At 40.4% G+C, this 144,179-nt stretch overlaps 1 protein-coding gene across 1 annotated transcript; it reads left to right on the top strand.

The window, feature by feature from the left end:
* The first annotated feature begins 26,837 nt into the window (after positions 1–26,837).
* pemt (phosphatidylethanolamine N-methyltransferase) lies at positions 26,838–119,082 on the top strand. Its single transcript, XM_069664582.1, has 7 exons — positions 26,838–27,073; positions 39,393–39,500; positions 48,053–48,168; positions 63,689–63,834; positions 92,197–92,308; positions 108,347–108,421; positions 117,992–119,082. The coding sequence occupies exons 1-7, from the start codon at positions 26,966–26,968 to the stop codon at positions 118,044–118,046; spliced, it is 720 nt and encodes a 239-aa protein (XP_069520683.1). The 5' UTR covers positions 26,838–26,965; the 3' UTR covers positions 118,047–119,082.
* Positions 119,083–144,179: the final 25,097 nt, after the last annotated feature.

Here is a 144,179-nt window from a genome sequence, read left to right as displayed (position 1 = left end):
CTTAAACAGCTTGAAGACATACACATTTAAAAAAAAAAAAAATTCAATCAACAACTATTATACACAGTAGAAATTAAATGTATCACAAGTTAATTTAATTCAACAAATCATAAACATTCTGCAATCAAGATCTATCCAATCTAAGATAAAATTAGCATTTATTTTAGGGAGAGCTGAATATTTGCTGTTGATTTTCCACAAGTTCATTGTTGAAGTCTTTGAATGCCCTACATGGGAAATCTAATTCATTTCTATGCTCTTTGCAGAATAGCAACATGGTTTTGTATGTCGACTGAACTGCAAAAATACAGCCCTGCCTTCAAATAGACTGCCTTTTTAACATGGTGCCTCAATCACGTGAGCCCTCTACACAGACCAATTAAAGGGATTTTTTTTTTCAAGTCATATTTATCCACTTTCTTGTAAATTGTACTCACCTTGATGATCTCATGACTGCTAGTTCCTTTAGAGATTTATACTTCTACTGACCACATCTAAAACTTGATATTTTACCATTTTGGTCATAGAACGGGATGCCAAAAGCCAGATCGATAGGTAACCTAGGTTGCCTTCCGAAAATTAACTCGTATGGACAAAACCCAGTGACATCGCTCTTAGTGCAATTGTAGGCATGCACTAATGGGCGTACAAAATCACGCCAATGCACTTTGTCTTTGTCTTTCAAGGTTCCCAACATGCTTAGAAGTGTCCGATTGAACCTTTCAACAGGGTTTCCCCTGGGATGGTATGGTGTTGTCCTGACTTTCCAAATCCCTGCTACCTCATAGAGCTCTTTAATAGTCTTAGATTCAAAGTCAGGTCCTTGATCACTGTGTAAGCGCTCTGGAAACCCGTAGTGGATGATGAAGTTCTCCCTTAGGCATTTGGCCACAGTACAAGCTTTTTGGTTGGGTGTGGGTACAGCTACTGCATATTTAGTGTAGTGGTCTGTAATCACCAGGACATTGGTTGTGTTGCTTCTGTCAGGTTCTATTAAAAGAAAGTCCATACAGACCAACTCCAATGGACGAGTAACTTGATTATTGACAAGCGGTGTAGCCTTTCGAGGTGGGGCCTTTCTCCGTATGCAGCGGTCGCACGTCTTCACTTTTGCTTCCACTTCGGCCGCCATCTTGGGCCAGTAGAACTGGGACCGCAGGAGGTCGGTAGTTCGCTCTGTCCCTAGATGACCCATGTCATCATGTAGACTCTTCATGACGGATGCCCTGAGCTCTTTGGGCAGAACTAGTTGGAATGTATCATGTCCCCCTTCTTTCCTTTTTCGATAGAGAATTCCTTCTTTCATCTCCAAACGAGGCCATTCTATCAAAAGCAACGAAAGTTCAGGGAGCTCATGCCGCAAGGTTGGTGGGGGTTTCTGTCCGGTCTCTAGTTGTAATATCACCTCCCTGATGCTAGGGTCAGCTCCCTGCTTTTCTTTCAACTCTGCCTTGGACAGGTGCTGGATAGTGGGGGTTCCCTCAGCGTACTCCTCTTGCTTGAAGATAGCAGGAATGGCCTCTGCATGCATTGCAAGGGATTCGACCAGTGTGATGCAAGGGTCACAGGAGTTGTTCTCTGGCTCATGACGAAGCAGATGACATTCACAGACTGCTTGGACTACTTCTGGGCCCACCTGGGTGAGATTCTCACTATCAAGGTAATGACGTGAGGTGAATTGGTGAATCCGTTAACGTTCCTTTTGAGATGCAAGATCATTCATCAGGTCCCCGTGAGGACGTCTCGATAGACCATCAGCATCCAGGTTTTGCTTCCCTGCCCGGTACTGGAGTGTGAATGAGAATGTAGACAAGGCAGACAGTCATTGATAACTGGTAGCATCCAACTTCGCTGAGGTGAGTATATAAGTTTACGGATTGCTATCAGTGATGACAGTGAACTGATTTCCATACAGGTAATCGCTGAATTTTTCTGTCACACTCCACTTAAGGGCCAAAAACTCAAGCATATGTACAGGATAGTGAGCTTCGCTGTGAGACAGCCCTCTGCTGGCGAATGCAATAAGTCACATTTGTCCTTCCTGCTCCTGATAGAGCGCAGCACCCAAACCAGTGGTGCTCGCGTCTGTGTGCAAGATGTAGGGCATTTTGGGGTTAAATCCCAATACCGGGGCAGTGGTAAGTTTGTTGATGACTGCTTCAAAAGCATGCTGGCATGCGGGAGTCCAGCGGTCATTGAAAGGATCTTTTGGGTTGTGATATTCCCCACGCTTTTCTTTTGGTCTCTTGGTCTTTCGCAGAGACGGGTAACCAACTGTCAGATCAGTTAATGGTTTAACAATCTTGGAATAATCTTGGATAAACCGCCGGTAGTATCCTGAGAATCCCAAGAATTACCTCAGCTCTTTCAGGTTCTTTGGGCTTGGCCAGGTCTTTAAAGCGCTGATCTTTTCAGGATCTATTTCAACACCATTCCTGGAAACGATGTGTCCCAAGTACTTTACAGACGTCTGAAAGAACTTGCGCCTGTCCACCGATAGCTTCAAGCCATACTCCCTGAGACGGTTGAGGACTCGCAGCAGCCTTGTCTCATGTTCCTCCAGAGTCTCTGAGAATATGATGATGTCATCTAGAAAGATGATGGCCACCTTCAGGTTCATGTCACCTACACACTTCTCCATGAGCCTTTGAAAGGTACTCGGTGCGTTGGTGATTCCTTGGGGCATGCGTTGGAACTCCCAGAATCCCAACGGGCACACAAAAGCAGTCTTGGGCTTGTCTTTTTCATCCATTTCTATTTGGTAGTATCCCGACTTTAGATCCAATACAGAGAACCATTGCAATCCATGCAGTGCTGTGAAGGTCTCTTCCAAGTTTGGCAAGGCATAGGCACCTCCGGTAATCGATGCATAGCCGTACGTCACCATTTTTCTTCCGGACCACTACAATGGGAGAGGAGAAAGAAGACTCTGATTCCCGGATGATGCCTGCATCCAGCAGCTCTTGGAGGTGCTTACGTACAGCTTGGATGTCTTGGGGATGAATGGGGCGAGCTCTTTGCTTGAAAGGGGTCTCATCGTGAAGGTTGATGTGATGCTTCACTTTGTCAGTCCTTCCGAAGTTCAAGTCGTGCTGTGAGAACACATCTGGCATAGCTCGTATCTTCTGCTCTACCCTCTCTTTCCATTCTTCAGGTATCGGGGAGTCTGCAAAGTTGAATGCCGATACATGACCTTGGGCTGGTTCTGGCTGATCAGTTGAAGGATCTTGGGTCTTGGTCTCTCCTATTCCAGGAAGCACTTGCTGTACGGTGTTGAGTTCAGCCAAGATACTTCTTGGTGGTAACAATATGTCATGCTGTGTCTCATTGGTTAGCACAACAGGTACTCGGTAGGGTGCTGTGGTTGGAATGGTGAGTAGACCACAAGTGACTAGTATGCCCCCAGGAAGAGAGTATGAGGATGGAGGCTCCGGCACTGCCCATTTCTCTGTGTGCTCACTGCGGATGTTGACTACTCCCTCCTTCACAACTCGTTGTCCTGCTGGGATGACTTCTGATTTCCCATGCAGCCTTACTGATCCAAGGTTTCCATCTGTTCTTTGCTTTTGTCTGAGTGCAAGTGTTTTCAGCACAGCTCGGTAGCTGTAGGGAAAAGGCAGGTGGTGAGCAGTGTCCAACTCACTGTATTGGTCGTACATTACATCCAACGTGTTGGTGCCTATTAACACTGGTGACAGGGCCATGGCACGACAATCTGGAACTACAAGGGCTAAGGTAGGTACTTCGATGTCAGAACCCAGGAAACTCTTTGGAAAAGTCATACTGATCTCGATGTAACCTGTGTAAGGGACTGCCTGACCGTTAGCACCTTCAATCTCCAGCCGGTTGTCTAGGGGTTGAATGGTCTGTGAGGCCAATTTCTGTTCATAGAACAACTGGGAGACAGTGGTCACCTGTGAGCCTGTGTCTAATAGACAGCTGCAACCCTCTCCAGCGATGAGAACATTAGCAGTACATCTGGTTCCCACTAACCCTTTTGGTAAGTAGCTCCGACTATTAGAAGAGGCTTGCTTCAGGTTAGCTCTTTGCTTGCTAATGGGACGTTGTTGATGTCAGTACCGTGACACGAGCTGACTTTAGTTTAAAGACTGAGTGTTGTAAGAGGTGCTTTGTGTTTCCCACAAAAGTTGTCTCTCCTCCAACTGCTTCTTCTTGGCTGCAACCAGTGCTTGATTGGAGGCCCCGTTGCAATTGGTTGCAATGTGCCCGTCCTCGCCACACCGGAAGCAATACCAGGGTCTTGGCCTCCCGTGCTGCATTCTGGCTGTAGCAGAGACCGAAGAGTCACTTGCTCTCTGTTGTACATTGGCTTCAGCGGTAGCTGGGGAAAGTGAGGTCTGTGTCTTTAGGGTTGACATCTGACTCTGTAACTCTGCTATTTGTCTCTTTAGGTCCTGGATAAGAGGCTCAAGCTGAGAGGGACTACTCTGGGGTCTGGGTGTGTGTCTGCTCTGTGGTTTAAGGCTTGCCATTTGACTCTGAAGCCCAGCTACTTGTTTTTTCAAGTTCTGTGTCACATAGCATTGTCCACCGTGGGATTATTCTGCTGCATTGACATTTTATTTTCTTCTTCACAGGTACAGGCACACTGAAGATGTGCTGAAGCTCGTTGTCTGGGGGCTCCAAAGTGTTGTCTCATGCGAGCTGCCTTCGCAGCTTGTCTGTCTTCTTCTGTGCGCAGAAGTAACAGAAATTCTGGAAAGGATGGAGGGTTATGCCTTTTCTGCTCCAACTGAAGGCTAGTGAGCATAGCGCCGTCCCAGCAACCCCTGCAAAACTGCCTCAGTAGGTATTCATCCTGTTCAGTGGCGGCCACGCCCCCTCTTTTCACAGCCTGGCTGAGAGTGACCTATAGCCTGTTCAGATAGTGGGAGGGTTTCTCCCCAGCATCCTGTAGCATATTCACGAACTTAGCAAAAAGTTCCTCGCCGTCATCAACAGTGCCGAAAGCGGAATCCAACAGCTGTAAGTAGTCGGTAGGAGAAGTTTGACATCCCAACTGTTTCACTATATCAGCTGCAGGGGATAGGAGGCTTTCAAGTATTTTCCTTGCTCTGTGTAGATCGGATATGGCCGGGTCTTTAAGAATGAGCTCAACGTTTGCTCTCCAAGTGTAATAATCCACTTCACTGCTGGGGTGTGGGCACTTCCCAGAGAAGGAGCGGAGTCTATTGGACGTGTTAGCAGGGGAGGAAACTTCTGCATTCCTTACAATGTGCTCCACTACGACTCTCTGTATTTCAGGTGGGTTGACATCATCGATGCTGAGGTTGGAAGAGCTCTTTACTCCAGTTGAACTGTTTGGGATTGAATCCTCTTCAACTTAGGGATGGGTACCTTTCACATTTGAACCGATACGGTACCGATGCCCGGTACCTGGGCATCGGTATCGGTACTCAACGGTACCAATTTTTGGTACTTTTGTGTGTGTTTATGCGGTAATAAATGTTAATTTGTTTAATAATAAAATCTCAAAATTTTTGTATTTAACATATTTATTTCTCATTATATAAATGTAGACAAATATATCAAAACAACATCCAACTGTTTGTATTGCAACATCGCAGTTGTTTCAAAAATTTCTTCAACATGAAAACCCTTAACTACACCTACGCAGTGTTTTTTCTTAATAATGCACAAATTAAAACCCAGCTCCACGTACTCCTATTCCTTTCCTTTCCCCTCTGGAAAAATTGTATGATGGGGGTCCATGGAGGGCAAATAAGTTTAAAACAAATGAGCAAAAAAGGATGGAGTAAAATAAATAAAAGGTATAATATTTTACAAATTGGAGTATTACAAACTACAAATGAAAGTGAAGAAAACTTCTTTACTGTGAACTACATTTACAACCATGGGGTGTCCACTGTTGTAAAGGGCAACATTCCTTTAACCACAAATGCAGTCACAGCCCTGTGACACTCATCTGCCCTCTGACGGGAAAAGGCGGTCTCCTTGGCTTTTGTAAAGGGAGTCACCGTTGCAGCTCTCACTTTAACTTTAGGGCGGGTTGACAATGGGTCCGACGGACCTGTAAATGAAAACAAGCATTTACATTTACGTTACAAAGTACGAGGAACCGAGCTGATAATGATAACTAATGCAAGTTAAAATGCCAAGCTAACGTCATCTTAAACACTAGGCTTATTTACCTGGAGCAGATGAAGATGATGATGCCTCACTTGCATCGTCATTGTCGCGGTTGCCATCACCAAATGTTAAGGCCATTTCTTCTCCCATGTTGCTGGCTGCAGACGACGAGTCGCAAACGGATACAGGCGTGCTAACGGTGCCGAATGCAGGAGTTGTAGCCGTAGATCTGAGGCAGTCGAAAATTGTGCACTCTTTAGCCTTGAGAAAAATCTTGTGCATAACCAGGTGCTTCCTCAGATTGGAAGTATTCCCGCCGGTGGCCTGCACTTCGCGTCACAAATACTGCAGCGAGCATAATCTGCATCGCATTTTGAAAAGTGGAGCCATACTTTTGAGCGCTTTCTATCAGCCATGCTTGCTTTGTTGAAAGAACCTGCGGCGACTGACGTCATTACGCTCTTGTGCGTGCAATGCTGTGTTCATGTCTGGCATGGAAAATCGCCTACTCTTCCACTCCCTCACAGTCACAAGGATGCGTTTAGGTACCGAAACATGGTACCGTTTGATTTTACGTGAATCGGTACTCGGTAGTACCAACGGAATTCGGTCTGTACCTATAAAAGTACCGAATACGGTACCCATCCCTACTTCAACTCTTGAGGTGGGTGTCAACTTTGCAATAACAGAAGGTGCTTTCTCAATCAAGTTAGCCAGAGGTGCAGCGGCTGTATACACAAGAGTCTGAACTGCTGCATTAGTGTCAATGGCTAGAGGTCTGATCACATTTTGTGTGGAATCCCTTGTAGAAGCTTCATCAGCTATCTCATTTGTTGTTGCAGTACAGGAGGCTGCCTTGAGTTTAGCGAGTTCACTTGCAAGGAGCTCTTGTAGTGTCTTGCCGGTTGTTTGTGCAAGTGCCTGCAACTGTTCAAGGTAGGTCTCAGTATTGTTGCTGCTTACTTCAGGACGATCACATCCGCCAGTGCTCTCAGCTGATAGCCGGCTCCAGCTTCACCTTTGGACTGGAATGTTCCTGGCAACAAGGGTTTGAGTGTCTGCATCGCTGTATCATCTGTGTATTCAATTACTACGTGTTGGTGAAACTTTGTATTTGGAGCATCAATGCTAACAAATTGAATGATAGAGCCATGCTGTTTCAAATGTTCAACTAGTTCTTTGTCGGATTCTACATTAGAGGACCCACTAATGATAAGAGAGTTTTGAACATTAATTTGGGCAGACTTTATGACATCCATGGTAGTTTTAGTATCTTTGTGTCGTCACCAGTACTACTCAGTAAGCCCAAATTTCTCCTGGCTGGCTCGCCAAGTTTTCTGCAACACTTAGCAGCCCTAGCAAAGCGCTAAGCACAGATGTGTGTAATAATCTATTTCTATCAATCCTCTATATACTGTGGATAAGAGGTTATTTCAATATGAACCAAGTGATCAGGAGATTTAGATTTGCTCAGGGGAAAATGGATTCTGAACAGCAGAGGTGAAACAAGACACAGACTCAGGATCATTTAAAGGTAAAACACACTTTAAACATTTAATTTCAACTTGTTTTTTCCTTTTCTTTTTCCAAGTACAAATGTATTCCTTCTTAGAAACAAACAAATAGAAAATGGAAAGCTATTATGAAATAAAATCCCTTTAACGCCTTTCCCTGGTTTTGTACTTAAAAGTATCCTGGTTCCATTAGCTTTTATGTTTTATTTATTGTCTATTTTGTAATTTTAATATTACTTCTTTTTATAGATTTTAGCCATTTATGTTATTAATATATCTTAGGGTTTTGGGTTTAATATTATATTTTGTGTTTGATAGTATTTAATTAATTAGAGTCAGTGGTTTTAATTTAGTTACTGTAGGTATTTTATTTTGAAACCAGGACCTTTATTTTGTAACTCAACTCTTATTTTGGACTATTCAAGACAGTAAAGAAAACTTATCCTCACTAAACGAAATATTCATATTAGGAACTTCTAAATTCTTAAACACTTCTATGTCTTTAAACACTCAAATATTCAACCATCATTCAAAACAATTATATAGATTTCAGTCCAATCTGTTATCAACTGAGTCCTTGTGGTTATCCCAAGCCCATTTGTTGAGTCTTCAGCAAAAAGAAAACAAAACAAATGCAATTGTCCTACCACTGCCGTAGATAGGATAAAACAAAGTCTTTCCTTCCTCTCGGGTTACTCAGATGGGTGGCTCGCCAGACTACAACCAGCCACAGCACTCCAAGGAAGATGGTGCAGGTTGCAGACAAACAGGAATCCAGGAATCCAACTCTTCAACTCGCACAAAAAACCCGGCCTTGACATCAAAGCCAAAAGTCTAATTAGTGTTTTTTTTCTTTTCCTTAAATGATTAAATGACATTAGATGTGAATTACATACAGCATTTGTCATCTAAGAGATTAAAAAAATGAATTAAAATATAACACATTTTTGTATGTATTCTCTTCAATAAACTACATTACATATCACATCCTTTGTCATCTTATTCTCATGCACTCAGTCAAACCACTTTTTAAATCATACTGGACATATAATTATTCACAGCTTACTTAACCGTTTATTTTTTACAGTGTGCATTACCCGCGTTCATCACCACAGGTATACAAACATCTTAACGTGACCAGCACCGCTTTAACATGCTACAACATAAGGCAACAAGGCAATGCTAAGTCCATCGCCAAAACCACAGCGCGCATGCAGGCTGCGGCTCCAGCAACGAGCTCCACACTCCCTCCCACACATCAGTCACAACACATGAAAGCAGCACCGACACATGCGATGCTAACAAGCTAGCATGCCACTCGACGCGGCTAACATTAGCAGCTATTTCTGTTTAGTTTAACAATCATTACTGTAAAGTCTCTAATAAATTTAACTCACCAAGGGTATCAGTTCAAAGGACAGTGCTCTCCAGAACTCGTGGCACAGGAATAATCCATTGAAAACAAGCTTTTTGATGAGAGTAAACTCCACGCAGCCGCTGCCGTTCTGTCTCGTTCTGAAAAGAACTGCGCGCACTGAGTCTCTGCCCAGACACGGAGGGGTAGGGGCGGGTCTATTTTTTGATTGGCTAAGTTAGTCAAATATATTAAGATTGACAGGTGATTTAATCAATCACATCACTTTTATCACATTTACTACGAAATAGCTGTTTTTCACAACATGTTTTGCTTATATTAAATCTGTCTGTTACGATTGATTTCAGTTTCAATATCTTAATATTTTCAGTTATTTTAATCAATTCTTTTCTCCATTTACAAGGTCTGAATGATTAAAGTAGGGAAAGTTTTCATTATAAGGGTACTAGTAACCAGGGGTTACACATGTATGTAATATAACAACTTCTATGATCTTTAAGGCTCGATGTCAACAGCGACTCCTTTGAAGTGTGAACACATTCAGCTCCAAACCTAGTTTCCTTCTGTAACCTCCTCTCTTCCCACAGGATGCCAAGATCTTACACTGTGTGGGTATTCGGCAGGTACACATTTCATCAAGCTTTTGCAGAGGAGAAATGTCAAATACTTTACAGCTATAGAAGAGGGGAGGAATTAAGGTGCAGATAGATGTGTGGAAGCAGAAGGAGATGTTTGTGTACTAATATACATTAGAGTGTGAGAGAGGCCTGACCTTTGCCTCTGCTGCCAGCCAGTCAAAGGAGATCAATGAGCATACTGATCCTTAAAATGGTAACAGCAGCTCTCTGCTCAGTTGTCTCTGTTTTGTTATTTTTTGGGTTATTCTTTAATATACCAAATCACTGTAAAAACCTGTTACAGCCCAGCTCAGAGACTGCGATAATTTAGGGAGAGAACACGATCTGGCGAGTACGAAAAGTAGTTTTATTTACAAAATATTTCAATCAGGAGAGACTTCATTAAAATTGAACAATTATTTATTTACAAGTTTGGAAAGAATGAAATGTGCAAAGTCTATGGTGTTTAGACTTCATCGTGATGTCTTTGTGTACATGAAGGGGTAGAGAGGCCGAGAACGAGGATGAGCTGAGGAGCTGGACTTGATGAGATAGATTGGCGGTGAACAGGGTGGAGGAGGCTCGCAATGATCGAACTGAAACGACAAACTGTCAGCGGAAGAGAGGAGAACAGTTTTAAAATTTGACAGCAGCGGGATGATTGGTCGACATACGTTGATGCTGACTCTGGTTGGTTTGGTACTTAAATTGTAAACGCCCATAATCTGATCACCAGACAGAAAGGACAGAGAGGGAGGGAGAGAGAGAGAGAGAACGAGACATGATGAATGATGGCTTGGATGCATGAATGAGTATGAAGAGTCTTCCTTCTTGAACTTACGCTGAGCTACATAAGGAAACTCAAAATAACATGGTATCTGTAATGTAGAGCGTGTGTAAATGCGCGTCATTGTAGAAATGCGAAACAGGAAAAAAAGAACTCCAAAAGACGACACCTGTTTTCATCCAGCCGGCGCCATCAGAGAGCCAGAGAAAGAGAGAGAAACAGATCTGGGAGGTCTTTATAAAGGCAGAGCGCACAGGGCCCAGGTGCTGGTCATCCAGCTGACGAACCCTCTAACCAGGACACACCTCCCCTGCAACACAATACAAAACAGCACTAGACAGAGACACCCAGAGGCCAGATGGAGGGGTTGTCACAAACCCATGTTGGGAAATTGATTTTCCTCTATAAGAACATTTCTGTATATTTATGACATATTTTAATGGACCAGAACGAAAAGAAGAAAAGTGAATGGTTTGAAATGGAAAGAATATTGGTAAAACTACTTTTCTGAAACAAGGTAGGAATCATCAGAGCATGGGGGATGTGAAGAGAGAGGAATTGAAACAGATTTTGTCACAATGGATAAGAGTTGCACAGTGTGGCTCATAAATCACAATAAATCACAATTTAGAGATTAGAAGAGCATAGCTCAGCTATAGTCAGACTCTGGGACGATATAGCCTCTGGGGACACCGGTGAACGTGCCAGGCCGTATGCGGTAAACGACTTCCTGCCAAGACTTCCTTTTCCGCATGCTGCATTGTTATAGAAAGAGAAACCGTTTTCTTGTGATTTACTTGTTATTATTATTTGCCGAAATTTCAACATCATGATTCAGATTTGTAAGAAGTAAAAATTCAAGCTTTGTCAGGTCTGTCCTCAAGAGGAGAAGAAAACTTTTAAAATGCTTGTTTGTTGAATGGAGGTCGGATTGATCTGATGCATTCGAGGAAGTCAGGAAATCTGAAGGCTGAATGGCTTTCGTGACACAGCCTCAAGGGAATTCATCTCAAGTTAAATTTTAGATCTAGAACGGAACATGCAGATGCCTGTTTATAGAGATTAATAAGAAGCTAAAGCAAATGCTCTCCATCTTTTGATAAAGTAATGTCAAACAATCAGACATAGATTCCTCCATTAACGGTGCGTCACACTACAGTTTGATTAGCTCCATCTGGAGTTCTTCTGGCGCGTGCTCATCATCTCTTGCCTATGTGAGAAAATTGAGCTCGGTCACGATGAGAGCGAAGCTGCAGCTTCGAGAATCTATTACAGTTAATCAAAACGAGGGAACGACTTGTTTAATAGAGGCCACGATTTGCTATCTCAAACCAATAAAATAGCTTTTTCGTTTACTACCTCGTGCACTCGATAATGCATTTTGCCCTGCCCTGCATTTTCCATTTATATACTGTGCTATCTCGAAACGCATCTGCTATCATTTAACTGAAGAGTTTTTGTCAGCATTTATTAAAAACCATCCATCCTTGTGTTCTACAAACAAGGTGGGATGTTGAGACAGTGTAATCTATCCTAGACAAACTAAGTTTTTCTTATGATGGGGTAGTCCAAAAAGCAAGCATACAGTTAGGCAGATAACTGACAGTTTCTACAAAATATATAGAATTTTTGTGTATCTTTAGTATTGTAAGCGACGTGGGTGCATGAAATAAATCAGTCCAACACTCTGGGTTTAACTCAAAACTTTGAGTGCAGTTAAAACACGGCTCACTCAAGCCATTACTCTACCGATCTTCTTCTCTCACACTCTTCAACCCTACTGCTGGCTAAACAGTGCCCACTAGCTGGCAGACCTGATACCAGACTATGCACTTAACATTAATGTAACCCTTACACCATGAACTCAGTGTATGTAATAACAAAATAGAATACAACCACAACCATTCACTTGAATATGAATATGAAACTAACTATTAACTTTCCTCATTTCAGTTTAAACCTGTGAATCACAATTTCACTCTTACAGTATCCTTAGAGGTGACTGAATCGCACTACTAAGCTACTTTTGTAATACTGTTTTGTGGAATACCCCTCTAGATACATGGGTCAAATGTTGAAAGTAATGATGAACTAACATCTATTTCCTGTGGAGAGATGAAAATAAATCAACTTTATTTTCGCTAACAAATCCTGCCTTGAAGTTTGACCAAGGGGCAAGGCTTTTGTATTCTTTCAGGCTTTTTTTTGCGTACTTTCCTGGCTTTAAAATCAGCTACATATAAATGTCCCTAAACCGAAATTCTGGCTTTGTCAATGTCCAGGACCACTGTATCATTGGTCAATTGTAGGGATCTCTTTCGAGTCCAACTGCAGTTTAATTTAAGCAGTACGATTGGGCATGTTCCGGTGGGAAAGTGACGTCAGTGTATTGCCTCTATACCAACGTTACATTGTATGACTGACTTTAGATACCTAAAGCACATTTCACTTTGTGTTTTATATAGCTAGCATCAGCAGAATGACTTTAACTAGCAAGTTCATGATCAAAACACATGGCTATAGCTTTAAAAATATTTTTTTTTTCTCAAAACGTATTTTTACGATGCATGAGTGCAGTAAAGAATACATGGGTGTACATTCTGCTACGTTATGTTTATTAGAAAACATTTACAAACCTGAAAATATTTTTAAACTTACATGCTACAGATTTCCAGATCTGCAGCTTCAAAATAATAGGAACAACCAGAAATACCTGATAACCAGGGAAAATGTCAGCACGGTAAACAGAGCGAACATTTAAAACGAGACGAATCATTCTTCATTTCAAGAACCTCAAACTTGGGCTTAAGATATGGCCTCAGGTGGAGAATCTTCATCCTTCTTCGTCATTACCACCACTAAATGAACTGCCTGAGTGATGTTTGCTCTACGTTCAACCATGGAGACGCGCAAGGTAAAGGTACGGCAACACCACTTAGACAAAACACACGCATAACTACACGAACAGTTTACAGTCTTTTGGATTTTAGAAAAGAAAAGAAAATTCATCAGCTGACTTCAGAGCAAAAATAGCAAGTAACAAGAACATTCATAGAAATGTAGTGGAGTCAAAAGTACGATATTTGTTTTTCAAATGTAGTTTCCCTCCAAAATAATACTCAAGTAAAGTACAGATACTCAATGTACTTAAGTACAGTACTCAAGTAAATTTACCTTGTTACTATCCAACCAAGAGTTGCTTGTATGGACAAACCAACAGAGAATTATCGTCCAACCCAACTCTTTGGAGGTTAGAATCTTTTTATTTTTAGCTTTTAATTTTTTTGTTGAATTCACTTATACAAACCTTGGTTTCGGCATCAGCAGGCAGATTTTTCCAGCGTATAAGCCCTGATACATTTTTTATACCCACAAACGACAAAAAGTTATAGCAGCTAGCTGTTATATATAGGAGTGTTTATTCAAGGAGCAAACTAAAGCTAAATAGACAAATATTTCTTGCGGTGTATCCAGCTGCTTTTTTTAAGGGCAAGAAAGGATATATGGGCCAAGACTTTCCTTTTTGTACGCTGGCCATTGTTAACAGCCTGACAAGCAACTTGATATAGGAGAATCCGATTATTATCTGCACTAAAATTAATATTATTATTTTATTAATATTTTAAATTGGCTCTGGTGGTAGTTGCTGTGATTGCATTACAGCCAGTGGGTTCTGCCTCTTTTGCTCTCCACACGGACGTTTTTCCTGTATACAACCAATGAACAATACTACTCAGTCTACACAAAAATATCAGAAAGGTGCACTTTCACCACTAAAATTCTCATCCATCGCGTACAGATTCTGCATTAATCTTTTTATACAGATTATGTGTTTGCCAACACCTTATAACAAACAATAAGCATTGTAGACCCTTAAAGCTAATTTTGCTCTCCTTAACCTTGTTTCCGGCAACAGCAGTCAACTGTTTAAAAAAAATAAATATAACTGTTAACCGAACCCCACCTTCACAGCCCCAATTGTCTGGCCATCAAAGATTGTGCCATTGTGGGTAACATTAGCAAATTAAAATCCCCTTACGTATTCTTGATCAGGGGTTTGTGGGAAACAAAAGAGAGCTTAAAAGAGAATGTTTGCTCTGATTTATAAGTTAGGGCTTAAAATTTAGCTCATATTGCTTTGCATCTGTTAAATACATAGATAGGTATTTATTTGCCAGCAGGTTAGTCATAGCTTATTTTAAGTAAATAAAATGGCAAGTGTTTTGTTTTGAGCTTGTTTTGCGTAGTTTTCTGCCTTAAACTAGACAAAAAAGCTGTTGGTGTTGCTGTAGGATTGTCTCTATTGGATTGGACTACAAACTGTAAGCCACAGTTTTTGACATTTTGTGTCCGATGTTTTCTGGCTGACTCAACACATGATTGGGTGGTGAAGCATGAGGAGGGTGAGAAACTGGCAAAAGTGAGTTTCATAATACACAGACATGCAATTTTACATATTTGTATTACATTGACATTGGTTTCTCTTGCCATGCAGCCACAATAACACTTAAATTCCCTCTATGTAGCCACTGTGTCTTGATCAGTGTTTGTTGTATTAGGCATTCATGGAGGCACATGTTATTGTTTGGAATAAATGATGGAGGCTTGCCAAGTTAATTTTCCAGTTCATTTTGCTCAGATAAGCTCTGACATGCATGTAAGAGTAAATGAGAAAATAAAGTTGTAGGAGGATAAGCAGAAAGTAAGCAGCTGTGACACACAGAGGGACAACTGGCATGAAAATACAGACACCTATTTCTATACCCTGGAGAATCTATCATCAACTGTGCAAAGTTCTTTTCTTTATTATAAAATACATTTTTTTACATCACTCCTCACAGATTTTACATGCATAAATTTGAGGAGTGATGAGATAATATCTTAACCTCATAGTCAGCACCCACAGGTACATGCTGGGGTGAAGGTTGGGCTGAAACTATGAGCGCAGTACTGGTGCAGGGCAGACCGGAAATCTTGCAGCCTAATTAGGCCCCCAAAATTGGAAGGAATTGTTTGTCAGGTGATTGTGGAAAATGATGCATGTCAAGTGTGAAATCAGTTGTCTGCCTTAGCTAGCTCGCAGGCGTCGCTCAATTTATTGGTATTGATCAGCATGCCTCTTATCTCTCCATAGTCTCGACTAGATTATTCATCCAAATCATATTGCTGTTAGAGTCTTGTTTATAGGGAAATACAAACAAGAGTTTCAAGTTCACATATAGGCGTATCACAAACAAACACCAGGAAACAGATGTATCTGTATCTCTCTGTGCAGGAGTTTGGAGTGCCCTTCATGGAGACGAGTGCTAAATCTGGACTAAATGTGGAGCTGGCCTTCAGTGGAGTGGCTAAGTAAGTAAGAACAAAGTAAGGATCCCTGTCCCCTCTGACTCAAATTTAACAAAAGCAACAAAAAGAGTTTTTTTAGTTTGTGTTCTCTGCAATATAGTGATAACAACTGGAACAATAATATAGTCACATAGATCAATAGCTCTGGTGTTCAGTAAACTTAAACATGAACAGTATGCATAAGCATAATGTTAAAGTGGGGTGGCTGTGGCTCAGTGGTAGAGTCAGTCATCTTTCAATCGGAAGATCAGAGGTTCAATCCCCAGCTCCCTCATTTTACATGTCAAAGTGTCCTTCGGCAAAGACACTGAACCCCAAATTGCTACCGGTGGCGTGGCTAACGGGTATGAATGTGATGACTGATTGACAGTTGGGTACTTTACGTAGCAGCCTCTGCCATCAGTGTATGAATGTGTGTGTGAATAGGTGAATGTGACATGTAGCGTAAAAAGCTGCTTTGCGTGGTCGCAAAGACTAGAAAAGCGCTATATAAGTACAGTCCATCTAAAGCAAGATTACTTATCTTTTCAGAAAAGCAGTCACAATGTCTTGCTCTTACAATTCTTTAAACATTAAAACACAACTCTCCTATGTTTGATATACTGCGGTACTTGGTGACCAGAAGACAATGGTGGCTCATCTAAAAAAAAAAGTCAAACTTTATATAGATATCACTCTGTAACATCTTTGTTAGAATGAAAATTCTACTTCTACTTGCTGTTGAGACACTGTGAGGTGTTACATGACAAAAACTTTACACAAAGCTTAACACGAAGTAATTGCACCACAGTTAAACAGACACAAGGCTGTTTCATGTCTGTGCCTCTGGTGGTACAGTGTTATACTCTGTGTCACAGTAGCGCTGTTTCTTCTAGACAGAGCTGATAACTGATGATCTGCTTGCAACTGCTGTTTTTTCAGCAGATAAAATCCATGGTCATGTTTTAGAAATGACAATTCTGCTTTTGTTTACTTCTGTGACAATGGGCAAATCCATTGTTTGCCCATTCAGATACAAAATCTCTTTCACAAGGGAGTCCTTGCCAAGACACGTTTAATATCACTTTACTAAAGACAGTTTGTGTTCGAGGAATGACAAACATAATGTTTCAACATATATATACTGTATATTCTGCTAATGGCTGTATAATATTAGCCAGAATGAATCAAGTGTGTTACAAGCTTTGATGTGCACACTTTTGTTTAAGAATGACTAAGTCATCATTCAAACACATTGTACCATCTTTCAAGTGTACAGCACTGTTGTATCTTTTGTTTAATCTGATATATATTTGACTGTGATACAGAACTCAGTGAACCAAAAAACGGCTGTAAGATCAGAAGCAGTTACTTAGATTTCCACATAACTTGGCAATGGATATTTTTTCTTGCAATGGGGAATACTTACAGTATACTTTCATAAACAAAAAAGTAGACTAGTAGTACATAACTAGTGAACTAAGAATATATATATGTTTACTCGCTATAAACTTCAAAGTATACTTTCATAAACTAAAAAGTGGACTAGAAGTATGTAACTAGTATCTATAAGTTCACTGATAGTATAGTCCACAGTATAGTTGCAGAGCAAAATAAAACTTAGATGTAAATTTCTTGTGTACTCAAAGTTAACTACACTCATACTTATATATACTTAAAAGTATACTTTAATAAACGTAAAAGTGGGCTAATTTAGTACCAAGAAGTATTGAAATAGTACACTTACAATTATACTACTAGTACATTGATGTTAGAATACTGACAACATAACGTATACTTGGGAAATGTACTTGAACTTTACTTAAGTTTACTTAATAAAATGAATTTGAAGTATACTTCTTTTTTGAAAGGGAAGCTATTCCACCCTGAAGCTGACTTTCCCTAATATAAATTTGTTTATAAGCTAGTATGTAAAACATGCTGGAGTACTACCTCAAAGAAGCCAATATGTGTGAAAAAATGTATTAAGCAGGCTACTCTATTAAAAGAGTAATCACAACTACATATAGTATACATGTATAAGGCAAATATACTTTAAATGATACTTTTCTTAAGTATAACTGGATCAAAAGTACAAGTACAACAGTACAAATATATACTTAGCCTTTCCTGTATACTTGTCAGTATATGCCAAGTTTACTAAAGGATACTTTTGTTAAGTATATCTCTGATAAGTACATAAAAAGTAGACTGAAAGTATTTTTAGTTTAAAAGAAGTATACTAGTAGCACTAAACTTATTTTTTGTAAGGGAAGGGAGACAGAAAAGTAAGATCAATGGTATCCTCAGTATAAAAATTAAACATTGTGTCCATAACATTTCAGCATAAATTATTGATATAATTAATGAATAAAATAGGACTCAGTGTTGGCCTTTGTGGGATACCATTTTGTATATTTAAAAAACAAGAAGATAAACCATCAGTTTGGACACATTGTGTTCTACCACTCAAGTAATTTTCAAACTATTTCACAGATTTTAAAGAGAAAACCCTATGTTAGTCAACCTCTAGAAGAACAGAGTGATCAACAGTGTTGAAGGCCTGGGGTCCGTTTCACTAAGAAGGTTCAACAAACTCTGAGTCTAACCCTGAACTCTGAGTTGATCTACTCTGAGATAGGAAACTCTGAGTTTTCGGTTCCAGAACAGCTGATCAGAGCTAGTTCAATCAACTCTGAGTAGGTTCAGCCAGAGTTAAGTGCGTGCACGCTGACTATAAAAAGCCAGCATTAATGGAGCCCCGATACCACGATTCACCATGGCAACGGTACACAAAAAGAGGTCCTCCTACGTCACACCAGTGGAGCTCGAAATCCTCATGCGGATGTTCAGCGAATACGAGCATGTTTTTAGAAAAATAAATAACACGGCTGCAGCTGCAAAAGAGAGAGAAGCGGCGTGGGAAGAAACTGCTACTCGAGTAAATTTGCAAGTTTGAACTGGTCTATTTTTTTAATACTTAATCACGACCAGAAGCTAAAATTATATTAATTTAGGAGCAATCCAGCGGGAGAAAAACGTACATGGAAGCAGTTTAAAATAAAATACCAGAACATCATTCAAAGGTGCGGCTCAGGCAGAACAGGCTCATGGCTGAACCTCACTTCAATCATATTTTAAATATTAAACAGATTAAATATCATTCAGTGGCTGTTTGAATGTGCATTAGCTTTATCCCTAACATGATGCTGACTTCACATACATTATAATTCATGTTGATTAAACTGAATTGTGTTAGTTTGAAAAAAAAATTCAATAACTTACGACGTCTTATCTGAGCGCTCTCAGCAGTGGTGGTGGAAAATCTAAAAATGATGACACAAAAAGACTTTTTTTTTAAAATTTGTTGCTCAAACACACGCGTGAGATGGGCTGAATGAATGAGGAAGTCGAATGAGGGTTTTATAGTCTAGAGGGAGGAAACAGAGCGAAACTCTGAGTTTCCTGAAGAAAACCTGCTCGCGACCAGGTTAGGTTCACAGACTCAGTTACCATAGTAACCAACTCAGAGTTAAAGTTACCTCTCTTTCTGAAACGGCAAACCCGAGGTTTCCCTCATTTCAGGGTTAACAAACTCTGGGTTTTCACTAAACCCGCTTTCGGAAACGGACCCCTGCTCTCTGCACAGCTGATTGCCCCGCCCCCTCTATCTGTCTGTCTCTCTGTCTGCTTTGTTGACTGACCTCATCAGCAGTCTGTTTACAGTTTTTTCCAATTGCTAACACACTAAAATGACATGCATAGCACAATTATTTAAACTGACACACAGAGAGCAAAACCTCTTCTCAAGTCTCTCTCAAAACTCTAAACACATTTTCTGCTTTACACACATTTTGCAATTCAAAATGGCACTTATTAAATGCACTGAACAAGGTTCTCTGCATAAGACACAACAATCTGACATAAAGTCACATGTTTGCCATTTCAAAACACTGCCATTCAAAATGACACTACATGAGCTAATTGGCCAATATATGAGCCACTTGGCCAAACACCTCAATGGTTAATTGTTACCAATTCAATCAGGAAGTAAGCACTATAAAAAGTCCACAGGTGAGCACCTTTTTTTTTTTTACAACAACAATGGAAGACGTTGCAGAGAGAGGGAGAGGAAGAGGGAGGGTGAGAATGAGAGGGGGAGAAAGAGTGAGAGGTAGGGGTAGAGCTGGTAGAGGAGTTCATGGCCAAAGAAGACAACTACTTTCAAATGAAATCAGAGCAACCTTAGTTGATCATGTCATCAACCATGGGCTGACAATGCGAGAGGCTGGACAGAGAGTGCAGCCCAACTTGAGCCGTTTTACTGTTGCCTGTCATCCAGACATTTAGACTGGAGTACAGGTATGTGACCAAAATTTCTTTCACACTATGTAGTACACCCCATGTCATACCTGTTGTGTCATGTCATACACTAACTTTACATGTTTCCTGTACAATTTACTCTACTGTGGGGGAAATATATTCTATCTTATATATATCTATAATTTTGTTTTTTTGTTCTTCTCAAGGACTGAGAGACGCAACCATGGTGGAGGAAGGGGCCACATGTTCACCGGGGTACAGGAAGCTGCCATTGTAAACTTGGTTTTGGAAAATAATGACATCAGATTATGAGAAATTCAAAGCCACATCTTTCAAGACAACACCATGTTCAACAACATTCAACGAGTCAGTCTGTCCACATTGGCTTGCATTCTCAAGCGAAACCAAATCAGAATGAAACAACTTTATAAGGTGCCTTTTGAGAGAAACTCTAAAAGAAACAAAGAGCTCGGACAAGCATATGTGGATGTAAGTACAATATTGACTGTACTGGAAATGGAGGCTCATGCAATCCCACATGAGTTCATCTTTATGGATGAAGATGGGTTCAACCTAGCAAAGACCAGAAGAAGGGGAAGAAATGTCATTGGCCACAGAGCCATTATAGATGTTCCTGGTCAACGTGGTGGGAACATCACAATGTGCTCTGCCATCTCCAATGCGCATGGTGTCCTCCATCGTCATGCCAACCTTGGACCATGCAAAACAGCCTATATTCTCACATTTCTGGACAGACTCCACAACATTCTCATACCACCAGCGTATGAATGATGCAGACCATCAAAGAAACCGGTACGTTGTAGTATGGGACAACGTGAGCTTTCATCGTGCAGCCCCAGTCCAAAACTGGTTTGCTGACCACCCACCATTTCTTGTGCAATACCTTCCACCATACTCACCATTTCTGAACCCCATAAAAGAGTTATTTTCGGCATGGCGGTGGAAGGTATATACGACCGGCAGCCCTTTGTGCACATGCCGCTTGTGCAGGCTATGGAAGAGGCATGTGATGAAATTGATGTGGGTGCGATTCAGGGATGGATAAGGCACTCAAGGCGCTTCTTCCCCTCGATGTCTGGCAAGGGAAGATATTGCCTGTGATGTGGACGAGGCATTGTGGCCAGACCCAGCTGTGCAGCAAGATGCTGCCTTATTATTTTTCTTGCCTCTTTTTTTTCTCTATATATTTTTTCTTCCCATTTGTTCTGCAATTTTCTTTTTCAGTTAACTGTTTTTTGTGAGCATATTTTTGTTCACTCCAATGTAAATATATCTGCTGTGCATATGTTGCACTGACTTTTTTGGTGAAAAATAAAAAAATAAATGTTTGTACAGCATGTGTGTGTATCTGCAAATATTTCTGTGCATGTGAACAATCTGAAGAATTTTCTACAATTTGAACTATTATACTACTATGACTGTTGTTGCAGTTGTACAACATTTATGTGCTTTTAATTTCAGTTTCCGCTGGGTTCACTGAGTTTTTTTTTTTTACAAAATGCATTTACTATAGGCCTTCAATAAACTTTTTTCTGTAATTACATATCCTGGAAGCTGTGTTCTCATTTTTTTGATGTAGTGTCTAATGAATGCTCTGTAGTGTTTATATTTTGACTTGCTGTGTGTATGATCTGAAAGCATTTTCATTTTGCTAGGAGAGTCAGGGGTTTTGTTAATGTAGTTTGATTTTGTGTTTCAAGTTTTGAGAGTAGTACACAGGGAATTTTAAATTTAACAATATTGTATAAATGTTTAAAACTGCCACACTAAACATGTTTAGTTCAGACTTAGTTCAGTGCATACACATTTTCAAGCAACATAAAATAAAACTGCAATAGCTTAAATTGCAGTAGTAAGTATAAGTGTAGTACAACATATATGAACCCAAGAAACAATCAAAGTACCATTTTTACTCTCTTTATTCACGATTATTTAATTCAAAAGACTACTACAAGAAGTGTTGGAATGTGTTTCACAGATATACTGAGCCTGCTTTTGTAGTTTCTGTTGTCTTGTAGACATCTAAACATTAATAGTGGATCTTTGTTGGCCTAAAGCTTGTGCTAAGGTTTTAACCCCAAGAGGAGGTAAGAGGGATGATAATATGATGTTGGTAGTGGGTTAAGAGATGCTTCTATTGTGTGTTGGTTTCCCTGAAGAGTGCTCTACAGAACAGATGCAGGAAAGATTCAGGATTCACTTACAAATGAGACTTTTTCAAAATTGATCTTTTTTGTCAGATATTTTACCAAGGATGGTTAATAGTGCTGTCTGCTTATGTTACCTGTACTACACATTTTAAGATTACTATCAATACAAACCAATTATCTAAATATAAAAGGTTGAAGTTAATCTTGATACACACATTTTTCAGAATAAATAAAAGGTGATTAATTTAGTGTTAACTTATCTGTATATTGTATCTTAAGTGAAACGATTTGTATCATATCAATCTCCAGTGTTCACAAAGAATCAGCCTACAGTTTATGAGTGATTCTTGCCTGTGATAGATTCTAGTCTATACTGTATAATATTATCTTTAGATGACCGGTGCTGAAGCACAGGTATGGATCTACACTGCCACCATCAGGCAGAGTTTTGTTAATACAACATTGACTGTGGCATTGTACAAATATGCTCCATTCTAGATTCCTGGCTGTCTGACTTCAATCAATGCTTCTATTTTTTTATTTATTATTATTATTATTATTATTTATCCCACATACAAAGTTTAGTTTATATACAAAATCATACAACCAATTTTGACTTGATTTTAACAGATAGTCAGGGGGTATGGTACCTTGCCAATCATTTTGAAGGAGAATCTAAAATAAGCAGCAAACAAAGTTCTTCACAAGTTGCTTTTTTTTCCCATAATTTAATTTTACAAAATGTGAAAATTAATTGTAACTTGTCATGTATAACATTTTGTCCCCTGTTGATTACATTATTTATATAAATATTAATGTTATGAGAAGAAAAATATTAAACATTTTTTTATGATGGTTGGTTTTTACGATAGCTATTCTTGGATTCCAGAGTAAATCCAAGTCAGTAGTCCTTGTATGTTTAATATATTGGTAAGATGAGGACACGCATATTAAAGGATGTATGTATGTTACAGTTTCGTTTAAACCAAAAAGGTGAGGACCCAGAAGCAGACTTAGATATACGGTTTAATTAAATAAAAGGCAAAAATGCACAAACAAAATCTAAACTCCTACAAAAGACAAAAAAGGAAAATCAAAAGAGACAAGTGTGACCCGGACATGGAGTACACTAAACACAAAACTAAACAATGAGAACTCATGACAGGGAGACAAAGTGACATGGTAAAAGAAATAATATCTGAACCCTGAAATACAAGTCAAAAACATAGCTAAACAAGAATAACTCATGACAATGTATAAATCCTGGAGTGGACCAATTGCGGGGGCAGAGCCCCCCTGCTCAGCTAAGCTGGAAACTTTCAACGGAAACTTGAGCAATATCTAATTGAATATACTGTATATTGGTTAGTTGCATTTCCCTACTATACTCAGTTCATGGGTGCATCCCCAATGTCCTTTTTTTTTTATTGTAGTGGCCTTCTCTTTACTTTCCTTTTACATAAGTAATTGTTAAGTAAACCAACACTATTAAGATATTAATTGAGTTACATTATTGATATGTTAACATTGCATTGTACAAGAACACAAGATATAAAAATATATATATTTTGAATACAATGCTTGAAATACTAAAATTTTGCTTTTTTTGTTTTTATCCAATTATTAATCGATTAATCAAAGTAAAAATCTTCAGATCAAAATAGTTGTTAAATGCTGCCCTATTATTATGCAATTTAGTTAAAAATGGGGGATTCCAGAACTTTCAGAATCTAAAGTAGAAATTTGATCTTGAGAATCAAGACTTTTTTGGGGGGTATTAAAAATTAAGGGATTGTTATGAAAAGGAGCCTCTATATTAAAGCTATATGGGAAGTTGAACTGAATTGTAAAATCACAGATGATGAATGTTTAACATGTGCAAAACAGCATGCATCCACCAGTTCACAGATGTTGAAGGGGTTTTGCTGGAAAATTGTACTCGTTTTTTCATCACTCCAAGAGTCAATAGAAATCTCGCCACACAGAAGCCTTGCTGGAGGCTGTGTGGACAATTGATTGATGACCACAAGCACATATTTTGGAGCTGCCCAAAGATCTTGTTATATTGGGATACGCTCTGTGAAGTCTTAAAAAGGATTCTTGGATACGAAATACCCAGGACATGTAAAGTACTGTACCTTGGCAATCTAACAGCTGAAACTGTACAAAGAGAAGGTAAATATTTGGTTAGAGTTTTACTGGCTGATAATAAGAAAATGATCACAAAATAAATGGTATAAGAAGAACTCACATACACAAAGACAGTAGCTAGATGTAGTAAAAGAAAATGTTTGTGATGGAGAAATTAACACACATTTTAAGAATGCAAGAAGCACAATTTGAAGCACAATGCAAGAAGCCAATTTTTCCCATTTTTCCCAAAAATGGGAAAAATGGGCAATGTACAGAGCCCAAAGAAATGACACCAATGTAAGTGGATAAGAAAATGTAGTGGGTAACCACAAAGATACAAGCTTGTGACTGCAAACAAGATGCAAAAAGTGATGTTATTTTATTCATTATTTATATGTTGTTATGTGCTTTGTTATGTCTAAAGAAAAATGCAATAAAAAGGAAGTGTCAAAAAGAGAAAAAACAACAACAACAAATGTCCCCTTGTGGGACAATAAAGATAATCTGATCTGAATCTGATCTGGTAAAGCCTTGGTGGGCAGGAGTGGACAAACAGAGTAGCCTCTCATACAGGACTCTCTAAAAAGTAAATTTTTTTATATTGGACTTCTTGGCATCAACCCTGTCAGAATTCCCCAACCAAAAGCAGAGAAAAAAATCCAAGCGCAGAGAAGAATTGAGAGCCAATGTGTCAGAAGCGTACAGAAGTCACCTGAGTGAGAGTAGACGGGTTGAAACTGGAGCACAGGCAATTTGTGCCAGCAACAACATATCTGAGTGTAAGCATACATTTTGAGCAGAAACAGATCAAATCTAAGCACAAACAGGGGATATTTGAGTAAGTGTTGTAAAATCTTAAAGCAAAATCAATAAGTCATGCTCTTAAAATGAAAGTAACACCCCTTGTATAAAGAGGAGAGGAAACCCCCCATAAAGATCATTAAATGTTTTGACACAACGGTGGACTAAAGAATTTTCAGATGGTTATTTCAGGAGTGCAAGCTAAACAGCAGAAATGCAGCATATGAATGAAAAGGTATACAACACTGAACATGAAAAAAAAAAGTAGCAAAACCAAACAGGCATACTATGCAGTAGTGTACCACAGTGACATGAATGAACATGAATGTTGCAATGCTGGGAACCACTAGACTTCCTGTTCTTCCTGTCTGTTTGACCACACTTAAAATTAATATATTGATCAATTTATCTAGCCAAAGTCAGGGGACTGGATATAAGTGCAATTTATGAAACATGGGCTCAATAGATTATGACAATTAGACAGACCATTCTGCATTTGACTTACACCATGAAATAATTCTAACATATTTTGGACAGTAAAACTAAAGACATGGCAAAGACATACACTGTGTATGCCTTTGTCATGATACACAACCAATACATTTTTAAATTATAGACACAGATGCATTGTAATTTAGCTTCATTTTATAAAATGTTTACAACTGGTAACAAATAGTTTTTTATTTTCATTTGAGAATTGAACTAAAGCAACCAAGAAAAACTCTAAAGAAAGTGTAGATTGTTTTAAATGTTCTTACTAGCAATACTGCATAACACGGCATGATATTCATAATATTAGCTGTTAAGTGCTACACATGTTCATGAATTTGTGTCCATGAAAGCTCATCTGTTTAAGTAAGTAATAAGTTTCTGACTAACGTCAACCTTCTTTTTCGTCTCTGATGGTTTAGTTGGACAGGGGGGTTATGGGAAAGCAAACACAGAGCTTTCTGCTTGTTTTTTTCCCCCAATGTTTTTGTTTGACTCTAAAATTTCTTTAGAGCATCTAACTGTAAACAGGAGAGCAAGCTGGAGGAAATTATGCTACCAACCTGTTTTAAAAGACAGTGCTGAACACCATGTGACATTGTGTGTGTTTGTGTATTAAATGTATGTTTGTATTTCAGGGTTTGTTTGTTTTTCTGCATCTTGAGGACCTACTGGCTGCATAAGAAACAAATAACTTTGTTTGAATTTCAGTGCTAGACCTTTTTCAGGCCAACTGTTTGTAACAATGAGAGGTCACCTTAAATAAGGAGTTTGCCACATGCATTAGGATGGCAGAAATGGCATCAATAAACAGCATGACTGTCTCCATATCTTACAACAAATGAAACAATGTATAAGCAATTCCTACATGTATTCTGAATATTCACATTTAATTGGAAGCTTATTCTGAAAATAATAGGCGAGTTAGCCTATATAGAGGATACAGCCAAAATAACAAATTAAATTTTATTTAGCCTAACCAACAGATTAATCGATTTACAACAGAGAAAGAAACTACTGCAAAAAATAAATCCTACAAGTTGTCATCTGAAGTAGCAGGTCCAAAAGTAAAAAGATTTCAGTTGATTTCTGACTTTATTTATGAGATACAATTGCTTCAATCTCTAAACGTCAACCGTGAACTACATTTCCCAACATGCATTGAGGAAGGTTAAAGGTTATTTGGGCTTGTGTAGTTGCAGCAACCCCTCCCGCCTTTCAGTGAAAAAATACCATGTTGCTCTAAATATTGTGCAATATTCATTGTCTCCCACACATACGAGTGCTGGCAGATTGCCAGTGTTCACTCAGTGTGGATGACCGTCAGCGACAACGCCGCTGTACGAAGGAAGAATCCTGCTGGAATTAAGCATTCTGTGCCATTGGACTGCTGCGGAGGTCTCAACAACGTCGACTATTCAGAGGTAGAACTAAAAATGTGAAATGACGAACTGTTCTGCATGTCAAACTTTTTTACGAATCAGTATAAGAACTCCGACTTGTAGCGAAGCAACCGGTTTGACATATGTAATAAGTCCGTTTCTTCGCTGACTTTCATACAGCCGGAAAATAGCCTGTATAGACACTCTTTCAAAGTAAAAGCATGTATTTCCTGCAAACCCTGTTAACTAAAGCAAAACAACTCAATACAAAAATAATTAAAGTAACACTTTTAACGTTTTATAAAATTAAGTTATATATTGTATTATGCAACAAAAAATATATTTTAAACTTTCTGTTTGATTATACAAAACAATAAATCATAGGGCTGTAGGGTACTACTTATAAAGCAAAGCTTTGTAAATTATGTGGTCCCATGCAGGCAAAAAAAGTTCACTAAATTAGGAAAAGTGACAACTTGTTCATTTCATGGGAGGAGCAATGTGGGGGATTTAGTGTCATCTGGCAGCGAGAGTGCAGATTGCAATTGCCCCTATTTCAAACTTGTAGGAGAACCTACAGTGGCCATGAAAGTCGTGGGGGAAAAACACTCTAAAGGTCCTCTCTTGAGCCATTGTTTGGTTTGTCTATTCTGAGTTACTGTCGAAACACAGTGGTGCAACATGGCATGACCCTTTGATCTTTGGACTAACTGCTACCTCTGTGCAGGGAAAGTGCTCCTATTGAAATAAAATGTAGCATTTCTTATTTTGAGGTAATTTAACAGTTATGACGACATGCAGGTTTCGAATTTAAACTAAGCTGGTTGTAAATAGTACCATCCTTTTGACTATTTTTTTTACTTTGCCGCAAAATTAAATCCATTATATGCAAACTTTTTTAACTGTACTATGATAAACCCTTGCAGTTACAAAGCCTTGCAGTGTCCCTGTTTGTAGTAAAATTAAGATAAAATTAGATGAGATAATTCTGCGGCTGTGGCTCAGTGGTAGAGTCGGTCGTCTTTCAATCGGAAGGTCGGAGGTTCGATCCGCGCTTTTCTAGTCTTTGCGACCACTCAAAGCTGCTTTTACACTACATGTCACATTCACCCATTCACACACTGATGGCAGAGGCTGCTACGTAAAGTGCCCAACTGTCAATCAGATATCACATTCATACCCGTTGGCTATGCCACCGGGAGCAATTTGGGGTTCAGTGTCTTGCCCAAGGACACTTCGACATGTAGCCTGAGGGAGCTGGGGATCGAACCTCCAACCTTGCGATTGAAAGACGACCAACTCTACCACTGAGCCACAGATATGACTAGACTAGATATGTAATATGACTAGAATGTAATATGCTTAATAATAATTTTAATTATAATAATGATAATCTAATGATTAGGGCTGCAATAACTAATCGATTAAAATTGATGATTATAATAGTTGGCAACAAATTTCATCATCGATTGGTTGGGTCGATTGGTGATTTGTTGCACGTCATGCACTGTGAAAACGTCACTGGGGGCAGCCAGCCAATGCTTGTGTCGCTCACGTGATGAATTACAGGAAGTTAGGACTTTTTTTAATCTTTTTTTTATTGAGCAATTGAACATACAGACTCTCAAGGAGGCTAATAATAACAACAATACAGATGAAAATTTAGTACATAAAGTGCAAAAAACATAGCAGTTTGTATTCATGAAACAAAAGCAAAAACAAAACATAAGCATATCAACGCCACATAGTAGCAGTTTGAATAAGGTATGAAAGATACATTTTAACAGGCATTAAAATTTAACAAAAAACGAAGCAGCGAAACAATACAATAAAAACAAGTTCTAATTTAGAAAAGGAGAAGACGGGAAAAGTCCAGGCTTAATTTCTTGGCATAGTTGCTTTTTATCTTTTTAAGCGATGAAAAAAAGAATTAAATTAATTTATAAAACCAGGGAAGGAAGGTTTAGAGTTCCTCCATTTTGCACAGTGGATATGATATTTACCCAATAGTATGATAATGTTGATAGTGTCTGAAACAGACAAGGTTAGATGATCCATATAAAAAATAATATGATATAATTCAAATGGCGGCACATCATTCATTTTTAGAGAAATCCAATGTTTTATGTGACACCAAAAACGTTGTGTAATAGGACATACAAAAAACAGATGTTCCAGAGTTTCATTTTCATCACTGCAAAAAGAACACTGATCCACCTCAAAACCAAATCTCTTTTTGAGAAGTTCTGCTACAGGATACATTTTATTAATGACTTTAAAGTGTGTTTCTTTGACTTTAGGTGAAATAGGCCATTTGATACATTTCGAGTGTGCTTTGTCTAATGTACTCGAAGTGACAGAATCATAACCCTGACAATAACCCTTCTGTCATAACCATGAAACATTTTGGCTTTCAAAAAACTACTAATAAATGTATTATTACATTTTTCATCAGTCAGATAACAATGTCCTATCAATAGATTTGGAAGTACTGATAAGGAAATATTGTACATCATAAAATGTTTAATCAATTGAATCAGAGGCAGCAGAATCAGTTTACACAATTTGCTATATTCTCTTTGAGAACAGTTCAGATCATATTTTTCTGTAAAGGCCGTGTAACTTAAAATGGCACCGTTATCATCCATTAAGTCTGTTATATATATAATGTCTTTCTTAAACCAATCGCTCTTGAAGATTGATTTTCGATTTAGTGTTATTACTCTATTGTTCCATAAGGTTGAATTATGGGGAGAAAGTTGTGGGTAAATATCATTTTCCAAAAATGCAACATCTGTTTGTGAAAATTAGATAGCTTTATCGGGATCCTGTTCACCTCAAAATCACATTTCAGAATAAAGTCCAAACCTCCTATTTTATCAAACAAGGACCTCGGGATGTGAAACCACATAGAGTTTGGCTGTGACAGACAAGATTGTATCCAGTTAATTCTAAAGGTGCCAACCAAAGATTCAAATTCTGGAGCTTTGATACCACCTTTATCATACTCCTTCACAAGCTGCGACCTTTTAATGTAGTGGGTTTTATTCCTCCACAAAAATTGAAAAATAACTGTGTTGGCTTTATTTATGTTTTTAGAGGAAATATATAGGGAGTGACAGGGATAGATCAGTTTGGAAATACCTTCAGCTTTAGATAGAATAGTTCTGCCAAAAATAGTAAGGTCTCTGGTTAACCAGTGACTGAGTGATTTCTTCATGTCCATAATACGGTTAGAAATATTGGGGTCTTCTCTTCTAATTAAGTTTTTAGATATCGTCAGTCCTAGATATTTAACTTCCGATTCAACTCTAATTGAGGCAATAGAGGAGTCGGAGCTAGTATGAATAGGGAGTAGTTCACATTTTTTTAATATTAAGAGATAAACCAGACGCTTTAGAGAAGATTGAAATAATACTGAGAGTTTTATCTACCATTGATTTATCTTTTAAGAAGATAGATGTATCATCTGCAAATTTACTTATTTTAAACTCTTTGTTAAAAATTGTTATTCCTTGTATGTCATTTGAATTATTGATTAGTAATGTTAACAGTTGTGTTGCCAATAAAAAGGTTTGGGGAAATGGGGCATCCCTGTCGAATACCATGTAGCACTTTAAAACTAGGAGTCATTCCTGGGTTCAGGGAGACCATGCTACTGATGTCAGTGTACAGCATTTCAAAGATGTCACAGAATTTACTCCCGAAACCCAAGAATTGTAGCGTTTTCAACAAAAAGGGATGTTGAATCGTGTCAAAAGCCTTGAAGAAGTCTAAAAACAACACAACACACAACACAACTTTCTTTTGTGATATACTCTCTATAATCTACCAGGTAAAGAATTAGTCTAGTATGGTTATGTATGTTTCTACCTTTCATAAAGGCTGACTGACACTCATCCACTAATTGCGATAACCCCATATCCAATCTAATAGAGTATATATGAGCAAGCAACTTGTAATCATTACATAATAAGGTAATTGGCCTCCAATTATCCAACGATAGTTTATCCTTATCGGGCTTTGGAATTAAGGTGATAACACCCCTTTTCATGGTAGGGGACAGATGACCAGATGAAATACATTCCAAAAGAGCATTATAAAGCAGTACTCTAAGATCATTCCAAAAAAGCATATAAAATTCCACTGTTAGCCCATCCAGTCCTGGTGACTTTCCTTTTGACACCCAATTGCTATATAGCTCCACAATTCTAAGCTCATCCTCCATATGTTGCCCACAATTTTCATCTATTATTTTGTTACATTCCCTAATTTTTTCAAAAAACATTTGACAATCATTCATTGAAAATTTAGATTCATACAATTTATTATAGAAATGTCTTATTTCTTCATTTATTTGGTCTTGGTTGTCAATGTTCATATTATTAATAAGTAGCTTATTAATTTTCTTTTTTGTTTGTCTTTGTTTTTCTGGACTAAAAAAATATGAAGTATTTTTTTCACCTTCCTCGAGCCAGCGAGCTCTTGAACGTATGAATGCTCCTGCTTTTTCCAGATATAGACAGTCTAATTGGTTTTGTAGATTATTTAATTCAACTTGTTCTTCTAAAGATAAATCAGTTCATCTATTCATATCATTAATAATGTCTTGTTGTTTTTGTTTTTTAGCTTTAGAGATGCAATTACTTTTTCTAATGGCAACTTCTTTAATCTTAAATTTAAACCACTCCCATTTACTCAAGGGTTTCCAGAATTTAGTGTCCTCTTCCACTGAATGATTCTCTTGCAAAAAAATAATATTGCTCTTCTGCTCCTTACAAAAAAGAAATGTTGCCTTATGTTTTACATTGTTCTTTAATCCCCTATTATTTAAAGAAAAAAAAGATAGCATTCACTAGATAACAAGTATTCGCGAAGAAAATGATGCGCAGGAATGAGTAGCTTATATGTCCCTATCAGAGCTCAACATTTACATTAACTGTAACAACCCTTGAGGTATCTGAACATTTATAGAACTGTCAAATTAAGTCACGGTACCTGTTACAGACCATTGTAATTTGTAGCAATATAGAGCTGATCAATTAGGATCCACACGACGGTTGTCGATCAGAGCGAATCCTTCCTTCAGAAACGCTCTCTTCCCCTTGTTCCTGGCCTCTTGAGCCAGTGGCCACAGCTTGGAACGAGCCTCCCGATCTTCTGTGGAGAAGTCTTCTCTGAAGCGAATATGCATTTCACCATTTCACTACACACTCGTACTTCCTTCAATTTTTTTCCATACTTCATCCCGTATGGTTCTCATCCCGAACTGGATGATGATTGCCCTCGGCGTGTTGTTAGAGGCGGCCGCGGTGTTGTGTTTACCCAGGCGGTGGACTGTATCCACGCTGTCTCGCAGCCAGTGCACAGAGAGAGGCACAACTCTTGTGAGTATCCCGATGATGATTTATCTCCTGTTTTCTCCATCCTTTTCTGGTACACCGGTCAGTCTCAGGTTCCACCTCCTTTTGTAACGAGCCTGTTCCTCTGTTGCGGTTTTAAGCGTGCCGTTTTCTTTTTGGAGCTCTTCAATCTTTTTCTTGAGCAGAATAATTTCTTGTTTGTTTTCTCTTGTGGCCGTAGTATTAGCTTTGATGCGCTTGTCAAGTCTTTTTAACAGTTCAGTCTGTTCATTCACTTTCTCAGTCAGAGCCTGAACTGCATGGAGAATGGTGGCGCCGATATTTTTCAATATTTTCACTGCTGTCTTTCCCCTTCATTTTCTTGGGGTTTGGGCTTTTAATTGGTGTATGAGTCAGGTTAATCTTACTTCCTTTGGAAAAACTCTCGTCCACCTAAATGTCTTCGATGTCGCTGTCTTCACAAGCCTCGCGGAGGGCAGTTCAGTTGTAGTCATGGTCTGTCATGTTAGCATCAATGTTGTCCTTCAAGAAATGTCCAAAAACTTTGTTGTCGGTAGAAATAGTTCGTAGGGTTAAACCCTAATGGAGGTTGTGGGTTGTTGCGTATAAGTTCGTTATTCTGGGGCAAAAATGATACTTTTTTTACAGAGCCTGCAAAAAGCTGCTTCTCACTCTGCCATCTTGGATCCTCTCACCAGGAAGTTAGGACTGTCAGTCTTTGAGATAAACATTATCTGTTTGTTGTGCAGTGCTGATGATGTGTCCGCCTCCTGTAAATTCCACGGACTCTACCGGACACTAATCATTCAATTGAAAACAAACGTAATGGAATGAAATACGTTTTGTGATGGGCCCATAGACGGTCCGCTGCTAATGCCCAGCTTCATTAAACCGTCGCAAAATGGAGAGAAAACTGACGGAGAGTATTTCTGTCCGTCACGTTGTGTTTAAATGACCTTGTAATCATGTGTTTGTCCGTCAGAACGGACACAAATCTATTTCTAATTAGCTGAAATTCAGTAGGACAGACACTGGAGTATAACATAACATTATGGAGTTTTGGAATATTTCATGCCCTTAGTAAGAAACAGACTGAAGTTAATGTTTTATTTATTCACAACAGAAGCAATATCTGATTAAATATATATTATTTAATATATTTTGGCATCACTTTCGTACAATGGGAGCAGATGGAGACGCGTCGTCCATCTATATATACAGTCATTGGTTGAGACTAAATGAAAACTTGCATACTAGGTGGCACGGCTGTCTCTCTACTCTGCTTTATGTCTGTCTGCAACAGACACTTCTCTAACTTTTGCATGAGATGTGAAAGGGACTTTCCAAGAAGTCTTAATTTGCCATTCTGTGAATGAGAATCGCTGCTGTGACGCTGTATAAGAGCTCAAGGTCTGATGGAGGACTAAGCAGACAGACACACATAGCTGGCAGGATTAAGTGTGCCTTCAGCCTATAAAAACAAAACCCTGTGCCTTCCTGGAGGGATAGGCATGTTAGTTTGTTGTGGAGAGCATAACGGCTGTGAAAGAATCAGAAAAATATCTTATTTCTCTGTTTCGCTGCTTTATTTACATTAATGGCACTCGCTCTCTTCGAGTCCCGTCTATGTCGCCCAACCACAGCTGCTCTCTCTCATGGCAGCTTTGGGTTAAATATCTGCTGTATATCTTTTTTTAAAGCGTCGGTAACATTCGATACTATCAAACGTAAAAATGACAAAGATTGTATCGTTTTAAAACACGTAGTATCGAAAGGTATTGAAGTATCGAAAATTTTGACAACACTACGACAGATTACTTTGCATAATGTTTTGACGCTTGATCCGGATTTTCTGCCAAGTCAATATTACACTGCTTGTACTACAAAAATACTTATTAAAACTAGAGCCCGACCGATACTGGAGTTTTAGGGCCAATGTCGATTCCGATATCCGAAATCGATATATCGGGCGATATATTCACATATGTCCAAAATGTATCTGAAATTAAAAGAATAAAATTCCAAAATCTGTAAAGTTATTGTCACATTTGCATGACACACAAAATTCAAATAAAATAGTGTTTCTGTAGCAACTTTAATAGCACCAAAATAAATGATCAAATTAAATAGAAGTGAGTATAACATAAAAACACACAACAACACACTTCTTTTTAATTTCCCACCTTCACACAGTGCTGCTACTGATAAAAGTCACTAAACAGAGACCAGCTCATTTGACATACTGATGCTGTTAATGATAGTAATAAAAGGCTTAATGAGCAGGATTTTTCCATATTAAATATTCCCTCTTAACCAACATCATAATCCAGGAGAAGTGTAAGCTGGTGTCTGTATCTGCAGAGGATCTGCCCTTCGTCTGTGTTTCTATTCTTATTATTCTGCTCTGTTCGGGACATTTTGGACAATGGACTGTCTATCGCGGGGCAGAGGTCTATCGCGGGGCAGAGGTCGGGACTTTATCAAAACGTAGCATCACATTGACTTGCTATCTCTCTGCTCTGCTCTCTGTCTGTCTGTAACACCGTAAAATTGTAACATTAACATCTTTATGAGACGTGAAAGGGACTTCACAACACGCCTCCATTTGCTGTTCTGTGAATGAGAACAGTCTGCGCGTGTCTTGCTGCTGTAAGGAGCTGCAGGTGTGACTGAGGGCGAAGTAGACAGACGCACACAGTCAGCAGCGGCGCAATGATGGCTTATTAAAACAAAATCCTGTGTCTTACTGCGGGGTTGTATGGAGGTGTAGACGTGTAAGCTTGTTGTTTAGAGCATAACTGCTGTGAAACTAGCAGACAATAAAGCTTAAAGCTCCTGTGCCTTCGTTACTATCGAACTTAAAACTGAGAGCCAGACTGTACACACAGGATCTGCGCAGTTTAGAAGCGCAGAACAGCGGTGCTCTGAAAGCAAGCTTTCTTTTGCCTGATTACTGTGATTTTAACATGAGTTTGTTGTTCACAATGTTTCGTTCTGTATGGGAAAGATAATGCTTCCCTTCGTTGCTCTGCTCAGCTGTGTCGCGCACTCTGGCAGCGATAGGGACTCCTCATTTCCCATCATGCCTGCCGTCTAGTGCTGACTGAGTAGTTTGTTAAGTATGCTATTTATGTTCCAAAATGCAAAAAATTATTTTGCTAGTGTTTTTAATGTGTCTGTTTGGAACACACACGCGTCTCCATCTACTCTAATTTGACAAAATTGAAGCCAAAATACCCAGTGACAGGCTTTTGGTTGCAAATGGATATGAGAACTTCAAAGACTGTAGTGATTGTTTTGGTTACGTTTCCTCTCGACGTTCCTCCTCTGCTCTGCTAATCTGGAGCATATCAGTTGCAGGAGCTGTACTTGTCAACAGAGCTGTCAATAATTTTTTTCATAGCATCGAATAACTAATTAAAACGAAGCTTGTCAGAAAAATACTTGGACCTAAATCAGCATGATAACAACAAGTTATAATGACAGAAACCATGATTGAGACTTGAGTTATTTGACATGTATTTTGATGTTATAGTTTGACTCATGTCCCATCTGATAACATGGAGGAGGCAGGCCTTATGACCTATATCATCATCATCATCAAATATTATTTGTATAGCGCCAAATCATAACCAGAGTTATCTCGAGACACTTTACAAAAAGAGCAGGTCTAGACCGACTCTTTGTTATGTTATTTAAAGAGAGGCCCAACATGAATCACCATGAGTAGCACTTAGCAATATTCGGCACATTGGCAAGGAAAAACTTCCTTTTACTTCAGCCAGTCAGCAGGGGGCGCTCGAAATGTTTTGACTTCACTTTTGGGGAGCTGTCATGTCGTCCATCTTTTTTTATACGGTCTATTGCTATTTTCGAAATGCCATACTATACAAGCAGTACGTACTGATTTGGCCACAATGTACTATGTAGTATGTAGTATGTAGTATGCAGTATGCAAACAAAAGCAAAATGTGCAGTATACCAAAAATGCCCGGATATCGTACTGATTCGAAGAAAATCTCCAGTATGCATCGGACCAGTCTACTTCGCCTACTGTATCCCACAATGCAAAGCACTAGAACAGGTGTACTTAATTAAACTTGAAAGAGGTCCAGTTAGAGTTTTTTTTTCTCAAGCAAAAGTCCGGAACATCATAATGTAACAATAATAATAATGAATATTCAATACTGGTAAAGAAATATAGTGTGTGTTTGTACTGTATGTTGGGGGGTCTGGGGGGTCTCCCCCATGAAATTTTGAGTGTCAAAACCTTTATTTCCTGTATTTTTGGTTTATTTTATGCCCCAGTTTTTGATGGAAGTGTCTTTATTTGTAAATGAAAACAAATAATATAATATCTGGTACTACTGGTAGTAAATGGTAAATGGTAAATGGACTGTAGTAGTATAATGTTGTCCATGCAGAAATCAAATGAAAGAGAGAGACAGCTTTACCTCTTCACTTAAGCTGCTGTCTCTCTGCCTCCTGAAATACATTATCAAACATTTGACCATAAAAGGGGGATTCACTATATATTTTATTTCATGTTTGCCAAATTTTATTTTATGTTTTGCCGAAATGCAGTTGCTTTAATCTTTTCCTCATGGTGAGTCATAGTGAGTTTGAAAACGGGCAATGACTATGAAATAAATAACATTTAAATGCACTGTACACTGACGGACTGCTGGAGAGAGCGAGAACGAGGGGGAGAGAGAGAGGGCACATGCCGGTACATATAAGAGCAGAACTGCGGAAATAAGAGGAAAACTAGTCATGATGACGAAGCCTGATGTAGCTCTGTGTAACTCTCAGGTTTATCAATCAAGTGTTTGAACTAAACTGCAGCCTGGAGTCTCTGTTAACAGAGACAAAAGGCGTGACAGTGTCAGACAATGTCCGCGTTTAATAATCGACACAGTCATGGAACATATACAAGTCTGTCCAGTCTTAAAAGCTCGGTTTTCTCTACTGCTCTCATTTTAGAGCACGCCATGTCTACTTTTCCCTAACTCACTTATTTTCTCCAACTGTGTCTCTGTAACTCTCTCGTCGGCTGGCTCTTCAGTCTGTATCTGTATTCTCACACACCCACTGGGTCAGTCGCGATCTGAGTGACAGATTTGATTGGCTGAGTAGCGTCACGTGTGATGATTTACAGTTGGGTCCGCCGTTTGGGGACCGCTGCACTAAAACATTACAGCGGCAGTTGAAATGATGGACAGCAGCAGCATTCCAGCAGAAGGGGCCGTTATAGCTAAAGAAGTGGCCACTCTTGTCATATTTGCATCAACAGAGGTGCTCTTAATACTTTTTTTTTTTTCTACTTTTTTTTTCTATTTCCTCATGACTTAAGTAGGTGGATCACTATTTTTGTGCAATAGTGAAATGACATGATATACACCCACTTTTATCGGAGTCTTAACAACAAAATTCAGGTCAACAAAGAAAGTTCATACTATTATCTCTGACTTGGGTTTTTGGTTTTGAAAAGTTATTGCAGAACTAAAGCAGACATGTCACAGACATATCAGGAATAGGCGTTCTACTGCTGTTACAGCTGTTGTGTGATAGTTTCTGAGCTGTATCAATAATTGTGCAGCCACTTATGCAATTAAGCTTGCCGTTTTAGTTAAAAAAGCACCAAACCTATTCAGCATTTCCCTCATATAACATTGTCAAATCACAACAAATTCTTGTTTTTCATATTCAGAAAATCAAAGCGGTAGAACATGTGTTCTCCACATGTTCTTTTTCGGCATTCCTGCCATGTCCCTCTGTGCAGTGTCAAATCATTTTATCTAATGGAGTTTGTGTGTACTGAAGCTGTTGGCAAGGCATACAATATTTTCATCAACATAGTAAAAGACGAACCAAATCCAAATTTGTTCAATATCATAAATAAACCCCAGGAGGGTGGCTGTGGCTCAGTGGTAGAGTAGGTTGTCTCTCAATCGGAAGGTTGGGGTTTCAATCCCTGGCTGCTGCAGTCACACGTCTAAGTGTCCTTGGGCAAGACACTGAATCCCAAATTGCTCCCGGTGGCTGTATGAATGTTCATAGATGCTGATAGGAGATTGGCACTTAGGCCATCAGTGTGAGAATGTGCGTGTGAATCGGTAACTCTGACATGTAGTGTAAAAACAGCTTTGAGTGGTCGAAAGACTAGAAAAGTGCTATATACAGTCAATTTACAATTCCACTTGGCCAAAGGCTTTCTCTGCATCAATAGAGAGCACAACCTCTGGCTGCCCGGTTGAGTTGTAGGCCTATTGTATATTCAACAACTGCTGCATATTATAGAATGATTGCCTCCCTGGTATGAGGCCTGTTTGATCTGGATCAATAATTTTAGTTATCATTGTTTCAAATGACGCACAACACCTTTGGGAGGATTTTGTAATCGCAACACAAGACTGATAGAGTGGTAGGACCCACAAACCAGGGGGTATTTGTCTTTCTTCAGTTGAACTGATATCGTTGCGAGTTTGCTTCACTTTTAAAAAGCTCTCTGTCACACTCATCACTTTTCCCCCATTACTTAGAATAAAAATGTTTTGTCAAAGCCTGTGACTGTGATTTGATACAGCAGTTCAAGTAGTAGTAGGAGTAGAGTCAAGAGTAGATATATTACGCAGTGATTGATCAGTGCAGACAATCTGACCAAAACATGTTCAAATATATAAAAAGTTCTTTTTGACCAAAACATAGCGTGTGTGTGTGTGTGTGTGTGTTTCTTTTTTTAAGTTTTGAACCTGAAAACAAAAACCCTCAATGATCAACAGCTGTATCTGCTGAAGCTCTTTATCCTTCTATATCTAATTAAAATCTGACTGAGCGTTACATTGGAAATATAGATAACTGGCAATATTACAACACCTTTTTTGTAGGTAAAAATGGTATTCCGGGCTTGATTCATATAACTATCTTTCCTTTGGGGAAATTGTGTTTTATATATTTTTTTCACCCAACACTATTTTTGTCATATTTTTTTCTTTCAGATGGACTTCACCTTTATGGAAGATCTGCTAAAACACATCCTCCTTCATGACTCCAGCTTTTGTATCGCTGTGATTGCCATCATTTTCAACCCTTTCTTCTGGAATGTGGTAGGAAGTACTGTAGATCATACAATAGAAAATGTACCTACATCATATTTTTTGTGTAGTATCTTGTATACTTACAATAAATACAACAATACTAGTATACTATACCTATATATTTGAAATCATGTGTAGCCAGTAACTTTGCATTGTTAAGCTGAGGTCTGGAACAACCAAAACATAGGACTGGAGTTGCTTAAAGTATATATTTTCTAGGAGCCATATTTCTGAATAGATTTAGATGAAACTGCAGATTGATTGTTTGAAAGTGCACAGGAGTAGTCTGTCTCTACCATTTTCAAGCAAACTTACTTTTGGTTGCATTTGGTTAGGGTTCTGTGAGCTTGTTGAGACAGCATTCTGACACAATATTTTCAGCTAAGTATTTTTTTTTTTTTGATGATGATAGCAAAACACTGCTAATTTTTATGCCATTCAGTAATTAGCAAATAATTAGAGGGAACTCATAACACGCCATCAGTGGATATTGTTTGCATTTATCAACTCAAGAAATCTTATGAATCCCTGGCAGTGGTGCTTATGGCTTGGCTAGGTGCATACACACTTGATTAATTGGGGGCAAGCTGGTGGTGGATCCTTTTAATGATTTCTACTGGTTGGTTGTGGCACCTGGTGAAGAGAATTAACATCAACCCTCCGATATAAGGTTTATATAACTAATGACTAATAATAACTAATAACATATCACCCTTTTATCATTCCATTTATCTGATCTACATTTGATCTAGAATGTATCCAATATCCTGTAATTGGCATGAATACGTAATTGACGGAATACCTTATAAGTAGGGGAATGAGTTACATTGGAGCGGTGGCTATTCAGGTGCAAAAGGAAATCTGTGGATAATGCTGATTCAACCTCAAAAAGTGAATGATAAAAAAAAATGGAATGTGTTAAAGGACTCATAGAAAGTATTCCAGGAAGGAGTCTGTGCCTTGCTCTGAGGTGCAAGCAAACAAGGCCCTGAAACCCAGCAAGCAGTGATACTACCCAGAAAATAAGTATGGACAATAGTCATCCAAGCCTCAAGAATTTTTTGAAAAGAAGCTGAGAGTCACAAAGCAGATAGCAAAAATGGGGAACCCACACACCATTGGGGAAATCTGGATTTTACTCTGCAAAAGAGGTGGTTGCTTAATGAGCAAGCAGTAAAAAACTTACGATAGCTAGGTTACGATATCAACACCTATACTGTCAAGAATTACACTGTTTTTAGTTTTTTCCATGTGCTTTGTTTTGTTTGTTAATTTGTTTGTTTTGTTTTGTTTTTTCTCACTCTCACTATCCTGTTGTCACATTATTACACCAAAAAATTTAAATTAAAAAAAAAAAAGGTATGGCTAGGAATGTGTTCATTCTGTTTACAGTCACAGAGATCTGCACGATTAACACAGATCACACAGATCTGTGCTATGAAACATCTGTCTCCTCCCTGAGCTGCAATAGTATAACCTATGATGAATAGCACGAAATCTTATGAATCCCTGGCAGTGGTGCTTATGGCTTGGCTAGGTGCAAACACACTTGATTAACTTGAGCAAACTCCCATGCCCCCCTAAGCAGTAGAACTGGTCGGCAAGGCCAGGTCGGAATCTGATTGTTCCTCCTGAACCTGAGGTTGACAATTGGCCAGAGCCTCCTTTCCAGCACCCTGGAATAAACTTTACCTGGGAGGCTGAGTAGTGTTATACCCCGATAGTTGGGACACATCCTCCGGTCCCCCTTTTTGAAAATGGGAACCACCACCCCGGTCTGCCATTCCCATGGGCCAAGACCCAAAATTTAACATATCAGTACCATCTGGGTGGGCAAATTCTAGTTATGATTTTTTAATTCCTATACATCCCTAGATTATGTTTTGATATGATAGACCTTGCTGACTGGCAGCTTATTAGTGATTATCACCTCTTAAAGTAATGGAGTGCTGTCATTCAAAATCAGGAAAGTGCCTTCACAATCTCAAAATCATCTTTCTTTCTCTATATCCTCTCCCTGGACTGCTGGCCATCTATAGATTCTAACGAAATCCTTAGTCCTTTTTGAAATAACAATATCTAATACACAGATATTTAAGCTACCTTTGGCATATTTACAGGTCTGAATCAGTGCAATGTATTTTTGTATTTTCACAAATCATAATTTTTTTTCCTAATACCTTATTTAATTTGTGTAGAGCCAAAATATTTTGCTTTAAAGTAAAAAAATGTGTTTATTACAATTTTTATTGCTTATTGAATTACTTTAATAGTTAACGCATGTATTGTTTGTTGCAGGCCATCCAAAATTGTTTAGGTTGAGATATATACTGCCCGTCAGCTGCCCTATTCTCAGCAGTCCCTGGCTAGGCTAGGTCTGAATTTGCCTAAAACACGAATAAAACACAAGATACCTGTGCCCTGATGATAAGGATAAGCGCTCAGTGAAGAAACCCCTCCCCTTGTGCCCTCATCCCAATATTTATAATTAATCTACCACATGGCCCTTAGTCGTCACCACAACCCAAGCAGCATTGCCAACTTCAACAGACCCAGGCTCCATTCATACAAGCTCCAGGAGAAAAATATAGAGAGAAGAGTTTGTAGAGAAAGGTGTGTTAGAAAGAAGACGGGGAAAGCAAAGCCAGGGTGAGGTGCCCTGTCTGGGGCGAGCACTCACCCCCGCCGGATCGGACTGTAAGCTCTACCTACTCCCTCACTTTCATGAGGGAAGAGAGTAGAGAAGAGAGTTGCCTTCTGCCTTCAATTCCTGCTGCTAAACTTTTCAAAACCTGGTTATGTCTAATGACTAATCTTACAACCTAACAGAATATGCCTCAAGGTGGGACGACTATCCAACATTTTAGGTTCAGGGGTGATGGCAGCACATTGTACGTAGCCCCTATCAGAAACATGGTATGACTATCCTCCTTACTCCACAGGTCCCCCCAGCTAAGCTTCCTATTCTCTACACTCTCTCAGTTCATCCACTGTCCCTGCTTAGCCTGAGCCACAGCCTTATTATCTTACAACTTGGTGTCCATGTACCTGCTCCACTACCAGCTTCCTTCTTTCTCTGGGACTTGCTTTGTTCCACATTGGTTTACTAGAGCTAAGCCCCAAGCCCCCCTGGCCTCGCTGCAGGTTGCCTACAATCTCTGTATGCATTAGAGCTGCCTGCTTCCTGGTCTGCTTGTCTTGGGTTCCATTTCCTCCCTCTTGTTGGATTTGGGACAAATTAACTCATTACCATGTCTTTGCTCCCTGAAAACAACAATTCTGTTCTGACCTTTGCAACTTAAACCCCTCTGTAATACTAGATATTGGTAGCTGGAGTATGCCTTTCCCGTACAACCCACACTACTGAGACAACGAGGAACTCCAAGCCATTTCCTAATATACAAATTTACCAACCTCTCTAGTTTTTCCACCTTGGGTATCGGTATTTCATAAACTGCCAGTGGCCACATCAGCCTAGGGAATAGTCCGAACTGCAAACACCATAACTTTAGCGTGCCTGGTAGGCCTGACTTCTCTATCCTTCCTATCACCTCTGCAACATCTTTCAAATGACTTCAGTGGCTGGTAAAACTTCAACAGAATCACATAAAAAAAAGATTAATGTGAATGTGATTTGTTTTGAATTCTAATTTACCATTACATCTCATAACTATATAACAACTACATACTACCAATTGGTACCCACAGAACACTATGTAGCTACTTACCATCACAGTTCACTGCAGAGTTAAATAGTTCTACGCTCCCTGAAGAGATGTTATGGCCGCAGAACCTATATAGCTTCTTTTTTTTTTGTTATCACATATTTGCTTATGATGAGCTCAGTGTTGACTTTTAGTATGTAGGATGTTAGTATATCCATGCAGATGTAAATGATTAAGCTTAATGTCCCACTTTATTCACCCTATAGTACTTATTTAAACAGCATTTTTTCATTTCAAAACAACAAAATGCGTATGATCATTCAAATACATTGCTTAAAATACTGTGAACAACCTTTATTCATGTTTCAGTTGCCTTAGGTTCAAGATTACATCACTGTTTATATGATATTGGCTGTTTCTGTGCTTTTTGCAAATCATGCAAAGGCATATATAGGGGAAAATAATAAAATGTTCCAAAGATATGAAAAGCTCCTATAGAAAGGCTATCATATTTTAATTTACTTATATTGACCCTATAGACAATTTGGGATGTCTATAGGGTTTTGCCCACTCAAATGGTACCGATATCTGGTCTGGCCCATGGACTAACTCTCCCAGACCTCCACGCGACATTGAAGAGGCGTGTCAGCCACGACAGCCCAACAATGTCCAGAGCCTTTAGCATCTCAGAGCGAATCTCATCTACACCTGGCGCCTTTCCACTAACAAGCTTCTTGACTATCTCAGCGACCTCCACCACTGATATAGGTAAGGCTTCCTCTGGACCTTCAGACTCTGCCTCCTCATCAGAGGACGTTTTTGCTGGGTTCAGGAGTTCCTCAAAGTGTTCCTTCCACCACCCGACGATATCCCCAGTCCGGGTCAGCAGTTCTCCACCCCTGCTGAAAACAGCTTGAGCCAATCCCTGCTTCCCCATCTAACGGTTTGCCAGAACTTCTTTGAGGCCAACCAAAAGTCATTCTCCATAGCCTCCCCAAACTCCTCCACACCCGGGTTTTTGCTTCAGCAAAAATTGGTATTTATATTGGTATTATATTTTCTTGGCTTCTGATATATAAATAAAATTTCATACATCTGGGTTGAATGAGCTGAAAAATTCTAGGGTGCACGACTGAGCTGTTTCACCATGGTCACTCAAAAAACCACTAACAAACTTATAAAGTTCCCATTTGGGTCATATCTACTAAATTTTGTGGCTGTACAAGTATTTTAAGTCCCTGAAAAACAACGTCCTGTTACAAGGTGAACAATGTGTCGCCATGGAAACCGTGTGAGACATAGACTTAAATGGTTGAGAACAGAGCATGGCGAAGGTCTTAGTATGTTGCAGGCCTAATTTTAGGGGAATAAGGCCAACTTTGTAGGTATTGTAACTGATAATATAGCAGCAGTAACTTTCTGTTGTTAGTAGGTGGCGCTGTCACTATTACAAAAAACCCTCAGAATATTCTAAAAAACATTAATCAAGGTCTTAAGGCTTTACTGACCAAAATTTGAGGTGATATCCTTTATTGCCCTGGGCGAGGGGCTTGTAGTGAAACATTTCCTGTTTCCAGTAAGGGATGCTATGCCTTAAGCAAATATTTAAATGTAGTTGTGTATGGGACTCGTACCATACATACTTTACAGAAAATTTTAGATTGTATATGAGTGTTCAAATAAATTTCTCATTTTTTCTTTCATTTTTATTTTCCATGTCTCCTCACTACATTGATCAAATTTGAAGAGGATTGGATGTCCGTAGGATGAGTTGGTTAAAGTATGGACCATGTAAATAGCCAAAAATGCGCCTTAATCTCAAAATCTATTCAAAATGGCTGACATCTTGTTGGATTTTCACCATGACGTTAGCTTTTTTGGAGGTCCTGACATGATACAATTTTCATGCTTGTAGGTAAGCCTACCCCAGGGGCAGAATTTTTGAATATTTCAAGGGGGCACTTTTGACTTTTTGCCACACCAATGCAACAGAGCACTATCATACAAAAAATAGCCCTCACTTCTGATGCACTTGCAAAGTTTGGTGAGTTTTGGGGCATATTAAAGCCCCCATAATAATAATTATAATAATTAAAGCTGCAAGTGGTGATGAACTGGCCCTCACAACTTTGTGCAGGCTGGGATGTGTCGCGTCCGTGGGGTACGTTGCAGCAGCAGGGTGTGCATGAGTGTAATGATGTGCTAATGCCACAGGCTGCACATCAGTAGGTCGTGCATAACCTCAATACATGTGTAGATCTGTTCAGGCCGAGACTGTCATCATACCTGTTCAATCTGGAGCAGATTAAACTATGTATATCTTTCCACTAGGTGGCACTATGACTCTGGAAAAATAGCTGGCTCTGTCCCTTTTTGTAGAGGGCATCTGTATTCAGGGACCAATCCAGTTTGTTGTCCAGGTGCACCCCTAGATATTTGTAGGATTGCACCACCTTGTTGCCCTTCCTTCGGATGTTGACTGGGTGAAGTGTTAGACCTGTGAAAGTCCACAACCTTCTCATTGGTCTTGGAAGTGTTTTCCACAGAACCGGGACCCTCCCTGTCTGCAGGCTCAGTTTGAACATCCTGTGTAGAGGCTCAGCCAGTTGGGCTGCACAGTCCTTCAGCGGTTTCAGACACACACCATCCAGGCCAGGTGCCTTTCTTGGACCTTTCTTTTGAGCTCCATTCTCACCTCATCTGCTGTTACCCCTTTTCCACCAAGGCAGTTTTTTGTGTTTTGACTTAAAATGAACCAGCTCTCGGCCAAGAAAACTAGTTCCAGAGTGGCCCCAACTCTTTGCTGGTCTAGAACCGCGAACCGCTTACGTCAGGGGCGAGTGGCGAGGTTGCCTTGACCAAAAAGACAAACCAAGCGAGAGTGTCCGTTTTTCTACATTCAGCTGCACAAAACAAGGAAGGTTATGGGTCCAAAGGCGAAGCAGTGGTTGGCTGAGGAGACAAGCTGCCTCCTTGCAGTTTGGTGCTCGGTGACAGACTGCTGTGCTGACTCACGGGGGGTTTAAAGTCGGTGATGGTGTGAGTGGATGGTGGATGACTCATTACATTTTCAGAGCTCTACTGATAATGTTAAGTTGTGTTTTTGTTTGCCTTGTTACCAGACATGCATTACTAGGTTGTGTTTGACATGCTACTCATTTTCAAATAGATGTTACATCAGACCCTGTAGTTATATTTGGGTAATGTCAGCTCACCAACAGCTAGCTAGCTAGCTAGCTTTAGCATGCTACTGATGTGCTACATTTTGCCACTGGCCCATAAAGTAATGTCACTTAACATTTGACTTCTAGGCAAGCACTGCGTTGGGTAACCGATCAGGTAATGTCCAACATTACAGCCGGAGATGGTCTTATTGTTTTGCCCCCACAAATCCCCGTTGCTGAGGGCATCCAGATAAGAGTGTTTAAGAACTCTGTCGTTGTGTACACTCCCTGGAAAATGTAGTAAAAAGATTACTGATTTATGTAATAGACACCAGTTTACATTCAGTCTTATTAAGAATAAAAATGGGTGGATTATTACCTTTTTTCTCATAAGAAGTCACCATCCGTTGGAAAGCATGACGAGTAGCACAAATGTGTTGGACAAGTTGTCTTTGGGATCTAATGTGATTTCGAAAAGAGGAGCAACAACGCCAAACATGCCATGTAGTCAGCCATTGTTGTTATTGTGAGGGAAAGTTGCTGCTGGGAAAAGCGGTCACGTATAGAGTGATGTCATTACGTGGCTCTGAGTGCCGCTGAGTTGGTGGAAGAGTGGATAGGTTAGGGTGTACCGGTAGGTGCAGGGTAGACACTGGCTGAAGTCATTGGCCCTGTCCACATTGCCCACTAATGCCTGGCTGCTCCTCTGCTTATAGCCTATGGAAGTCCTCATACCCCTCCACACCTCCCTGATTTTGTTGTGCTGTCGCTTACTCACCACTTTCCTTTTGTAGACGTCCTTGGCCTGCTTCAAAATCCTCTTTAGCTCATGTTGCACTTGCTTGTGCTTCTCCCTGTCTCCCTGAAGGCCTTCTTTTTCTGGTTGAGGAGTTTCTTAATGTCACTGGTAATCCAGGGTTTATTATCGGGAAAGCAGCATACAGTCCTTGCCCCAGCTGCCATCCATCTTTGTATAGTTCCTATACAATTAAAATGAAAAATATATGCTACTCATTCCTACAGGGTTATAGGGGCCTGAAGCCAAATCCCAGCTGACATTGGGAAAAGTGGAACACGAAAGGACAGGTTGCCAGTCAATCACAAGGCTTGCACATAGAGACAGACAACCATTCACATGCACAACCACAGGAAAATAACAGTTTTTACCTTTTGGACTAAGCTGGAGTACCAGAAGAAAACCTACTTAAGCAAGCAGAGAACATGCAAACTACACACGAAAAAAGCACCAACCAGCAGGCAAGTCCTGATAGCTGTGGGGCAACAGTGCTAACTACTACAACCTGGGGCAACTCAATTTGGCTTGGGCTGACACAGACCACACTTTTTTTCAGGCCAGTCTATTACTTAAAAAGGTGACAATGTTTCATGTTTTCAGGTTGTTGCTCTCACGGGGGAAGAAACAACAAGAAATAACTGAAAACAGATTTGTCTTTGAGATGGAAATAAAAAAATTTGCATAACGGATAAATGTTGAAATTTACCAGCCACTCAATACTAAATCATTATTTTTTTTGCCTAGTATCTACCAGCAACTACCATACTTCTTGTTTATGCAGTTTTTTCCCCCAGCTATTTTTTCCAGACAGTTCCAGTTTGTTAAGAAGTCTTCCCTCCCGTTCCATGCCCCATTTTGAATAACTACTCAGTGGGATATTTAATGGAAAACACCATGATCTCAAGTTCACTGCTTCTTTTCTCTGTTACTTGTCAGGTGGGGAGATGGGAGCATCATACACATAGACTCTCCCGGCTCTTTGGTAGCCCCTACCTGGCCTGTTACTGTCTGGGTTTTGTCATCATTCTGCTCAACATGTATCGCAGCCACAGGTGAAGTACATACTTAACTTATTCAACTCATTTTCTAGCAATTTTGATCCTCATCATTAACCTCCTAACTCGGTTGTGATCAATTAAATTTTTAGCTGCATGAGTAAGTCTTGATCAGCATCAAAAGATCCAAACATTATCCAAAACACTTGTATTATTCTAAATAAATAGGAGGGAACTGGTGGTGCATGCAGAATATATGCAAAGCAGTTTTTACAACTTCCATTTGTGGTGTAAATTGTGTGAATATTGCAGCCTGTCTATGTTAAATTTGGACACTTACCACTGTGTGTTCTAGAGGTCGACCGATAGTGGATTTTTAAAGGTCGATATAATAACGATAGTTTGTAGCAGGAAAAAGCCAATAGCACATTAATTGGCCGTTAACTCCCTACCCCACGAAAACAAAAAATGAAACTGATGTAAATGAACAATCTTTATTTTTATTACACGTCCTTACACATAACTGTTGAACTTAAAGTCTGTGTCAACTAAATAACAAAATAAAAACATAAATCTGGAGCAGAACATGAATCTCAAAGAGTAATGAATACCTATAAAAATAAACTAAGTAGTAAAGAAAATATAATCTGGAAATGAACATCAAACTCAAATTGTTGTGCCCACATTGTGTCTTTCCTGGGGCTATCTCAGCAAAATAGTTCCATACAGGGACTGTTTCCTCCAGCTGCCATCTAATGTAAGAATCAAGAAACATGTCAATCAATTCAATCTAGCTTTTACCTAAAAAATCAAATAGAAAAAAAATAAAAATAAATATATATGTATATATATATATATATATATACACTGCTCAAAAAAATAAAGGGAACACTTAAACAACACATCCTAGATCTTGATGAATGAAATATTCCAGTTGAAAATCTTTATTCATTACACAGTGGAATGTGTGAAGAATGATCAAAGGAAATCAAAATTATTAACCCATGGAGGTCTGGATTCAGAATCATACTCAAAATAAAAGTGGAAATCTGATCACAGGCTGATCCAACTTCTGTGGAAATTCCTCAAGACAATTCAAAATGAGGCTCAGTAGTGTGTGTGGCCTCCCTACAACGTCTGGGCATGCTCCTGATGAGACGACGGATGTTCTCCTGAGGGATCTCCTCCCAGACCTGGATCAGGGCATCAGTCAGCTCCTGGACAGTCTGTGGTGTGACGTGGCGTCGGTGGATGGAACGAGACATGATGTCCCAGAGGTGCTCGATTGGATTCAGGTCTGGGGAACGGGCAGGCCAGTCCATAGCATCAATGCCCTCGTCAACTGCTGACACACTCCAGCCACATGAGGCCGAGCATTGTCATGCATCAGAAGGAACCCAGGGCCCACTGCACCAGCATATGGTCTGACAATGGGTCTGAGGATCTCATCCCGGTATCTAATGGCAGTCAGGGTACCATTGGCTAGCACATGGAGGTCTGTGCGGTCCTCCAAGGAAATGGGTCCCCAGACCATCACTGACCCACCACCAAACCGGTCATGCTGGAGGATGTTGCAGGCAGCAGAACGTTTTCCACGGCGTTCCCAGACTCTGTCACGTCTGTCACATGTTCTCAGTGTGAACCTGCTCTCATCCGTAGAGAGCACAGGGCGCCAATGGCGAATCTGCCAATCCTGGTGTTCTCTGGCAAATGCCAATCTGGCTGCACAGTGTTGGGCTGTCAGCACAGGTCCCATTAGAGGACGTCGGGCCCTCATACCATCCTCATGGAGTCTGTTTCTGACAGTTTGAGCAGAAACATGCACATTAGTGGCCTGCTGGAGGTTATTTTGTAGGGCTCTGGCAGTGCTCCTCCTGTTCTTCCTTGCACAAAGGAGCAGATAGCGGTCCTGCTGCTGGATTGTTGTCTTCCTACGGCCCCCTCCACGTCTCCTGATGTACTGGCCTTTCTCTTGGTATATCCTCTATGCTTTTGACACTGTGCTGGGAGACACAGCAAACCTTCTTGCCACAGCGCGCATTGATGTGCCATCCTGGATGAGCTGCACTAGCTGAGCAACTTCTGTGGGTTGCAGACACCGCCTCATGCTACCTGCTAGCATGAGTGGTAGGTGAGGGCACTGGCAAAATGCAAAAGTGACCAAAAATCAGCCAGAAAGGATGAGGACAGGGAAATGATCTGTTCCCACCACCTGCAGAACCATTCCTTTATAGGGGTTGTCTTGCTAATTGCCTCTCATTTCCACCTGTTGTATGTTCCATTTGCAGGTGAAATTGATTCACAATCAGTGTTGCTTCCTAACTTGACAGGTTGATATCCCAGAAGTGTGATTGAATTGGAATTACATTGTAATGATTACGTGTTCCCTTTATTTTTTTGAGCAGTGTATATATATATACATACATATATATATATATATTTATATATATATATATATAAAAATGTATATATATATATATATAACTTTATTATTTACTTTAATATATTTAATATTAATTTAAATCTACATGAATGATTTAAGTTGCACTTTATTCATAATTTTTATATTGAAATGTTACTGCAGATGTTTTCTTCAAGTTGTTGGTTTAATAAAACCTTTCTGATAAAGTAGTAAGTAGTAAGTTTTACTAAAGTTTTAAATGAATGGTTATAATCAACACGGAAGCTGTCTGGCATATATTTGGGAGAAAAAAACAAAAACACCATATAATTCAGTAGACACAACTCAAGTAGCGTCAAAGAAGTTACTTTGTTACTCAGTTACTAAGTAAGAATCTTATTTAAAAAGTGAATGTATCACCCCTGCGTCAGTCTCTCGCTCTTTTCATTAAACTTTACCAACACATTGTTATTCAATTTGTGTTGACGCCGTGACGTGCTTTACTCCTACAGCAGCCTTATGCAAATGCCGTTTTTGAATAAACCTGTTTTTTGCCACTTGGACTTTGATAATGAGTAAGGAGAGTATCCTGAAGTGTGATCAGCTGGATTACATCGTTGGAAATATGTTGAATTTGTATACATGTCGATGGCGTATATCAGGCCAGATGCTGCCATCCAGTTACATTTTTAAATACCACTCTTACAAACTATTAGTGTTTGTGCACATTACCGGAGAGAGGAGGATCATAAAAAGTGTGATTTCATGTCATGAATGGGCAGTTGAAGTTACGTGATTGGATTATTTAGAAGAGAGACTGCCAAATTGGTGAGTAATTTAAGTCATGGTTAAACGATTCATTTTCCTCCCTGTCCGCCTGTCTTGTATCACGGAGAGTGGTTATTGTTGCGTTAGTGATTTGGGGGTCCAACTCGCAGACCAGTGAATGCGTTGTAAATCATCACACGTGACGCTACTCAGCCAATCAAATCTGTCACTCAGATCGCGACTGACCCAGTGGGTGTGTGAGAATAAAGATACAGACTGAAGAGCCAGCCAACAAGAGAATTACAGAGACACAGTGGGAGAAAATAAGTGAGTTAGGGAAAAGTAGACATGGCGTGCTCTAAAATGAGAGCAGTAGAGAAAACTGAGCTTTTAAGACTGGACAGACTCGTATATGTTCCGTGACTGTGGTGATTATTAAACGCGGACATTGTCTGACACTGTCACTCCGTTTGTCTCTGTTAACAGAGACTCCAGGCTGCAGTTTAGTTCAAACACTTGATTGATAAACCTGAGAGTTACACAGAGCTACATCAGGCTTCATCATCATGACTAGTTTTCCTCTTATTTCCGCAGTTCTGCTCTTATATGTACCGGCATGTGCCCTCTCTCTCTCCCCCTCGTTCTCGCTCTCTCCAGCAGTCCGTCAGTGTACAGTGCATTTAAATGTTATTTATTTCATAGTCATTGCCCGTTCAAACTCACTATGACTCACCATGAGAAAAAGTCTAATGCAACGGCATTTCGGCAAAACATATAATAAAATCTGGCAAACTTTGGCAATAAAATATAAAGTGAATCCCCCTATTATGGTCATTTTTTTATAATTCTGTCGGGAGGCAGAGAGACAGCAGCTTAAGTGAAGAGGTAAAGCTGTCTCTCTCTTTCATTTGATTTCTGCAAGGACAACATTATACTACCAGTAGTACCAGATATTATATTATTTGTTTTCATTTACAAATAAAGACACTTCCATCACAAACTGGGGCATAAAATAAACCAAAAATACAGGAAATAAAGGTTTTGACACTCAAAATTTCCTGGGGGAGACCCCCCAACATACATACTATATTTCCTTACCAATATTGAAGTATTCATTATTATTATTGTTAAATTATGAGAGCTCTGTGTACAAGTTATTAGCGTTGTTGTCAAAACTATTTATCCTAATTAGGGATAGACCAATTATCGGCCGGGCCGATCAGAGAGGAGAAAAAGTTCATTTCTTTGCAAATTTTATTTAACTTTGTTTTATTTACTTTATAAAACTTCAGGAAGTTATTTATTTATTTATTTACATTTTCAGTTAACTTTATAAGAGAAGCTGCTGACCCTGGGAACTCCCTGCGCTTTTTATTTGTTTGTTTAATAAACATATGCTTAAAGGCATTTAAACAAAGTTAAGTGTTGGAGTTTGTATTATTCAAAATTTTGATGCCAATATTTTCACTTTTACTGCAAATGAATATTGGCTCCAAATATCGGTTATCGGCCTCCTTGACTACTAATAATCGGTATCGGCCCTGAAAAAACCATATCGGTCCATCTCTAATCCTAATTGTATTTTCTTTATTTGATTTGACAAACATTTAAAATGTATAAATGTATGGTACTGAATCATAACGCAGGTCAGACATTATGATGTTCCAGACCTTCGCCAAATAAGCCAAATTATAGCGAGCCTGCTAGCTAAACAGAGACAGCAGCATGAGATCGGCAGAAAAGCAGTGAAAGTTAACGACAGTCTAATTCATTAATAATGCAATACTATAAACAACAACCTTATCATGATCATAATTTGTGAATAAAGCTGTGTTATAAAGTGTACTTTCATTAAGTATCCCAGGCACCTGTATGTCACGTATGGAGACTCCATTAAAAAGGCGAATGCACGCGATGTACATCCCTACCTGAGGCTGCACAGCCATCGGCCACTATCGGAGCCCAGATCCACCGATGAGGACAGTTTTAAGTCCTATCGGGGCCGATTAATCGGCCAAAACGATCAATCAGTCGACCTCTACCTGTAAGAGAATATTACTATCTAACACTTTTACATTAATGTAAATAAAATAGCCAACAATGCAAAGCAAGATCAATTTCAAATGCATTTATTGAACAACCTTAACAGGCCCTTCAATTAATGTAGTTGTATTCTGTTGTCAAACATCACAGCAGACTCTATGGACTTCTGTTCTGTGTTGCTTAACACAGAACAAAACAGAACATTTTTTCCACGCTCGTACCTGTTGTCCTGCGTGATTGTGGCTTGTACCCCGGCTCAACAAACGCCATCAGCTCTCCTTCTACAAAACTTATTGGGAGCATATCTCCAGTCACCATTTTCGTTATTAGCAAGCTAATCTTCTCCGGTATCATCACAATGACGTGTGCAAATTATGTGATGCAAGCCTGTTGCATGTCTCCGCTGGCTTCTCTTTGTGCTTTAAGTGCATGTGGTTAAGCATTGAACTAGTATTTCTATGATATACAAGTTTAACACTACATATCTTATACAGCACGTTATCTTCGTCTTTTTTGTCAAAGTACTTCCAGATCACTTTTCCTGGTCACGGCTGACATGGTGAATGTAACTAAGTTAAGCTACTTCAGCTGAATACAACGCTTGCGCATGTGTGCAAGTAGTGTAACGTTACTCGAATAATGACGTTAACGAGTACTTGAGAGCTCGAATATTTGACCCTATCCCTACTCCATGACATGCAAGAAAACAACTAATGTAGGCAACATGAGCAAGTCTGCTGTAAAAAGCCATGCCAAAGAGTTTTGCTGTTCTTTTGTTGTTGTGTGTCACTGGATATCCTTTCATCTACATCTACATACAGCTATAGGCTACTAGGAGTGCATGTAACAACCCATGACATATCAGAGATGTCTAACTGTATGACCTAAAAAAAATGATATTTTTTCAGGATTTGGCAACCATTTATAATAATAAATGGAAACATTAACTCCATCAACTGTGGACATGCTGTAACCTAAGGCTCCACTACAGACTGTTTACTGTGTTATACTATGGAGAAGATGTCAAAATAGTAGATACATACAAGTATCTAGGAACAGTGTTTGACTCTCAACTGAAGTTTGGTGAAAACCCAGTCAGTTGTTAAACATGGACAACAAAGACACAACATTTGATTCAGAGGCAGAACTTTTAGTCTCTCTGTGAAAATTTTTTGTAGCTTGTATTATTCTCTATTGAAAGTCTTTTAACACTTTTACTTGCTGGTTTAGTGGGTTGTTTGTGAAGGACAAGAACAGTCTTAACTACAGTCTGCTCCAGGATTGCTGGTGTCCAGCTAAGTGACTTGAGCTCCCTCTGAAAGAAACGTGTGGTCAAGAAAGCCAAAAGCATCATAAGTCAATCTAACCATATTCTCTCTCTTGAATTCTCTTTAATGCCCTTAGGGCGGTGCTATCTTGTCCAACCTAAGACAGCAAACAGATATTCCAACTCTTGTATTCCTTCTGCTATTAGTCTGCTAAATGCTGTGTAGCGTAAATCGGTCGATTAATTATTTAATAATTAATTAAACTCGTCATAGAATGCCTGCACTCTATATTGATGAGAAGTTAACTTTAAAGTTAATTAAAAGACTTAACCTATCATAGGTATTTAACGGGGCACCACCCAATTTTGAGAAAACAGGGAAAACATATAATTAGTTACCTAATTGTTTAATTCAGTCTCATAATCTGAAGGTTGCTACAGTTTAGAATTGAGTTCGTTTCGCGGTGTACAGAGGCTTAGTACTTCACACACACAAAGACACTTGAATCAGTACTTTATAAATGAAGAATTTATTGACTAATACTACTAAACATACATGAGATAACTAAATATGGTGATGAACGTGAAATGATTATAACAGGATGAATATGATGAAAGATGGATTGAAACCTGTTCAAAGGAGTGAAGTGTAGCAGCTGAGATATTAGGACGTATATTGCCCAAAACCTTATCCTAACCTTCCTAACAAATCTGTGACTAAAGCATCAACCCCAATATACAGTAAAACCAAAGTTTAGACCTACTCGGAGGGTGAGGAGGGTCAACCGCGTTGCTGATGAGGCGTGTGGAGAGCGTCAGGTTGGAGTGGTTCGGAGCTTCTGATGCCAGGGCTTGTACCCGGGTTCCCTCGGAGCGGCGCCGCACGGCCGGTTCGTTCTCGCTGGATGATGACGTGCTGGTCAGTCCCACGTTGCGGCCTGAGCCGGATAGAGGCTGAATGCGTCTTCTGGGTTCGGGACTGAGATTCTGTCCGAGTACCGGGGCTTGAGCACCAGGAGAGCTAGAGTCTGTATTTTGAGCAGTCAGATCTAATGCTGGAGCAATATGGACACGCGAGGTCTTCAGCATGGCAGAGTGCACGCAGGTTCTGGGCCTACTCGCGGGCAAAACTTAAAAAAGGGGAAAGGGAAGAAGTTACGGAGGAAGGGGGAGGCGGAGGCGCTCGTCAGCAGCCGGGACGCAGGGTGTAGCACAAGGAGGGAAGAAACAAGAGAACGAGAGAAGTTGTCACCTCTCATTTAAAGGGTCTCCCCTCCCCGGGGGGGCGTCCGGGCAGTGGCGCGAGTTTGACCAATCCTCATATCCGAGACTTTCTCTACTTATTAAACTTATTTTTACCCCAAAGTAGTTATCCTTATCCATCTAACCTCCCAACATGTAATACCTCTGGATTCTCAGCTGCACATAGACTCCAAACACCACAGGATGAAAATACACAGAATGAGGTTACATGGCAGATTCCTGAGGATAAAAGTAAGTTAGTGATGAATGTCCAGATCAACACATAGCAACCTTCCACAGTCTTTATGCATTTCCGTGTGAATGTGACACCTGGATCTCTCTCTCTCTCTCTATATATATATATATATATATATATATACTTGTAGGGCATATATGTATTCACAGACACACAACTTTGCTAAATTCATTAATAGATATCCTGACTGAATCAACATCCCTTTGTCTCAGTCTCACCCCCCCTTCCCCTGCCTGTCTGCAGGTCCGGCAGAGAGAGGGGTGTTAGGGGGGGGGGGGAACAAATGGATGCTCCAAAACTCTTTCTTCTCCCCAGGGCTCTGGAGTGTGAGTTGTTTCTGTTGATCCACCGTCCCTGGATCAAAACATGTGGTTCCTTATTTCCCCACAGCTAATCAACTAAGACAAACATTAACCGACTGTAATCCCATGGTTTATCAGGTGACGTCCTTTATCTGGTGTCTGTGGAATGTTGGTCCTGCGGACGAAGAGTTATAAAGTTTCCCCTGTGGACACAATCTTTAACTTATTGGTCCCCGGAACAGAGCTAATGGCTTAGCTCTCTTCCTGCTGGGGTCACAGGACCAGGTCAGGCCTGGATCAGGCCTATCCTGATACCACGCTACAGCTGACAGCAGTAATTGATTTTTGGAATGTTTGATGCTGTAAAAATGATGATTGACAGCTCTGTTGACAAATACTGCTCCTTCAGCCCATCAGTTCCAGATTAGCAGAGTGTAGGACGATCGGCGAGAGGAAATGTAACAAAAACAATCACTTCAGTCATTGAAGTTTCCATACCTGTGAACATTTGCCTCAGACCAACACAGCTGTTCTGCTGTTAAATCGGCCAACACGATCTTTGCTGTTTTTCGGAAAGTTAAGTGTGTGTTTTGGTTAGCGGAAGTGGCTACGGCTGGTCCGCCCGGCTCCAAATGACGCCAACATCGCAAGTAGAGCCTGACCGATATTGGATTTTTGGGGCCGATGCCGATTGCGATATTAGGGAGTAAAATAATTCCGATATCGATATATCGGCCGATATATTCACATATGTTCAAAATGTACCTGAAATTAAAATATTAAAATTCCAAATCGGAAAAGTTATTGTCACATTTGCATGACATAAAAAATTCAAATAAAATAGTGTTTCTGTAGCAACTTAAATTGCACTAAAATAAAATATCAAATGAAATAGAAGTGAGTATTACGCAAAAACACGTAGGAAGTAGGAACAAAAAGGATTTTCTTGTTTTTCCCACCTTCACACAGTGCTGCTGAAGATAAAAGTCACTAAACACAGACCAGCACATTTGACATATACTGTTAATGATAGTAATAAAAGGCTTCAGGATTTTCCATATTAAATATTCCCTATTAATCAACATTATAATCCAGGAGAAGTGTGAGCTGGTGTCTGTATCTGCAGAGGATCTGCCCTTCGTCTGTGTTTCTATTCTTATTATTCTGCTCTGTTTGGGGCATTTTGGACGATCTATGGACAGTCTGTCGCGGGGCAGAGGTCTGGAGCTCAGCCAACAGTCCGCAGGTCGGGACTCAATCAAAACGTAGCATCACAGTGACATGGCTGTCTCTCTGCTCTGCTCTCTGTCTGTCTGTAACACTGTAACATCGTAACTTTAACATCTTTATGAGACGTGAAAGGGACTTCACAAAACGTCTTCATTTGCTGTTCTGTGAATGAGAACAGTCTGCGTGCGTGTCTCACTGCTGTCAGGAGCTGCAGGTGTGACGGAGGGCGGAGTAGACAGACGCACACACCTGGCAGCAGCGCGACGATTGCTTATTAAAACAAAACCCTGTATCTTCCTGCGGGGTTGTACGGAGGTGTAGACGTGTAAGCTTGTTGTTTAGAGCATAACTGCTGTGAATCTAGCAGACAATAAAGCTTAAAGCTCCTGTGCCTTCGTTACTATCGAACTGCAAACTGAGAGAACAGACTGTACACATGGGATCTCGTCTGCGCAGTGCAGATTAGAGATAGACCGATATGGTTTTTTCAGGGCTGATACCGATACCGATTATTAGTAGTCAAGGAGGCCAATAACCGATATTTGGAGCCGATATTCATTTGCAGTAAAAGTGAAAATATTGGCGTCAAAATTTTTGAATAATACAAACTCCAACACTTAACTTTGTTTAAATGCCTTTAAGCATATGTTTATTAAACAAACAAACAAAAAGCGCAGGGAGTTCCCAGGGTCAGCAGCATCTCTTATAAAGTTAACTGAAAATTTAAATAAATACATGAATAACTTCCTGAAGTTTTATAAAGAAAATAAAACAAAGTTAAATAAAATTTGCAAAGAAATGAACTTTTTCTCCTCTCCGCCGTGTGTGTGAGCACTCTGCATGCACAGCTTTCACTGCTGATTGGCTGTTACCTGTGCCATGGCTCTGCAAGTTACCAATCATTGCTGTGGGTGGGACAATGCTGAAGACAGAGTAGCGACTGCAGACAGAGAGGCGCGGCTGCATCAGAGCCAAAATAACCCAGTTTTAAATTGATCTCTTATCGGCCGTCTGATTTTAAAAAAAGGACGATGCCGACATGCGTCAAAATGCGGAATATCGGCGCCGATAATCAGCCCGGCGGATAATCGGTCTATCCCTAGTTTAGATGCGCAGAGGGTAGACATAGTGGTGCTCTGAAAGCAAGCATTCTTTGGCTGATTACTGTGATTTGTTCTGTATGGGAAAGATAATGCTTCCCTTCGCTGTGTGTGCTACTCTGCTCAGTTTTGACGCGCTGGTGCTGACTGAGTAGTTTAAGTTGTTAAGTTTGCTATTTATGTTCCAAAAAGCAAAAAAATATTTTTTTAGTGTTTTTAATGTGTCTGTTTAGAACACATGTTCTGCATATGTTGGTAATTGTCTTTTTTGTGCTGGTTTATAGCTGTAACCATGAGTGAGGTGGCTGTTTCATTTCTTGACTTCAGCTGTATTTTGTTGAAAAGACTGAGAGCTTGGCTTTCATGCTGTCAAAACAAAAATGATGAATCTGCTTGTTAGGAGGTGTAATGGCTTTTAACCCACAGCACTGCAAAAAATTAATTAATAAATATCGGAGCATATTAGAGGACAAATACGCCGATACCGATATATCTGCGAATATCGGCCGATAAAATCGGTCGACCGATAAATCGGTCAGGCTCTAATCGCAAGATGACAGCGCCTATCACAGGGGCTATTTTGGCATCGCTTTCGTACAATAAGAGCAGACGGAGACGGGTTATCCATCTATATATACAGTCTAAGTTGTCACTAACATTTTGTTGTTTATTTCTGAATGCTGCTGAGATTGTGTTTCTTTTGTTTTTATATTTTAAGTGACTTGGTAGGCTGTGAAACTAAATTGCCCTCTGGGTGGATAAATAAAGTTGTCTCAAACTCAAAAATGAACATGAACTTGCTTTGACTTTGCCTTTTGGATTAAGTTTAGAATTACTATGCCCTGGATGAATGAGAACCTTCACAGACATGAACTTGTTTTCTTTGCATTATTTGAGGTCTGAAAACATTTTTGCATCTTTTTTTTATTTTATAGTTGTCATTTTCAGCAAGTAAAAGTTCTAAATGAATAGCAGCTAGCTACCTGTCAACAGCTAACTGGAGAATATAGGGAAGAGATCCACAATAAATAAGGTTATAGGAGAGAAACTTTGGTTAGGGGAGAGTGAGAAACGTTGAGCCAGTGGATAAGTTGACCAAGCAATTGTAGCGTTAATTGGTGGATTAATTATTTAATAATTAATTAGTCGTAGAATGCCTGCACTCTATTTTGACTTTTGGAAATTAAAGTTTAACTTTAATCAAAGATTTAACCTATTGTGGGTATTTATCGGGGCACCACCCTATTTTGATAAAACAGGGAAAACGTATAATTAGTTACCTAATTATTATAATTCAATCTCATAATCTGAAGGTTGCTACAAGTCTAAAATTGAGTTTGTTTCGCGGTGTACAGAGGCTTAATACTTCACACATACAAAACATGTAATCAGTTCTTTATAAATGAAGAATTTATTAACTAAACTACTAAATATACATGAGATAAATTAATATGGTGATGAGCGTGAAAATGATTAATAACAGGATGAATATGATGGAAAAATGGACTGAAATTGAAACTTGTTAAGGGAGCACGGTGCAGCACCTGAGATATTGGGAGGTATCTGTGCTTAAGTTCTACTCTAACCCCTAATACTCTAAATACTACCACATCAACTCCGATATACAGTCAAGCAAAGTTAGGGTCAACCGCGCTGTAGATGAGGCGTGTGGAGGCCGTCGGACCGGCATGGCCTGGAGCTTCAGGTGCCCTGGGCTTAGACCCAGGTAATCCCTCGGAGCGGCGCCGCACGGCCGGTTCGGTCTGTCTAGACGACGATGTGCAGGTCACTCCGTGTTGTGACTGGATGGAGGCTTAATGCATCTTCTGGGCTCTGGGTTTGAGGCTTGTCAGAGCGCAAGGATTGGAGCAAAAAAGAGAGCTGTTGTCTTCAGCTCTTGGAACACAGGGCTAGAACAGCTTGAAGTTTACTTGGAGCAATGTCTACTCGCAAGGTCTGGGCTGCAAGGCGCACGCAGGCTCTGGGCCTTCTCGCGGGGGAAAACTTAAAGGATAAAGAAAGGATTAAACGACCGGAGGCAGGGTATGGCGCTGCAACTCGTCAGCTGCCGGGTCGAAGAGGATGCAGGGAAACAAAGGGTGGAAAAGAGGAAGAAGCAGGAGGGCAAGAGAGTAAGAGCGTAAGAGCGAAATCTTGGGGTGTCGTATTTAAAGGGTCTCTTCTCCCGAGGGCAGTGTCCAAGCAAAACGGCGCGAAGTTGACCACTCCTTAGTCTAAAACTTTCTTATCAAATAAACTATTTCTAGTGTGTGTAGACTCCAAACATCCCTGGGTTATGATACACAGAATGAGATTAAATAAACAGTTCATGAAAATAATAGTTAATTCAGCAATAAACATATCATGGTGTGTGGATATATGTGTGGATATTTGTGTACATATATATATGTGTGTGTTTACAGACAAAGAGCCACAGTGATGAATCAACATTTTCTCTGTCCCGAGTTCTGCTCTGTTTCACCCCTCCCTTCTCCTCTCTGTGTGATGGAGAGGGGGGAGTGCTGGGCAGCAGAGACCTTCACACACTCCTGCGTGTCTTTTCAGGAGTTGGGGTGCAAGTTCTCTCTTGCTGTGTCACAGTCCTTTAATGAAGCATTTGGTTAATAATCATACACATATTATTCTACATGCAAATATCTAAAACAAAGCCACAATCAACTCACTTCATTGGAGTGTGTCCCAAAATGTACATCCTGTCTCTGTGGAATGTGGAAACAAATGGGGGAGAGGGTTGTAAACCCCCCCTTTGATTCCATTAGTGTCCTCTTGATTAATAGCAGAGCTAGTGGTCTAGCTCTCTTCCTGGTGGGGTCTAATGACCAGGTCAGGCCTGGATCAGGCCTATCCTGATGCCACGCTACACAATTTTGAGATAACTGTGCGTATACCTGAACCATACTTGGAGGAAGCACACATTATTTCCACCCAGCTGTGATGGAGATAGACGTGTGGGAGAAGTTCTTAGTATTATTTACAAAAAAAAACATTGTTTTGGACTGACTTTAGCTACCTAAAGCACATTTCACTCTGGGTTTTAGCTAGCTAGCATTAGCAACATTACTTTAGCTGGCAAGCTCATAATCATAGTATAATCATAATAAATATTAATAATAATAATAATAAACTTTATTTGTATAGCACCTTTCAAAACAGAGTTACAACGTGCTTTACATAAAAATTCATCTCATTAATTACAGGCTTTGTAATTAAAAAATTGATGGAATCTATCAATGATTTCTGTGAGAAGCACATCCCATGTAGACTTACTCAGTCTGGGTTACCCACTTTCTAGATGGTTATCTCTTACTTGCACACTTTAATTGTACTCTGTACTTCACCTTATTAAGTTTTAATTTACAATCTACTTTAATCTGATCACTTTGCTTTGCTTCAGTCTCCCCAACACACCTGCACCTCTGCTCTCTGCACAGCTTCTAGCCCCTCTTTCTGTCTGTCTCTCTGTCTGCTGTGTTGACTGTTTTCAGCAGCAGTTTGTTAAATTATGTCACAGAAGTTAAATATTTTCTCTCGCAATTCAGTTCTCACAGCATGTGAGCCGCATGCGCACGAGGGACGTCATTAATGACTAAGCGATCAAAATGATCGATCGTTACCATATGACATCTGCACCTTTTATAAGGTTTAGAAACAGCAACCATCAATGAATTTTTATGAGTAGGGACATGCAGAGTTTGATACAGCTGATATAGGCACGTGGATTGTTTACATTGCGTAATAGAACTACGTATGATTGTGTGTGGACAGAGAGCGTCCAATGTCAGTGATGCGGAGCCGACCCTCTTTTGCAGTTAGAACACTGTGTGAGGAGAAAAACTTGTCCCGCTGTTGTTTATTTGGTTGCCACGACTTCACGTGTGATTGATGTCCTGTGACTCCTGTCACTGTTTCAGTGCTCTTCCTCAATGAGGAGAGAGGGCAAAAGACCGTTCATTTGTCATTTAATAGCAACTTCAGGGCGTTATATAAATCTGAAGCAGCACCGGCAAATATTCTGGAGCGGCAGCCCGCTGCTACAAAATGTATGTAGTGGAAACACTGCAGTATTACAGACTGGGTGTCTGGTGCGACTTTCGTGGAAAAAAATCACAAGCGGCACCAAACTAGTGACGCGTTTTCCATCACCCAGCAGTGGTTGGCTTACCAGGGAGGTTAATCAGAGCTAAGAGGCTGCTTTTCTGGTCTCTGCAAGTGTTGCAAGTAAACAGTAATCTACTATGGCTGAATAAACAAAGAAAAGATCGATGACTACAGATACAACTTCAAAAATAAGTCCAAAATCCAAAAAAAAAATTAAATTTCAACGCTCAGATGAAGGCAAACAGTCTAAAAAAGAAAGGAAAATCAAGAGTTACAACTGTAACGTGAAACACACAGCAGAAATGTAATATTACTGTACTCTCAGCCCCCCCCTAAAGCATATTGTACTTGGTGTGTTAGGGGGAAGGTCTGGCCAAAGAGAAAGTTTGTTTTGGTCTAAAATGCTGTGGCTCAATTGCACCATCTATCTTACTTGTTTTTCTAAAAGTCGCATATTCTTCCTTTAAGTTCAGAGAGGCTTCTCTATTTCAGTCGTGGTAGATTAATTTGAACTTTATCTGTTGCAAAACAACATGATCCTTTTGACCCATTTTGAAATGTATACGTAAAAGCAGTTTATAAGACAAATAAAAGTAAATTAACAACTTCCTCTGTTGGAATTCAATTTCTCAAACTTAAATTGACTTTGTCCTCTCATTCTTTTTAATTTTCTCCCCTCTCCTCTGTTAAAAGAAGACTCTGCCCTTGTTGTTACCATTTGATTTCAGAGTAATCACTTCCAATGTAAGGTCTTCTACAAACGTAGGTCCTTGCAGTTTGCACTACTAATCACAAGAGCATGTGTAGTGGTTATATGTTGGTTTTGATTATTTTCTTTTTTTTTTGCAGTGTGGCTGTGGCAATGAAGGCCCAGGCCAGGTGGGACATGATGGAGAGAACTGAAATGTTCTATGCTGGTGTAGCTCTCTTGGTTCTGGGCACTGTGCTGGTGGTCAGCAGCTTCCTGGCTCTTGGATTCACTGGAACTTTCCTTGGTAAGTATTAGACACAGTGTGTAGGATATAGTACTGATCTTGGACTTAAAATAAGTATACTTTCCACGATGGACAAAAATATGTATCAGTAGAAACTGAATTCGAATTATTTATATTTGAATTTGAATTGCTCAGCTTGAATGTAAAGCTTAAATAATTGCATCGGAAAATTGAATCTGAAATAGCATAATTTGAAATGGAATTAATTTGTTTGAAATTGAACTCCAGTAAAACTGAGTGGAATATTTTTTAATTGAATTCAGTTTCTCTAAAACTTCAAATTCCACATTCAGTTTTCACAATTCAAATTCAGTTCTTGAAATTCAATTTCAGTTTACTGAGACACACATCTGGTTGATAAGGAATCAAGTGAAGATTCACAGAACTCATTTTTTGGCCAATCAGCACCTATTTTATTTTTTTCATTTACCATTTCCTTCACTACATGGAGCTTCTTGAATCTACCAGAACGAATGATCATTAATTATATTGTTAGTAATAGTTATATTATTACTTATGGTGACTACCGAGACCTTTCATTGGAACTGCTGGTATCTCCCGCTACTGAGCACTACTGTACTCAACCATCAGGAAAGCTAGCGCGAAAAAAATACATGAAGAAAACAACTCACCAGTTTTCCCCTGTCTCTGTCGACCAGTCTCATCTATAAAAGTACTTCCTTGTGTGTACTGTCCTCTGGTTTATTAAATCCTCTAGTCTCCATCATGAAGAGCAAGCAAGAGTCTAACTGGATTACTCAGAGTTGGTTTTGCATAATCCTCTTCAGAAAGATGATCAGTGCAGACGTGGAGCTGCCTTACTGTTGCTGTGACATTCAGCGCAGCTTGCCACTGCTATCTAAGGCCATTATCACTCAGTAGAACTCGGTGTAATCTATAAGGTAACCAGGACACTCTTTGTTTAAACAGTCTGGGGAAAAAAACTAGCACCTACTGTGATATCTTCAGAAAAGTGAAGTTTGATCTAAGTCTGTGCTAGCTGCAGCACTTTCTGACCCAACAGCTGAAATACTGCGTAATACACTTTACAGCATGCTTAAGAAAACAATATCCTGTAGTTTCCACCTTGAACGACACATCGTTGTTTCCATAATGTTATATTTTGTTTGTTGTCTCTTCTACAAATTGCTGACCTAAACAGCTAGATTGCTGCATGCCTGGGGCTGTCTGACGTCACTGTGAAGCAGTGACAAAAAAAATAAAATTCAGTGTGCACTTACAGTAAACTGACATGTTTGTTGGTGTTTTTTTTCATGGTGGAATGATTTAATTTATAAATTATGAATACTACATTTTTTATTTTTTTTCTTCACAATTTTGTTTATTTCAAATTTTGACATACAATAGAGTGTAGTAAGTTGTACAGGAATATAAATGTAATGTAAGGTATAGCCTTAACAAAGGCAACAACTATAACATATAGCTTGGCTGCCTTTCAAATGAAAAGGAAATAATACAAAGTAAAATAAATTAAAAAGAAGAGACAGTATATACAGTATCCCAGTCAACAGAAATAAGTAAAAAATATAATTCGTTATGAGACATCAAGTAGATGCAGCCCCTTAACATAGTCAAAAAAGAGATCCCATGTTTTGTAAAATATTTTTGTTGATCCTCTTGTAACACATCTTATTTTTTCCATCTTAATAAAATACTAAATATCCCTGATCCACGTACAGTGAGAAGGAGGAGTGGGTGATTTCCAGTGCAGCAAAATCAGGCGTCTTGCCAGAAGAGTTACAAAGGCCACCAGATCTGCTTTATATCGTGATAATTGCAGGTTAGTAGGAGGAACACCAAAGCAAGCTGTTATAGCGGTCGGTCTGATATGGACTTCAATACTTTTAAAGATTGTATTGAAAATTTCTGACCAAAAATTGTTAAGAGAAGGGAAGGACCATAACATTTGAATACATGAAGCTGGGGACTGATGACACCTGTCACAGGTGGGATCAATATTTCCGTAAAATCTGGCTTGTCTAACTTTTGTAAGGTGTGTACGATGAATGATCTTACATTGGATTAGCTCATGTCTGGCGCAGATTGAAGAGGAGTGGACCTCACTTAGAATCACCTCCCATAGGTCATCTGTAATCACTTCATCCAGGTCCTTTTCCCATTTCTTCCTAGTGTTTTGTAGAGAGGGGGAATGCATTGAGGAGATCAAACTACACAAAAAAGATATAGTACCTTTTATGCAAGGTGCGGGTTTCAGGAGTGAATCTATAGGGGTGGTTTCTGGAAGATTAGGATTAGTATGGATAAAACCACGGATTTGTAGGTATCTAAAGAAGTGCGATTTAGAAAGTGAGTATTTTTCAGATAGTTGTTCAAATGATGCCAATATGTTCTCTATATATAAGTCTTTAAATGATTTGATACCCAAAGTAGACCAGGAGAGGAAACCATTATCCATCAGAGAGGGAGGGAACACCGGATTGGCTACAATGGGGGCCAGTAGAGAAGGGGACTGTTAGCCGAAGTGTCGTCAAAACTGGTTCCAGATCCTGAGGGTTGATTTAACAATTATATTTTTGGAGTAGGGAGAAAGAGGGAAGTTTAAAGGGGCATGTATAATAGCCTATAGTGAGGCTGGATTAGAGAAAGAATTTTCCAAAACAAACCATGTTGGAGGTGAGGGAGCGTCATCAAACCTGACCCAGTGTTGAATCCTGAAGTTAGCTGCCCAGTAGTCAAATTTAAAGTTTGGTAGAGCTAAGCCACCCAAAGATTTTGGTTTCTGTAACAAGGTTCTACCAAGTCTGGGGGGTTTTCCATTCCAAATGAACTCTGACACCAAACAATTTCATTCAATTTTACGGAAAAAAAGACTGTGTAAGAAAAATGAGTAGACATTGGAAGAGATATGAGAGTTTTGGTAGAGTGTTCATCTTAACTGAGTTAACTCGTGCAGATAATGACAAGGGTAATAATGACCAGTGTTCAAAGTCTTTGCGCAGTTTGTTCAGTAGTGGCAAGAAATTACATTTGAACAAATTCTCAAATTTATCAATAAAGTAGACTCCTAGATACGTGAAGCCAAGCAGAGAAATTTTAAAGGGCAAGGTATGTAATGGATAGTTACGAACTTCTGAGTTTAAAGGAAACAGTTCGCTTTTGTCCAGATTAGGTTTATACCCTACTCATTTCATTTCAAGATGGCCACAGCTGCATGAGCGTCTGTCTCAGGCCACAGACTGCTTTTCTATTTTGAGCTGCTATAACTGCTCTAATTGCCCCAACCGCAAGGTTTGAGATAATTACATCAATTACATCAATACAATTTATCTTCAATTTTATTTTCCCGTGGAAGACCTCTTTTTTTGAGTGATTTTTCTCGGGTAGTAAATTGTTTGTCCAGCGTCATGGCCGAAGTCAACTTACAAACTATTTGCCAAGCCATTCAACAAGTCAAAGTTGATCTGACGGCTCATTTTGACTCAAAAATCGAGACCGTTCAAGCTGGCCTGAGTCTTATTCAGGGATCTCTGTCAACAATGAGTGAACAAATATCGGAGATCCAACAGCGGGTGTCCGCTAATGAAGACAACATTGACGACCTGGTAAAACCTGTACAAGCTCTGGAAAAGGATAATGCCTACCTGAAGGATAAAGTTGAGGATGCCGAGAACAGAAGTCGGTCCTCCAACCTTCGCTTCATTAATATTCCGGAACAAAAGGAAGGAAGAGACATGATCGCCTTTGTGAACCAGCTGATTCCTCAGCTGTTCGGTAAAGAAAACTTTCCCACGTTGCCGGTCATTGAAAGAGCCCACCGCTCCCCCACCTTTAGCTCCAACACCAGATCTGTTCCTCCTCGACCGATCCTGGTGAAGTTCTTAAAATTCCAGGACAAAGTAAGGATCTTAAGACTGGCCAGGGAGAAACGTGAGATCACCTATATGGGGACCCGAGTCTACATATATCCTGACTTCAGTGCCGGTTTGGTGAAGAAACATCGACAGTTTGACGATGTCAAAAGGGATCTCCGTGCCGCGGATATTAAGTATTCCCTGTTGTATCCGGCAAAGCTGAGAGTGATAGTGGAGGGAAAGGCAAAAGTCTTCACATCTTCTGAGGAAGCGAAGTCCTTCTGTAGACATCTTTCCTCCCCGTCCACATCCTCTTCTTCCCCTGGATAAAGTCGTGAGTGGCCCAGCCGGTAAAGTTGTCAGCTCCCCGGTTCTGTCCAGCTTAATCATGATTATTGGACTGGCTCTTTACTTTTTGTTAGTAATCAACTTTAGTTAACTTTTTACTTTGTCTAAATGAGCGTACGGTGGAATGAAGGAGGTTGCGAGCCATGATTATTATTTGCCGTAAAATGTGACGTTGATGACGTCAGTCCCTGTCAAAACTGTCGCAACGACTGCAGAAATGACTGTCGCTCGGTCAATAGACGTTTCATTTTCAGTAACTGAACACAAGCAGAGACACTTGCTTGATGTATATAAAACAAAGATATAAAGAACTGCATAAATTCCGTTAACGTACCTCTGCATAAAAAATTGCATGATCTTTGGTTTATCAAGTCAGCTAGATATGAGATTAGGTGTATGCCTATACTTGTAGGGCTGTATGTATGCGTGTGTGCATACATGTAGGTATGCGTATGTGGGTAAATTGTAGGTAGGGATGTAAGCATGTATATGAGCATGTTTAGGTATGTAAGCAGCTTAAGAGATAGCCTACTTAGTAATATAACTTGGTTCTATTGGCCCTTCTGTCTGTTTGATTTAGTATTTGTTTTTCTACCATAAGTAGGGCCCTCCTATCTTTCTATTAGTAGGACTTAAGTATGCAGCAGTCTGAACCTGTGGCTGTGAGCTTAACTCCAGTTAACATGCCACTCACCTCTATGTGGCTGTGTGTGTGTTTGCATATGTATTTATGTTTTATGTGCTTTGTTGTATGTTTTATGTGCTGCTCTCACCCACTAACCAAGATCCCTGATTGCTCCACTTATTACCAACTCCTTGAAATGGTTTCTCATGGCTTGTGTTGATGAGGTACACTCACCATCATCTGGAGATGATGTTGACAAGGAAACTACTATTAATGACGACAGTGTCAGTTTAGAACTGGAAACTTTCGTTTATACAGATTATAAATCCCATAGCATGATGAATGAAATTGATCCAGATAATAATTTTTTTACAAACACTAAATATGACTGTAATTATTATACAGAAACAAAATTTAATAGTACGATTAATACTGAAAATAAAATATCATTGATCCATTTCAACAGCCGAAGCCTATATGCAAATTATAACTCAATTAAAGACTATCTTGATCAATTTAATTCACCATTCAATATAATAGCAATGTCTGAGACGTGGTTGAACCCTGATAAAGGCACGGATTTTAATATGCGTGGGTATGAAATGTATTACATGAACAGACAAAACAAAAAAGGAGGTGGTGTTGCACTATATATTGACAAAAATTTTGACTGTCAGGTATTGGAAAAAATGACAATGGCTGTGGAAGATATATTTGAATGTGTAACAGTCGAAATTTACATGGAAAAGAGGAAAAATATTATTATAAGTTGTATTTATAGGGCACCGGGATCAAACATAGAATTATTTAATGATTGGATGGAGAAATTGTTTTCTACAAACATCCATAAGGACCTGTACATATGTGGGGATTATAATATAGACCTTCTTAATGCTAAAAATCACAAAGCAACTGAAGAATTTATTGATACAATGTTCAGCATGAGTCTGTACCCTAAAATAACCAAACCAAGCAGGATAACCTCTCATAGTGCTACATTGATAGATAATATATTCACCAATATTTTGAATAACAATACAGTCAGTGGGCTACTGCTTCATGATTCTAGTGATCATTTACCTGTTTTTGTCGTGTATGATGTCACTTACAGAAAGGTATTGGATACAAATAACAACAAATATATAAGAGTAAGAACGGAAGAATCAATGAATGCTCTCAAAGTTGACCTATCTGCTCAAAATTGGGATTCAATATATCAAGAAAATGACAGTGACACAGCATATGATTGTTTTCTGGAAATATTTAAGAGATTGTATGATAAAAACTTTCCAATCAAAAGACATAATAAGAAACAAAAATATGCAAAAAATCCATGGTTAACAAAAGGGATAATAAATGCTTGCAAAAAGAAAAATCTATTATATAGACAATTCATTAAACATAGAACTAAGGAGACTGAATCAAAATATAAAAAGTACAAAAACAAACTAATAAACATCATGAGGAATTGTAAAAAGGAATATTATACTACATTACTTGAAAGTAACAAAAGCAACATCAAGGGAATTTGGAAAGTGATTAACAATATTAGCAATAATGGGTTAAATGGTGTAAGCTTCCCAGAGTACTTTATTGATAACAATAAGACTATTAGTAACATGGAGGATGTGGTGGATGGATTCAATAGATTCTTTGTTGACGTTGGACCCAAACTGGCAAAAAACATTACAGAGAGGGAATCTTCGGAAAATGGGTTAGTGGGAGGATCAATAGACAGAAATCCTCGTACGATGTTTTTGAAACCAGTTGATGAAAACGAAATCCTAGCTATTGTAAGGAATTGTTCTAATAAAACATCAACAGACGCATATGAAATGGATATGATATTAATAAAGAAGGTAATTGACGGAATAATGAAACCATTTACCCACATTTGTAACTTGTCCTTTCAAGCGGGAACATTTCCAAACAAAATGAAAACTACTAAGGTAATTCCGATATTCAAATCAGGGGACAGACATCAATTTACAAATTATAGGCCAGTTTCGTTACTCCCACAATTCTCGAAGATATTGGAGAAGATCTTTGCTGCCAGATTAGAAAGCTTCATTGAAAAACATAATTTGCTGACAGAGTGTCAATATGGTTTTAGAAAACACAAATCAACTTCCCTTGCATTAATTGACTTAATTGAGGAAATCACAAATAGTATTGATAAAAAAGAGTTTGTTATAGGAATCTTTATTGACCTAAAAAAAGCATTTGACACCATAGACCATGAAATTTTGTTTAAGAAAATGGAGAAATATGGCATTAGGGGAATTGCACTGAATTGGCTGAGAAGTTACAGGCAGCAGTTTGTCCAAATTGGGAATTATATCTCCACTGGTCGGGAAATCAAGTGTGGTGTCCCCCAAGGGTCAATATTAGGTCCGATTCTATTTATTTTATATATTAACGATATTTGTAAAGTGTCAAAATTCATGAAATTTGTCATTTTTGCAGATGATACTAATATTATTTGCTCTGGAGAGGATTTACAGCAGCTTTTGGAAGAAATCACACATGAAATGATTAAACTCAAAAACTGGTTTGACATAAACAAATTGTCACTTAATTTGGACAAAACAAAAATTATGTTATTTGGAAGACGTAAAAATAATATCAAAGTTCAAATCATAATAGATAATGTAATTATTAGTAGAGTGGAAGAAACAACTTTTCTAGGTGTGATAATTGACGAAAAAATCTGCTGGAAACCCCATATAAGTTATGTATGCTCAAAATTGGCAAAGAGTGTGGGTGTGATGTGGAGATGTAGACAGTGGCTTAATTATCAGTCCTTACTTATTTTGTATTATTCATTTGTAATATCATACCTGAGCTATTGTGTCGAAGTGTGGGGTAATACCTATAAAACCAACCTGCTCCCTCTGTGCATACTACAGAAAAGAGCCATGAGACTCGTTCATAATACGAGATACAATGATCATACGAATCCACTGTTTTTGAAAACATCTGCATTTAAGTTTCAGGATCTGGTAAAATTCAAAACAGCACAAATAATTTACAAGGCAAAAAATAACCTTTTACCATACAACATCCAAAACTTGTTTTATGAGAGGGAGGGTTGTAAAAAATATAATTTAAGAGGCATTTTTAATTTACAGCAACAAAGTCCAAGAACAACACTGAAAAGTATGTGTATTTCAGTTTGCGGGGTTAAGTTATGGAATGGTCTAGATGTTGAGGTTAAATCCAGTAAAAATCTATATCAATTTAAACGCAAATTCAGAAAAGGAGTATTAGAAAGGTATAACAAGGAAGAGGGGAAATGAGAAGCTTGGGAAAGAGGGTTGTAGAGAGCAAGTTAAGTGTGGGTTCGTTTTTGTTGTATTGGTTATTTATTTGTGATGACTGGGGTTGGATATAGATAAGCTCTGCTTCTTCCATCCCCATTTCAAACCATGGTGGTTGTATTGTTTGGTGTTATTTTTATTTGTTTGTTTTTGTTTGTTTGTTGTTGTAATGTCTTTGTTATGTTGTTGGTTGGTATTTGTTTCGTCTGATTGGTTTGAAATAAACTATTTGAATTGAATTGAAAAATACCCTGATATATTACCAAATGACCTGAAAATTTCAAGGGCAGCTGGTACCGAAACAGAGAGATTAGATACATATAAAAGCAGATCATCTGCATTAAGGGAGGTCCTTTGCTCCACGTCAAAGACACCAGTTATACAAGGGTTTGATCTAAGGGAAATGGCCAGCGGTTCAATTGCGATTGCAAATAGTAATGGGCTCAAATTGCAGCCTTGACGAGTGGAGCGGAAAAGAGGAAAATATTCGCAGTGGGTGTTTTTTTCTTTCTGGCCGAGGCTGTAGGAGAGGTATAGAGAAGTTTCACCCAGCTGATAAAAGATTTGCCAAAACCGAACCTCTGGAAGGTATGGAAAAGATAGCCCCACTCCACCCGGTCAAAGGCTTTCTCTGCATCTAGTGAAATTATAGCCTCTGATACTGAAGAAGTAGAAGGATTATACATGACATTAAGGAGAAGCCTAATGTTGGAAAAGGCATGCCTATTTTGTATAAAAAACAGTCTGTTCTGGAGAAATTATAGAGGGCAAGGCAGATTCTAGACGCATGGCTAATAATTTGGAGAGGAGTTTCAAATCGACCTGCAGTAAACTTATGGGACGATAGCTCCCACATAGAAGAGGGTCTTTATTCTTTATTAAGATTAAAGAAATTGAAGCCTGAGTAAGTGTGTGTGGCAATTTCAGGGAGTGGAAGGATTCATTAAATATATCAATGACAATTGGTGCTAGTTTACCAAAAAATGTCCTATAAGGGGTCATATATGTAGCAGACGTGTTTTCCTCAGATCCCACTCAATGTTATACATTACTATATTTTTAAGCCTCGTCTGCACGTTTAGTAAGGTGGAACCCGGCAATTTACCGGTAGCTCACTATTTTGTACCCAAAGGATCCTGAAAATGTCGACAAAAGTCTCCAAAAAGAAATATGATACCCCGGCTCCGGTTACCATGGAAGAAAACTTGGCAGCCCTCACGAAGCTACTCGAGGAGCACAAAACTGCCCTCTCTGCAGAGTTTAAATTAGGGATGCACCGATCCGATATTAAGATCGGATATCGGCTCAGATATTGACTAAATAGATGGATCGGACATCGGATAAATGAGGCCAATCCATGATGCCGATCTATTCACTTCAAATCTATGTTTGTAACGCTGGTTACGTCACGTGACGGCAGCATGCACAGCATGCCGATAAGCAAACATAGAGCAACATGGAGCGAGCCAAGTCTGCGATTTGGAAGTATTTCGGGCTTGTTACGCCAACAAGTCTGACTGCTACGTGCAATATCTGCAACGTGAATATTGCGAGGGGTGGTGATAAAGTTGCTAAATACAATACCACAAACTTAAATAAGCACCTCCAAAAGCACCATGCTAAAGAGCATGCAGAGCTCCTTCAAACGAAGCAGGAGAGTACAACGAAGAAGTTAACTTTGGTGGGTGCACTGCAAAGACGGGACGAACTTCCAGCCGACAGCATGAAAGCAACAAACATAACAGAGAAGGTCATGGAGTTTATTGTTTTGGATTCGCAGCCCCTCTCTGTTGTTGATAACGAAGGATTCTGCCGCCTAGTTGAGCATCTTGAGCCAAGGTACAGTTAACCATCTCGAAAATATTTTTCCGAGACCGCTCTGCCTGAACTGTACAAGACAGTGTGCAAACACATATCTGAAGAATTAAATGATGTAACATCAATGAGCTTCACCACAGATATCTGGAGCTCCGACGTGTGCCCCATGACACTTTTAAGTTTAACTGTCCACTGGTTAGACGCGAGTTGTTCACCTCACAGCGCAATGCTCCAGGCAAAAAACTTCCACGGATCACACACCGGAGACGCGATTTCGGCTGCTATAAAGGAAATGCTTGATCAGTGGCATATTCCGTTGACAAAAGTGCATGTCATTTTGAGGGACAATGCCAGCAACATGAAAAAAGCCATGGACAACATGGGAGTGCGCAGTTTAGGCTGCTTTGCTCATACGCTGCAGCTCGTAGTCAACGAGGGACTATTGTCACAACGGAGCGTGAGTGATGCCGTTGCAAGCTGCCGACACATTGTGGGACATTTTAAACATTCCCCACTTGCATATTCAAGGCTCCATGATATCCAGATCCAAATGCAAATGCAACCTAAACGCCTGCAACAAGACGTCAGGACGAGGTGGAACAGCACATATTTTATGATAGAGAGTCTTCTGGAGCAGAGGCGAGCCCTTGGTGCCTATGTTGCTGATCATTGCCTGCCCACGACACTGCCAGTCAACCAGTGGACTTTGCTGGAAAAAACTATGATTTTTTAGCGCCATTTGAAGAGCTCACTAGGAAAGTCAGCTCATCCACCGCCTCCGCCGCAGATGTCATTCCAGCCGTCACCGTCCTCAGGCGCATCCTGGCTAAGGAAAATGAGGCTGATTCTGGTATTAAAACAATGAAAACGACGCTGCTACAAGCCGTCAGCAAACGCTTCAGCACTGTGGAAGATGAACCCCTGTACGCACTTGCCACCTTGCTGGATCCGAGATATAAAGACAGGTGAGATAGTAAACCTGTTAACATTACATTATAGAATCTTTATCTCTCTCCATAGTAACACTCAGTTGTGTGCAAATTTGAATGTGATAAGATGCCATTATGTACTGTACATTTAAAGTGAGTATAAGTAGAACATATAAAATATAAACCATGTTATTATATTGTTTTTTAAACAGCAATTGTGTGTGCATTGTATTGTGTATATATAGCCCATAATTTCACCTATGTTTTATTTTTGTTTCAGATACTTTACAGGTGCAGACTCTACAAAGCATGTGAAAGACATACTGACTCAGGAACTTCAGGAAGCTGACTTGAGGAGCAGCACAGCTATCATGCATCAAGCATCAGAAGCTTCAGAGCCAGCAGAAAAGGCCCCTCGGTTGGAAGCAGCAGCAGCACCACCACCAAGTACGAGCAGCTTTATGGAGGAATTTGATCAGATTCTGGAGGAGTATGAGGATCCCGGTGAAGCAAGCAGCTCAAGCACTGCTGTCCAAGTGCATACTTTTTTTACTGAGAGAACAATTGCTACCTCAGACAATCCATACCAGTACTGGGGAGTCAACAGACATCGGTTTCCTGACCTTGCTGCCACTGCCATAAAGTACCTCTGTGCCCCTTGCACTAATGTAGAAAGTGAGAGACTCTTCAGCACAGCCTCCAACATTGTGGATGAGAAGAGAAACAGACTGACACCAGAGAGAGCAGAAATGCTTGTTTTCATGAGAAAGAACCTGCCGTTGCTGCTCAAGTGAGTATTTTGAGCAGGTCACTGAGTAGTGTGAGCACAAAATGTTTACAAAGTTTTATTTAAGTTAGTTATAATTCTGATAAGCTACTTGTGTGTTCTCAGCTGCTGTATTTTATATTGGATTTTGTATATCTGTCTGCACTAAATGTTTACATGGAAGTGTTACTTCTGTTTATTTTGTATTTTTGATCAAATTCATTTAGCCAATTGTTTGTTCAGAGCTGCTATATTTTATATTATTTTGAATATCTGTCTGTACTAAATGTTTACATGAAAGTGTTACTTCTGTTTATTTTGTATTTTTGACCAAATTCATTAAGCTACTTGTTTGTTGGGTTTCAGCTGCTATATTTTATATCAGATTTTGAATATCTGTTTGCACTAAATGTTTACACAGAAGTGTGATTTATTTTTGCTGCTAATGCACAATTTGTTATTTGTTAATAAATAACATTAAGTACATTTATATCTGTGTTAATTTGTTACCTTTTTTTAACAAGGTTAGAATGCAATGTTTATGTCAAGCCTGATGCCTTCACTCACATGTGGGGATATAGTTCATTCATTCAACAGTAGTATCGGATTGGTATCGGGTATCGGCCGATACGCTGAGCCCAGGTATCGGTATCGGATCGGAACTGAAAAAGCTGGATCGGTGCATCCCTAGTTTAAATCAGCGATAACACCGCTGGAGGCTAAACTGGACTTTGTCCAAACAACGGTCACAGACCACGGTCACCGTATTACCTCACTTGAGGCAAACGCCGATGAACTCAGTGATAAACTGGAGGCACTGGAAGCTAAATGCGCGGCTATGGAAGATAGCTCTAACAAGCTAAAGGCTAAAACCATCGACCTCGAGTCACGTAGCCGCCGCAATAACATAAGGATAGTTGGCCTCCCTGAGTCGATTGAAGGTACGCAGCCAACAGTTTTCTTTTCTGGACTACTGAAGGAGATTCTCGGCGAAGAGATTCTCCCCAAGGCTCCGGAGCTTGACCGTGCCTACAGAGCCCTTGAAGCCAAGCCAGCCCCAGGATCCAGGCCTAGAGCGGTAATCGCACGCATTCATCATTACCAAACGAAGACGGCAATCATCCAGGAAGCCCGAAAGAGGAGGGGTAAGCTGTCTTACCGGGGGAAACCTGTCGCAATCTTTGAGGACTACTGCCCTGATATAATCGAGCAACGCATGGCGTACCGGGAGGTGATGTCGAGGCTGTACCAACAAGGCTGTAAACCATCGCTCCTGTACCCAGCTAGGCTACGGATCTCGACCACAGATGGATAGAAAAGGTTCTTCACTTCGGTGTAGGACGCCACAACTTTCCTGAAAACGCACAGTGGAGATGCAGTGTAATCCTCAACCGGGGATCAGTGGTAACTTTCGTGACAGAATCGTTGTCCGGGTTTACACATGGCTACCTCTGTTTGTTGCCTTAGCATAACCAACTAGTGTTCGTAGCCACAGTGCTCTCTGCGTTCGTATTCTCACTTCAGTTACAGCATAATGACTGTAGAGTACTGCCTTGTTTTTGTTTTTCATACGAGTTCCACATGCATGCTAAAACTGTTGTTTGTCTGTGTATCCATTTGCCAATTGACCTATATAGTAGATGCAGCTGTGCTAATAGCTTCGCCCAGCTAACACGGGCCTACTTGGTTTGTTTACATGAGGGACTCTGTTACGCTGTTGCATAGCAACAACGCCATGCGCCACGGGCAAACTACCGTACACAGAACTGAGCCTGGACTCCTTTTTACCTTATTACACACTGTGCGTTGCACATTGGTTGGTTGTACACAAGTATATTTATTTTCCTTGGGAAATCTTATTTTTTCAAAACCTCTATCCAAGGTGTAGTGATCATTTGCACTTTAGGATCACTTATTTTGAGGCACTTATGCAAATATGGGACTGAGGCTGAGTAGATAGGAAGTACATGTATGGTATAGGGAAAGTTAGGAAGAGCTTGCAACTAGCTGTTGCAGTTGCTATCTGTGATGTTGTTTTTTGGGAAGTTGTTTTTGTGTTCTTTTGTTTTTTGAAATGTTTTGGGGGATGGGAATTAAGAGGCAGACAGTTATGCTTGAACTCAGGCACTTTTTGGGATCTTTCTTTCTCTGGGAAGTTGCGGCAGTGCTAACATACAGAGTTCATACTACATAAAGACCGCTGGTTCACATTCCTTGGATTATACGATGAATGAGTAGTAATCTTAATATTGTAAGTTTGAATGTCAAGGTCCTAAACCATCCGGTAAAAAGAAGGAAGGTATTTAACCATCTCAAACAGTTTAAAACAGACATCGTCTTTTTACAGGAGACACGTGCGTGCCTCTGAACACTCTAGGCTTATGGCGGGCTGGGCGGGGCAGCATTTCCATTCTACCTTTCAGGCCAAGGCAAGGGGGGTTTCTATACTGGTGGCCAAGCATGTACATTTCGAACCTGACAATATCGCAGATGATAAGAATGGGAGATTTATAATTGTCTCAGGGAAACTATTTAATACAAAAGTCATCCTCGCCAATGTCTACGCTCCGAATGCTGATGATGTTAACTTTTTTGATGGTTTTTTCTCTCTTCTTAATGGACTAGACACACATTATCTAATACTTGGGGGGGACCCAACCCTGGATCGCTCTTCCAGCAGACCAGGGGTAGTGAGTAGATCTGCCTCATGTGTTCAGTCTTTTATCGCTGAGTTTGGGATTTCGGATATATGGCGGTTCCTCAACCATAGAGCGAGACAGTATTCCTTTTTTTCCAATGTCCATCACACTTACTCCAGAATAGACTATATTTTTGTTGACAGCAGACTAATCCCTCAGGTCCATTCCTGCACATACCACGGTATCGTCATATCTGATCATGCCCCTGTTGTGATGTCAATGTTTTTTCCCAATGCTCCGCGGCCTACAAGGCACTGGCGTCTTAATTCAACCCTACTTTCAGACCCCCAGTTTGTTAAATATACAGAAGAACAGATTAGCTTTTTCTTTGAAACTAACTGCACCCCGGATGTCTCTGCTCTTGTGGTCTGGGACACATTTAAGGTCTACTGGAGAGGGCAAATCATAGCGTTCACTGCAAATAAGAAAAGACAGTCTCAGAAGGAACAACTAGAACTGATATCTAAAATTCAAGAAACTGATCGACAATATGCACTTAACCAAACCCCAAAATTATATAACCAACGATCGGAACTAAAAACTAAATTTGACCTTCTCACCACCTACCAAACGGAAAATCTCCTGTTAAAAAGTAAAAGCACCTACTATGAACATAGTGAAAAAACTGTAAATTACTAGCTAATCAACTAAAGGGACTAAGGGCTAAACAACTTATAACAAAAGAACACACAGACAGTGGAGATACTACTTTAGATCCCACTAAGATAAATGATACCTTTAAATGTTTTTACTCCCAACTATATACCTCACAATTAAATGGTGACGATGCAGCTATTAGGGCCTTTCTTGACCCTCTGCCCACCCCAACCATTCCTTCAGAGATGGCGGGGAAAATGGAGGCTCCTCTGTCCCAGGCGGAGATCGCCCTGGCTATATCATCTATGCAATCCGGGAAATCCCCTGGCCCTGACGGCTTCCCAGCTGAATTTTTTAAGAAATTTTCAGCGCTCCTCTCTCCACGCCTTGGTACTGTATTTTCCGAGTCTTTCAGGCGAGGCTCACTCCCTCAGTCGATGAATGAGGCTCGTATAACTCTTACAGCTAAAAAGGGTAAGGACCCCACACACTGTGCCTCATACAGGCCAATCTCCCTGCTGAAAACAGATGTGAAGGTCCTCGCTAAGGTATTAGCACACAGGTTGGAGGAGGTTGCCCCCTTGATAATAGCGCAAGATCAGACTGGCTTCATAAAGAACCGACACTCCTTCTTCAATGTCCGACGCTTATTTAACATTCTATACTCAAGCCCTAGTAATGTCCCCGAATGTGTTGTGTCACTAGATGCTGAGAAGGCGTTTGATCACGTTGAGTGGAAATATTTATTTAAAGTTCTAGAAAATTTTGGTTTAGGTCCCCTTTTTATAGCTTCAATTAAATTATTGTATACTTCTCCCACTGCTAAAGTTCAAACAAACAGCATAATCTTTCAGCCCTTCGCACTAGGTCGCGGAACCCGTCAGGGTTGCCCACTAAGCCCGATTCTTTTTGATTTAGCGATTGAACCACTCTCAATGGCTCTTCGGAAAAGCCGGGGTGTCTCTGGTATTTGGAGAGGGGGCACGGAGCATAGGGTATCTTTATATGCAGACGATCTCCTACTTTATATGATGCTTGAGCAATTTGGATCTATATCTGGATACAAGATCAATACGCACAAGAGTGAACTCTTTCCAGTTAACAGAGAGGCGTCTGACTTAAACTACAGCGGCATTCCATTTAAAGTTGAAAAGAGACAATTTACATATTTGGGAGTGGTTGCTACCCGGCAATTTTAGAACCTTCTGAAAGAAAATATTGTCACCCTGTTAAACCAGGTCAGAACATCATTATCACAGTGGTCCCCCCTCACTTTATCGCTCGCTGGGCGAGTAAACTCCATAAAAATGAATATACTCCCCAAATTTACATATCTGTTTCAGTGTGTCCCAGTACTTGTTCCAAAATCGTTTTCTGTTTCACTGGATTCCGTTATCTCCTCATATATATGGCAGGGCAAGAGGCCTCGAATTAGCAAAGCCCTGCTCTAGAGACACAAAAGGGATGGAGGTATGGGGCTTCCTGATTTCCGTCACTACTACTGGGCTGCCAATATTCGTTGTATTGCCTTTTGGATTCGCTATTATCTCCGTTCTGACGGTCCAGACATCTCTGGAGTTAAATTCATGCCAAGACATCTCCCTCCCTGCACTCCTCGGTGCGCCGCTCAACTGCCCCTTACCAAAATAATTGGATAATCCAGTAGTACGTCATACCCTCCGGATATGGACCCAATTTAGGAGATCCTTTGGATATAAACTTTTTTCTCTTTTAAGTCTGATTGCCTCTAACCACCTTTTCACTCCTTCGCTTTCTGATTCAACTTTTCAGACTTGGCATGAAAGGGGCATCAAATCGTTCATGGGCATGTTTGAAGACGGCTGCTTTATTTCCTTTAATCAACTGACTGAGAAATACAATCTACCCAAAACGCACTTATTTCGATATTTACAGGTCAGACAGTATGTTCGCTCAAACGTGTCTTGTTTCCCCTCAGTACCCATAGCTAACCCAATCGACACCTTTCTTTCCTTTGACCCACTGTCTAGAGGTGCGCTGTCCAAGTTACACAACATTATTTCGATGCTGATATGTTCACCACTGGACAGGATTAAGGTGGCCTGGGAACAGGATTTGGGACATATCTCTGATGACCAATGGGACTCCATTCTCTCAAAAATACACAAATCCTCAATCTGTGCTAGACACTGTTTACTTCAATTTAAGGTGGTCCACAGGGCTCACATGTCCAAGGCTAAATTGTCCAGAATCTACCCCGATATAACTCCAACCTGTGATAAATGCAATCAAAGTGATGCTACCCTGATTCATATGTACTGGCTATGCCCTTAATTGCAGAAATTCTGGCCGGATATTTTTCATACTTTATCTATAGTATTGAAGAAAAATCTAAGCCTTAGCCCTACCCTTGCCCTGTTTGGTGTTGCTGGTGGAGATAACCCCCAACTGACTTCTACAGAACACCGCATGGTTGCTTTTGCCTTGCTCTTGGCCAGACGTGCAATCCTGCTGAAATGGAAGGGTGCTGCCCTGCCCACGCTTGGCCAGTGGTGTCAGGATGTAATGTCCTGTCTCAAACTCGAGATGCTACGTTTCTCTATCAGTAGCTCGAAGAGGAAATTTTACGAGACATGGGAACCTTTTTTAACCTACTTTCATAACACTCAAACTAAATCATGAGATGAGCATTGATCTGGCCCTTGACATAAAAAGAAGAGTCTGACTCGGTGTGGTGCGCTGTGAACTCACTCTTGGATATCACGCCTTATTTTTCAGGACAGCTGGGGATGTGAGGGTGGGAAGGGCTCTTGCACTACACCAGGTGTTATTGTTAATACCAAAGACTTGTTTGTCTTACTCGCTATGCACATGAGGAATATTATTTTCTATGTTTTATTATAACTATTATTGTGTTTTGTATTTTGTATTTGTATGTATGTGAAAACTCAATAAAAAAATATTTGAAATAAAATGTCCTATAAAATTCAACCGGATAGCCGTCTGGGCCTGGACATTTACCTGATTTCAGAGCATGTGCAGCTTTTTCAAGCTCCTCTATGATGGTCTCATCCAGTCTTGCGGCCAAATTGTGGTCAATCTTAGGAATGTCAAGTGGAGCAAAAAAACTGTCAAAAGCTGCAGGGTCATTAGATTGTTCAGCAGTATAAAGAGAGATATAGAACTGTTTAAACTGTTCATTATTTTGTTTAGGGTCTGTGGTTATACCTGATGGAGTTTGAATTTTTGGAATTTGGTGTGAAGCCAACTCCTGCTGGTGGGCTAAAAGCTTACTTGCTTTGTCCCCATACTCGTAATATGCACATCTGGATTTGAATAATAGTTCTTCTGTACAGGTGGTAGATAGAACATCAAATTCTGCTTGTAGTAAGAGCCGTTCCTTATATAAATCTGGTGTTGGAGCAACAGAATAGATCTCATCAATTTGTATGATCTGCTTTGATATGTCTGACGAACTCCTCCTTCTGATTTTAGATTCAAGAGCGCAATACGAAATAATTTCACCGCGTAAATATACCTTCATTGTCTCCCATAGTAATGAGGCTGAAATCCCTGGAGTTTTATTAATTTCCAAAAAGAAATCGATCTGCTGAGAAATAAAAGTAACAAAATCTTTGTTAGATAGTAAAGAAGTATTCAGATGCCAGGATGGTCGGGTATTATCACATCCCCTGAGTTGTAGCTCCATTAGGACTGGAGCATGATCTGATATGACAATAGCATCATATGGACAGGACAATACTGATGGGATAAGCCGGTTGTCAAGGAGTAATCTATACGAGTGAAGGTATGGTGAACGTGAGAAAAAAGATAGAATACCTTCCCAGATGGATTTTGGATGCCCCACGGGTCTGACAGCGAAAACTCTTCCATAACAGAATTAATGATCTTAGCTGAGCTTGAAGGGGCTGCATCTTTGATAGACGAGCGGTCTAATGATGGGTTAAGCAAACAATTAAAGTCTCCCCCTAAAATAAGGTGACTTGTGGACAAGTCAGGTATAGAGGAAAACACTGATCTGAAAAAATGTCCATTGTCCCAGTTGGGGCCATAAATATTAAGCAGAATCACTGGGGAGCAATAATGTCTCCCAGTCACTTGTACATACCTACCGTTTGGATCTGCAATGAAATCAGAACAAATAAAATTAACTGATTTATGAATTAAAATTGCCACTCCTCTAGATCTGCTCTGGAATGAAGAGTGGTACACTTGACCAACCCACCTTCTCCGTAACCTGACATGGTCGGATGGTTTAAGATGGGTTTCCTGGAGCAAAGTCATGTGAACCCCTAAATGTTGGAGGTGTCCAAGTACTTTACTACGTTTAATTGGCTGGTTTAAGCTTTTGCAGTTCCAACTGGAAAATGTAGTCACTCCTCCGAATTGCCGTGAAACTTTAGGTTGATTCATAAAGCAGGTGAAAAAAGTGTAGTATATAAAGGATTAAATAAATAAAGAATATATAATACAATTGGCCATGACAGATTGGTGCTGGGTGAGAGAAAAATAAATGTTTGCATCATAAAGGGTACTTTAAGAAGGGGTTTAAAGTGCAGCAACCAAGCTATGAACAAAACAATACAAGCAGCATCACTTGAAAGGAGCTGTGAACAAACCCACCCCTGCTAATGAGTCTCCCGGACGCGCGCATACTAATGAACATTAAAGGTCCCATATTATGCAAAATTCAATTTGGAATGGTTTTCTAACAATAATATGCGCCCCTGCCTGTCTACAAACCCCCCCGAAATGAGAATTGGGCTAAGTCTATCCTCTCCCTCCCTTGCTTGCTCCACTTTTCAGAAAATGTGTGCTGTAACAGCCCAATTGCAGCTTTTCCCTACATGACGTCATGAAGGCCAATAACATCTCCTCCAGGTTGGTGACCCCGCCCCAGATATATGTTTGGTCTGAAACTTCCTCGCAGGCGCTATTTTTTCCCTCTCGCAAAAGCTGCTCCAGTAAAATAAACATGGTGATGGTACGGGCAAAGCATGGCAGTTGCTCTGTTGTAGGCTGCACAAACGAGCATAGGGGTCTTTTTTTACCTCCTTCGTCTGAGGTTATGTTGCTTTACTGTATAGGCCTACCGAGCGTGATAGCCTGTTGAATGTGGTTTTAGCATAGCAGCTAACATAAGTTACTGTTGGTAACATAGTTTCCTTATACTACGTTTAAACCCTTTACCACTCTACAACCTGCCGGCGGGCCGTCATCGCAATTGCTACATTTGCCCTGCAGCTACGTTGATAACTTTATGTTGCCACTCATGTGTCACATTGTTGGAAAGCTACGATCAAGCTCAAGATTCGATTGATATTAACCATTAAAAGATCCAATCACCACAGTGGGTACAATCAACAGCAACAGAACATAAACAAACATTTACAAAATTGACGTAACTCACCGATGAAGGCTCGCTGTATTCCACTGATGCATATTATTTTCATAAATTCATTCCTGGTACATTGCTAACGGTCCAGATGATATAATCCAGTAAAGTATTTAGTCCAAAAGCATTATTCCATCAATAAGTATCCATGGATCGCCGTTCGTCGTTACTAATCGGCCATCAGAAATGCTGCATTTCCCCGTGTATTTACTGTAATAACTTCATATTCCCTTTGAACTGCTGCTCCGTTCCAGTATCAATGTGGAGGCCAGCTTCGTAGCTTTCTATAGAGGTCTCATTTGAACCAATAGGAGCTTCCATTACTGATTCTCAACCTACAATAGCCAACCAGAGTCGGTGTTGAAGGAAGGTGCCTGTCCCTCTTTGACTGAAGGCAGACCCGGCCTATAGCAACCGAATTAGCGCATGGTACCGGAGCGCAAGCTACAACCACTTCCAGAGAGGGGCGTGAACGGGGCGTGGACAGGCACAGCTCATTATCATTTAAAGCTACAGACACAGAAACAGCTTATTCTCAGTAGAGCTCAGTAGAGGGAGTTACAGGCTGGCTGAAGTCCAGGAACAAACTGGGTTTTAGGCAACAGACTTCAAATTGACTGTTCTGGGACCTCTGCGACCTGCGTGAACTTGCTGAAAAGGAGTATAATATGGGTCCTTTAACACACACCTAAATTATTCTTGTAGATGAGACAAAGTCACACTACTACTACTGGAGTTAAGTGACAGGATAATGACTGTCTTATGCTGTTAAACAGTCCCCTATCTGAAAAGAAATACTGTAAATTGTGTAAATTGGACACTGGTAGTAAACTTGCCCTTTCCCCTATACAGGGGTTGTCGGGAGGGCCACTTTTTTTAGCTTATTGTCTATGAAGGCGGAGGCGGTGGCCGGGTCTTCAAACATGTGCGTGGTATTGTTCAGTAGAGTGATTTTCAGGACCGCTGGAAACAACAACCCAAACTTGACACTGGGACAGGCGCGCAGTTCACGCTTCACTCATCCAAACGCCGCTCTCCTCTTAGAGACAGCGGTGGTATAATCCGGAAAAATGAAGAGCCTCTTACCCTGAGGGGTGTCTCGAGAAGTTTCACCGGCCCGACTTAAGATCTAATTCCGAACGTTAAAGAAGTGGACCCTGATGATAAATGGTTGCGGCGCCTCCCCCTCCCTCGGCTTGACACGCAAGGCACGGTGAGCCCTATCAAGCAGGGGCTTCTCATCCAGGTTTAGCAGGTCCTTTGGCAGTTGGCTGATGAATTCTGTTGGGCGCAGACCCTCAGAACCCTCAGGGATTCCCAATAGATGATTTAGATTTGTTTTTCCGCGACCTCCCCTCCAAATCTTCACACTTGTCTGTCAGTAACGTCTCACATGCTTTTTGCAGAAAGTGGGCTTTAATGACCTACTTCAGAGGACTTATGGACACAAGGAAAAACAGTTCCCTGGTAAGATATAGTACAGAAGACCAGGAACCCACAAGCCCATTACCTTCCACTTCTTCAATGAATGTGCCATCAAACCCAGCATATGCTACTTCCATACCTCAAAGCTCAGCCATACCAGTTTCATGGCCAGTCCCCAAGGACTTTAGCAGCACTGGAGCTAACTGAATGCAAACACAACTCGTCAGCAGGTGTGCCTTAAGATTGAGCAGGCATGGCACTACTTGTGAGAGTGAGTGGATGTCATTCTGAAGCTGGTTTGTGTGAATGGCAAGAGGTTCAAACAACTTGAAAATGTTCTTCAGCTTAGCCCAATCACTTGTGAGAAGTGTGTCCATACCTAACTCTTCAAGCAGTTGGTTAAGTTCAGCTCTGGGTCTTTAAAGCATATCTAAAGTGCTGTTCCAGCATGTGTTATAATGTTACAATGTTACAATTTCATTTAGCAGACGCTTTTGTCCAAAGCTTCATACATTTGAGTTAAGACAACACAAGCAAGACAGGAGGGAATGACCTCAGTGCCAACAAACAGCTTCAAGTGCAACCGGACACAGGTGTTGACAGGCAGTGCACAGGGCGTGTTACAATCCCTAATCTGCCACACCTTTTAATCATTTTTTCATTTGCCATTGACGAGTTCCTCATGGCGTGTACCAGCCTTCTTGCTTTCGATATGACTGATTGCACTTGGGTGCTTCATGGCATCCTTCAGTGTCACCTGGTGTGGGCCAGGCACAGCATTCTCTGGAACTTGTTCTCTCAATCTTCTGGCAGGTGAGGTTCTTAGCAAAGAAAAAAAGGAGAAAATACACAATAAGATAATTTAAGCAGCAAATGTAAAACAAACAATAGTCGGTTCAGTTTTAATCCCACTTAGTCAGTGTGTTTAATGTAATAAAAACAGATTCATAAATTAGGAATTGTCGCTGTACTCACCACAGGTTCTTCAGCAGGTTCTACATACATACTGTGCAGTGTGTATGGAGTACATAGTTAAAATAAACAAAAGAAATGACAAGGTTTTTTTTTCCTCTAAATTTGATTTTTATTGAACTATATGGGGAAATATCAATTGAAAGCTAACAATGCTGTTTGTATTATTGTGACATTGTATATCCACAATACAAAAGGAAATGATTAGGAAGAAAAAAATGTGTCATTAAAACAAAACTCAACAAGGCCTCCGCTCTCCTCCACCTCCACGTCTGAGTCCTCAGACTCTGAATCCATCCACAATTCATCGTGTCTGTCTCCAGCGCCTCTTGGCTGAGCCTGAGAAATATCTCCATCTTCTGCTCCCCTTCTATCCTTAAGAAGCCTCACAGCCTTGACGATGTTGGTGCCACTTTGATCTAATGTCTGATCAATGTAGTGGGCAATGGCCTCACCGGTGTGTGGCTGCACCATTCGGTGCAGGTTAAGCAGAGCATGGTGAACCTGGCCTCCGGGTGGATGTAAAAACACGCTGACACACCCATGAAAGATGTTCCAACCATCTACTCATATGCTCAGCTTCCTCGCCTCTCGTAGTATCTCTTTCAATTTCTGCTTTGCCGTGTCCATCTTAGACCCAATAAGGCTTTCGACTCTTGCAGCTCCAGGTGTTTTGAATTTTTGTACAAGCAAAGTGCTGAACTTTTTGAAGGCAATCGACTCACACAGTTGTTTAGACATCCCACCCTCTATAAAAATATTCACCAATGCTTCCTCCCGCTTGTGGTGTTCCAGTGAATTTACTAACCAGCAACTATCAGGTCACTGTTGAAAGCACTGCATACGTGTTTTCTTTGGGGATATGGATGTTGCGGGCTGTATCATGCTGCGTGGCCTGGAGTTAGCCTGTTAACCTGTTTCAGGAGGGGGGGTGCTGGGCGTTCTTCCTTACCATGTCAAGGTAAGTCAGGTAAGCATTCCACTTATGTTATCCTTTTCCACCACAAGACAGTCATATTCAAAGTAATGCCTACCTGCCTGCCTGTTTCTTTCTTTCACCGCCGGCATGATGCCAGACATTGATTGATTGAAAACACAGGCCCATAACATGTGCTCCCGTCTGCTGGTAAAACAGCCACAGTATTGAAAAAAACTGGAAGATAGATTAAATGTCCACCTTAAATAATCGGCATATGTATGAAATTAATTGACGAAGACGAAAACTAAAGACATTTTCCTCTATAATTTTATTTTAGTTTTGCAAAAACATGATACAGTTTCAATTAGTTAGCGTTTTTTGTAAAGCCTTTTTTTTATTTTGATTTCAGTTTTTCATGTTTTTGCCAATCTAGTTTTTTGTTATTTCATTAGTTTTCGTTAACAATTATAACCTTGTTTCCATCAAGGTAAGCACTTGGTGAATTTTTTAATCAGTCCAGTCCAGCAGAAAAGGTGCCAACAAAACTGCCAAAGAGGAAGAAAAGTGAAAGAAGTGGAAAGTTTTCCACAGACAGCATCTGTGTTTTTTTTGCAACAGGTAAGGCAGTGCTTTATTATTATTATTTATAAGATTTATTATTATAAATTGTGTATAAAAATATAATATGTCTCATGTGTATCATATTGTGCTTTTTTAATAAACATTGGAATGTTGTTTATTTTGCCTCTAAGTACATCCAGTGTTTTCCAAGTTTTCCTAAATGTTACGTCCGACCAGTGTAATGTTTTCAGCTTTGCAGAAATGGCAAAAAACAATCAAAATCAGCAATTACTAAAAATATTTTATGTTACTGCCAGGATGCGGTCAATTTGTCAGTTCTGTAACTAGAGCACAAGCACAAGAAATGGTAGGGAACAGTCATTGCGTGGATCAGAGTGCAGGACAGGACCAGGAGTCAAGGCGTGGGAACATGGTATCCAAGTCATTAGGAGTCTATACAAAGCTTATGTTTGCATGATTTTATATGGCAGTTCTTAATGACCCTCCTAAATCTTTTCCAAAACACAGAATGTTGGGAGGCTATTTTGGTATATGGTTGAGAACACTATCACTATTTATATATGTATAAGATTTATACAAAGTTTCATAATGCATTTTTTTTTTTTAACAGATTAAAGGCAAGGCACTTGGATGTGTGTTGCAAGGTGACCATTGATTGACCAGGAGGCCTCGGACTACAAGGAGTGCATGAAGAGATTTTATAAAATGAAAAACTTTAATTTAATGTTCAACAACTCCCTATAAAAGGGCCACATATTGCTGATTGTTGAATGTGTAAATGAAAGCTCCAAAAAGTTTTTTTTGTAATTTTTTAAAATATTTATGTGAAACTACAATGCAAGAGGGCCACTGTGAACAGTAGCTTATGTTTTATTTTATTTAATTTTAAACAACTTTGCTTTTAACAGTGCAAATTAAGACATTATCTTTTATGTTGTATTGAATTTAATTTTGAACAAGGCACTTTTTTTTTTTTTATAAAACAGGCTTTAAGGTGAGAATTGTCCTTTCTACAATTATTAAAATTCCAAAAAAAATTGCTTGCACAAAATGATTGTTCTGAGGCAAATTAAAGCTGTTTTTTGGATTCAGAACAACAACATTTTTTCAGATAATCTCATCTTTTTCCTGCCTCACTTGTGGTTTTAAATTGAGCACAGATAATGACAATTGTTGTATAACTTGCCATTAATGGCCTCTCTTTGACAGAAAACAGGGCAGGCAGCACGATATGTAATTCAATGGCTCGGTTCTACTTCCTGGAGGCCTTTGCCGGTGGGGGGAAAAGGAAGGCATATGGGAAATGTTTGAACCTTTGTAGGTTTTCTTTCTTTTTTACTTAAGACTTCTGAACTACCGTTTGGCTGGGCACAAAAAACTCACATTACTTTAAGATTAAATTACATGCAAACGGCATCAGAGTTCCAATTTGTTCTTAAGCATAGTTAAGGATGTGTTCAATCCAATGACTATATAGATTGACAACTTGTCTCCATCTGCTCTCATGGTACGGAATTGATGCCAAAATAGCCCCTGTGACGGCCGCTGCCATCTTGCGATTGTGACGTCATTATTTGCATTTTAATTACTGATGATCTGATTGCGAAATAATTTTTTAATGAGCCCAAATACTGTTATGTTTTTCATGAACTAGAAAGATTATTTATTAGCCTCAAAGAATCAATCACAATATTATCAATATCATTATCATGAATATTAATATTTACGGCTTGAGTACCACAAGGAGGGAGGACCTTATGATACTCAGGACATTATTATTTCTTCTTTTTTTGTCTTCTTCCAATGTGATTCGTAACTTAGGCAACTTTAATGTCCTATGTATTATAGTAATGATGCAAAAACCAAGATCAACCCAACACAATACGTTAAGATCAGTGGATCTGTACAAAAAACAACAATAAAACATTGGCAGGGAAAGAGGGATGTCACAACTATGTGGAAAACTTATAATTAGTTACCTAATTATTGTAATTCAATCTCATAATCTGAAGGTTGCTACAGTCTAGAATTGAGTTCGTTTCGCGGTGTACAGAGGCTTAGAACTTCACACATACAAAACACATAATGCAGATCTTTATAAATGAAGAATTTATTAACTAAACTACTAAATATACATGAGAAAAATGAATATGGTAAGGCATGAAAACGATTAATACAAGGATGAATATGATGAAAAGATGGACTGAAAATGAAACCTGTAAAGGGAGCATGGTGCAGCAGCTGAGATATTGGGAGGTATCTTTGCCAAAGTTCTACTCTAATCAATAAAAAATTAAATAAAACATCAACTCCGATATACAGTAAAGCAAAGTTAGACCTATTCTAAAGGAGGAGAGAGGGTCAACCGCACTGTCGGGACGTGTGGAGGCCGTCTGACCGGTGTGGCCTGGAGCTTCAGGTGCCCTGGGCTTTAACCCGGGGAACATCCCTCGGAGCGGCGCCGCACAGCCGATTCGGTCTCTCTAGATGACGATGTGCAGGTCACTCCGTGTTGTGACTGGTACTGGATGGAGGCTGGGTGCGTCTTCTGGGCTCTGGGTTTGAGGCTTGTCAGAGTGCATGGATTGGAGCAAAAAGAGAGCTGTTGTCTTCAGTTCTTGGAACACAGGGCTAGAACAGCTTGAAGTTTACTTGGAGCAATGTTTACTCGCGAGGTCTTCAGCGCGGCAAGGCGCACGCAGGCTCTGGGCCTTATTGCGGGGCAAAACTTAAAAGATAAGGAAAGGGTTAAACATTTCCGGAGGCAGGGGTGGGCGCTCGTCAGCTGCCAGGACGAAGGGTGGAAAAAGAAGAAAACGGGTAAGAGCGTCAGAGCGAGATCTTGGGGTGTCGTATTTAAAGGGCCCCTTTTTCGAGGCAATGTCCAAGCAAAACGCTCTCAACCAAAGGCTATCAGCTGTGTGTAGACTCCAAACATCGCTGGGTTATGATACACAGAATGAGATTAAATAAACAGTTCATGAAAGTAATAGTTAATTCAGCAATAAACATATCATGGGGAACATACATTTATATGTGAATGTATATGTGTGGATATGTGTGTGCATATGCATATATATAAATATATATATATATATATATATATATGTATGTGTTTGTGTGTGTGTGTGTTTACAGACTATTAAACCAAATAAAAGAGACACATTGATGAATCAACATTTTGTCTATCCTGGGTTAGCTCTGTTTCACCCCTCCCTTCTCCTCTCTGTGTGAGGGAGAGGGGGAAGAGCTGGGCAACAGAGACCTTCACACACTCCTGCGTGTCTTTTCGGGAGTTTGGGGTGCAAGTTCTCTCTTGCTGTGTCACAGTCCTTTAATGAAGCATTTGGTTAATTCTGTGTTAATTGTTCTGCACCAAAATCACCAAAACAAATTCCTTGTATGTGTAAACCTACTTGGCAATAAACACCGATTCTGATTCTGATTCTGTTTAATAATCATATACATATTGTTCTAAATGCAAATATATAAAACAAAGCCACATTCAACTCAGTTCATTGGAGTGTGTCCCAAAATTGACATCCTGTCTCTGTGGAATGTTGAACAAATAAGGGGAGAGGGTTGTAAACCCCCCTTTGATTCCATTAGTGTCCACTTTGATCCAGAGCAGAGCTAGTGGCCTAGCTCTCTTCCTGGTGGGGTCAAATGATGGATCAGGCCCATCCTGATACCACGCTACACAGAATTAATTTCAGTTTGTTTCATAACCAGCGAAAAACTCCTCACAGCAGCTTTAAGCAAACCACTTGAACCAAAATCTGTCTTATTTGAGGTTAAAACAAGACATCAAGGTTGATAGGTGTTCACATCATTTCTATAGCATGAAAGACAGCACCAAGTTTGACACTGAATTCCCATCCCACCTGAAATGGTGGATTAAGTGGTGCCTTGAGCAAAATGTTGAATTATTACACCTCTAGAGTCCCATGCCACTTGCCAAGTGCATGCTGGGATAGGCTCTAGACACCTGCATCACTGTATAGGAAAAAATATCAGATTTTAGTGATGTAAGTTATTTGGTAATACAAAGATGTAAAAATTGCAGCCAAAATTCTCTCATCCCAGCTTCTTAAAGCATTAATCCACTGTGTCTGTGTCATATTTGTTTTCCAGGTGATTACTTTGGCATCCTAATGGATAAGAAGGTGACAGGCTTTCCCTTCAACATCACAGAGAACCCAATGTACTGGGGTAGCACTGCCAACTACCTAGGCCTGGCACTCATGTAAGCTTGTGTATGTGTGCGTGTACGTGTGTGTGCGTGTGTGTGTGTTGTTGTGTATGATCAAAAAAGTGTATTTTGATGTAATGTCTCAACAGCAGTCAGTCGCTAAGTCTTTGTCTTTGCACATAAATTAAAGTAAGGGCATGCAGAAGTAGCCCCCGTGACAGATATAAGCCACGCCCCCACTATGACATAAACCCTGCCCCCAAAAACAGACCACGCAACGTGACATAAAAAAGTCATGCCCCTTTGACAGGTATAGTCACGCCCAAAAAGACAGGCCACGCCCTGTTACATAATGAGCCACTCCCCCAAAATATACCACGCCTCCATGATTGACATAAGCCCAGCCCCCCCCCCTACGAAATAAGCCACACCGCTAAAACAGGCCATGCCCCATGCCATAATAAGCCATAAGCTTATAGGCCTGTTACATGCATAAGCCACGCCCCTGTGACATAGATAGGCCACGCCCCGTAGTATCCATAGGCCACGCCCCTAAAAACAGACCACGCCCAAAAACGGGGGCGTGACTGAGGTTCCCCAGGACCCCAATACATTGGTATTTTTGAAAAGCACTAATTAAAACAGAAAACAATGCTATTAAGTCATGAGGAACAAATTGATTGACAAAGTCATTAACATTCTGAATGATAGAATAAAAACACCTGTGAGATATAAATAAAAGTATACCTCTGGGGTCTGCGAGTACCCCAGTTGATTAAGGTTAATTACAAAATAAGTTCAAAATTGGATGTCTCATTCCCAGAAACGTCTGATATTTGGTATTATATGATTGTAGAATGGTTGGATATATAATATGTGTATAAAGTTGTGTGAACTGTCACAGTTTGATATGCCAGAATTTAGTAAAAAAGCCTGTACAGTCTAGGGTCCCATTATAAAGGTTGAAAAAACTATAAAAATTCAACTGCGATTTTGCAAGGTACAAAAGGTATGAAAAAGGTGAATAGGTGCAATAAAGTACTAAAAGTGGTGACCCGTTTAAAGCTTAAAGTATGAAAGAGAAGTTAGAGTTCAAAGTGGGCATGGTTTGAACAGTCCTCCCTGTGGGTCTGTTTTGATCCCCAAAAGCAATCGAAGGTTTCCATGATCCCCATGCTCTGCCAATGTTGACTCTAGTTTTCCCCTTGATGTCAGTCATATTCCTGTTTGGTCAGATGGCCTTCAACTAGATAAAACTTATTTATGTTTATATTCTTGTGTGTACTTTGTGTTAGTGTTGTTGTGGGTGCCGGTCGTTTGTTGGCATTATCCTTCTCCATTTCACAGCTTGCGTTGTCTCGTGTTGTAGTGGCGGAGAATGAGCTTTCGGCAGAGGTACTCGCAAATGCGCAGATACGTCACATTCTCTTGTTTCGCGGAAAAACCGTCCCAAGTGCTTTACATAACAATCAGCCCACAGGCTGTTAGGGGCAATGGAGGAAGTTGGGGAATGTCTCAATTTATCAGTTCCTCTATTATCCCTTCACACGTTGGCAATGAAAAATTATATTTGATTGAGGAATACACGGAAAATCTTACATATAGCCCCTTTAAATATTTCAAAGTAATCACAAAAATGTACGTGTTAATTTTGACAGCACTAATATATATATAAAACAAGCTCCGCCCTGTGACAGGTATAAGCCATGCCCCTAAAAACAAAACAGAGCCCAACCCTGCCCTGTGACAGCTATAAGCCCCGCCTCTTTCACAACACAGTTAAGCCCACGCCCCCAAAAATACAAGCCCTGACACTGTGACATATATAAGCCCCGTCCCTACAACAAGCCCTGTGACGTGAAGTCTAGGCTTCCTCTCATCTGGCAGCTAAATGTCAAGGTCCTACTGACCAAAGCTTTTGGGTCTGTGGTCTTGGCTTGTAACTCTTTAAACTGACCTAATATAATTATATAATGACCTAATGTTCCTGGTATTTAAAGGCCGCGTTATGGACATACATTGGCAATTCACAACACGAGGCTCTGCTTGTCACTTACATGGGGACGCACGGCAGCACTTCTCCTCATAAGGAAAAAGAAGTGTATTTGCAGAAACAGTAAATTAACATTGTTTATGGGACAGAGGACTGTGAAACAGCAAACTTAGCTTTTGTTTCCCTTGTCTCCTCAAATCATGATACTGCGGAGATTCCTGCTTGAGCCACGCACAGGCCAAAAACTAAACGTAAACATTCTAAAACTGGGCCGTTCACAGCAAAGCAACGTATCGCAATGCACACATACACAGCTGACCGTCTCCATAGCAATGACACACTGACATACCCCACTACTTCTGCATTAATACTATAAAGTTAGTTAATAGTATAACGTTAGTATAAGGCCTAGGTTACATGTATTTACTAACTGCATTTCTGTTATTTCTGTTATCGTTATAAAAAGAAATGGATGACAGTGACATGCTCGCAATGTTAGCTGTAAAATTAATTAATAAACGTTGAAGACTTTGGAAAGAGAGGAGCCGCCTTTGGCCACTGCAGTGCCATAGACCTGGTGCCTATGCCAATTTATGCTGTTTCCTGATTGGCTGAAGTGAAATAGCTACATCACTCTGTTCTAAAACTGCATTTGGAGAATTGACAAGTCAAATCTTTTGCCACTCCATGCAATGGCTTCAGGCGCTCTGCAACTAACCAGTTCACACCACTGCAATTTTCTCTGCAACATTCTAAACATTGACATCTAACATTGATCTGGGCTTAAGAGGTTTATTACAATCCTCAAACACTACCTGTGGTACCAACAATTGTGCCCACAGATATTACTCTAATGTCCAGTGTCCATTATATACGCAATGGAGAATGCAACCATGTGATCCAGCAGCAAAAATAAGTAAATAAACATTAACAGCCTACCATTCTTTGATTGTTGGGACACAGAACTTTAATTTCCATAAGGTCCTGTCCGATCCTGACGGTGTATCTGGAGACTTAAATAATTAATGAAGTTACGCTGCTGTGCCTCGTGTATAAATGTACACAGTATCTCTCTTCTCTTCATGTTATGCCGAAAACACACCCGCATTTAAATTATAGACATTAATATCAATGTGTCTCCATAAAGATGTTAGTGATGTTGCTACTTTTAATGCGTCAGAAGCGCAGGACTACATTAACATTTAAAAGGACGCAGTAAACTCACTATCCATGCGTCCCAGGGACGCACTTAATCTTTTGCATACAGAATGATACATTATGAATTAGATTTGTAGTGAAACTCGTGCTTAAGTCACAGTAATCAGTGAGGGAAACTTGGCTGAGTACTGCTGTTTCAACCCTATGTATACTAAAACATACTTCCCAATGGCGGCCACCGTTTTCTTATGCTCAGACGTTGTCTGCGCACATATCCCGTTACCACTCACTAAGTACAAGTAATCATTGACAAATGCTATAGACTTGATGCAGATATGTTTGTAGTGCATTGTGAGTAGCCTTAATGTAAATAATTGTATTATTATTATTTTACCAGACTTTCCACTGTATTAGTTACATTTCATTTTTGTGTTAAAAGTTTAACAGTGATTGAATGTTATAATCACATTTGTTTAAGTAGATGTTCAGACTTTTGATGTTTATTTGTAGACTGTGGCAGGGTGATTAGAATGTTTTGTTCAAGTCAATACTCCTATTAATTTATTTTGGTGCTACAGAAAGCTTATTAGAATTTTGTATGCCACGCAAAAGTAGTTTTAGAAATTAATTAACTTTTCAGATTTGCAATTTTATTCTTTTTTTAGCTTTCTCATTTTAAGATATATTTTGAAACTACACGAATATATCTGTTAATTATAACCGTACCATACCATACCAACATCAGATATGTGTTTAACACTGCAATTTCTCAAGAACCAAACATTTTATTGGGGACCCTTTTAATTTCCCAGGGACCCACTGAAATCACAACCCAGTCATTCCGGGGACTCACTACATTGAACTGAATTATACCTATTATACCATTGAATTACACCCATCAACATTACTGCACTGTGGTTAGATGAGTTCATTAATGCTGCAGTAGGTAAGATGGAGAAGAGAGTGGACTATGCTTCAAAATTTGAAAGATTACAAAATTACCTCCAGGTCCCTCCCCAGCGCTCAGTCCTGCCCAAGGTCTGCGGTTTTCCCGCTGAATTGGGCTGCTCTTTAAGTGTTGCCACGGGTGGAAATTTTTGTCCGCTGGTTGGGTAGACCTGTTTTGCATGCAAATTACATGACTAATAGGCTATCTATAAATAGAAATCCTTATTTTTTATCAATTATTTTAGATTAAATAATTTATTTATACCCAAATCCTACCAAACTGACTCCAGATCATTCAGCACTACACACAATGGACATGCATAACAAACCCACAGACTCTACTTTGCCTGACACAGTTAGCGAACTTAAACTGCACACAGTCCGCATCCGTTTGGTGCACTGTGTGCAGTCAGCTAGCCAACTATTGTCAGCAGTGACACCTGAAGCGGAATCCGTGAACACGCCGGACAATTCAAGCTAGCAACGCCGGCCGGGAGAAACATGACGCCCGGTAAGTGGGAAAAATACAGGAAGAAATACACAAGGGACTGGTAAAGACAAAACGGAATCAAAGAATGGATAGGACGTGTGGCTGGAGATAATACAAAAGCTTTTTGTCGGTACTATAAAACCGAGATCGCAGGGGGTGAGAAGAGTTGTCCGTGATGGATGCCAGTTTTGATAGCATCCTCTTCTCACCCACCTCTATGACCGTCTGAGTTTAATTAATCTGTGTATTTTATAATGCATTTGGCAATGATAGCAATGCTTTTTGACTTTAAAAGCAGTGTATATGGTTTGACAGGGGTACACTTTGAGTTCTAGTACTGGGCTGGTTTTATTGGCCATTGGGTTGGTTTTGGGCTGGTTTTGATTGGCCATTGGGCTGGTTTTGTCACACAGACCTGGCAACCCTGGTCCTGCCTCAAAAGCACTCCCTGCAGAGGAGGCTATCATGCGCATGCAGGCTAGTAACCACAGCAACTGAAGGAACCAGATATACAATATGTAAAAACATGAAATGACAACAACCGCAGCTGTTGTATTACACCACCATCACTATCAAAGCAGATACACATCAAACCAGCGGCAAAACCAGTAGCACTTAGTTTGCTAACAGAGACTGTGGAAAAAACAGCGCCAACTAAGCAGTATCTCACTGATGTTGTGAATATTTAGCCGTGAGAGCACAGGCACACAGAACTATCAGGAGAAAGTCTGAAATGGTAACACTGCCTGGGCACTTCACAAAGATATTTTCAGCCACACAGCCATGAAACAACGCTGAACAGTAGCCACATTGAGAACAAGCTAACATTAGCGGGACTGCAACACCAGCGTAACACAGCGTCACAGTAACCGCAGAAATCTCAGCAATGTGAAACAAACACAGCAGAACTTAAGCTGGGGTGATTACCTGTCGAGCAGAGCTGTCTAACTCAGCATCGCTTTTTAATCCTTTCAGCTCCCTAAGCTCTTTCCACCTCGGAAATGCCGAGTGTTTACTCTCATTTAATTTCTGACTCGGCCCAACTCTTGGCAATGGAGGGAGGGGCAGTTTTTTCATTCCTGGTGATTGTTTTTAAGCCTTTGTGGTCACAAACGCTACCGACGCTGCACACACTGAAGAAATTGAGCTTGACCGTGTGAGCATGCGCGGAGTAGTGGTGCTGTGCAACGTGTGATTGACAGCAGCCCGAGAGACTGCTCGGCTCTGATTGGTTGTTGTGTTTTTGGAGCGTTGGATTCTTACAAATGCCGTTAGGAGCAGTAGAAGGAGCAAGAGGAACATTTTTTTACAGATTCTCTCTCTCATGTACTACTGCATGTTTAAAGTGATAGTTTGAGCAAATTTGACAAAAAGTTAGTTTTAATAGTGTTACCTACTACAGCTTTTAAGAGAGGCGATCACATCAGAACTTTTATTAAAACGCTGCATCTGTCTGCTTCACATCAAAAAAGTATATCTCTATTATGTAGCCTTCCAAAGATATGAAAGATGGAGTAAAATATTCTGTGTTTATACATCATTGTAAACCTCATGGATCAGTATTTTGAATATTAAAGAATTAAGTTTGGTGACGGAAATTATATAATGTGCGTGGGAAAATCGAATGATCTGTGGAAAAAAAATTGGCAATTGGCCAAAATTGCAAGGTCGAAAAAAAGTTGCAGCAAATAATTGAATTTGCAAAATATCGTAACTTCCTGGAGAGACTGTATAGTGTTTATATACAATGATGTGATATGTGTCTACAGTGATTTCAAATAACAGTAGTCCATCACTTCGATCATGCAAGTCTGTGTGTGTGCTTATGTGTGAAAATGTGCAACATGATATCTTTGTTTTGTTTCTTTATCAAAGAAATGTGTGTCACTATGCCACTTTGTGATCAGGTAAATGTAGGTCAGTGTGTTAAGTATAGGGTCTTGTCCCCCACAAGGATGAACTATAGGGTAAACCATTTTGTAAACTCAATATAAAAAGTTTTAAAATGATCTTTTTCAATGTATTTATTTTCCTTAAACATGTTTCCTTCCTGTAAAACTGTTCCTACATTGTTTTTACATTTAATTTTATTACTTATACTATATCACTGTAAACACTAGTTGTTAAATTTAAAAAAGTTTGTGTCTGGGCTGCCTTAAAATTTTAAGTTGACTTAACTTGAGAAGATAAGCTAAGATAAATTTGTGTTTGAACTAAACTGCAGCCTGGAGTCTCTGTTAACAGAGACAAACAGAGTGACAGTGTCAGACAATGTCCGCGTTTAATAATCGCCACAGTCATGAAACATATACGACTCTCTCCAGTCTTAAAATCTTGGTTTTCTCTGCTGCTCTCATTTTAGAGCATGCCATGTCTACTTTTCACTAACTCACTTATTTTCTCCCACTGTGTCTCTGTAACTCTCTTGTCGGCTGGCTTTTCAGTCTGTATCTGTATTCTCACACACCTACTGGGTCAGTCGCGATCTGAGTGACAGATTTGATTGGCTGAGTAGCGTCACGTGTGATGATTTATTTACTTATTTTATTTATTTGTTTGTTTATTTCGAACATGTTTAATGTTTTACATGTTTTCATTTCTGCACTACAGCTGTTCCACAGGTTAACCCCGTTTGTTGTAACACAATGAAGTTAAGCATTGGTTCTAACCATTGTTTTTTGAAAATATATGTTCCTCTTAGATTGTGTTTCGGTTCTCTCAGTTGAAAAAACCTCTGGATCCAGTTTGGTACCTGTTGATTTTTTACCTTGTACATGATTTTAATCGTTTTGAAATCAACCAGGTCCTTAAATTTCAGTGTATTTAGTTTGATGAAGAGTAGGTTTGTTGGTTCTCTATAATTTGATTTTTTAATGATTCTTATGGCTCTTTTTTGAAGGATGAAAATTGGGTCCGTGTTTGTTTTGTATGTGTTCCCCCACACTTCCACACAGTAGCTAATGTATGGTAGTATGAAAGAGCAGTACAAAGTATAAAGTGATCTTTGATTTAAAAGACCTTTCACTCTATATAATATTGCCATTGACTTTGATACTTTTGCTTTGATATAATTTATGTGTGGTTTCCAGCATAGTTTACTGTCTATTATTATTCCAAGAAATTTGATTTCAGACACTCTTTCAATTTGTACCTCATTAATCATCAGTTTCTTGCTTGAATTAATTGATCGATTAAAAGGAAGTTTTTCCTTGCCAATGTGCCAAATATTGCTAAGTGCTACTCATGGTGATTCATCAATCAATCAATCAATCAATCAATCAATCATCAATCAAACACAACTTTACTTTGCTGTGAGGATGACCTGGAAAAACTTCTGGAGACAGCAGAAAAGGAACTGAAGAAACTGAAGAGTTGGTTTGACTTGAATTTGACATTAAATTTGAGCAAGACTAAATTTATAATATTCGGACATCGATCAATCAAATCAAATCAAATTTTATTTGTATAGCGCCAAATCATAACCAGAGTTATCTCGAGACACTTTACAAAAAGAGCAGGTCTAGACCGACTCTTTGTTCTGTTATTTAAAGAGAGGCCCAACATGAATCACGAACCATGAATTTTAGTGACTTATTAGGGCAGCCTGATAGTAACGAGTTACAATAATCCAACCTAGAAGTAACGAATGCATGGACTAGTTTTTCTGCATCGTTTAGAGACAAGATGTGTCTGATTTTTGCTATGTTGCGAAGATGAAAGAAGGCTGTCCTTGATATTTGTTTTATGTGGGAGATGAAGGACATATCCTGATCAAATAGAACTCCCAGATTCCTAACAGTAGTGCTGGATGCCAGGCTGATGCCATCTAGGGCAGCTATATCATTAGAGAAAGAATCTCTAAGGTGTTTTGGGCCGAGCACAATAACTTCAGTTTTGTCTGAATTAAGTAGCAGAAAGTTTCTAGTCATCCAGATCTTTATGTCCTTAAGGCATGCTTCTAGTTTAGATAGCTGATTGGTTTCGTCTGGCTTCATAGATAAGTATAATTGAGTATCATCTGCATAACAATGAAAATCAATGGAGTATTTCCTCATGATATTACCAAGAGGAAGCATATATAAGGTAAAAAGAATCGGTCCGAGCACAGAACCTTGTGGAACTCCATGACTAACTTTGGTGTGCATAGAGGACACATCATGAACATTAACAAACTGAGATCGATCTGATAGATAAGATTTAAACCAACTTAATGCAGATCCTGTAATGCCAATTAAATGTTCTAGTCTCTGTAACAGGATGTGATGGTCTATCGTGTTGAAAGCGGCACTAAGATCTAACAGGACGAGTACAGAGAGAAGTCCTCTGTCTGAAGCAGTAAGTAGATCATTTGAAACGCGCACAAGTGCTGTCTCAGTGCTATGGTGGACTCTAAATCCTGACTGAAAGTCCTCAAATAAACTGTTGTTATGAAGAAAGTCACATAATTGATTAGCGACTGCTTTTTCAAGGATCTTTGAAATAAAAGGAAGGTTAGATATAGGTCTATAGTTAGCTAAGGTGCCTGAATCTAGGGTAGGCTTTTTAAGAAGTGGCTTAATTACAGCTAGTTTAAAAGACTGGGGTACATAGCCAGTCGATAAAGACATATTGATCATATCTAGTAAAGAAGTGCTAATTGAGGGAAAGACTTCCTTAAGCAGCTTGGTTGGAATCGGGTCTAAAAGACAGGTTGATGGTTTAGACGAAGATATCAGAGAATTTAGCTCAGGAAGGTCAATTGGAGAAAAACAGTCAAGGTAAACATCAGGTTTTTGAGCAGTTTCCAAAGATACATCTGCACCAGTTAACGGCAGGAGGTTACAAATTTTGTCGCTAATCTTTAGGATTTTGTCATTAAAGAAGCTCATGAAATGATCACTGCTGAGGCCTATAGGAATACTTGGCTCAATGGAGCTGTGACTCTCTGTCAGCCTGGCTACAGTGCTGAAAAGGTACCTGGGATTGTTTTTATTTTCTTCTATGAGGGAGGAGTAGTAGACACCTCGAGCATGCCGTAGGGCCTTCCTGTATTTATTAAGACTATTTTGCCAGAGTAAACGAGACTCTTCTGTTTTGGTGGATCGCCACATTCTTTCAAATTTACGCGACATTTGCTTCAAGTTACGAGTTTCTGAGTCATACCATGGAGCTAGCCTCTGTCGTTTGATAATCTTCTTTTTTAAGGGGGCAATCGAGTCTAGAGTACTTCTCAGCAGACCTGCAGTATTATCAACAAACTGATCAAGCTGAGAGGGACTAACATTAGCACAAGAGCTTTCTGTAGTAAACAGATGTGGTAAAGAATTAAAAGCAGCTGGAATTGTTTCCTTAAATTTAGCTAGAGTCCTATCAGACAAACATCTTGTGAGTACATTTTTGTTAACTGGAGAGTAGTCGGTTAATAGGACATCGAATGTTACTAAATCTGATCTGATAAAAGAGGATTTTGTGGAAAGACAATTACGTTTTCGGTTTCAAGGCCATAAACTAGAACAAGGTGGAGGGTGTGGTTAAAGCGGTGAGTAGGCTGGTTTACACTTTGACTGAAACCAATAGAGTCCAAAAGGGACATAAATGCCATGCTAAGACTATCATTATCAACATCTACATGAATATTGAAGTCCCCTACAATAATTATTTTATCTGAACTCAGGACTAAATCTGATAAAAACTCTGAGAATTCAGTTAGAAAATCAGAGTATGCGCCAGGAGGGCGGTATACTATCACAAATAAAACAGGCTGTAAAGTTTTCCAAGCTGGGTGTGAAAAACTCAGAACAAGGCTTTCAAAAGAGCAGAAACTAAGTGCCTGAAAATAGCTGCCACTCCACCACCTCGACCAGTGTCTCGAGGAATATGAGTATTAAGATGACTGGGAGGAGTGGATTCATTTAAGCTGACATATTCTTCCTGACACAGCCAAGTCTCAGTTAAAGAGAGTAAATCAATATGATAATCTGATATCAGATCGTTCACTAATAGAGCTTTAGATGACAGGGATCTGATATTTAACAGACCACATTTAATTCTCATATTTTTTGGCATAACTTCGGTTGTTGTTTTAATTTTTATTAAATTTTTTTGATTTACTCCTTTTTTATTTAAGTTTGAATTAACTGTAATAAAAGGCCTGGGTTGGGGGGCAGACACAGTCTCTATAACTTTTACATTGTGGCTGGGAAACTGCTCACAGGGAAGCTCAGAGGATTGTGTAGGACTACAGCTCTGCCTCCTGGTCTCAACTCTGGTTTGTCAGGTTTTACGACTAACAAACTTAGCCATATTACGAGACACAAGAGCTGCACCATCCATAGTGGGATGAATGCAGTCTCTTCCGATCAGACCAGGCTTTCCCCAGAATGTCTGCCAGTTATCTATGAAGCCCACATCGTTTGCTGGGCACCACCTCGACAGCCAGCGGTTGAATGATGACATGCGGCTATACATGTCATCACTAGTCAGATTGGGCAGGGGTCCAGAGAAAACTAGGGAGTCCGACATCGTCTCTGCAAATGCACACACCGACTCAACATCAATTTTAGTGACTTCCGATTGGCGTAATCGGGAGTCATTAACGCCGACATGAATTACAATCTTATGAAATTTACGATTATCCTTTGTAAGCAGTTTTAAATTTGACTGGATGTCGCCCGCTCTGGCCCCAGGAATACATTTCACTATGGCCACTGGCCTCGCTAACTTCACGTTTCTGACTATGGAGCTGCCAATAACCAGAGTTGGTTTCTCAGCGGGTGTGTCGCTGAGTGGGGAAAACTTGTTCGAAACGTGAAGTGGTTGGTGGTGAACCGTGTGCTTCGTCTTGCGGCTGTGCTTCCCTCTGACAGTAACCCAGCCACTGCATCCCGCCCTGCTCGGGAGTTGCCGGGGGAGAAGCTACGCTAGGTCGGCCCGCACCGGCTACTGGCCCTGGGGGCTTGCTGCTGACTACAGCAGCTAGCGATGCTTGGTTTTCCAAGGTGCGGAGCCGCGTCTCCAATTCCGTGATCCTCGCCTCCATAGCTCCAAAACTACTACATTTCATACAAGTACCCTTATCCGTAAAGGAGGTCGAGGTAGAGCTAAACATCTGATACACTGAACAGTGCAGATCAGGAGAGCAGGAGGGAGAAGGAGAAGCCATTTCAATTGATTAAGCTAGCTGCTAAGCTAACGGCTAAGCGAGTATAAAGTTAAGGGTTTAGCAGATATGACGCTAATGCAACAACGAGAGTGCTTGATGAAAACTAGTGTCTTTTTAAGTACACAGCAGCTGAATAACCGCAGTGATGATAATTACAGCAGATTAATCGATTTAGCTCGAGCTCTAGCAACAGCTACAAACAGCACAGGACAACACAGTAGCAGCGAGAAAACAGGAAATGACGCAATACGCTCACCTGACGCAATACGCTCCTGTTGGGCCTCTCTTTAAATAGCATAACAAAGAGTCGGTCTAGACCTGCTCTTTCTGTAAAGTGTCTTGAGATAACTCTGGTTATGATTTGGCGCTATACAAATAAAATTTGATTTGATTTGATTGATCGATGTCCGAATATTATAAATTTAGTCTTGCTCAAATTTAATGTCAAATTCAAGTCAAACCAACTCTTCAGTTTCTTCAGTTCCTTTTCTGCTGTATCCAGAAGTTTTTCCAGGTCATCCTCACAGCAAAGTAAAGTTGTGTCGTCTGCAAATAAAATAGTCCTTAGGATACTTGAGACTTCACATACATTATTGATGTACAATATGAACAACAATGGCCCCAACACTGAACCTTGAGGAACCCCACACTTAACCGTCATCAGTTGTGATTTAACCTGATTTATTTGAACATATTGATTCCTATTGTGTAGGTAACTGATTAGCCATTTGAGTGCTACTCCTCTTATTCCATATTTTTGAAGTTTTATAAGTCCTGGTCAACTGTATCAAATGCTTTTTTTAGATCCAGGAAGACTCCTAGAGCATAGTAGTTGTTGTCTGTTCGACAAATTCCATAAGTGCAATCGAAGTAGTCCTATTTTGTCTAAATCCATATTTCTGATCATACAGTATATTGAGTTTAATGATAAAGCTGTCTAATCTTAAATAAAATATTTTTTCCAGTATCTAAGAGAATTGTGATAGCAAAGAAACCGGTCTGTAGTTAGAGAAAATGTGTCTATCTCCCGCCTTATATATGGGTATGACCTTAGCGGTTTTCATTTTACTTGAAAAAAACCTGTTTTCAGGGATTGATTGCATACATATGTAAAGGGTTTCACCACACAGTCAGTTATACTTTTAACCAATGACATGTCAATATTGTCCAGTCCATAGAATTTTTACTCTGAAATTGTTTGACAATGTCACTGATTTCTTTTTCATCTGTTCCTTTAAAATATATTGTCTCTGTTACATGTTTATATTTACTTTCTACTTCATTCCTAATACTGATGCTAGCGACCTCTCTTGCCAGACTAGGACCAACACCAACAAAAAAATCATTAAATTCATTTGCAACTAAATTCATATCATTGATAGTCTTGTTAGTTTTGGATTGAAAATAGTCTGGGTATCCTGTTTTCCCTGTTCTTTTCCTGACCATTTCATTTAGCACTTTCCATGCGTTTTTTATGTTACTCTTGTTTTCTTCCAGTTAAATTACTGTAGTAATCCCTTTTACTTCTTATATTTTTTATCAATTTATTCTTATATATCTTTATATAGCTTCATTTGTTCTCTTCTTTAAAAAGTCTTTATATAACACATTTTTCTTCTTGCATGTATTTAATATTCCCTTGGTAAGCCATGGCTTTTCAACAGCTTTCTGATTAACTTTCTTTATTAGAGTACAGTGTTTTTCATAAAGAGCGGTAACTATTGACAGAAACTTGTCATATGCTTCATCCACGTCTTCCACATAGACTTCGTTCCAGTCTTGGCCCATCAGATCTATTCTAAGTGAATTAATTGCCTCCTCAGTTTTATGTTTACTATTTTATAAGTAGCAGGCTCTTCTTTTGTCCCTGTGGAGCTCTGTATTGTTGCAAACACTGGCAGGTGATCACTTGTGTCATTTATAATTAGCCCACTATTTACCCTCCTATCAATTACATTTGTAAAGATGTTATCAATTAGTGTGGCACTGTGTGTTGTAATCCTCGTTGAGCGTGTGATTGAGGGGTATAAGCTTATACTGTACATTGAATTAAGGAATTCAGTAGTGTTTTTTGTTCCAGTGGGTTTAACAGATCAATATTAAAGTCTCCACAAACGAATAGCATTTTCTTGTTATTTGTATTCTCATACATATCTAGCTGCTGATCTCTAAAGGTGTCAATACATGACCCTGGAGTTCTATACACACAACACATCATTATATTTCTGGATTTATTTATTTCTATTTCCACTGTGACACATTCCACAATATTATCCACTACTAGTGACATGCTTTCAATGCTTTTACTTCTGCATTTTTTGTCGATGTATAGTGCAACTCCTCCACCCTTTTTTTGCTTCCTATTTATAAAATACATATCATATCCGTCTATATCGACAGTGGCAGTTTGTTCCAGATTAAGCCAGGTCCCCGAGATAGCTATAGCAGTGAATTGCTTTTTTAATAGTCTTAAACAATGTTTTATACTTAAAAAGGTTTGAATTCAGGCTCTTACTATTAAAGTGTATAATTGATTGTTCCCCAATCCCATTGTTTCCATCTTCAGTAAAGTATTCACAAAGATTCTGTGTGTTGATGTAGAAGTTATTGTCAGGGTCAACATCGTTTTCAATATCATGTCCTTTATGCTCCGTAAATTCCAAAGTTTTTAGTCCAAGTGTTTCAAAGTCTGGAATCAGTTCTTGTTGACCAAAGTGTCCAGTTGGAGCTGAAGTATAGTTATTGTGGTTTGTCATGGGCTATGTAGGCCAGTGTTATGGTTGGCAGCCTACCTTTTTGATCTCCCATGGGTTGACTTCACTGATACCTGTCCAGCTCTGTGGTGTCTTTGATGGCCAGCACTTTGGCCTCCTCTGGCGGCCCATTCAGTTTAATGAAGACTTTACAGTTATATGTCCATGTTGATTGTATCCTGCCTTGTTTCTTCATAATGCGTGCCTGTCTGGCAATGTCGGCGTTTTTCCTTGTCAAGTTATCATTAAGATACACATTAGTTCCTCTCTACTTCTTCCTCTGCTTAAGCAGTGCAGTTTTCTGTTTTCTGCTCACAAAGCGAATTATTATGGCAGGTTTCACACTTTTGTTTTTTTTGGGGAAGAGTATGACATGCCTCGATATCTTGGCTGTCAACTCTTATCCCCTTTCTGTGAAGGAAGTTGACCACCTGCTGTTCAATGGAATCCAGATCAGGCTCCGAGGGCTCTCCATCCACTCGGACTGCCCTGGCGTATGAGCGGGGCATAGTTTCCAACCCACTGACAATTACATCATTCATACTTGAGTATTGTTCCAGGTCCGCCACCCGACCCTCCAGCATGAATATTTTTTTTATCCTTTTCAACATTTTGTTTTTTCAGTTCTTTTATTTCTCCCACCAAGTCCATGATGAGCTTTTGCTGTTCTGATATTTTGGAAATCTCTTGAGACATGGAGTTTAGAGACTTCTTTATGTCTTCCACCTCTTCCTCTGTAATAGTGGTTGTCTTCTTTGGTCCCATCTTATTTAACTTTCCCCTTATAACCATGTGAACGAAGAGTTGTTCCCATAGACTTTTACTTTGAAGAGGACCGGATGTGTTTATTTTGAAAAGTGGAAGTCACGGTGTTTACCTTATTAACCAGTCTACTCCCAGTAGCTAACCGCTAGCAAGCTTACAGGCAACAGATGGATGTCAACCGGGTTCGATTTAACTTTTGCTGTTGGATTTTTAAACGGTTCAGTAGTGTTTAACCGTTTATCTGACGTTGTGGTCCCGGTGCTCAGCCACTGGCCGATCGTCCTCTCCCGGTACAGACTCCCCGTTTAAGACCACTTATCCTCCAGTAAGTAAGTATACAGTCTCCTCACAGCTCCAAGAATTTTCTGTTCTGGAGCAGCGCAGAACGCTGGATATTGGGTTGGGTCTGAGTTAAGTCCAAATCCCACGGTCAACGGGATCAGTGTAGCCGAAGACATCCAGGAGCCTCCACATGATTAGGGTTAGTCGTTTACAATGCATTCATTGGTATGCGATTTTCTTGGACCCCCAAATCGCAACAGCAAAAACAAAAAAGCTGTGCAGGTTAAAATAAATGCGCTTGTCCAAACTGTAAATAGGTCCGGGTCCGGAGACGACGGCAGTTGGGTACGGATCTGGACCGTGGTCCGCCGTTTGGGGACTGCTGATTTAAACTAACTGCTAGTTTAAACTGCCAATGAATTATAAGTTACTATGACTAATTGTTTTTACAGTGTAATAATAGTGGAGTAATAGTATGCATTACTCTTACTCCACTGAAAAGTGTTGTACAAAAAATATAACATAACTGTCTGACTCTTTTAATCTACATTTCTTTTTTCAGATGTGCCAGTCCTGTTGGTCTTGTCCTGTCTGCCATGGTAGCTGTGGCCTACAGTGTTGCAATACGATTTGAGGGGTAAGTTTTTCTTAGGTTCAGGCACTGTTGACATTTGTCAAGAAAATGCATTTGGTAAATCATTATTTTCAAATATGTACCAAGGTCATGTGTTGGCCACATGAGTCTGGACAGAAGTCCAAATTGAAAGCACCATTTAACTTACCCGGGAGAGCAGTGCTGTTAATTTGTGGTTGCTGACTGTATCCTGCCTGAGTTGTTCGACCTGCTCTGTGTCTTTGAGGTCTGCATTGTACTGTGATAAAATGTGGGTCATTATTAGTACTTAGCAGAAATTGTTGCTGAAATTTGTGTCAGGGCCTTTGAATAATCACAAGGCAAAGTTTAGGAATACAAAACACCAAAACAACAATCTTTATTAAGTCACAGCATAGATGTTTCATCCCTCTAAAAGGTGTGTGTTTGTGTGTGTGTGTGTGTGTGTGTGTGTGTGTGTGTGTGTGTGTGTGTGTGTGTGTGTGTAATACCACTACAAGTAAAGTTGAACTTTACGTTTTGCTGGTTTAATTTATTCTGATTACTTTATATGACCTAAAAAACCAAAACAGACCATCAGCAACAAGATTGGTTATTTCTATATAGTTATTTTTAATGCCTGAAACCTCTGGTCGGGGGCAGGTGTCAAAAATTTAAAGTGAGTGATACATATGAGTGTTTTTTTTGTTAAAAAGTACCACTTAAGCATGTACAGGACAAAATGTATCAAAGAGATAAGAGGTATGGCTTTGTCCACAGGGCGCCAACATCAACACAAAACGAAAGTTCCTCACAGGCGCTATAAGGCACAGCACACAATACACGTGCAAACACCCTCTAAACAGGAGGCACTGCAATTTCATGCAGGTACCACAACCACTGCAAGAGAAACCATATAGATGTCCTGCCTACAGCTTAAATTCACGTACCCCTCTTCCTAATACTCCCTCCCCACACTATTTAAAATCACATGGGAGCATATGGCTAACTAAGTTTAGTCTAAGTTTAGTCAAATCCACCAGGCAGTCGAAAGAGCACTTCGGGACTGGTGGCAGCTCTTCACCCTTCTATTGGCCTGGCCCTGACTTTCTAAAGAAGGCAGCAAACCTCCCCTCCTGGCACACAGGCAAATAATCCCCTGTCCTGACTGTCCCCATCGTCAGCAGTCCTAAAAAACTGTGAACGACACCCTCCCTCCAAAACGAGTGTCGAGCCCCAGCAGTGTGGTGCTCCTCCCTCGTCTGTCCACTGCACAGTCTTTTACCTTTTTTGAGTGTCTCTCTCTTACTCCCAATCAGTCATACCTGTACCCAATTACTTGTTCCTGACATTCATTACATTGTGTCCCACAGTTGATATCTCAGTACCAAGGTCCAAGGCTCTTGATGGGCTTCTCCGGAAAAATTGGTTTTGGCTCATTGTTGAAATCCTATGACAATGTAAAAACTGCAGAATTAGCTGGGTTTGATTTCTGCCCATTTACCGTTTCCTTGGAGTTTATCCAACAGGCATTTGGTGCATGCTTTTGTTGTTGTTCCTGTGGTCATTTCATCCATGTATGCTGTGACAGAAGAAAAACGCAGCCCATTCTTCTAACGATTTTTTTCTATTGGGAATCCTGTTCTTGGCCATGCCCAAGGTATAATTCAATTCACCCATGCCACTTTCACCAGCTTCCAGAGGTACTTCATGACGCCAGTGGTGTTCTTGTAGAGACTGTATTTATGCCATTCAGCCCTGGGGCTGATGTTGTTCTCCTTTTTTACTGTTTTCCACCTTGTTCCACAGAGGAGGCTTTGACTTAATTTGATGGTCAAGTGCATTTATTGGTGACTTGTCATCCAGAATGGTGACTGGCAAACGGCTGTGGTTGTCAGACCAGGTCTTCCTGAGGTGCTTTCTCGGTTCCCTAAGATATATTTCAGTATGCCCCGCTCTAATGTAGCATAAATACGTTATTATTAAAATTAATATTTCATAATTTGCACTTGTTAAGAAAGGGGCACCATCTACGCTATGGAGGAAATTAAACAAATAAACATTTGGTCATAATCATTATAATTTCCTGGGCTGAAGGTTCTGGAATACATCAAACTTGCTGCAGAGTTGTCTCACAGAGGCAATTTTTCCAAATGGGGTCCAGCAGTCTGCTTTGGCTGCAATCTGGCTTTCCAGTTCTTTAAAGGAACACAGACTGCACCAGATGGTCTGTCAAAAGCCGAAGTTGGATTCATAAAAATCTTCACTAAACTTATCTGATTATCTCAAAATGAATGCAGTTTGACTTAACCTTTGATCTGTAAAAATGAGATTTCTTCAGGTGCAGAAGATAGGAAAAACTGGCTTGCTTGGCAGGTGGGTTTAACTTAAACTTAACATCAGGAAAAGTTCTAAATTCTTAACAACTTGAATAAGAATAAAGAAAGTTGTGAGCAGTGAAACATGCTTCTAAAGAAAAAAAGCCTAAATCAAAGACACAAAAGAAGAAATGAAGAACTCACTAAAACTTAAGAGTTACAAAAACTTAAAGAAAAAGAAAAAGGCATGAAGATCTGAAAAGACTGCAAGAAAAGAAAAAATGAGTGCAGATAGAGAGAAAGAGTGAGAAAAAGGAGGATAGCAGTTTTTATCTGTGATCCAAAGTCACTATCCACTATCAAGCCACTGTCAGCAGTTACATATATTATAAACAATCAAACAAACAAACTTACTAGAAGTTGTAAATGGACTGTACTTATATAGCGCTTTTGTAGTCTTCCGACCACTCAAAGCACTTTTATACTGCATGTCACATTCCCCCTTTCACACACTGATGGCAAAGGCTTAAGTGCCAATCCCATTCATACTCGATGTCTATTCCGGGTTCAGTGTCTTGCCCAAGGACACTTTGACATGTGACTGTAGCATTCAGGGATCGAACCACCAACCTTCTGATTGAGAGACGACTGACTCTACCACTAAGCCACAGCTTAGCTCCATGGACTCCTAAGTTATTGTCCTTGGGGAGTTTAAGGCCAGAGAGGGGAATGTATTGGATCACTGTTACACCACAGTGAGCAGCGCTTATCACACAGTCCCCTGTGCTGCACTGGGACACTACATCATGATCGACCTTCGTACAGGCAGGAATTAAAACTCTGCAAACCTGTAGTGAGGACATCAAGCAGTGGACCAGTGAAGCTGTGGAAGACTTACAGACATGTTTAGATTGTACGGACTGGGATGCTTTCAGGATTGCTACCAACAGTCTGGATGAGTTTGCAGAGGCTGTGATGTCATACATCAGCTTCTGTGAGGACTGCTGTGCACGCACCATGGTGAGTTACAACAATGACAAACCCTGGGTCAAAGCCAAACTCAGACGGCTGAGGCAGTTAAAGGAGGAGGCATTTAGGAGTGGGGACAGAGACAGCTTCAAACAGACTAAATACACCTTCAGCCAGGCTGTGAGAGAAACTAAGTGTCTGTAATCTGAGAAACTACAATAACAGTTCTCATCCCTCCATTCTCAGGGATGCTGGCTCAGTCTGGATGGGTCTCAGCTACAAGCCTAGAGCTACAAGCCTCACTCTGATAATGACTTGCATCTTGCCAATGACCTTGCTTTGAGAGACTGAGTCCTGACACCATCCCCCTGACTCCAGTCAACAGCCACAGCTTATCACCTTCACCTCCTCCACCACTGCAGGGGCCCAGGCCTCTCAAAGACCAACTTTGTAGTGACCATGATATCTTTTGTTTGTGCCATTGATGAAGGTCACTCTGGGGCTGACTGATTATATTAAACACTTGCATAACTTGCTTGAGAAAAAGAAGAATGTCCGGATATGATTTAAATCAAAAGATCCTTGTTTAATTAAACAACTTTAAAGTGGGTTACATAAAGAAAACAACAATATAAACTAAATAATAATGTGAGTGGGGGTCATGCAAGCTGCTCAGCTTAAGGTTTAAAGACTCTAGGCTTTCAGTCAGCCACACTAGGCTGCAGCACCGTTCTTTTTAAGCCCAAGCTGCTGGGTTACACATACTCAAAAATCCTTAATAAACACACACCACACACAATATAAAACTGGTAATATAACTACAAATACAAACTAAGGAATTGGCTCCTACATAACCGGCCCCTAATTTTATTTTGAGGCAACAATTACAATGTATATTTCAAAAGGAGCCTATGTCACTATATCACTTTTATTGAACTTTTGTTCAGTTAATTTAATTCATATCAACAATCAATATGAGGTGTGCGGGGTGATACTCATCTTTATATTGAAGATGTCCTTATGTCATCACTACTGAGCATCATTACTCTGTATTCTCGAGCAGCAGACAGATCTTGGTTATTGGCTGAGTTTTAACCTTTACTGTTCACACCAATCCTTTAGAGTCTGCCATAGCTTGCAACACTCTTCCCAGGATCCAAGAACCGTGTGGAATAGGCAGAGTGAAGGGTACCAGAAACCCTAATGGGTCATAGATGGAGCTGACCAGACAAGATCCCTCTCCGTGTGTGTGACTGTGGCTTGATGGTGACATTGAATGTCAAGTTGTCATCTTCCACACATTGCACTCCAAGAGCTCTCTCAGTTGGCAGTCGACCTCTGTCCAGGCATGTGCAGATAGAGTTTATGCTTCATAGTAACTGTGCGCAGAAATACGGACAGATCACAATGTATTGAGCAAGGTACAGAGCATGAGAAACAAACACAGAGATCTGCTCCTCTCCTCACATCTGTTGCCTTCCGACACAGCATGAACTCTAATAACTCTGATAAACTACACGTGGATCACCTACGGCTCATCTCATTCGCAGCATTTGGACATGTACTTTATGCTTAAAAAAGGTTGTTCGCAGAAATACGGGACAGATCGCAACCCTATTGAGTCAGGGGCAGAGCATGAGAAACACACACAGATCTGCATTGCATGATTTTAACTGCTGGATCACATTATTATACACAAACTGTCAGAAACCGTCTCAGGGAAGCTCATCTTCATGCTCGTCGTCCTCATCTGAGTCCTGACCTGACTTCAGTTCGTCGTCGTAACCGACTTAAGTCGGCAAATGCCCACATTCCATCTGCAGGTGGATTACTGACGTCCTGTCTGACAGACGGCAGCACATGAAACTGGGGAAACACATCTCTGACTCCAGGACCATCAGCACTGGTTCCCTTCAAGGCTGCGTTCTTTCCCCTTTGCTCTTCTCCCTGTATACCCATGGCTGCACCTCAAGTCATCAGTCCGTCAAGCTCCTGAAGTTTGTGGCCTCAGTGACTCCACTGTTTCCACTGTGGAGTCTTTTTGCTTTCTGGGGACCATCATCACCCAGGACCTCAAAAGGGACAGCAGAGGATGTGGCAGCTGAAGAAATTCAACCTGACAAAGAAAATTATGCTGCACAGTCATCATTGAGTCCATCCTCACCTGCTCCATCACCGTCTTGTACACTGGCAATCTGCAATCTCTCCAGGACCTGTATACCTCGAGGACCCTGAGGCGTGCATGTAAGATTGTGGCCAACCCCTCTCACCCCAGACACAGTCTCTTTGAGACCATCCCCTCCAGCAAGAGGCTGCAGTCAATCAGGACCAAAACTACCCATCACAAAAACAGTTTGGTCACCTCTGCTGCCAGCCTCATCAATAATTCCCCAGCCCCGCCTGGAAATTAATGTTAAGTCTCTAAATCAGATTTATGCATTACATTGATGCAGACTGGACTACATACTGTCTGCTTACATTGACCTGTATTTATTTTCATATTGTTAAATATTTGCACGAACATTATCTTGCACATACCTGCACATCTGTACAGCTCTTTAATACCATATTTTGTAATTAAAGAGCTATTGTTTTTTTAAAATCTTATTCTTATTGTCTGTTTTTATCTAATTCTATTTAAAGTAATAATCGACAAGATTTTATTTCAATAATTGTTAAGTCACTATGTATCGCCAAATTATGTAACACAATGGTGATTGAGCCTATGGCCCACTGATGAAAGCCTTTGCATTTGCAGAATTTGAGATTGGGTGTCTGGTGCGACTTTCGCGGAAAAAAGTCACAAGCAGCACCGACTTAGTAACATGTTTTCCATCACCCAGCAGTGGTTGGTCTGCCAGAGAGGGTAGGCTAAGCGGCTGCTTTTCATCACTTAGCCCTGACTGTTTTTCTCAAATACATCTTCGACATTATGCATGTGAGATTCAACTCATTAACACAGTGTACTGTTGACAAATAGTAAATATTATTATAAATTACGCTTAACAACTAGTTTGGTCAAATTCATCCAGGTGTACCTTTGGCATTAAATCATTATCATTATAGTGTAGCGACAATGGACGGATCAGGAAATGCCTGTTGACTAATGATGAATCTGCATGAGTACAGGTCAGACCCTAAACCCCTTTTCTATATGGGGGTCCAAAGTGAACATCTTAAAAGGTTCCTCTTACAAATACACATACTAAATGTGACACAATGGCACCGTCTACTTTGGTTCCACAGGACTTTGGTTCCACAGTGTCCTAGAGAGAGATCGTCTGACCTGATAAGACAATGTACAGCAGGATGTATGAATGGACTATAACCTGGGTCAACACACTGGGCAACAGCAAAGAACTGAACACCCCCTCTTTCTCTCTCCCTAATAAAGGAAACCAGACCAACGTCTTGTAAAACCTAATGAGATAAAAGAAGACTTGAAGACTGGTTTTCTGAACGAAGTATGAATTAAGTACTGATCGAATCATTCATGATTCATCATTATTCATCATTATTGATTCTATCAGCACCTCTCTAAGAAGCTATATGACAAAGATCTATAAAGAATGATTATAATGCCACATTTTCCATGTAGTCACATTGCTATAAAATGCAGTGAACAACTTTTATTCCACTAAGTAATGTTGAAAACTAACTTTAACGTTGAAGAAGTTATTTCCTGTGACCAGAAACGGCCTCCAATCACTGGATCACTGAAAAAACGGCTATCCTTTTTTGCCTCTTCTACTTGCCCTTTTGGCCCTTCTTTTTTTCCTCTTCACTTTTTTTCTTGTCCTTCATCTCTTTGAACCTCTTTCTTTTTATTTTAATATTCTGTAACTCTTTATTAAGTTTAATTGAGTTCCTCATTCCTGCTTTTGCATCTTTGATTTATGCTTATTTTCTTAGCAGCATTTTTCACTGCTCACACAACTTTCTTTTTTTCTTATTCAAGTTAAGAATTTTAAACCTGACATTTACGTTAAACACAACTGCCAAGCAAGCCAGTTTTTCCTATCTTCTGCAACTGAAGAAATCTTGTTTTTACAGATCCAAAGTTTTTTTCGTTAAGCCAAACGGCGTTACTATTAAGTTAATTAGACAAGATTGGTGAAGATTTTTGTTAATTCAACTTCAGCTTTTGACAGAATAGAGTCTGGAGCAGTCTGCTCTCCTTTCTTTAAAGAACTGAAAAGCTGTTAAACTCCAGGGACTTTCTAGAGAGAGCTGGTATCGCTAGATGTAGCCAAGGCGGGCTGCTGGACCCCCCTTGGAAAAAGTTCCTCTGAGACAACTCTGCAACAAGGCCGAAAGTATCTGATGCTGGTGTGGTCAAAGTTGATGTAGGAAAGTCCTTAAATTCTCGCAACCTCCAAATTTATAGGGCTTTAATCACCATTTCTCTGTTAGTCTCTCATTCATTTAATATTATCTTTTTAGTCCCTAGTTTATTCATGCATTCATTCAGCGAGTTTCTCAGCTTGGGATTCTACTTTAGAGCATTAAAGCTTTGGATTATAAGAACTTACTTTAAAACATTTGACTATAAAACCTTAACTTTAAAACATTTGACTATAAAACCTTAACTTCAAAACATTTGACTGTAAAACTTTAACTTTAAGGCATTGGACTATAAAAACGTTAACTATTACGACATTTGCCTATAAAAACTTTAACTTTAAGACATTTGGTTTTAACGTTTCGACTAAAACATTCAATTGTAAAACTTTTGATTATATAAATTCAACTTTAAAGCATTTGATTATAAAGTTTCAAAATGTTTCCAACAGTAGGGGGTGCCCCTTTCTTAACGTGTGCAAATAATTAAATATTAATTTAAATAATGACTGATTTACAAAACAATAGCATTATTTTTTTTTGTATTTTGTAAAAGGAAGTAACTGGTTTATATCACTTCCGGCTAACTTAGAAGCAAGCTCTTAAATTCAAGAATCTAACATGTATTACATTCAGTGCACCAACCTTGACACCAATGGGATAAAGGATAACCAATGCATCTCTATTACCGTGCAGCCTTTAGGGAATTCAAGATGCTCAAATAAAAATACATTCTAATCATATAGCCTAGTCGCCAAGAATTTTAATTTACAGTTCTTGTTATATACAGACATGCTGACTACAAATCGTTTGGTATTCTAACTAATAAATATATAAATTCTACGATACACATCAAAATGTTAAACAGGAATCTTACCTTCAACCCGCACCCATTAATCCAACCCTGGCCTGCAGCCAAGAACACATGCACACTTTGCAGCACAGGCCCAATATCTTTGGGTAGATATTCTTATATTATTTTGGGTTGCAGTTGTTACTGTTGAAAATTATGTAATGCAAGTAAACTTTACTCATTTCGATGACTTACATTCTTTTAGTATAATTTACACAATTTGCTTGGAGTTAATTTACTACCCTCAGAACTCCTTTTTTAAAGAGTCGAGCAAAACTATAATCCCACTTTATTGTTATTTTCTATTATTATTTTATTTTTTGTAAGATTATTATTTTTGGCCTTATGTGTTTATTGATAGAGAGGACAGTGGGTAGTCTTGGAAACATGGGAAGAGAGAATTGGGGATGACATGCAGCAGGGGGCCAAGGGTGGAAGTTGAGCCTGGGGCTGCCGCATCGAGGACCATGGGCCGATTTATCTGCTGAGCTTAACCAGGGACCTATGCCACCTAACGTCCAGAATTTAAATACATTGATTTTTTTTAGATATTTCTATCAAATCACAAGGTATATTTAATATTGCTTAGCTTCAACCAGATTGTCTGGCAAAGTTTTGTGCAGATTTTTCGATTCTTCCTCTGTTGCCTCATGTCTTATTGCCTGTATCTACTTTTGTAATCCTAAAAGGCTCGGTTTTTAGTTTCGACAGCTTATTAAAACAAAGTTAATTCTTCTTTTTATTTTTTGGGAGGTGTGAGCAAAAGATTGCCAATATGGACACAAATGACTCACTGCTTACTAAAGTTTCCAACTTTATTGTTGATTGAAACTGCTAGTTGCAGCGTGTTCATTTTTGGATTATTCTTCCACTTGCTATACTGTGATGAAAGTGTTTAAACTAAGGGCAATAGGGCACTACCAAACATTGGCATCGGCATCTCTGAGCAAACATGAAGATAAATTAAACATGACAATTAATTGTAAAACATGCCCTGCTTTGCATTCAACATTCACAATATTAAATCTATATGTTATGTTTTCAAAACACACACATGATTCTGGCACAGAGTGGTATGGTGTTCCAGTCCCTGATTTATTTTCTCAATATATGTTTGTTCTTCTTAATTTACAGACCATTCACTGAACAGATCTATCAGGAGAGGAGTCATCACTGCAAGCATGAATAATGTCCTCCCTAACAGGCACTTCCTACTTATGGCTGGGTCGAAGATTTGCACCCTGTCACCAAAAGAGACAGAGTGACTGAAAGACAGACGGACCTATCATCTCCACCTTGGTCATTATTCCACCTCCAATCTGGATTCAAAGGCTACAATCACACTGCATCTGCTCATTTTTGATTTTGTGTTATTTTGTGATGGAAGTTAGAGCCATCTTGTCATTACTTTTAAGGGTGTAGCCATGGCAAACTTTATGAGCTAGACACTTATTCACTCTCCTGTTGAGAATTATCAGAAGGATTTCTACTACTTAATTTCATAGAGTGTAATCTATCTTGTAATCTAACTCTATGCAAGAAAGAGTATTTCAAAAGGTTTGAAATTATTACTTGCTGTACTACAATAGATTTCTACTGAATATATTGTATATTAAAAAAAACACCACCAAAAACCAGAGTCACAATTACAATCTGCCTCTGAAAATAGGATCATATGAACCATAACTGGGATGTTTTACACTTAGCCTACTTTTCAGATTCATCTCCAATATTGCAATGGACAGAAATTTTGTGGCAGGTGAGAGTTGAAGATGCAGAGCTAAATTGAAACTTGCCTTCTACAGAGCGTATACATTTTCCAGAGAAAGTTAGATCCACCAATGCTGATGGCCACCTTGACCTCACTGTATGACAAGAAATAGAAATCCAAGAATTACATATAATAATACATGTTTCACAGTAACTTGACACTACTTTTTGCAAAAATCTTGTTTCTCAGATATAGGATGTTGGTCTTGCCACAGGAGGAACGGCACGTATACTTTTCAACATTAACAATGACTTTGTTCTGTTCGGATAAACCATTGAGTCATGGCAGTGATACACCATATACAATATCAGCACTCTTCTACTGATACACCAGAGTGGAATGATCAATATTGATGTCCAACATTACACCTGTGTTCAACAAGTCAAACTGTCTTGTGTTCATTTACTTCTACAAATTCCAAAATATATCTATAATGGCATAATACTAATAAAAACCTTACATGATAAATTAAAATGAAATGACTTAATTAAAATACTTCGCTGGGTTTGACGGTTAACCAGTTTTTTTGTTTGTTTTGCTTTTTTGTAAAATGACAATCTTTTTGTGAGAGACATTTTCAGTGTCCTTTAACGGCAAACAAAAATAAAAGCCTAGATCAGAAAAAAAACAATCTAAAGAAACAACAGCCTTCAACATTCCCATTATCTAACCAGTTTTCCACGTAAAACATCATGCAGTGTTATACAAAAGTTTAAAGGTTCTAAATGTGAATCATTTTAAATATCAGAAGAGCTTTACTGTTAAAATAATTGCATCTTAGTGTGCAAAACATTCCTAATTTAACAAAGCACACTGCCCTCTGAAGTACTTTATGTTTTTTTTATCATTATTATTACCAGTAGGTTGACTTTTGCCTTTATTGGATAGGATAGACAGGAAATGTGAGAAGCAGAGACTGGGGGATGACGTCCTCAAAAATGACCAGCAGACCAGGAGTTGAGTCTGTGATCAGTGCATTGAGGACTGTAGCCTCTGGCCCAGAAGCTGTGAGTGACTCACAGCTCCAAACAGGGCAGGTTACTCCTCCCAAAACACATGATGGCCTTTACCTCATTTTCATATTTTGCACAAGGAACATCTTAAAAATCGTTTTCCCTGCTAAGATGTGTTCCCTTACATTGACGATAGAGTAAAAAGAGCTAGAATCATGTTTTGATCAGAGTACCCCTTTTCATTCCTAATTATACAATATAACACTAATACCGCCAAAAGGGGAAAAAAACTGTGATATAAATTTTAGATCATATCCCCCACCCCATTGTTGAGTTATGTTTCATGTTTAAGGACTTTGGATCTGTTTCATTTATTGAGGTAGAGGAGTGTCATTGGTTACCTTTTATCATAATTTTCTGCAGGGTTAAACTGCTCGGGTCAACTTGAGATGTTTCGATTGAATTTGAGATAGTTTTTCATGAATCTGCTTCGCTCTCAAATTGTACTAGACTGATGCATCTCCTCGGATCATAGGTCCCCCCATCACAGTTTGACAAAGTGGGGGCCCCCAAACAGCATCTTGCATAGGTCCCCCACAAAGCTAGAAAAGGGCATGCCTCTGGGGCACCTGCTCTACCAAATAAGCTAAACCAGTACCCCATTCTTACTCTATGTTAATGTGAGGAGATTTATGTAATAACAAACTAGATTTCTGATATATCTATATTTTAATATTATCTGAATTCAGCAACAGCATGGTTGACAATATATTTTTTGCCATCACTTAGCGATGCAAGTGTATGCCATTTTTTATTCAACTCTGGTAAGCATGCATCTCATATACTGGAGCAATACATGCTATTAGCAGAGAACACTTTAGAGTTTTTGGCTCAACATACAAAGAAAAACTACATTGCTTTATTGAGGTATGTCAAATAAAACATTGATTGCATAACAAAGTGCATGCTTTTCATGGGGCAGCTTACAACAGCCAAATCTGTGGTTGTCTAAGATCAACAGCTTTTGAACGTATTCTTTAAAAGAAAACTGGGTAATACTTAATGCAAATAAGTGTATATGTCAGCAGTAAGTAAAGAAGAAGAAGGGATACTTTATCAATCCCTGAGGGGAAATAACATTTTTTCACTCGAACATGCTACACACACATAGGCTTGTTGTATTGACTTGTTCATCTATGTGTAACTCAATTCTTTATAACAAAAACAAAAGCAAGTTACAGGGTTAGGAAATTTCAGACTTCTTACTATGTGTAGTTCAGTCAATCAATACAATTTTATTTGTATAGCGCCAATTATCTCCAGACACTTCACAAAAAGAGCAGGTCTAGACTGTACTCTGTTATTTAAAGAGAGACCCAACATGAATCACCATGAGTAACCCTTAGCAACATCGGCACATTGGCAAGGAAAACTTTCCTTTTAATAGGCAAAACCTTGAGCAGAACCATGCTCATGTTGAACAGCCATCTGCCTCGACTGGATGGGCCAAAAAGTGGGATAAAGGAGATGCAGGATAGAGACAGGCAAAGAGAGCAACAACAGCATATGTCTTTGCTACATCAAGTACAACAAATAATACGTACTTATGGTTATGATGCCAATAATAGTGGTACACAAGTGTAAAGATTAGCAAGAACAGCATAATGAAAGGCTGATAATAAAATGCTTTAAGTCGTGGAGAAAATTCACTTTTCTTTTTTTTTGTGTACTCATCATCCCTATATTCTCATCATGAGTCTCAAAACCATTGTTCCAAAGGTACACATACCGACAAAATGACATAACATAACAAAACTAATAGAAAACTATGTACAGTTAGGGAGCACTTTACAATAAAACTAATAAGCAGTGAAAATAAAATCAGGCTTATGGGAAGTTACAAAATTAACCTATCTTTTCCAGTGTGCAGTAAATTGCTCTAACTTTTGATTATCAAATTCCGTAGTCTTTTCTATACTGTAAATGTTCATTGTAATGTTCATCCATCCGTTTAGAGTTGGGCTCTCCTGTGACAACCACTTCTTAGTTAATGTCTTTTTAGCTGCAACCAGCAAAATGTTCATTAAATATGTGTCTCCTTTTGACCAATTCTGAGGTATAATCCCCAAATATAACATCTTTATCTACAGAGGCATAACATGTTCAAAAATGTCTTGCAAGGCATTGTGTATCTCTCTCCAATATTCTTTTAAATTCACTCAATCTATTTGTTCTTTGCTTGCTTCCCCCTTGCCATCACTGAGAGGAGTTGTACAGTCTTATGGCCAGGGGGACAAAAGAGTTCCTGAGTCTGTCTGTGGAGCAGAACTAGGACAGCAGCCTGCCACTGAACACGCTCCTCTGGCTGGTGAATGTGCTGTGCAGAGGGTAGTGGGTGTTGTACAGGATGGCTATCGGTTCCTTCTCTCTTCTACTGTCACCACTGAGTCCAGTTCTGAATGAATTCCTAATGAATTACTCTTTGACTAATTAATCAAAATGTATTGCATACATATAGTACTGTACAAAAGTTTTAGTCGTGGAAAAAATGCTGTAAACTAAATATGCTTTCAAAAATGGAAGTGTTAATAGTTTATTTTCATCAGTTAATAACATGCAGTGAATGAACAGAAGATAAATCTAAATCAAATCAGTGTTTGGTGTGACCACCCTTTGCCTTCAAAACAGAATCAATACCTTCTAGGTACACTTGCACACAGTTTTTTGAAGGAACTCGGCTGGTAGGTTGTTCCAAACATCTGGGAGAATTAACCACAGATATTCTGTGGATGTAGGCTTCCTCAAATCCTTCTGTCTCTTCATGTAATCCCAGGCAGACTCGATGATGTTGAGATCAGGGCTCTGTACCATCACTTCCAGGACTTCTTGTTCTTCTTTACGCTGATGACATTGGCTGTATGTTTGGGATCGTTGTCCTGCTGCAGAATAAATTTTGGGCCAATCATATGCCTCCCTGATGGTATTGCATGATGGATGAGTATCAGCCTGTATTTCTCAGCATTGAGGACACCATTAATCCTGACCAAATCTGCAACTCCATTTGCAGAAATGCAGCCCCAAACCTGCAAGGAACCTCCATCATGCTTCACTGTTGCCTGCAGACACTCATTATCTGGGTCCCACTGGTTTCTGCCAGTTCTGAGCTGATGGCACTGCTGGACATCTTCCGATTTCAAAAGGAAATAAGCTTGATGTGTTTTTCATCTGCTGCACTAAGTTTCCTTGGCCAACCACTGTGTCTACGATCCTCAATGTTGCCCGTTTATTTGTGCTTCTTTAAAAGAGCTTGAACAGCACATCTTGAAACCCCAGTCTGCTTTGAAATCTTTGTCTGGGAGAGACCTTGCTGATGCAGTTTAACTACCTTGTGTCTTGTTGCTGTGCTCAGTCTTGCCATGATGTATGACCTGTGCCATGAAACTGTCTTCCACAACCTCAACTTTGTAGCAGAGTCAGTGTGGCTTGAACTCTGCAGCGGTCCTTAGGCGGCCAGGCGGCAGGCCTTTCCCCCTCTCTCCGGTGCTTCGGCCATTAGACCAGAGGAAGGGAGAAACAGCACATCAGTCTTGGGGTCTGAGCAGAAGAGCCACAGCACAAGAAGCTCACCTTATCACCTCTCCTTGGGTATTATTCTTTCTGAGAGGCGTGTTTTGTCACTGGCAGGAACTGCTGACCCAGTCCCCATCATAAACCATCTGTTCATTCTTTCAGTTAAACTTATTTTACAAACTTGATATTAATTCGCTTCAGCTTTTCAATTCTTCCATATTTGAAAGTTTTGCTCTCTCTCCTTTGAATTTAATCCAAATACTTGATATCACTCACTACAAAAACTTAATCAATTGAAATAAAGAATTAAACCATTTCAACAACAACATAGATGACAATAATAAAGTGAAGCCAAGGCAGCTTTAGTCATCTTATCAGTGCTCCTTCTATCACAGGAAAGTGTCTGTGTCCTGTGACGGGCAGAGGTGCTCAGAGAGATTCACACAACATTGTAAAACAAATATAACGCAATCATCAATTCGAATTCTATACTAAAAAGAGCTATAACTATAGGCTTTTTAATCCCACGATGAATGGCTTATAATGAAGATCAAAATGTGTAATACAGTTATGGTCAAAACAAATAAGACAAGTAACCAAGGCTTAAGCAGTAATGTGCACATGCATTCCTATTAGAGATTTCCCAGATCTGGAGCCAGCCTGCCGTGTCTCCACAGACCAGGATGGTGTTTTTAGACTGATCTGAGCTCAGGGAAAGCACATGCTCACCTGGCTGCTCCAGAGCACAGAAGTGGCCTGGAATAAGTAGGAAAGAACTGACTTGTACCGCTATGAATGAAGCTGATTTGATGATTTTCATTTTAAAAACATTTCCCAGTAGGTTTGGGTTCAAAGTTGATTTCGATTTCGATTTTGTATTTAGTTTATACTCTTGTTCGGATATTATTTCCTGTTTTACTTTGTCACTTTGTCTCTCGTGTTGATCCACTTCCTGCCTTTGTGTGTTTTCCCACTTGTTTAATCATGTGCCCCGCCCTTATTGTTTTCACCTGCTCCTTGATTAGTCTCACATGTGCTTAATTACCCTCAACACTAGTATATTCAGTCTTTGGCTGTGTTCAAAATTCCGTACTACACTAGCAGTACGTACTGATATGGCCAAAATGTAGTATTCAGTAAGCAAAATGTGCAGTATGCATAATCTCCAGTATGCATCAGACTAGTCTACCTCACCTACTATATCTCACAATGCAAAGCGCTGGAACGTCACAACGGCAGTTGAAATGACGAACAGCAGCAGCATTACAGCAGGAGGGGGCACTATAGCTTAAGAAGCAGCGGTTATTATTTACTTTCGCATGGCGTAGCATACTGCAAAATGAATTTGAAAGCTTGGAAAAGCAATATGTAGTATCTGATTTCGAAAACAGCATTTGTCTTCCCATGTCTCTGTGCCACTTCGTCATCATCTATCTCTTTGAAACCTTTGTCAAACCTGATCCTAGTTCTCTCCTGGCTTCCTGTGTTTTTTTCTACCTGTTGTGTTGGATCTTTGATGGAGCTTTTTTAAGTTGTTTCTTTAGAATTTTGTTGCCTGGGTTTTTTACTTGTAGTACTAGAAGTAAGCATTTTGGTTTTTACGGAACCCCTAAGGGGACATGCAGAAAAAGACCAAAAAAAAAGATTTTCCAGAGATCTTTTGCGGGATCTCGCAAATGTTGTCACAGGGGTTATAGGTCAGTGTATTACTTCTGGTTCAATTCAACCAAAACAATGGAACGCACGCATCCGTGGGATAGGTTTATAGAATTTTATTTTCAGATTGGCCTCAAATATAAAGATATTAAAACAGTTCTTGAATGTATGCAGGTTTTCATTTAAGCGAGAGACATCTGAAAAGAATACTTAAAGCAAGGGGACTATCCTGTCGCAGAGCTTACTCTGACCTGGCGGTTATGGTTGAATTCATTAGCAACCAACTGCAGTATTCTGGGCAGCTTCACGGGTACAGGTGGATGTTTGCAAAATGCAGGGAACATGGACTACGTGTGAAGAAAGAGGATGTGCGCTTGGTGCTGAAGGAGCTGGATCCCAGAGGGGTGTCACTAAGGCAGGCAAGACGTCTAACTACTTGTCAAGAGGGCCGAACTTCATCTGGCACCTGGACTCAGTATGATAAACTGAAGCCATATGGTATTTGTGTAAATGGGAGTATTGATGGCTTTTCGAGGAAAATAATCTGGCTTAACGCCTACACAACAAACAGTGACCCAAAGTTGATTGGAGGGTATTGCATAGAAACAGTGCAGCGTTTGGGAGGCTGCCCTAGAGTCATGAGAGGCGATCTTGGAACCGAAAATGGCTATGTTCGAGGCTTTCAGCTCTTCCTTGTTCCTACTGACCCTTGATAGCTACTTGGAGGGAGCAAGCACCGCCAATCAAATAATTGAATATTGGTGGGGTTTTCTTTCTTCACAAGCAGTGTGTCGAGTTCTGGCTATCCTTGTTTGCAGACCTGAGAGACAATAGATTCTTTGATGGTGGCTTTTTGGACAAAAGGGACTCATCCAGGTGAGTTACTGAATTATATTGTTGTTACTATGTGTCTGTGTGTACTTGAGTGAGGGAGAAAGAAGGAGGAAGGAGGGAGGGAAAGAGGAGAGGGAGAGAAGGAGGAGGGAGGGAGGGAAAGAGGAGGAGAGTGAGAAAGAAGGAGGGAGGTAGGGAAAGGGGAGAGGGAAAAAAGGAGGAAAGAGGAGAGGGAGAGAGGGAGAAGAAGAAAGAGGAGGACAGGAGAGGCAAAACGGAGGAGGGAAGGAGGGAAAAGAGGAAAAAAAAGGAGGAGGGAGGGAGGGAAAGAGGAGAGGGAAAAGAAGAGAGGAGGAGAGGGAGAAAGAAGAAGGAGGAGGGAGGGGAAAGAATAAAGAGGAGGAGAGGGAGAAAGAAGAAGGAGGAGGGAGGGGAAAGAAGAAAGAGGAGGAGAGGCAGAAAGAAGGAGGAGAGAGGGAAGAAAAGAGGAGAGGGAAAAGAAGAAGGAGGGAGATGGAGGGGGGAAGAGGATAGGCAGAAAGAAGGAGGAGAGAGGGAGAAGGGAGGGAGGGAAAGAGGAGAGGGAGGGAGAGGGGAGGGAGGGAAAGAGGAGAGGGAGAGAGAGGGAAAAGAAGAAAGAGGAGGAGGGAGGGGGAAAGGAGAGGCAGAAAGGAGGAGGGAAGGAGGCAAAAGAAAAAAGAGGAGGAGAGGGAGAAAGAAGGAGGGAGGAGGGGGAAAGAGGAGAGGGAGAAAGAGGAGAAGGAGAAATAAGGATAGAGGAGAAGAGAGGAAGGACAGACAGGAGGAAAGGTGGGAAAGGGCAGAGAAAGAAAGGTGGGGAGTGGAGGGAAAGAAAGATATGATGTGAGGGTGATGGCCATAATTTAGCTCTGTATTTAAACTGATACATACATTATGTACTAGAAATGTATGTTCTTCCTTAATCTATTTGTTTACTTTTAACAGGATGAGTTGGATGACACTGCACAGGTGTGGAACGCACACACTATCAGGCCATCTAATAACAGGAATGAACCCAGTGGTCGGCCCAATGTGATGTACACATTACCTGAACTCTACGGGACAAGAGACTTCCTTTCCCCAGTAAGGGGTTAAAATGTTCAACTGTGCAAAGATGAATGTGTATTTTGCCTGACCATCCCCTGCGATCCAGATGTTTATCATCTATGCAATATGCTTATGGCTGAGTCCCATTTGACTATACCAACAGATCCATATCTGAACTTTGAGCTTTGAACTTGTATATGCACCTAAGAGTGGCCATAAGTGCATCTTTGTAATGAGCTCAAGTATTTGGTGGTGTCCTGAAGGGGTCAGAATGAGAATCTACATGGACTCACAGGCGATTATGTTGCGGCCGTATCGAGGTTATAGTGGAGGCCATCTAGTGGAGCCATTCCAAAAGTTTTGCTCTTATGAGTCATTTTGACCACCAAATTATAAAAACAGGGCTCAGGTTTAAAAATAAAAAATTTTAAAAAACATGTTTGTTTGGCTTGATGTATGGATCAACATACCACATTACTGAGCCTTAGCTTATGTTGCTTTAAAAGGTAGGGTTAGGAACAAACATGCTGCCTTGGTCAGGAAAGCACATGGAAGATATCTGTGCATGAACACGATTTTGTCAACACCAATGTTTGAGAGTAGAAAAAAGCTGCACAAATGCTTAATCTTGTTAACAGTGTGACATACTGTTTATTAATTATTAAATGTTGTGTAAACAGCTTGGTTTGTTTATTAAGTCCAAATGAAACTTAAAATTCCATCATACCGGTAGGTTTATTTAAACTTACACATACCGTAGACAGGACATATGTGTATAATTGCCCACAGTCTATTTCTGGAGAAAACAATCTGCAATGGAAGTAAGTTATAATGTAGTGCTGAGAAAAGACAGTAAAATATTTGAAATTGTACATTTTTGAAGGCCAATTGAGCATAATGGAGCACATAATATCATAATAATTTCACAAAGACCACATCAGCTTGTAAAATTCAAACATTATCTTACAAGTATCTTCAACATCACTTTTCAAACGTATTTACCTGAATTATCAAAAAGGTATGAACACCTTAACATCAGCAATGAATTAACAATATTGCCAGTAGTGCACATTTCACTTATCTTATTAGCAACAAAACACGACATTAAGCTCAGCATTGAAGCTGGATTAGAATGACAACTGATAGAAATGAAAGGAGCAGCCATTTTGAAAGAATATAAAAAAATCGTCCTCATAAAAACAATGATGATGTACTATTGCACTTACACAAAATAAATACGACTGTTTCCCACACATTAAGTGCATCAGATCCTAAAAAACAGTAAAGAAAAATATTAAACAAAATGTAATTCTAAACAGAAGATAATAAGCTAAGCCATACAGACAAACCCTGTTACTATTAGGCTTGGTCAGGACTGCTCTATGTCTTGGTTCAAAAGATGTCCATTTCTAAGTAGTTGCTGGACAGTATGTTGTCAAACTCAGTGCGAAATTATGGGTAAGCACTGTAAGTACACGGTAGTTCAAGGGTAGCTCCACAAGTATGAGCAACAGGCCTTCTGTTGAGCCCAGTTTCAGCATTAAAGCATACCAAAATTTTTTCAACACAAATGACAGAAGAGCCAGAGCAGAAACTCCAGGATTTTTTCAGCTTTGCTTTGGTCACGTTTTTCACATAACGTAGGAAATGGTTAAAGGTTGCCTGTTCTCTCTGAGACAGCACCATTTTTGTTGTTTCAAACAGCTGTGACACTCTTCTACCTGTGGCCCTCTTTAACTCATACAGAGACATCAAACTGTCCTTGTCTGGCAGTTTAAGCTTTACATGTTCCATGGGTGTTGAGAAGCAATCAACAATACATTTTGGCTCTTGGAGAATGGACTTATGAGCCATTGTTTCAATGGCAGGCTCCATGTTGCTCTTTGATGGTAAGAAATGGGAGCCCATCCTTGTAAAAAGGTCGAGCAGGTCCTCCTCATCACTTTCCTCCATTGTGCCCTGGAGAGCCTTCTCAACAGCTGATCTCTCAATGGGAGGAAGGTAGTTTCGAAATGATGTCATCAGGATGTCAGCATTAACTGAGTCAATTCCATGAATGCAAGCTAAAATGAAAGCCTCACTGGTATAATACCATGATCTAGGAAACCTTTTACCCAGATCCGTCCAACTGCTTGCCATTCAGCTTCACTGTAATCTGGTCTTAGTCTTGGAACCCGCTCTGTTTCCCCTTCACACTGTTCAAGAAATTGCTCCCAGAATGCAGTGTAAACCCCCCTTGACACTCCAGCATCATCAATGGCTTTTTCATTTACAAAGTCCATCTTTAGAGTCAGTTTTATTATGCTGATGTCCATAAACACAGCCAAAAGATCTTCAACAACCTTTACCCTGCAAATCGATGCGTGTCTTGGGCTTGGATTTGCTGGGTCGCCAGCTGAGGTTGATGGGGAAAGTTGGTTGCTTGAATTTAATGGCACATCAGAGTCTGCTGTCCTCCTATAAAAACAAAAAATACACATAACAAAAAAAGACAACTGGTCAAGGTTAATAATTGAAGGATCATACAAAGAGCCTGAAGCTATCCTACCACTGAACTGTGTGGTAGGGGCGGTCTCATGGCAAATAGAATCAGAGGTTAGGCAAGCTAATGGTGAGAACCCGGCACCTGCTGGCTGTCCGTCCAATCATCTGTTTGTGCCAGAAACTAAGCCGCCACAGGTGGTGCAGTGGGCTCACACCGTGTTGTTAACCTGTCACCCTGGGATTAAATGTACACTCTTTGTTATTCAGCAGCGATTCTGGTGGCCGGCTATGGGAAAAGATGTCAAGGAGTACGTGGAGGCGTGTCCCATCTGCGCCAGAAATAAAACTTCTTCCAGAGCGCAGATGGGGCAACCCTGGGCGGAAATGTCTTTGGACTTTGTTACGGGACTGCCGGACTCTGAAGGTAACACCACCGTGCTCACAGTGGTGGACCGTTTTTCTAAAATTACTCGTTTCATTGCTCTGCCTAAACTTCCCTCTGCTAAAGAGACGGCTGAAATCATGTGCACTCATGTCTTCAAGATTCACGGTTTTCCTGTTAACATTGTTTCAGACCGCGGGCCCCAGTTCGTCTCCCGGTTCTGGAAGGAGTTTTGTTCCCTGATTGGCGCCTCTGTCAGCCTCAAGTCAGGATACCATCCTGAGTCTAACGGCCAATCTGAACGCCTGAATCAGGTTTTGGAGACCTGTTTTCGCTGCTTGGTGGCCCAAAACCCCGCCTCTTGGAGCAAGCTGCTGGTGTGGGTTGAATTCGCCCACAACAATCTCCCTACGGCTTCCACCGGTATCTCCCCCTTCCACTGTGTGTATGGTTATCAGCCTCCACTCTTTCCTGACTCGTAAAAGGAGGTTGTGGTTCCCTCTGCTCACGCGCTGGTTCGGAGGTGTCATCTGGTCTGGGAGGCTGCGCGGAGGGTCCTCTTAAGAAGTCAGGACCGCTGCAAAAAGAGTGCTGATCGCAGGAGGAGACCTGCACCGGAGTACCAGACTGGCCAGAGGGTCTGGTTATCTACTTACCCATTCACGTCTCATCCAAGAAGTTGGGTCCCTGGTTTGTGGGACCTTTCCCCATCTCAAAAGTGATCAGTCCTGCTGCTGTGTGTCTGCGCCTTCCCCGCTCTCTGAGGGTCCATCCTGCCTTCCACGTAAGTTGGGTTAAACCCAATAAAGAGAGCTCCATGGTGCCTCCATCCAAACCCCCCCCCCTACACCTCGCATGCTTGACGGCGGCAAAATCTTCACTGTGAAGAGACTGCTGGGGGTCCGCAACAGAGGCAGAGGTAAACAGTTCCTGGTGGACTGGGAAGGTTACGGACAGGAGGAGCGGCAGTGGGTCAAGCCATCATTTATTGTGGACAAGACTTTGATCAGTGACTTTTACAGAAGGCATCTGGAGTTTCCTGGGCCGTCAGGAGCCATAGAAAAGATTTTGTTTTTTTGCGCTCTTTTGATTGAGCTTTTCTTGTTTCTTTGTTTTGATCAGGGTTCCTCTTTAAGAGTGATTTTCTTTTCGAGTTCAGGTTTTTACCTTTTGTTTCTAGTTTTCTGTTTCCTCATTAAGAGTGATTTTCTTGTCTAGTTCAGGTTTTGACCTTTTGTTTCTAGTTTTCAGGTTACCTCTTTATGAGTGACTTTCTTTTCTAGTTCAGGTTTTGACCTTTTGTTTCTAGCTTTCAGGTTCCTCGTTAAGAGTGATTTTCTTTTCTTTCTATTTTCAGTCTAGATAGGCTTTTCAGGTTAGTATAAATAAGGAGAGTGTAGAGGGATTTTCCTCTTTCCCTTTTTGTTTATTGAATTGTTGGATTTATTTCTTAAATAAATCTTTCTAAATTGTTTTGTATCTTTGCCTGTGTCGTGCTTTTGGGTTCAACTGTCCAGGCAGATTGTTACACTTTTCACTTAACTGGGTGTAATTTGTACACAACCCTGCTAGTCAGTGCGCATTTAATATATGCTACTGGACGAATGTGTTCATTTTAATAGAGGGTTCTTTTGTTCTGGTCCTGGAGAGCCATCTTCCTACAGGTTATAGGCATCTCACACCTGATTTGAGTGATCTGCTCGTTATCATTCTACAGCCGTGTCTCAGTTGATTGATAACGAGCAGATCACTCAAATCAGGTGTGAGATGCCTATAACCTGTAGGAAGATGGCTCTCCAGGGCCAGGACTTAAGAACCTGTTTTAATGCTTCAGCAAAATGCAGTACTTTTGTCAGTGTTCTGCTGGTTCATCCAATTGACTGCAAAATATTTTGATGTACATGTATATTACTACTCTTTAGTATTTGTAGTCTGCAATGTTACCACTGGCGGAGATAAAAGACACAAAGCTCGACATAACATGCGTAACATTAACGGCAGGTAGTTTTTTAGTTATAACATGTTTGAACTCATTTTCTTGCCCACAGGAATATTTTTAAATCGTCCTCCATGACGGTTATAACCATAAACTGTACAGTCTGTGGTTATAATTGACGGTTGAATTGAACCGGAAGTAATACGCTGACCTATGACCCGCGTGACAACTATTGCGAGATCTCGCAAAAGATCTTGGGAATTTTTTTTTCTTTTTTTCCTTTTATGTCCCCTTAGGGGCTCATTAGGTTTTTGCCTTTTTTGTCTTTTGTTTTATTAAATAAATCTTCCCTTCTATTCCTTCTCTCCCTCTTGTTTATACCCGAAACATGACACGTTTAAACAAATCTTTGCATATTTGTGGGTAATATTGTATAAGTCTGCCTCTTGAATTAAGCCAAAAAGATTAGAGACCACTGGGTTTCTTTAACAATGCATTGTAGTTTATTTTAAGCCTAGCATTGTCATGTCTCGTCGGTTATGTTAAGTTTTATGTTTTTAGTCCTGTCTTCCATGTTTGCCATGTCCGCTTTTATTTTGTAGTAACTGTCCTCTCTCGTTTCAGAAACTTTATTTCCTGCCCTGGTGTTTCCTCGTCAGTGTGATTGTCTGCTCCACCCCTGATTGTGTCCACCTGTTTCCCATTTCCTCATGTATTTTAAGTCTGTGTCTACCTGTGTCCTGTGTCAGATCGTCTTGTCTCTAGTCTCGTCCTGATCCCTCTTGTCCAAGTAAGCTTTGTTCATATTAGTGTGGTCTTTGCTCTGGTCTTTAGTTCCAGCTTAGCTGTGATTTTTTGTTTGTACTTTGGTCAAGCCTTTTTTCCAGCATTGCTGTGATTTTGTGTTTTTCTCAACCTGATCTTAGTTTTCCTGCTTAGCAGCGATTTTATGTTGTACTTTGTGTTTCTTTGGAATTTTCGTGGACTTCCTTTGTTAAAATAAACCTTTTGATTTTTCTGAATTTTGAGTCGTGCTCTTGGGTCCTTTCTTTGAGTCCTGTCAGTACGATCTGACCAGTATGGACCCAGCCGACTCTGAGACATTCAGAAATGCCTTAAAGAAACAAGGCAGCCGCCTGCATCAACACGAGGAGCAGCTGTCGGCGATTAATCAGGGAATCAGCAACCTGCACAATCAACAGGGAGATTTCCAGGCCTCAGTCTCTCAGCAAGTTGGCCTCCTGTCTGAGCAGCTTCACCGGGTGCTGACCCAGATGGGAGCTGTCCCACAGACCTCACCGGTGCCCACGACCCCCAGACCGGCCCAGGCGGACCCTCACCTCCTGGCTCCGACCCGCCTGGCTGCCCCAGAAAGATTTTCGGGCGACTCCGGGGATTGTAGGCCATTCTTGGTTCAATGCGGCCTGCATTACAGCCACCAACCCGCCTCATTTCCCACCGAGCGATCCAAAGTGGCATTCATGATTTCCCACATGACGGGAAGAGCGGCGGCATGGGCCACGGCTGAGTGGGACAGAGACTCTAATGTATGTGATTCCATTCAGTTATTCAGTGACACTTTTAAAAAATGTTTTCATCACACGACTCCGGGGCGAGAAGCTGCTCGAGCCCTGGTGGAGTTAAAACAGCAGCAGCGGCGTGTTTCTGACTACGCCATTGAATTCCGCACTCTGGCTGCCGACAGTGGGTGGAATGAATCAGCTTTATTAGATGCCTTTTTACATGGACTTTCCGGTCCTATTAAGGATCAACTGGCCCCTCTGGACATTCCTGCTGACCTCGATTCTGTTATAGCCATGGCCACAAGGATTGACAACCGTATCCGGGACCGGGTCAGAGACAGAGAATTGACTGCACCACGCTCATCTCGGCACTGGGGGCGCACTCTTCCCCAGCACACCAGGAGGCTACCTTTCTCTGCTGCTTCAGACACCAAGGAAAGAACAGCGCCCTCTAGCAGCGCGGAGGAACCCATGCAGCTGGGACGGGCCAAGCTGACTCCCGAGGAGCGGCAGCGACGTCTACGGGAAGGAAGGTGCTTTTACTGCGGGGAACTAGGACATCTGCTCGCTGCCTGTTCAGTAAAAGAACAGGCTCATCAGTGAAGAGAAGGGCACTGGTGAGTCAAATTCAGTCTTTTGATTACCCTTCTCGCCTTTTGTCTCAAGTGACCATAGACATGCATGGACTAACCGAGGTTATAGGTGCATTAATTGACTCGGGGGCAGACGAGAGTCTGATGGACTGGGGGCTAGCTAAGAAGTGGGGACTTCAGTGCACACCTTTGACGCAACCACTAACTGCTAGAGCTCTTGACGGAAACCATTTATTCAATGTAACCCATGTTACTGAACCTGTCAGCTTGACGATGTCGGGAGGACATCATGAGATGATTACATTTCATTTGTTTGACTCAGCTCAAAATCCACTCATCCTTGGCTACCCTTGGCTCACCCTCCATAACCCTCACATTGACTGGAAGTCTGGTAAGATATTGAGGTGGGGGGAGAAGTGTGGAGGCAGATGTTTTGCAAAAATTCCTAAGACTGGTCCTGCCATGGTCAGTGACACCACTGACTTCAAGGAAAAGCAAGAACAGTTCCCTGATCTTTCTAAAGTACCTGCTTGCTATCATGGGTTAAAAGAGGTGTTTAACAAGGTTCGAGCCACTTCTTTACCTCCACACAGACCCTATGACTGCACCATAGAGTTGTTGCCGGGGGCGGCCATTCCCAAGGGGCGACTCTACTCCATCTCTGGGCCGGAAAGAGAGGCCATGAATGACTATATCTCTTCTTCATTAAAAGCAGGGCTAATACGACCATCCTCGTCTCCGGCAGGGGCCGGATTCTTCTTCGTCAAGAAAAAAGATGGGTCACTCCGACCATGTATCGACTACAGCCCGCTGAATAACATCACGGTTAAGAACAGGTACCCCCTCCCACTCATGACAGAAGCATTTGAACAGTTACAATATGCTAAAATATACACCAAACTGGATTTACGTAATGCTTATCATCTGGTCAGAATTCGGGAGGGGGATGAATGGAAAACGGGGTTTAATACCCCCACTGGACACTACGAGTACCTGGTCATGCCTTTTGGCCTCACTAACGCACCAGCTGTTTTCCAGGTCCTAGTAAACAACGTGTTAAGGGATTTCCTGAATGTGTTCGTTTTTGTATATCTGGATGATATTTTGATCTTCTCTCCTGATGAGAAAACCCACATCCAGCACGTGGAACAAGTTCTACAACGGCTATTGGACAACCAGCTGTTCGTAAAGGCTGAGAAGTGTGACTTTCATGTCAAAAAGGTGTCATTCCTGGGCTTCATTATTGAGGAGGACCACATCAAGATGGACCCTTCTAAGGTCAGTGCGGTGGCCAATTGGCCAACACCCATCTGCAAGAAGCAGGTTCAGCAGTTCTTGGGTTTTGCCAATTTTTATAGACGTTTTATCAGGAACTTCAGCTCTATTGCTGCCCCCTTGCATGCCCTGACTTCTAATCATGTACATTTTGAGTGGAATTCCCAGGCGGAGGAAGCTTTTCAGAACCTCAAGAGGATGTTCACATCTGCCCCGATCCTCATCGTTCCTGATCCTCATCGGCAGTTCGTAGTGGAGGTGGACGCCTCCAACGAGGGGTTGGGGGCTGTCTTATCCCAACATTCGGTCAGCGACAACAAACTCCACCCCTGTGCTTACCTGTCACGTAAGTTTTCCACAGCTGAGCGGAACTATGATGTAGGAAACCGCGAACTGTTAGCTGTTAAAGCTGCCTTAGAGGAATGGAGACATTGGTTAGAGGGAGCCGAGCACCCTTTTATAGTCTGGACTGATCATAAGAACTTAGAATACATCAGAAAGGCTAAAAGACTGAATGCTCGGCAGGCTCGATGGACTCTATTTTTTAATCGTTTCAACTTTACTTTGTCTTACCGACCTGGCTCCAGAAATATCAAGCCTGATGCTCTGTCTAGGATGTTTCCTCACACATCTAATGCCAAGGAGCCTGAACCCATCCTTCCACTTAACCGTGTGGTTGGAGCGGTGACTTGGCAGATAGAAACTGTGGTCAAGCAGGCTAATGGTGAGGTTCCAGCACCTAGTGGCTGCCCTCCGGACCGGCTGTTCGTGCCGGAGATGGTGAGGTCACAGGTCATTCACTGGGCTCACACTTCCTTGCTTACCTGTCATCCTGGGGTGAAGCGTACTATGTTTGTGATCAAGCAGAGGTTTTGGTGGCCGGCCATGGAGAAGGAGGTGGGAGAATATGTTGCTGCCTGTCCCACCTGTGCAAGGAACAAGACTTCATCCTTGTCTCTGAGGGGACTCCTTCATCCTCTTTCCATCCCCAGCAGACCGTGGTCGGATATATCCCTGGATTTTGTTACGGGACTCCCGGTTTCCCAAGGTAACACTGCCGTATTGACGGTGGTTGACCGTTTTTCCAAAATGGTACATTTCATAGCTTTACCTAAATTACCCTCAGCTAAAGAAACGGCGGAGGTCATGATGCAACATGTTTTTCGAGTGCATGGATTTCCCAGGGATATTGTATCTGATCGGGGCCCACAGTTCGTTTCCCGTTTCTGGAGGGAATTCTGCACTCTCATTGGAGCCACGGTGAGCCTTTTTTCTGGGTACCATCCTCAATCCAACGGGCAGACGGAGAGACTCAACCAGGTGTTGGAGACCTGCCTACGCTGTTTGGTGTCCCAGAACCCGGCCTCCTGGAGTCGCCGTCTGATGTGGGTGGAGTTTGCCCACAATTCCCTCCCTACCTCGGCAACTGGACTCACTCCGTTCCAGTGTGCCTATGGTTATCAGCCCCCCCTGTTTCCTGAGGGGGAGAAGGAGGTGGAGGTACCGTCTGCTCATGCTCTGATCCGCCAATGTCACCGGGTCTGGGCGGCAGCTCGGAAGGTCCTGACTCGCAACGCGGCCAGGATGAAGAGGATGGCCGATCGACGGCGGGGTCCGGCCCCGGAGTACAGGACTGGTCAAAACGTCTGGTTATCCACCAAGGATTTACCCCTTCGTGTGACCTCCAAAAAGCTGGCTCCCAGGTTTGTGGGTCCCTATACCATCTCCAAAGTGGTTAATCCTGTGTCTGTCCGTCTCCGCCTCCCCAGGTCTCTCCGGGTCCACCCCACGTTTCATGTTTCCAAGGTCAAGCCCGTCATGGAGAGTTCCCTGGTTCCGGCTGCCAAACCACCGCCTCCTCCTCGTATGTTGGACGGGGGTCCCGTCTACACGGTGAAAAGACTGTTGGATGTCAGGAGTCGGGGTCGGGGACAACAGTTCCTGGTTGACTGGGAGGGGTACGGTCCTGAGGAGAGATCCTGGATCCCTGCTAGCTTCATTGTGGACAAGGACTTGGTTAGAGACTATTATGCACAACGCTCACAGAACCCTGGGCCGTCTGGAGACGTCCCTAGAGGGAGGGGTACTGTCATGTCTCGTCGGTTATGTTAAGTTTTATGTTTTTAGTCCTGTCTTCCATGTTTGCCATGTCCGCTTTTATTTTGTAGTAACTGTCCTCTCTCGTTTCAGAAACTTTATTTCCTGCCCTGGTGTTTCCTCGTCAGTGTGATTGTCTGCTCCACCCCTGATTGTGTCCACCTGTTTCCCATTTCCTCATGTATTTTAAGTCTGTGTCTACCTGTGTCCTGTGTCAGATCGTCTTGTCTCTAGTCTCGTCCTGATCCCTCTTGTCCAAGTAAGCTTTGTTCATATTAGTGTGGTCTTTGCTCTGGTCTTTAGTTCCAGCTTAGCTGTGATTTTTTGTTTGTACTTTGGTCAAGCCTTTTTTCCAGCATTGCTGTGATTTTGTGTTTTTCTCAACCTGATCTTAGTTTTCCTGCTTAGCAGCGATTTTATGTTGTACTTTGTGTTTCTTTGGAATTTTTGTGGACTTCCTTTGTTAAAATAAACCTTTTGATTTTTCTGAATTTTGAGTCGTGCTCCTGGGTCCTTTTTTTGAGTCCTGTCAAGCATATGGTTTTTTTTTAATTGAAGCAACACGTCAAATATTTTCTCCTGTTGTGTGTTGTGTAGAAGTATAAGGAAGAATTATATGGAAACACTTATGTAAGGGCTTGTCAAAGTCAGGAGACAACTCAAATTGAGCTTATATTGGGGTGTTAGCATGAAAACAATGGTTATTATAACACACACTGCTGTGATTCCTCACCCTCTCTGTGTCGGCCTCTGTAGCTTCAGCAGCGTTCCTTGTGTCTCCAGCCTCCAGATGATGACCTCTCCATCATAGCTCGATGTGACAACGACCCCCAGAGTAGAGCATCGACACACAGCCAGGATGTATGACTTATGGGCGCCGCAGGACTTCCAGGACATGTCTGCTCTTACATACAAACCCTTAAAGTACAGCATACAGACAGGTGCAAATTATACACTACATTCAATCAATCAATCAAATTCAATCAAATTTTATTTGTATAGCGCCAAATTATAACCAGGGTTATCTCAAGACACTTTACAGAAAGAGCAGGTCTAGACTGACTCTTTGTTAAGTTATTTAAAGAGAGGCCCAACATGAATCCACCATGAGTAGCACTTAGCAATTCGGCACATTGGCAAGGAAAAACTTCCTTTTAACAGGCAGAAACCTCGAGCAGAACCAGACTCATGTTGAACAGCCATCTGCCTCGACTGGATGGGCCGAAAATGGGATAGAAGGAGATGCAGGATAGAGACAGGCAAAGAGAGCAACAACAACAAATATTCTTGTTACCACAACAACATATGTCCTTGTTACATGAACAACAACAGACACATACTTATGGTTACAATGCCAATAATAGTGGTAGACTAGGGTGAAGATTGGCTAAATAAATAAATAAATTAGCGAGAATTAAGTAGCAGAAAGTTTCTAGTCATCCAGATCTTTATGTCCTTAAGGCATGCTTCTAGTTTAGATAGCTGATTGGTTTCGTCTGGCTTCATAGATAAGTATAATTGAGTATCATCTGCATAACATGAAAATTAATAGAGTGTTTCCTCATGATATTACCAAGAGGAAGCATATATAAGGTAAAAAGAATCGGTCCGAGCACAGAACCTTGTGGAACTCCGTGACTAACTTTGGTTTGCATAGAGGACACATCATGAACATTAACAAACTGAGATCGATCTGATAGATAAGATTTAAACCAACTTAGTGCAGATCCTGTAATGCCAATTAAATGTTCTAATCTCTGTAACAGGATGTGATGGTCTATCGTGTCGAAAGCGGCACTAAGATCTAACAGGACGAGTACAGAGAGAAGTCCTCTGTCTGAAGCAGTAAGTAGATCATTTGAAACTTGCACAAGTGCTGTCTCAGTGCTATGGTGGACTCTAAATCCTGACTGAAAGTCCTCAAATAAACTGTTGTTATGAAGAAAGTCACATAATTGATTAGCTTAGATTAAAGGAAGGTTAGATATAGGTCTATAGTTAGCTAAGGTGCCTGAATCTAGGGTAGGTTTTTTAAGAAGTTGCTTAATTACAGCTAGTTTAAAAGACTGGGGTACATAGCCCGTCGATAAAGACATATTGATCATATCTAGTAAAGAAGTGCTAATTGAGGGAAAGACTTCCTTAAGCAGCTTGGTTGGAATCGGGTCTAAAAGACAGGTTGATGGTTTAGACGAAGATATCAGAGAATTTAGCTCAGGAAGGTCAATTGGAGAAAAACAGTCAAGGTAAACATCAGGTTTTTGAGCAGTTTCCAAAGATATATCTGCACCAGTTAACGGCAGGAGGTTACAAATTTTGTCTCTAATCTTTAGGATTTTGTCATTAAAGAAGCTCATGAAATCATCACTGCTGAGGCCTATAGGAATACTTGGCTCAGTGGAGCTGTGACTCTCTGTCAGCCTGGCTACAGTGCTGAAAAGGTACCTGGGATTGTTTTTATTTTCTTCTATGAGGGAGGAGTAGTAGACACCTCGAGCATGCCGTAGGGCCTTCCTGTATTTATTAAGACTATTTTGCCAGAGCAAACGAGACTCTTCTGTTTTGGTGGATCGCCACATTCTTTCAAATTTACGCGACATTTGCTTCAAGTTACGAGTTTCTGAGTCATACCATGGAGCTAGCCTCTGTCATTTAATAATCTTCTTTTTTAAGGGGGCAATCGAGTCTAGACTACTTCTCAGCAAACCTGCAGTACTAGCAACAAACTGATCAAGCTGAGAGGGACTAACATTAGCATCAGAGCTTTCTGTAGTAAACAGATGTGGTAAAGAATTAAAAGCAGCTGGAATTGTTTCCTTAAATTTAGCTACAGCCCTATCAGACAAACATCTTGTGAGTACATTTTTGTTAACTGGAGAGTAGTCGGTTAATAGGACATCGAATGTTACTAAATATTGATCTGATAAAAGAGGATTTTGTGGGAAGACAATTAAGTTTTCGGTTTCAAGGCCATAAGCTAGAACAAGGTGGAGGGTGTGGTTAAAGCGGTGAGTAGGCTGGTTTACACTTTGAGTGAAACCAATAGAGTCCAAAAGGGACATAAATGCCATGCTAAGACTATCATTCTCAACATCTACATGAATATTGAAGTCCCCTACAATAATTATTTTATCTGAACTCAGGACTAAATCTGATAAAAACTCTGAGAATTCAGTTAGAAAATCAGAGTAAGCGCCAGGAGGGCGGTATACTATTACAAATAAAACAGGCTGTAAAGTTTTCCAAGCTGGGTGTGAAAAACTCAGAACAAGGCTTTCAAAAGAGCTGAAACTAAGTTTTGGTCTAGGGTTGATTAGAGGACTAGAACTGAAAATAGCTGCCACTCCACCACCTCGACCAGTGTCTCGAGGAATATGAGTATTAAGATGACTGGGAGGAGTGGATTCATTTAAGCTGACATATTCTTCCTGACACAGCCAAGTCTCAGTTAAAGAGAGTAAATCAATATGATAATCTGATATCAGATCGTTCACTAATAGAGCTTTAGATGACAGGGATCTGATATTTAACAGACCACATTTAATTCTCATATTTTTTGGCATAACTTTGGTTGTTGTTTTAATTTTTATTACATTTTTTTGATTTACTCCTTTTTTATTTGAGTTTGAATTAACTGTAATAAAAGGCCTGGGTTGGGGGGCAGACACAGTCTCTATTGCATTAACATTGTGGCTGGGAAACTGCTCACAGGGAAGCTCAGAGGAGTGTGTAGGACTGTCAGCCATCACAGCCACATTCTCCCGTCTGAAGCGAGTCAGCACTCCTATAAGTGTGTTAGTCAAATCTGGACCCTGAAGCAGCCTTTGGTTGAGAGACACACCCTGATAACTGGCAGCACAATCGAAAACCACACGCAGCTTTTGCTTTTGTGGATGGTAAACTCCATGGTGTGGTATACCATACTTTCCCATCCTGTCGCTTCAGTTGTGTTTCTGGAACTTTGACTGCATATCCCTTTTCCAACATGTCTGTGATGCAGTCAGAATATTCCTTGTGAAAATCATGATTTCTGCTGAGCCTTTTCTTGAGGGTGAGTGCGCGCTGGACTGCTGCATCCCGATTGTTTGGCATCCTGATCTCTGGATCCTTTGTTGGCAACTGAATGTAGTAGTGTCCGTCCTTATGTTGCACAGAATTTGACACTTTATCCATAAACCTTTTGTCTTCGATTGACATTTCCATTTTTTCGATACAGTGACGTTCCGGAAAATCCACATTGTACTGTTGCACAAGCATCCTCTTTATGGTGTCGACTGATATTCGATTCACAGTAATGGTTTGCTGCTCACTATGCTCCAGTCCTCTGATAGGCCCATTCACAGTTTATTCATAATTCTATTGTAAGTTTCAGTATTTAAAAAGCAGACATATTTAATTTTTAAACAAGTATGTTTATTGAGAACTCCTCCAGCATATTACTATTATATAATAAAAAAAACATTTGGAGAACCAAACAAATAAAGTGCACTTAAGAACATTCAGGAAAAGGCCCTATCTAATTATACTACACTACACTACACTACACATTACCAAATAAAAGTAAAAAATCCAAAGACTCTTCATCAACTGCTATAGAGGACAAAGAAATACAGAAAATCTATATTTAAGAAGCTAGAAACAGCAAATAAAAGAGAATGTTTCTGCTTGAAAACAATAAAATCAAATAAATACAATGTTACAGTTTTATTTAGCAGGTGCTTTTGTCCAAAGCGACGTACATCTGAGTGTCAATACAACACAAGCAACGATCAAGACATGAGGGAATAAAGTCAGTAAGAGCCAATAAACAGATTCAAGTGTTTCAGTCGACTTATTGATGAATTGATCTATCAATGCAATTGTAATAGCCATGTGCATGACAGAAAACATGAACAATAACATAAAAACAACAACAACAAAAGCAACAGATAGCCAGTTTAACTGGAACCACACAACTTCTTAAAACTATAATTTTTACCACTGAATAAACTAACTATATACAAATTCACAGTGTCACAGTCTTTTGGGGAAAGGGAGGAGTGGTAGAGGGGCACTAATGCAGTGTCCAGGCCTCTGGGGGGGGGGGGTAGACTATTGTTTTTTAATGTTCTCCAACCACTGCTCCTTGGACACAGCCTCTACAGAGGGGCAGTAAACAATGCCCTTATATTGGCTGTGTCCCGTTTCTGCTGTCCTGAACTGCCCACATTTCTTGCAGGTGTTATGTAGGACTTTGCGGGTCAGTTTTCGGGGTGGAGCAGGAGGAGGAGCAGGAGGGGCAGAGGGGAGGCCGACTCCCATGGCCGGTGGAACTGCCATCAGTACAGGCCCCTGTGATGTCACTGGAGTCAGCATAAAAAATTGAGAGCCTGAGGGTGGAGCAGGGAAGAGCTGACGCTGTGCTGGGACTGCGGGCAGGATCTTTCTCCTCTTCACCTGTGCCTGGCCCACAGTGCTCTCGGGCAGGGTGTACACATGCATGGGGCCTGGCAGGGGGGGTGCAGTCGGGGCTCGCACATTAGCAGGGAGGAGCGGAGCAGACGCCACAGACAAGCGGCTAGGCAAGGTCAGACCTTGCATCAGGACTGCCGTGTCCTGCCTCTTTACCCTCCTGTTGTGCCACTGCACCAGTGTGGTGTGGCTAACATCCACAAGCTGCAGGGTAGTCTGCTGCATCACTGTCCCGTTGGCCAGAATACGCCGCCTGATTCTCCTGTAGTCCTCCAGGATGAGATCCCATCTGGACACTGAGGCAGTCCCCTTCTTTTTAGGACTGCAGTGGATCTCACAGAGCCGGATGAAGATGCTCTCAATCAGGCGGCAGCAATCTGGCCACTGGGCAAGCGGGGCAGTGGTGGTGAGTGCATGCCTCTTCAGACTCTCCACCCCTGGAGTGAACTCCTGCCTCTTTTTTGGAGACCTAAACCTCCCTGTGTTCAGCCTGCTCTGGTACCTGGCAGCAAACACAACCCTCTGCTTGTCATAATCCAGCAGGTTCTGCCACAGAGCAACAATGTTGCTCACCTGAGCAGAGAAAGAACACAAAAGAAAATTAGAATACAAAAACATCTGGAATTGTGTACAGGTCACAGGGTAAGGAGTAAGACAATAAACACAATGAATCTAACAAGACAATAAGCAATCCTGACCTGCTGGTTTGTTAGGGCACCAGAGGGCTGGTTCCTGAGCTCCACCAGATACTCTGCCAAGCTGTCAACTCTGTCCATGCCTTGCATGCCAGAATCATACACAGCCTGAAAAAAAGAGAGATGATGAGCAGCAATATTTGAGGACAATGACATGAGTTAAAACACATTTACAGTAATTTTATTTATTTACACAATGTAATAAGGGCAGCACAATTTAACTATTATTGGCTGCATTCTTCCATAAATGAGTGGATGCCCTGCTCTTTGCTGTCAGCTATTATCTTTAGTGGGATAAGTAGTAGTGTAATGTAGTGTGAGGAGGAGGCAACCAGAGAGGTGTCAGCCAGGGAGGGAGCAGCCAGAGAGGAGGTGGCAGCCAGTTGGGGAGCAGCAGATTGGGAGGAGGCAGCAACCAGGGGAGGAGCAGCCAGGGAAGGAGCAGCCAGAGAGTAGGTGGCAGCCAGTTGGGGAGCAGCAGACTGGGAGGAGGCAGCAACCAGGGGAGGAGCAGCCAGGGGAGGAGCAGCCAGAGAGGAGGTGGCAGCAGGCTGAGAGATGGAGGGATGTTCTGGGGAGGGACAAGGCTGGGAGCAGACAGAGAAGCTCGGGTCATCGAGGAGACCTGACACAGTATGGTCAGATGTTTGGTCTTCCTCGAAGCCTTCGTCTTCCTCTGCCCCACCCTCGTCCACATCCTCCAACATGTTCTCTGTCTCCTCTGAGTCAGGGATCACCTTGAGGGGCTGTCCAGTCTGACTGAGCAGGTAGTCAACACCAAGCAGCTCTCCTATGAAAAAGAGCAGATAAAAAAAAACAAAAATACTATTATTATTATTATTATTATTATAATAATTAGTTGTATTCAAAGCATTTTATAGAGAAACAATTTCATTTTAACATCAATAATATCTGTATTATTTCTATATTTTTCTGGAAATTGTATTAATACACCCTTGTGAAACTTAGGTTAAAATGCTGAAAATCTAAAAGCCAAATAAAGCAAGAGTATAATGTATCAAAATAACAATCAG

This window comes from Semicossyphus pulcher, unplaced genomic scaffold (assembly GCF_022749685.1).
Source record: "Semicossyphus pulcher isolate SPU_LCO1_2020_fin unplaced genomic scaffold, fSemPul1.0.p SCAF_16, whole genome shotgun sequence".
Taxonomy (NCBI): domain Eukaryota; kingdom Metazoa; phylum Chordata; class Actinopteri; order Labriformes; family Labridae; genus Semicossyphus; species Semicossyphus pulcher.
This window is presented reverse-complemented; position numbering and strand designations above follow the sequence as displayed.

Excerpts from the sequence above, each read along its gene's own strand:
- pemt (XM_069664582.1), top strand. The coding sequence starts at position 26,966 with ATGACCGTCAGCGACAACGCCGCTGTACGAAGGAAGAATCCTGCTGGA. Across the intron at positions 27,074-39,392 it reads ACAACGTCGACTATTCAGAG|ATGGACTTCACCTTTATGGA; the intron begins GTAGAACTAAAA and ends TTTTTCTTTCAG. Across the intron at positions 39,501-48,052 it reads ACCCTTTCTTCTGGAATGTG|GTGGGGAGATGGGAGCATCA; the intron begins GTAGGAAGTACT and ends GTTACTTGTCAG.